Source organism: Monodelphis domestica, chromosome 3 (genome assembly GCF_027887165.1).
Source record: "Monodelphis domestica isolate mMonDom1 chromosome 3, mMonDom1.pri, whole genome shotgun sequence".
NCBI classification, from domain to species: Eukaryota; Metazoa; Chordata; class Mammalia; order Didelphimorphia; family Didelphidae; genus Monodelphis; species Monodelphis domestica.
In genome coordinates this window covers 238950208-239094386 of record NC_077229.1, presented here as the reverse complement: position 1 = coordinate 239094386, position 144179 = coordinate 238950208, and the positions used below count along the sequence as shown (strand labels likewise).

The 144179-nt window shown below is 34.5% G+C and overlaps 1 pseudogene; it reads right to left on the bottom strand.

Moving 5' to 3' along the window:
• Positions 1-106726: 106726 nt before the first annotated feature.
• On the bottom strand, positions 106727-107188 carry LOC100617149 (60S ribosomal protein L21-like; annotated as a pseudogene).
• Positions 107189-144179: the final 36991 nt, after the last annotated feature.

The following is a 144179-nucleotide window of genomic DNA, read 5'->3' as shown; positions in this document are numbered from 1 at the left end:
ACACTAGCTGGTATTAGGTTATGAAGAACATCAAACATAACTCATTTATGGAAAAAGTTGGTACTAAAATGATTGAAATAATTTGCTGTGATCTAATAACAAGTAGAATTAAGCTTAATATTGTAGTCCTAATTCTTTAATTTGATCTCTAGTGATCAAAAGCGTTCATTGTTTATAACTCACCCCCAATATTTTTTATGCTTCCTGTGGGATACAATATGAACTCAATATATTGATGTGCAAGTTTTCCAGGAAATTTTTCTTTATGTACCAATACTCTTATTCAGTTTTTCAAAGTTTTCTTTAATATCAGGAAAAAAATAAAACCAATATAACAAAGATATAGTAGGAAATTAATTGGGGAAGAAAATGCTACCTATAGCCTAAATTTTAATCATATCAATACCAAACTAACAGAAACCACACGATTATCTCAATAGATGCAGAAAAAGACTTTGACAAATTTTTAAAAATAATTGCTATTTGACCATACCTTTTAAACATTTCATATTTCAGAGATATTATATTTTATAGTTATGAGAATGGTTTCCTCAGAAACAGAATATATTTAATGACCTTTACAATTTACTAACTTAATTAACTCAAGTCATCTATCTTATCTAAACCTCAGGACTCTCGGAAGTTAAATGTGGTCAACACTTTCACTACCTACTTGTGTTTGTTTTAAGGAAATTTCTTAGCAATTTTAAAGCATTATATAAACTTGAGTTGTTGTTGTGTTATTAATTTTCAGTAGAGTATTAGAAGAAATTATCTGAAGATAGTGAACCTAGTAAAAAGTTACTGTAGAAACATAAATGAGACAATGAACCACTAGCACTATAGCAAGTGAGTTTCAGATGCATGATGTGACTCTGGTAAAAAAAAAAAAGGAAAGAGGACTTGCTTTCTTGGAAGACTGCAGGTAGTGAACAATTAATTATTTGAAAAGCATTTTCCCTCCATTTTTAGAAGATATAGAAAAAATTTATTCACTGGAATTGCTGATGAAGGGTTTTACCTTAATCTTGAAAAATCCCAGACGTTTACAGAAGGTTCTGTGATATAGAAGAAAGTCTTAAACTAATTTTTGGGAAAAGAAGCAAAAAATATATTTTCTTGCCTCAGACAAGATGAGTCTATGAACTTACTGAGTCTGTGAACCTGGACAATTTCTCCATCTTTGAAATTGGTATGAAAGTGCAATATTTGGTCAAGGAAAGACTTACATAGATTTGAATAATGATTTCACAAAGATATTGATATATTTTTGAAAATATAAATAGATTTAGAGCTATGATAATAGTTATTCTCAAGGTAGTCTAAATGAAAAAAAAAAAAACAGGACCCCTCAAGGGGAGATGAGAGGTAGTATGTATCACGGATATCAAAATAGCTCTACCAGCTCCTAACTCATTTTCTCCTATGGAATCTGCTGGAGATAACCCAGGACCCTGAAATTAATAACTTATTCATCACTTTGTCCTCAAAGCCATTACACCTGTTTTAGTATAGGTCAAGAAGCCCTCATACAGGAAGAGGCGTACTTTCACCAGCAGTACCACCAATAGATAACCAACTGCTACCAAAAGGTAGATAAAACAGAATCTTGAGAACAGTAGAACCATTGCTCTCCTCCCTCCCTGATCTGCAGTTCTAACTTCTGTTCTATTCTCAAAGCTATCATCTGGGAAAGTGGCTTCTCTAGGCCAACCATTCCTAGGCATTGACTGCCATTTGCCACATATACAATAGATAAGCTCAGAATAACTGAGACAGAACAGCACTTGGAAGGAGACTCAAAGAGTAGTATGTCCTAGAAAGGTCAAATCCCCATATCTGTGGCTACTGTCTCCTCTTAGCTTTTAATGGAGACAGTCAATGGCACTGCACCCAAGTACTTTAATTATGGCAATGCTTAAAGGCAAATTTCTTCAACCATCATTCTGGAAAACATCTACTTTGGAGATACAACTTGATAGTTACTCCTACAATTTCTACAAGCATATCTATTAAAGACTCACAAGAGAAAGTTCTTGTCAATAAAGTCCTGACACTTTCTAGTTGTATTAATTTAAATGATCACTAAGCTTCTTTAAGATTCAGCTTCCTCATATGTAAAATAAAGACATTGCATTAGATAGCCTCTAAAGTCCTACCTTATTTTAACTATGATTTTTTAAACTATAAGACAGATGTGGAATGATAAATTTCCTTAAAAGTATGTCATGATAAAGACTAATTGAAAATTCAGCTTTGATTCAGAGGAAACAACCATTAGCATAATACGGATATTGCAAAGAGAGATTTAAACGGTTTCTGACTTTGTGTATAATTTATTTTACATGTGCCTCAGCTTACTGATTTGTAAAACAAATAAATTCAACAGGATTAAAAATTTCAACTCAGAATATAAATAATTCAATGAAAACAATATATCTCTATAGTATCTGTATTTGAATTGTATTCTCAGGCAGTGAATTCTTTCAAAAAATATTGTTAACTTCTGAAAGTCCACTCAATATTAAAATTTTAAACATTAACTCATAATTGAATGAATGTGTCACCATTTGAACAATTATCTTAGTCCATCTGTAGCTACCTACCCTGTATGATTTATGTGTATAACTTGCATAAATTAGCTGCAAGAGGTCCATTAAATAAAATGGTGACATTCTTCTTTCTTGTCATCATGAGCCAATGACACATGTAGACTGTCCATTGATTATCTTTCCTTATTGCCACATGGCTATATGGTTTTCCACTCATACATCTCAAATCATCTTTTTATCTTGATACAGTCCATTAATAATGGTTTTGCACCTCTCTGCTCGTCTTTATTTGATCTATAATTTTAATTATTTGGAGATTGTAGGGACCCAGGAATCTCAATCTCTGAGATTTAGCATTATTATCTCTATTAGTTTTAGTACACTTTTCTAATACATTTCATACAGATTCATTTCATTCATTGTTATACTTTAGATAATATGAATGAGATGCTGTCAGAGAAATAAAGAATGCAGGGAGACAATAAAAATATCATAATTCTCTGTTTACTAGTTGATCTTGAAATATTACAATAGGGTTGAGGGGTTTTAGGGAAGAAACATAGAAGGAAACATAAATATATGGATTTTATTAAAATGAAGAATGGAAAGGTAAAAAGGGATATAAGGGAAGGGAATGATCTTATTTATTTTACCCTCTAAATTATAAGCTATCTGACTACAAACTATCTTATTTCTTAATACATTAAAGGCAAAGTCTTTAGGTCTTAGTAATTCTTACAACAGAGTCTTGGTGGGCAAAGTACAAAGACCTCAAAAGAAATATCCAAAGGTGGTCTCTTCTATCTGTCCAGCAGAAGAATGAAGACTGCCTTCTTCTACACAGCCAAAGATATTCCCAGGCTTGTAATTTGAATAATGGTTCACAAGCTGCCCCAGGAAAATACTCCTTCACCTTCATCCAGGTACAAAGAGATTGTCAATTTCTTAACTATTTCTCTGGGATTCTCTTCCACCAACTTCAGAGAAGAGTCTAATCCCATTTCCTGTCAATTGCTCATGTCCTAAATCTTATTTAGTATTTTAATAATCTTGAGCCAGCATTTTGAGAATATTGCTTTAGGGGGTCCATTTATTCAAGTTTATGTTCTTCCTTAGAAGATCCACATTTCAGTAGTTTATAACAAATGATTCTAGTATTTGGATAATATATGAGTTTTTATTTTTTCTATTAGAATGATTTTTTCATATTTACTAAGCAATAAGAAATGCCAAAGCAAATACAAAATTCACATATTGTTATTTAAAATATGGTTGCTGAGAATTATTATTGTGACAATAACTTTCTTTTCTCTCTAATAGGGCTTTGAAGCCTTTCACAAAACTAAATTGTCTCTCCTATATTAGTCAGTCTACGTTTTTTTTCCCTCAGAGATATTAATTCCTCATCTATATCCTGTTGAGTTTGTCCTTTCTGTAATCTTTGTATACAAGTAATCTAATATCCTAGGCAGTTTCTTAATTTAGTTAAGTCTCAATAGAACCTTAATTTTTTTTACTTAAAAAATAAAACAGGTTTTCCTTATGCATATTATTCCTTTTGAGTTCATCATTTCTATGTCCATAGATCAATACCAGTGATTTGTAGTTTCCTTTGTGTTTCTCTTTCTTGAAATTCCTACTAGAAAAATATCATGAATATATAATGAGTTAATTTCTCTTTTTATTTCCAGATATGGTTGTTATATTCTTAAACTCTTCAATTATCCCCACTTTTATCCTTCAATGAAGAAATGCCCTACAAGCAAAGGAAACACCTTTCTTAACTGAAGTGAAGCTTTAGTTCAAGGACTTGTCTTGACATCTTCAAGTAGTTGGATAAATGAAAATGTTACAATTTTATTTTTTTATATTACACATGAAGAGCCAGTAACTTGAAGTTACCATTTTATTACCTCTATTTTCACTATTGTATGATCATTGATATATCTTGATTAAAAAAAAAGATTTTTTCCCTGAAAGTTAAAAGGAGCTCTGTATTATGAATGGTATGGAAATCTAGCAGCTTATGTAAAAGAATTATTTTTGTCACCTTAGGAAATATATGTAAAACATTCAAACCAATTAAAACATATCTGAAAAAAGATAGTTACTGAAAAATAAAATGTGGAAAGGGTTATAAGTTTTGAGGCATATACGCCTTTTTAAAATGTCCTTTCTTCATATTGATAGTGAAAATGAAGATAATTATGCTGGATTTTTGTTTGTTTGTTTGTTTTAAGGAATGTTCTTGCTCATTAAAATACTGCTTGGGAAGTTGTGAATTGATTCAACAATTCTGGAGAGCAATTTAGAACTATGCCCAAAGGGCTCTAAAACTGTGCATATATTTTGACCTAGAAATGCTACTACTAAATCTATAATGCAAATAAATAATAAAAAAGGGAAAAAGACCAATATGTACAAAAATATTCATAGTAGCTCTTTTGTGAAGGCCAAGTCAAATTCAGCTGCACTCAAAATGCCCTGACCCCTGTATTTGGAAGTGGGTCCAGGCTGTCAGATTGCCAAGCCAAGGGCTCATACATGCCCACAGAGAGGTCTCTGAGTGCCATCTTTGGCATGAGTGCCATACATTTTCCATCACAACCCTATATCAAAATAAAGTAAAAATGATATATGATTTAAATAAAAAGAGTGATATCATAACTAAATTAGAGGAACCCAGAATAGTCTTCCTGGAAGATTATTGGAGAAGGGAAGAATTTATGACTAAACAAGAGGTAGAAAGTGTTATAAGATGTAAAATGAATAATTTTATTGAAATAAATTAAAAAGCTTTTGTACAAACAAAACTAATATAACCAAAATTAGAAGGAACCAACAAACTGGGGAAAACTAACAAATGTCTCTGATAAACATTTAATTTCTCAGATTTATAGAGAACAAAGTCAAATTTATAAGAATATAATTATTCTCCAATTGACAAATGGCAAAAGGCTATGATCAACCAGTTTTCAGAAGAAGAAATCAAAGCCATCAATAATCATATTAACAAAATGTTCTAAATCCCTCTTGATCAGAGAAATGAAAATTAAAACAACGCCAAGATACCATCTCATACCTATCAGATTGGCAACATGGAATTAAAGGAAAATGGTAAATATTGGATAGATGGTGGCAACATTTAGACACTATACACTGTTGGTGAAGTTGTGAACTGATCCAATTATTCTGGAAGACAATGTTAACTATGCCCAAAGGACTATAAATCATATCTGGTAATACCACTACTTGTTCTGTATGCCAAAGAGATAATAAAAAAGAGGAAATTATGTATTTATACAAAAATATTTGTAGCATCTCCTTTTTTTCTGTTAAACAATTGGAAATTGTGTTACTGTTGATCAATTGGGAAATGGTTGAACAAATTGTGGTACATGTTGGTGATGGAATACTATTATGCTATAAGAAATGATAAGCAGGGAAATTTCAGTAAAATCTAGAAGGACTGGCAGGAACTGATGCCTGTGAAATAAGTGGAACTGGAAGAATATTAAACTCAATAACAGAAATATTGTATGATGATTATTTGTGAAAACTTGGCTACTCACAGCAATGCAATGATCTAGGACAATCCTGAAAGATATCTGTTAAGGAATGCTATTCACATCCAGAGAAAGAATTGTTGGAATTTTCTTTCACATCAGTGTATTTGTGGTATTATTTGGGGAGATTGGTTATTTATGAGTTTGCACTTACAACATTACAACAAGGACTATATGGAAGTGTGTTTTGCATGACAATAAAATAAAAATTTTAAAATACTTAATTTTTCACTCATTATATTTCTGTTCCTTCTAATATAGTTGGGAACCCGCTTGAACCACAAACAAATCATACTAAAGCTTTCATTTCACTTGTTTGTAGAGAGAGTAGCAGAGAGCAAGAATAATCTGTTAGAGACTTCTCTCTCATTATAGATGGCACTAAAACATAATCCATAATCCCTGTCCAACTGGAATAGATTTTTCTTTAGCCAATCAGAAATCAGAAATCAGCCAATCAGAAAGTAATGTGAAAAAATTTCAACTAACTGTAGGAAACAAAGCTTTTTCTAACAAACCAATCTGAACCAAATGATATATAATCTTCATCTTTTTAATTTTTTTTTCATGTGGAAAAGTCCGTGTTGCGTAGATTAGAGATTCTTGGACGTTAATGACTCATTTTCTTCTACACACTGCAAAACAGATGATAAAATACCCCTCCCTCAATAGTCTCATTTTCCTCTTTTCTATTAGCTAAGAAACAAGTGATTATAATTTGATTATTCCATCATTTTCAATTAGGTATTTTCTTTATAATTTTGTGGGTTTTAACTACTTAAGCCAAATAAAACATTATTTTAAAAAATGAGCTCAGGGATCACAAAGCTCTAAGAAATAGATCATTCTGCAATTTTCAATCAGTTATCTGAATATTTTATATATTTTTTAATTGTGTTTCTGCATATTTGCCTTCTGTAATTTTTAGTATATCAAAATTGTTTTTTAGGCAAAAATTTTTTTCAGTGAAAGCAGAATCGACTCACACAATTTATATGATGATCTAAGTCTTTCAATTTGTTCAAAATTCCATTTCCTTCCCTGAATGATACCCAAATTCTTCAGGTCTCATGTGAAAACTGTATTTCTTAACAAACTATTTTAGTAATTTAAAAAATAATTATACATTAAATCTAAAGATTTTTTGTAGTATTTCCATGACTTTAATATCAATCTGTTAAACTATTATACTAATTATTAACTCATATTCTTCCTACTTCAATTTATTTTTATGGAAAAACATATTTTTGAAATTTTCAATAGCTCAGTTAAACATTTTTATTCTAAATTGTACAAGACCAAATAAAACAAACACTCTCATTTATAGAGTGGAGTAAAGAGAGGGCACATAAATGAAATCACTAATTTCTTATATATTAAGCTTACTTTTCTTCATGTCTACATAATAAATATTTTCCACAAGTGATCCATTCCCTCCCCACCCTCCACACATCACCAGACTATTTCTTGGAATAACAACTTGTTCATATAAATTGTCTTTCATGTTTCAACTCTCAGTTTACTTTTTTGAAGGTAACACTCCCAGTTTATTTCTCCAGTATTAGTTCTATAACTGTGTAAAATGTTCTCATTTCACTATTCATAACCTCATGTAATTCTGTCTAGTTTTTTTTTTTTAATCAGCCAACTCATCACTTCTTTTGGTGTAGTAAGATTCCATCAGAATCACATACCACAATTTGTTCAGGCTTTCCCCCAATTGATGGGCAGCCCTTCCTTTTCCAGTTATTTGGAACCAAAAAAGCAGCTTCTACAAATATTTTGAAACATATAGTCTCTTTTTTCTTTTACACTGAACTCCTTGGGATCAGACCCAGTAATACTGGATTTAAGGAAATATATAGTTTTATAACTATCTGGTTGTAATTCTAAATTTTGCTCCAAAATTTTTAGATCAGTTCTCAGTTTGACCAAAAGTATAGTAGTGTTCCATTTTTTCCATAGCCCATCAAACATTTCTCATTTTGCCCTTTTATCAATTTAGTCAGTCTTTTGGATGTGAAGTGCTATGTCAGAGTTGTTTTTAGTTTTCATTTTTCTAACCAATAATGATTTAGAGTACTTTGTCATATATTTATTTATGACTTTGTTTTTTTCCTCTGAAAGTTATATTAATATCTTTTCCTCATTTATCAATTCCAGAATGATTCTTATTCTTATAAATTTAACAGAATTCTCTATATGTTTTATGTATGTGACCTCTGAGAAGCAACCTAAAAAAACCAAATCCCCAGTTTTCTTCTTTCCTTATAATTCTTGGAGTACTTTTTTTAATTGTACAAAAACCTTTTCAATTCAATGTTTTAAAAGTTATCTGTTTTAGATTTCACAATGAACTCCATATCCTTTGACTTATAAAACCATCCCCTATTCATATCTGATACACAGTATATACTCTTTCCTTCCAATTAACTCGTGACCTCTCTTTTTATATATAAAGTATCCATTTTGATTTTTATCTTAATGAGTGATATAAGATAAAGGTCTATACCAAATAACAAGGATCTATGCCAAATCCAACCCTGGATATTTTACTAGCTGTGTGACCTTGGGCAAATCATTTAACCTAATTTAATCATTAATCTAATTAACAATTACATTATGAACTCCTTGTGGGCAAAGACTATATTTGTGTTTAATTTTTCTCATAGTCACATATGAAACATTGATTCATTGATTGAATTACTTTTCCCTTCAGTTTCCTTAACTGTAAATTCAGCTCACATAGTACCTACTTCCAAGGGTTGTTGTTTCTGGATAAAAATAAGATGATATTTGCAATGTGCATAGTATGATACCTATCACATAATAGGTACTATATAAATGCTAGCTATTATTATTGTTAATATTATTATTATTATTATTATTATTTATCCCTCTATCTGTTGTCATGCCTTGTTTCAACTCCACCTGTTGGCTTATTCCCCTATTCCCTTGCTTTCCTATCTTCTTTTGTATATTGTCATTTCCCATTAGATTTTAAAATTTTAGGGCTAGGACTATTGTTGTCTTTTTAATTAATTGTCTCCCCAAAACTTAGTACAGTACCTGATATATTAGGTGATTAATAAATATATATTTGATTATCATTATCTGGTTAGTATCAAATTGTCTTACCTTCATTATTGACATGTATAATCCTAAAGTTTTTTTTTTTATATTTTAGGGAATATTAGAGATCATCTAGTCCAACTTCCTCATTTATAAAGAAATTGAAACAATAATTAAGTTTTTATATATACATATAATAATTACATATATACTTATAAAATACATACAATAATTAAGTATATATATATATATTATATATATATATATTATATATATATATATATATATATATATATATATATATATATATATATATATATACAGTTGTAGAGGTTCTTAGGAAAAATCAGGTCCACTGAGCAAAGCAGCCTTGCTTGCCTGAGATTGCTGGCAAGGTCCCAATCTCTCACACAAAGGCACTGCTACTGCTCTTGGCAAAAGGTCATCATTAAACCCTAAGTCCCCCCTCACTCTGAAGAACAAAGAAGTCTTGTAATATCCTGACTGAAAGTACCAAACCTACCTTTCTCTATGTATGTAGAATAGATTAGCTCAAATTGCTTACTTCTATAGTATCAACCCTGATAACGTTATTGTGTGGAGTCATTTTTATAAACATTATCCTATGGGAATATAACACCTTCCAAGAATATCACAATTCTTAGTATTCTACTTGCTATAAAAGTCTTTCCTTTTGTTACAATAAATGAAGGTTTATTGTACCAATCTTGGTACTGTATTTCCTCTGCTTGATCCTTCTCATGTATGCTGGTCCTCTCCTTTTCTGTCTTCCTTATTTAACTCTTTCTCTTTAGCTACTAGTCTCCCTAGCAAACTAACTCTCACTCTCCATGGCTGTACTGACCCTCAGATCTAATCACTCATCAACCAGACACTCACATAGAGTAAATTAGGTATACAGTTGAACCTAGAACCCCAGTAACTTTGGCCATCCTTCAAGCAACAAATCATTTCTTTGGTCAATACTTGCTTTAAATAGGAAAGCCATGTTACAAATGCAATCAAACAACAGTTTAATAGATTATGATCACCTTTTTTTTTTTGCTGTACTGTTAATTGATTTTAGAAAAGCTATTTGGAGAAATATAGAAAGAGTGAAGCAAGAAAAACAGAGATAGGATAGGGTAAGTTATCTAGCCTAAGCACTAAGTAATTTACTCCTGGCCCCTGGCTCAATCTGGGCAGGGAGAGTTAGTCCTTAGCCAGAGGACCTGGGGATGTTTTTATCAAGAAGTAGGTCTTTCCTTAGACTAGTCTCTTCAGAAAATCCAGCAAAGGAATCAGCTTTTGACTTACCACATGTCAGTCCAAAAGGAGAGATTTAAAGGTAGTCTCACCAGGAAAGGTCTTAAGTTCAATCAGCAGATTTTTCATCAGCCTCCAAGTTCAACTCAGAACTCCAGAAGAAGTCAAAGTCCATGTTGAACTCCACTCAAGAAGTTGTAACTCCCTTTTAAAGACATGTTCTTTTGCATCACTTCTTGTGCCTTCTTCCACCTTTTATGTGGATAAATCATAGTCTAAAGCTTTGCTTAGGACTGCCCAGGGGGCAGTCAGTCAATTCTGATTCATCACCCACAATTGCAAACCTGGGTCACAGACCTCCCCACTCAACTGTAAATAGGGTGTTTATACTTTTGGTGATTAAATCTAAAAATGGGCAAGGGAGTTAATTAAATCTTTACAATCAGGGGAGAGACAATTTAATCTTCACACCTAGTTTATTCTATTGGCCTACCACTCTATTCCTTAGTCAGTACCATATTGTTTTGATCATCATTTTTCATTATGGTTTAAGATCTGGTACCCTCTGGCCTCCTTCCGTCATATTTTTTTCATTGAATCTCTTGATAATTTTGGCCTTTTGTTCTTCTCAATGAACTTTGTTGTATTTTGTTCTAGTTCTATGCAATAATTTTAGGTAGTTTGATATTTATGGCGCCAATTAGGTAAATTAATTTAGGTTGGCTTAACCTATGCATAAGCACTTAATATTTTTCCAATTATTTAAGTATGACTTTATTTGTGTGGAGACTGTTTCCTAATTGTGTTCATTGCTGATTTGTTTTTATAAGTATATCCCAAAGTATTTTATGTTGTGTAGTTATTTGAAAAGTAATTTTCTTTTATTTTTCTTGCTGTTGAATTTTGTTGGTGTTAAACAGAAATTTTAATGTTTTATTTGAGTTTGTTTTATATCCTGCAACTTTTCAAAAGTTGCTCATTCATTTTATTATTTTTTGGTTGATTCTCTAGGACTCTCTAGATATACCATCATATCATCTGCAAAGAGTTGTAACTTTGTCTCTTCAGTACCTATTCCAATTCCTTTGATTTATTTTTCTGGTATTATTGCTATTGTGAATATTTCTAACATAATTTTGAAATAATCTGACAATAGGCATCCTTAACTTACTCATGTTGCTTTTGAGAGGGTTTTAGTTTTTGGCATTACACATAATGCTTGCTGATGATTTTAGATAAATGCTATTTATCACTTTGAGGAAGGTTCCAACTATTCTAATGTTTTCTTTTGGTTTTCAAATGAATGAGTGTTGTATTTTGCCTGCTATTTCTGCATCTGTTGGAATAATCATGTGACTTATATTGGTTTAGTTACTGATGAGGTCAATTATACTGAGAGTTTTCCTATTATTGAACTATCCCTGCATTCCTGTTATAAAATCCACTTGATCTTGGTATATGAATCTTGTGACATAATGTTGTAATCTTCTTGTTAGTGTTTTATTTAATTTTTTTCCATTAATGCATCTTAGAGAGATTGGTCTATAATTTTCTTTCCCTGTTTTAGGACTTCCTGGTTTTAGGGATAAATACTATATTTTTGTCATAAAAAGTTTGGAAGAATTCTCTGTTCCTTTTTTTCATTGTACTTTATTGGATTTAGTTATTATTTGAATACTGTATAATTGAAAATCTGTTACCTTGAAAAAAGAACTACATTTCCCAGAAGCCCACTGACTTCCTGTTATTGTGTACTTCCTGTAGATAGGGCATATTAGGTGGGGACCTGGAAAGTTCCACCTCTTTACTTCCTGTCCTGAGCTTCATGGTGATAAGGTGGGTGTTTGAACTGGCTGATCAGACATGGGCACGGGGGTCTTTATTTTGTATCCTCTTTATTCCTTGATTACTAATGATCGTTTAATAAACCTCATAAAATATAATATTTTTATTATTGAGATTTTATTTTAATTTTTACAGTTGGAGACCAAAACAGATAAGAAAGTCTCATTTTTTCAAACCACATTTCTCCTGCCAAGGCTTTTTGCCCACCCCACCCACCTTCCCAAACTCTAACTCTCTTTGGAGCTGCTGCATTTTTCTTTTCCTACTTTTTGCCTGGTTTCTTGCTCTCCCTATTGGCCAAGCTATTTTTAGCTAGGGGACTCTTGGTGAAGAAGAGATAAACTGCTTCTCTGGCCCAAATGCTTGAGTCCTCCTTTGTTCCTCATTCCTCCTTCGTTCCTTGTTCCTCGCTGCTAATTCTGGTATTGCTGATACTGCTTGCTCTAGCCCCCAACCCCAATTGCTCATCCTGCCCTGCCCTGGCCCCAGCCCCTTCCCCAGCCCCTGGCCTCCAGAAGTCCTCCTCCTGATATCCAGCTCCTCTCTTAAATCTGCCACTGCCCCTACCTGACCATGATGGCTGTTGCTGCCCTTGCTTAGATGATTGCTGCTGCAGAGAAGCTAGGAGTCCTTGGAGCCACTCCACAGGGCAGATGGTAAAACAAACAAACAAACAAACAAACAAACAAACAAACAAACAAACAATTAGTAACAATTAGCCTACTAGGCAACAATTAGCCTACTAACTCCCTCTGGGGAAACTAGCATTTTACTTCACAGGGTAGGAGAAGAAGAAAGAGACTCTTCCAAACAGGAAGTTGATTACAAGCATGACATATTCTATGAAAGGGCAGTGCATTATCTATTTCAAAAAGTTTCCAGCTTAAGGATTTTTTTTTTCTTTCTATCACTGATCCTTTCAATTATCATGCCTGAGATTCAGAGGAGAAATTTATCCCCTTACAACCCTTTGCCATTTGGGCCTGTCCATTTTGAGATTCCTAAAACCCATGTTCTCCCATGCTATGGGAGATCTGACAGTACTGAGAAAAGGAATCTGAATGGATAGAGAAAGGAATTATAAAAAGAGACTGGAGGTGAAGCCTTTTTAGACTCCATCTTTTTAAATGAAAGTCTCTGTATCTTATTGTGTTTTGCTGATTGTTTTGTTTAAGATTTAGTTGTATTGTTTTAAGGTTTACACTGAATCATTTTAATGTTTAATGGGTTTTAATTGCTGTTATATTCTGTTACCTTTCCCCTATAACTATACTGAGCAAATATTATTGAATAAGCCCATAAAAACAGCCTTTTTTTATATTGGCTTTGTAAATTGTCACATAGATGATGATGAATGGATTTCAATAAAACTGGTTAAATTGTGTGCAACCTGTGGAGAATTTAATGAGCTAAGAATTTAAATGGTATTTCTTAGGGATCTTCAGAAATAATTTTAGTAACTATTAGTTTCTGAATGAATTATTTTTAAATATATATTAAACAATGCTGTGTTAATGGTAGAGAAACAAAGAAATGTTCCTATCAAGGTGTTTCTATGAGGCAGGAAGCTGAAAAAAATGCTCCTGAAAAACCTCTTCAAGTTAATTTACTTCCACCAGAACAATCTAGATTTCTTGGTGATGTTCTAGACCCAAATAAGTTGCCAAGGTTGAAAGATTTGCAACGTCCATAGAAATTGTGACAAATATCCATCAGTTCATATAGGTTTTTTGTCATACAGCAACTTATATGACATATGATAGTGGGTTTGTTTGCTATTGTAATTAAATGGGCTATTGTGAATTTTGGGGATTTTGGTACTTTTTGAATGTGCATTACATGTTGTACTATTCTTCTTTATAAAAAACTGTTAAATTGTGAAAATTATTTGCTTTCTATTCACAGTGAATTATGGAAATGTTTGAAGAGGAAATGGATTTCATTTTTTGGTGAGAAACTTTTGTATTCTACATTTCCTTAGCTGACATCATGTGTCAATGATTATAAGCTATATTTTTGAATTTTAAAATTATTTTATTATTGTTTTTGCTTGCATGTGCAATATACTATTCCAGTTTTTTTCTGTTTCTGTATATGAAGCAAATGTCAACATTATTAAGGAAATTTTATTTAACTTGTTTTTGAATTTGCAATAATATAAGTTTAAAATATATTTGCTATAATATGAATGCATACCCCAAAGTTTTAGATTATGGAAAACTGTCATTTATTAAAAATAATTATGAGACTTTGTTTAATGATTCTGTCTGATTGCAGGACAAGAGAATACCAAAAAAAGCCATTGCACATTGCCAAAAAAGCACAAAGCTAAACTGCATAGTGCCAATTGAGCACAAGGTCAAAGAGACCATCTAATCCTAATGGAATTGATGAAATTTTGAGCCAAGAAAAGAAAATTTTGAACTTGTTTGGGGTTCAAGGTTGTGGCTGTTTTGACATATGTCAGAGGCAGGTCTTCCTTGTCCCACATTCTACCAAGTATCTCAAGTTTGACTCCTACCTGGTTCCTATAATCTGGTTTTTCATAGTGTGACAACATCCTGTAGTCTTGGCTACAAATGGGTAAGTAAAATAGTACTGTATTTTGTCCTACAGACTTGTGGGATATAAATTACTTTAATTGGACCCTAATATAAGGGTCTATTATTAATTTATTCATGTTTACTCAAAATTTTATGTACATAAATTTTCGTTATTTTGATTCTGAATTTTTTTCTTTCTCCGAAAAATATTTACTTTTTCTTCTATTTGTTTTTCTTTTACATTTTTGTTCTTTTTTCTTTTGATAATTGATTCATAGACCTCATAACTCAATCATTCATTCCTAAGTGATCCCTGTGTTTTTCACCATCCTCTTCAGGGGGAATATATTATTATTTTTTTAATTGCAAAGTTTAAATTCTTTTTGAAAGTAATTTTAGGGTAAGAAATATGCTTCCTCTTCTAATCCAGAAAGTGAACAGTTTGGAGACGGCACCATGAAGATGCCTCCACTGACCACATGCTGCACCAGAAAATCCAGAGTGAGCTTTGGGATGTAGTGATTTGAACTGTGTGGGGTTGAATGCATTTTTCTTTTTTGTATGTATACTCTTATGACGGAGGGGACTGTTCCATAACTGGCTTTTTGTCAATGAGCCTAGCAGTCATTGGTTTTGTTCTCTTTTCATTTTATCCCCAAATTATTGTAATTCCAAGTGTGTTATGTTTATAAGATCCATTGGAGAGACCATTCTTCCATGGATCTCAGGGTGAGGAATGTAAAATTGAAAATCTATTACCTTGAAAAAGAACTACATTTCCCAGGAGCCCACTGACTTCCTGCCATGTACTTCCTGTAGATAGGGGATATTAAGTGGGGACATGGAAGGTTCCAACTCTTTACTTCCTGCCCCAAGCTTGGTGGTAGTAAGGTGCTGATCAGCCATGGGCATGTGGTCTTTATTGTGTATCCTCTTAAATCCTTGATTTCTAATGATCATTTAATAAACCTCATAAAATATACTATTTTTATTGAGATTTGATTTTAATTTTTACAATATATAATAGAGCTCACTTGTGAATCCATCTGGTCTTTGGGTCTTTTTTCATGGAGCTATTCTTTAATGGTTTGTTCAATTTATTTTTCTATGATAGAGTATAGTATATTTCTTTTTAATTTTTGGTTAATTTGGAATGCTTATATTTTTGAATGTATTTATTTTATTAAAGTTGCAGATTTATTGTTGGGTAGTTGGTCAAAATAATTCCCAATATATGCTTTAATTTCTTATTCATTAATTGTAATTTCACCATTTTCTAAAAAAATTTGATACCAGCAACTTTGTTTTCTTTCTTTTTTAGTCAAGTTAACTAATAGTATATCTATTTTATTATTGTTTTTATAAAATCAACTCATATCATATATTATTTCAATAGTTTTCTTACATTAAATTTTGTTACTCTCTCCCTTGATTTTCAGAATTTCCAATTTTTATTTAATTTGGGGGAGAATTAATTTGTCCTTTTCCCTTTTTTTATTTGCATGCCAAATTCATGGATTTATTCTTTCTCTGTCTTATTGATATAAGCATTTATAAATATAAAATTCTCCTAACTATTGCTTTGACATTTCACCTAAATTTTAATATATTGTCTCCAGTGCTATTTTCTCTAATGACAATTTTTATCATCTCTGATTCATTCTTTGACCCAATTGTTCTTTAGGCTAAGATTATTTTGTTTACAAATAATTTTTAGTATTTCTTTCTACTGGCCTTTATTGAGATTAATTTTTATTGTGCCATTTTATCAAAAGTAGGCATTTAATATTTTTTCTATATTTTAAGGTTTATGCCCTATTATGTCCTATTTATGTTCTATTGATATGGTCAATTTTTGTTAAGATGCCATGTACTGATATGAAAAAAGTTATCTTCCTTTCTATTCACACTCAGTTTTTTTTCATAATTCTATCATATCCATTTTTTCTAAAATTATATTACTGCCTTTATTGTCTTTCTGTTTATTTTTTGGTTGGATTGATCTTCATCACAAAAATCTGTTGGAGGAGATGGGTTCACTTGAAAAAAGTAGGGGAGTTATAGCCTTGATAAAGAGTGTGTTCAGTGCAAGTTAGGAATAAAGAAGTTGAAAGTGGCAAAGAAAGTCATCTTAGTAATTTTTGTTCTCCTTCATACTCAAAAAGGACCCAAATGACATCACTATGCCAAAGTATATTTATGTCCAATTGTGGTTTATCAGACCAATACAAGTTCAAGAAACTCTATCACAGTTTAAGCACAAATAGCTGATGTGAATTTTTGAGATGGAAATGTCTCTTCATTTGAGCTTCTGATGTTTCTTTTTAGCCTTTATAATTCTGCTTTGGTCATAGTATAAAGCAATTTCTTTGATGCAGTCGCATTAGATAGTAGCATAGTTCTATAATACTGTGTCCCATGTCTCACATTCGAAAACCATTGTTCTTCAGAGAAAACTTTAGAATGTCTTTGTATTGCTTCTTCTGACCTCTTTGTGAGTGCTTGTTTTATTTGCATTCTCTGAAAAAGATTCTTTTAGTCAAAGATTGTTTTTTATTTGAATGATGTGTCCAGCCCATCAGACTTGTGCCGTCTGTAGTAGCTTGAGAAAGGACCTCATTGTCTAGTATATCATCTTGCCAGGAGAGCTTTAGAATCTTGTGAACTTAAAGTGATGCTAGGATGCCCAAGTTTCATAGGCTAAGCATTCATTTTCAATTTAATCAATAGCCTCAAGATAAGAAAATTACTGGAAGACTTAATTGCAACAGATTAGAGTGCTTTTCTGTGAGGGTGCATTTTGTTACTGAATTAGAAGGAAAGTTGAGACAATGTATGGTTTACAACTTTATAGCAAAAAAGGAATGAGAAGCTTTTAGAGCTTTGTTATACAGCAATGCATTTACTTATCTAGGCAAGAGTATTCCCAAACTTAAGGTCAATTTTATGAAAATGATGGGGAAATTCAGAAGCTACTAATTGAAAAATCACAACTCCACAGGGTTTTCCATAGGTATAGTCCATTTGTTTTTTGGAAGACAGTTTTTAACTCCCTGAAAAGTAAAGAGCAAAGAAAGTTTAGAATTCTTGGCTAAATAAGAAGTTAGATAAAATTCAATTTTATTTTGACAATAATAACCTCAAACACTTCTGTAAAGCTCTGAAGGCTATATGGAACAATGATGTATGGTGAACCTATATATCTATTCAGTGTTGATAGAACAACACTGATTATTGATAAGAACATGATGCTGTAGAAATGGGCTGACAACATAATCAATGCTACAGCCATTTATCACATTCCACAGGTTGAAATCAGTCCCTCTCTTTGTGAAATTCTAACTGAAGAAGAGGTTTTTTTGTTTTGTTTTCTTTTTTATGTCATTAGACTCCTCTCTACTTGGAAAAGTGCTTGGCACTAATTCTTTCATTTCATCACAGGTTTACAAGGAAGAGGATCCACTGCTTAGGCAAAAGCTGACTGAAATATCCTGGATTATACGATAAGATGAGGTTATACCCAATGAGATCAAGGATGCTACCATTGTCCATCTCTACAAAGGTAAAGAGAATAGATATCCTGTGACAATAAGACGATTGGTCTCTCCCTATTGCGCATTATACTCAATATTCAAATTTACCACTGAATGTGGATTTATGTGTATGCCCCCACACACATTATGATTTAGTGGAAATTCTTTACGCCACATATCTTTACTCTAAAGTAAATACTCACCTGTGGTGTCATGCTGCTGCTCACAATGAAAGTATGAACTATATTTTTTCCTTCAATTATCAAAATTCCTCCAATAAATTCCTGATCTCCTATGTTATTATGTCTGAGAGATATTTCTGCATTCTGAGAAAGCTATACCACATAAAGAAAGGTTATGTAAGATTTATCAAACTGAAAACACTCTGAATAAAACTAGAGATGATGAATCATGTTTCCAAACTAAAAACAATCCTAGATAAGTTTGAAGATTTTTATCACCAAATTATCTGTATAAAAAATACTTTTATAATTGTTTGTTTTGACCACAATAACTACTAAAGAACATTTAATGATTTGCAGAAGGTCTGTAATCTGTTTCATTTAAGGAATACTAACTCTAATTTAAGCAGATATGTAGTATTTTTTTCCCCGACAACATTCCTATGGATTTGCAAAAAAAAAAAAAAAACTTCCTTATTTCCTTTCTATTGTTTCTACAAATATTTATAATTTATTTAATTGATTCCAAATGGAGAGATTATAGCATATTAGATTTAAAAGGTATATTAGATGGCATTACAAATTCAGGAACCAACGAAACATATTAAGGAAAGGAGAGTAAACCTCTCCCAAATTCAACTCCAAATATCAAAAAACGCAAAAATGAATTTGAGAGTGTTAGAATAAACAAAAATGTGGGGTGAAACAATTCTCCTATCTATGATAATGCTGAAATTTAGCAAGAAATGTCTTTCTCCCTGGGATAAAGGGAGGACATAATCCAGCATAGACAACATTCTGGCAAGCAAGTAAAAGGCCTCACCCCAACAAACTACCAGTAAACCTCCCACAATCAATAGAATGGCTCTCATGATCTGAAAATAGTCAAACCTCACCAGCTAAGCTGTAAGACAAGTGCCAAAGGTGTAGTTCTTCAAGCAGCCAGGCCAACTCCTTAGATCAGAGGAGGTCTTAGCATAAGAAGTTTAGAACAATACCTCCTCCACTTCAGGAGCAGTTTTGAAAAATTAGCAAAAGACAAAGAAAAATTCCTTAACTTGGAAAGTTTTTATGGTGACAGGAAAGTTCAAAGCAAAAACTCAGAAGAGAACAACAATCTTGAGGTCCATCCAGCGGCCTCTCTGAGGACCGGGGTTGTCTGCCCAGGTGGCATCATGGTCAAATAAATGAGAGGAGATACAACATGTATTTAGCCCATGTACACATGCATCACACACAGTGTTCTACCATGGTATCATGGTATGTTTATTATATAGGTTTTTGGTACACACACACGTAATTTTCTACGTATGTGACATTCTATAATTTGATTGGATATTATCAAATCACCTAAACAACACTCTTGTGGTTTTACTACAACAAAGCATTCTGTGATAATTTACTAGGTTTCTACAACACTATGTGATAGATATGATTAATGTGAATAAAGCCATTTGTAGGTTAGTACCCCTTGACCTGCTGAGAAGATCATTGTGCTTTTGGTCAGCTTTCACTATCCATCACAATTGCTTGGGAGATGAACAACAAAACATATTCGTATCTAGGTGTGAGGACTTTAGGTTGACCAATTTGGGGGTTTTCCTCAATTTACAACTTCCATTCTTCTTGTGTTACTTTGAGATGCCTAGCAATGCAGATTGGCTTCTGTTCCAACAAATTCATTTGAGTGTGGTAACTGTAGGACAAGATTCATTATGTTGCAGGGCCTTGGAGCGTAACTTGTGTAAGGATAATTTTAGGGTTGTTACCTTATCTAAATTAATTTTGGTCGCCAAGGAATATCCCAAATAAATACCCAAGTCATCTGGGAATTTATGGTGATTTTAATTAATAGAGAGGAAAGAAATTAAGGAAAAGGGAGAGGGAAAAGGCGTAGGATTTCTCCCGCCTGGCCTGTGCTAGGGGGAGTTCAAAGTATTCTGCCATGAATGGATTGAGCAGCTGGGTAGCTCAGTGGATTGAGAGCCAAGCCTAGAGGTGGGAGGTCCTAGGTTCGAATCCGGCTTCAGCCACTTCCCAGCTGTGTGAACCTGGGCAAGTCACTTGACCCCCATTGCCTAGCCCTTACCACTCTTCTGCCTTGGAGCCAATACACAGTATATATATATATATACATATATATATACATATACATATACATATATATATATATATACATATACATATACATATATATAATATACAGTATATATATAAGGGTTTAAAAAAAAGAAATAACTTGACTGGCATCGAGATTAGTGGCTTTTTAAGAGGATAGTGTTTGGAAGGTAAAGGAAAAAGGAATCAGCTTAAACTCTAAGAGAGCTCAAATAAGATGCCTCACCGGAACTAGCTATTCAGCTTCTCCCAGTATAGTATCAAGGAAAACTCACTGCCAAACTGGACAATAGGTGCCACCACGCCAAGATGCCGGAACGCTAGCACGCTGCCAGTCAGAGCCACCCCTCTGGGGAAAGAGGCCAGAGAGAGGAAGTGACACAAAATATATAGACAGTTTTATATCACTTTCCTGCATCTCACATGTACCAATGATATCTTAGGCTTGACTTAGGACAGGCCAAGAGTCTGTCAGTTGTTTCTGATTTGTCATAGGCCATCTTCTAAAATACCTAATCCTTAAGTATGGGTGTAGAAATTCCTGATTTTTGTTAGACTAAGTAGGGTTGAGTAATCTAAAGTTCACAACCCCCCCTGATGATGACTGGGAGAGTAATCTCCCCGATTGATCACTAAGCATAATCATCCTGCACCTTCACTTGTGCTTGAGAAAGGAGGGGTCATGGGCAGTAATCTTTGGGCTTTTATTCTATATTTGCAATCTTTTGGGGGTAATAATCTAGGGGACTTAAAGTAGGGTATATATTTATTGATCCTATAAATATTTGCTCTCATATTATTTCTCCTGTATTAGGGAGAGAATAATAATCATAACAGGTTCATTAGTGGGGAAATTTGGGGAAAGAAGTAACAAAGGGGGATCAGCAGAGGGCCCTCATTCTGGGTTCTGCTTTGCTGACCTTCCTTCCTCAGACCGTGACCTTGTCAAAAAATACCAAAATGCATATGAATTAATACTCAAAGGAAAATGTGAAATGCTTTCAGTACCAAAAAAGGGCTCCTGGAGAAGCTCAAAAATGATATTAAATATCAAATAAGTAAGGAAGAAGAAAAATTTAGAAAAGAAAGCAGTGATGAAAGAATCATGGAGGGGGAAGAATCAACAATTTGATAAAGGAAGCATAGAAAATAAAATTAATATACACAAATACATACACATATTTGCTGAAGAAAACAACTTAAAAATAGAATTAGTTAAAAGGAAAGAGAGGCAAAAAACCCATTGGGGAAAAGAAGAGAATTGGCTAAATGGAAAAGGAGATATAGAAGATCAATGAAGAAAATAAATTCTTAAATATTGAAATCAGACCAGTAAAAACTAATAACAGTATGAGACACTAAGAAAATAATAAATCAAATGAATGAAATAAAAATATCAGACATTAGTAAGTATTTTGTAGAAAACAACTGACCTGGAAATTAGATTAGTAGAGACATGAGAGATAATCTAAAAATTATTAGATTACCTGGAAATGTTAATTAACAAAAGGAGTCTTCAAATTATATTATATTTTAAAAAGTCAAGAAAAACTATCCAGAGGGCCACCTAGGTGACTCAGTGGATTGAGAGCTAGGCCTAGAGATGGGAGGTCCTAGGTTCATATCTGGACTCAGGCAATTACTAGCTATGTGAACCTGGGTAATTTACTAACCCCCTTTGCCTATCCCTTACTGCTCTTCTGCCTTAGAACTAATACTCAGTATGATTCTAAGAATGAAGGTACGCATTTAAAAAGAATTGTCCAAGATTTATTTAAGAAGGGAAAAGAGAAATTGAAAGAATGTACCCAATCCTTAAAGAAATCTCCAAATAAAAGTCTTCCATTCATTCACTGAAAGTAACTGATATTTATCATAATTGAAAAAGAGAAGAAATATTGTGTTTTGGGAGAGATAAATTACATTCATGGAGGTAGGTAGCATGTCAGCAAAGGCAATTAAAGCAATTCCCCAAAGATGGATTCATAAGTGAATTCTATGAAACTTTTCTATAAAAATTAAGCCCAATAGTATATAAAATATCTACCTAAAACCTTCAGTGAGGATCACCTACAGTGGGAACAAGGTAGAAGCATTCCCAACAAGATATGAGGTAAAGCAAGGATTTCCATCATCACCACTATTATTTGATGTTGTATTAGAAATGCTAGCTTTAGCAAAAAGGAAAAAAAGGGAGTTCACTGATGGCATGTTTAATTCGTTTTTCTGGGATGAAATTTTTGTGTGTAAAACTATCCATACATTTCACTTAAATTGTCATATTTATTGTCATATAATTTCACATAAAAACTTCTAATGATTGTATTGATTTCCTTTTCATTGATGATAAATTAACCCTTTTCATTTTTGATACTGGTTATTCATTTTTTAGAATTTTCTTCTATTTATTTTTAAATCAAATTAACCAGTGCTGTATCTATTTTAGTTAGTTTGGTTTTTTTGTAAAGCTAGTACCTTATCTTATTTATTTGCTCAATTTTACTTTTATATTCAATTTTATTATATTCCCTTTTGATTTGGGGTATTTCAAATTCTGGCTTTAGTTAGGGCTTCCTAATTCATTCTTTTTCTATTCTTTTAGTTGTATGCCCTTTTGCATTGGTATGTTTATTTTCTCTATTTTATTGATGCAAGTATTTAGAGTCATAAATTTCTCCCTAAACATTGATTTTTGTGTCTTTTAGATTTACTCTACCCTGCTTAATCTTTAGAATTATAGCAACCAGGAATGTATACACCCCACTTAAGGATTAGATATGTGGGAGGAAGGTCTATGACTCACGTGTCCTCAAATCAGAAACAACTGACTAACCCCCTGGGCTGTCCAAAGCCCCGCTTAAGCCACCATTGGTACATGTGAGACACAGGAAGTGATGTAAAGGGCTGTTTATATTTTGCATCACTTCCTGTGAGAGGGACTTTGGACAGTCGAACTAGACTTGGAAGAGACCCAGTGTGGGACCTCAGACTGCTTCCCTTAGATGACCATGTGGTGAGTGTTAAGGATGACTCCCCTTTCCTTGGCTCTTTCTGGAGGCACTAGCCTACAAGGAGGCCCCTTAATTTGGAGGAAGCTCAGCTAGATTTAATCTTCTAGGTAAGCCCCTTACCTGAGGCCTCTTAACTCCCTTGGCTCAGACCAGGACAGAGCAGATATTCTCTTTCCCTCTCTTTCCCTCATTCTGGATTTCTTCCTTCTATTGCAAATAAACCACCATAAATTCCATTCTGATTTGAGTATTTCATTGGGATTTAGAATTTAAATCCCTGGAGACCACAAATATATATATATATATATATATATATATATATATATATATATATATATATATATATTTGTATATATATTCAGTCTCAACCCTAAATTTTACTCTTAACAGTCTACTGTAACCTCCAAAATGTGATATGTTGTCAACTTATTGTCAAATTCCTTAATTAAAATGTTGTTTCTATAATTTTCTCTTTGACCGACTCCTTTTTTGGAGTTAGATAATTTAATTGATAATTCATTTTGCATTTTTCTTTTTTCATTATGGTTTTGACCTTGTCTATGGTACCTTTCGGCAGCATGTAATTTCTTTTCTTGTCTCTTAATTAGATCTAAATTTGCTATAGCTTTGTCTGAGATCATAATTGCTATTTATGCTTTTTTTAACTTCAAATTAAGTGATATTGATATATGAGTCAGCCCTTTTAATCTGTTTGTATCTCCCTGCCTCAACTGTTTTACTTGTAAAAAAAATCACAGGTACTCTTGTTTTTAATCCATTTTTCTATCTGATTCCTTTTTATGGGTTAATAATGAACTTTAGGGGCCTGAACTTCTCATTTTTGATTATTCACATTTTCTAGCCTGTCCACACTTCATTATGGGCTTACTTTGAATTTTTATTCCCATCCCTACAGACACTAACACAAATCTAATCACATACAGACACAAAAACACACATGATTTTATTTTCTTAATAATCAAACTATCACAATCCTTCCAGGAAGAGCATGAAAAGTCATTTCTCCATGTCTCTCTACATTCACAGTATTACTATGCCTTCTCTTATGATAACAGCTCTCTTCTGTCACTTTATTATATGTTTATACTTCAACTTATGAAATATAAAATGTTAGGGAAAAGATTGTCTTGCTTTCTGTACTTGAATATCCATTTATTAAAACAGTGTCTGCTGAATAATACTCAATGCATTTAATAACTTATTTTTCATTCATTCATTCATTCATTAATGGCAAGATATGTCCACTTTTAAAAACTTATTTTGTCTATCTTTCATAAAAGTAATTCTTGTCTTGTATAATGATTTGTCTACCAAGTTTATATAGTGGAAAATTTCCTTTAGTATGAGGTGAGGAACGAATGACTTTCTTATTATGTTTCCTGTAGGTTTATTTTAGAGTCAAAGACTGTATATTAATTTGGAATACAGAACAATAAACAGTTATTGTTTATGTTACTTTAAAATTTTAATAAGAGTTTCCATCAATGGCCTTTGGATGATTTATGAGAAGCCATGAATAGGTCTTACAAAGAATGATATTTAGGTCTATTATAAATATCAGATAGGACATCAGCAAGATATGCATAGATAATCTGCAATGTTAAGTAGCATACCTGCAAATGTTTATGGTACAAGGAGATGATCTGTTGAAGCATATTCACAAGGTTAAGAAAGTACTTTACATACATTATGTTACTTGGTTCTCAGAATAAAGTAATTGGGTACATATTTCCTACAGATATTATTCCCCTTTTTGCAGAGGAGAAAATTAAGAATAAATGAACATTCCATGGATATATCACTAGTTAGCATCAAAGAGTTGATTCAAAGCCATGATTCTCCTAATGGCAAGATCTGCTTTCTTTTTAATTACACAAAAGCTTTCCCCATGAAACATGCAATTAATGTTCAACCAAGTGGTTTCTCATTTTGAATATAAAAATATGAAAATATTTTATGAAATCGAGGAATAGAAGAGAAAATTTTCTATTCTTTTCCCCTTGAATGTATCTTGGTGATAGTAACTTGCTGAGATAACATTAAACAAAAACTATTTAGTGTGACATGACTTTCAAAATGAAGGTCATATTTTATGTATCATCTTAATAATACTAATCATTGCCCAAGTATATTTATAGATATAGGTATATAGATATAACCACAAGAATTCTAACTTAAAATGAAAATATTAGATTAATTACAGTAAAAATATGATGTTAGAAATAGGAAAGTGCTTTGACAGGAAAATCTACATCAGTGATGTGGCTAATATGTCCAGAATATTTCCTCAGAAACTACAGGTTTCATTTATGTTTTTTATAATAAATATGGTATGTTTCCTTCAATATTTCCTCCCCTACTTCAACCCTCAGTCAATTTTTTTTCTAATTGTCTAATGATTGACAATGATTGATAGGTATGTTTTAATTTACTGAGGGTGTATTTTGTAGAATACTGATAGCTACATTACCAACATTTACTTCAACTAAGCGTTAGAAATTCCTTGAGTTTTTTTACTTCTAAGTAACAGACATTCTTTTGGATGCCAGAGTCATTGAATTAACCAGTACAATCACTGAACCACCCAACTATTCTTTCACTAAACTTGAAAATACTTTTTGTTACTGGTTTGGTGCATTGATTTTATATGAATTTCAAAAAATAAATTTCACATGTATGAAGCCTGCTAATACTGATTATTATCTGTTTTCTTAAAAGTAGAAACTATTCTTTTATTATAATATCTGACACATATATTATAGGTTTGACACACAAAAAATGTGTTTAAAAAATGTTAGAGCAGATAGGCGACTCAATGGACTTAGAGTTAGGCCTAGAAATGGGAAAAACTGAGTTTAAATTTAGTCTTAGTCATTTCCCAGTTGTTTTCCCCTGGGGAATTTATTTAATCCTTATTGCCACAACATTGGGAACCTTTCAGATATCACATGCCCAAATTTCACCTTCAAGCTGCCCATGAACCCCCATCAATACCCAGACAGCAGAAGGAGGAAGTGCTCAAATTGATCTTCTAGGCAGAGGGGTGGGGTATGTAGAAATTATCCTTAGGTGTTGTGTAGAGGGGGAATGGAGCAACCACCTCCAACATGCTAGGACAGGTGTGCCATACCTTTGCCAACTGTCCTTCTGCCTTAGAACTAATATATAATTTTGAAGGCAAGAATTTTTTCTTTACTGTTACAATGAAATAATTTCAATGAAATCAAAATAACTTTGAATACATAGAAAAATATGAAGCATATTGTTAAATGTTATTGTGGTTGGACTTGAATATTTAAATTGGTGGTTACCAGGTATTTAATTTCTAAATCCCAAATTAATTACTAAAGTAAAAATAGAATTTATGGTAGTTTATTTACAATTGAGGGAAGATATTAAGGAAGAGAGAAAGAAAGAGAAAGAGAGAGAGAAACCTCCAACTTCCTCTGAACCAGGTAGAAATTCTAAGACCCTAATCAGGGAAAAGGAGTCTCAAGATGATGGGCCTTTCTTGTAGCTTCACAACTCCAGAAAGGCAGGGAAACTAAGTCAGCCTTTACACTCACCATGGTGTAAAAATGGAGATTTGAACCCCAGACTCCAATCCCCAGAAGTCCTTGGCCACTTCCCAGAATGCTTTGTAATCTTACTGAGATCCTCACCTGGGCAAGATCAAAAATTTCTATTTAAACTGGTTGTAAAGCCTACCTGTCCCTTCCTACTTCCACTTCCAAGGAGATGCGGCTCTCCACCTAGCAGGCAAGAAGTGATTGGATGTGAATGGGCTCTCTGGGCTTAGGCACTTGCTTTTCCCATTTTGTATTTTCTCTATTTCATGGTTACCATCTAAAAGGAAAGTAGTATGAGGTCTCCTCTACCAGTACCTCCAGGGTCGAGTTCCACAACCAAGTCCAAGTGCCTGTCTTCTAGTCTCTCCTCAAATGTCTGTCTTCCAGTCCCTCCTCTGAGAGACTCTTCTTCACTCCAAGCTCAAGAAAGTGATCCTCCAGCCCAACTCTGAGTCAGAGTTCTTCAACCTCCATCTCCTCAGGTCTCTGTGATCTTCTATTTAAAGATCTTCTTCTCTTATGACACCTCCCCTAAATTTCACATTTACCAATCACAGCAGATACTCCTCTCCAGGACTGCCCACTCTTTCACACATGGGTCACAGACCTCCCACTCAATGCATGAAATGGGTGTTCATATCATTTTTTGCTACATCACACCTTTTTTGGTTAGATCACACCTTTAGTAGTTAGTTCACACCTTTAATGGTTAGTTACTTTTTTTTAGATTAAAATGGGTACTTCAAATACTGAGTTAACACTTTTGGGAATTAATATCTAAAAATAGACTGGGGATTACAATTCAATTTTCCCAACCAAGGAATAGCTAAGTACCTTCATTGTTACAATAGGGGATAGTCAAATCCAATCTTCACAATATAACATTATTATTGAATATATAAAATGATGTGTACTTGTAAAGGAAGGGCTATTCCTATTTCAAAGCTTCTAATTGATGAAATTAAATTTTTTACATTTGGAATAAGTGCAATTGCTTCAGGTAAATAGTATTATATAACTTTAATATGTTGATTGACTACTCTCTTGACATGTTAAGTTCTATAGCTATAGTAAAAACGAAATTTTTTAAAACTCAAATAAACTAAATCTTACAGTAAAATGTACATTATTGTCAATGTCAGAACAACAATTTAAAGGGAAGAAATGGAGTGGTTATATTTAAAAATATATTTGTAAAGATTCAGTTATTCAAGGAAAAATCAATATTCCTCATGTATTTTTTTACACACCTAAAGGCACAGGAACCATTAAAAAGTAGAAAATCATTGTTTTTGTTGTTTTCTTTTTTAAGAACATAAATGCATTTTCAAGTTCTAGCCAATCGATGCTAATTAGATTTACAGTTTAACTGCAGTTTTTATAGTTTTCACTGGAGCACTTTCTCCTATATTATGGCTCTGGACAGATCTATACAATAAGAATTGTTTTAATCTCATTTGCTGACAGGCTACCTACCACCATGAATGTAATTTACCTTTCCCAAAACCCAATATTTCTTCTCTTTTTCAGTTACGGTAAATCTCAGTTGGTTTGAAGTGAATGACATTGTAATTCACAAGCAGTGGGTTTCCGCTTGTGAATTTCCAGATCAATTTCCATCTCCCTACATGATTGTTGGCATTCCCCTAGATCATCAGGGTTTCATGCCTAACTAAACAATAAAGTTATAAACATTTTAAATGCATGTACATATGCATCTTTTTATTGTCCTTGCACTTGGATAAAACTGTGATTGGCAGTAAAATTATAGAGTTATCATAAGATGCTATTATTATTGCTACATTGGTACCATCTGTCTAGGAATCAGGTTATGTGGGTGGTTTACTCACATTTCATGTCACTATCACTAGATGGTCAGAGAATTCTGAAAGCATAAATGAGTTTCAATTTATGTCAGTAAATCATGTTCCAATGATCTAGCATTATATCAATGTAACAATGTGTTTCCTAGATAGCCATCACATGATAGATTAATCCCTAAAGGGGATTTCTGAAGTCCTGTAAGGCATGTGTTTATATATTGTTTGTATCTTTTTTTTTAATACTGACTGTCTAATTGCTGATATATGCTTCCCATTCAAAAAAGACTCTAACTTGGCTTAATACCATGGAAATAACATTTAGTCAAAATATACACAACTAAAATGCACTAAACTCTAGAGACTTGGGTTCAAATATAACCTAAAAATTTCAAAAGGAGAAAAAATACACAGGGAAATCAACAATGATCAAGAGCAAAACCTTCAAACAGATGCAGCATGTGTGATATTTTCCCATCTTGTGTGTCAAAAAGGCATACATTACTTATTATGGAGTGCCCCAGTAAAATACATTCTTACCAAAGTAAAAGTGACATAATCAACTAGCATTTTCAGAAATTCATGTTCCTATATTTAAACTACTTATGAAAAAGACATATTAATGTACTTTCAGTAACGCCCAGGAGGCATCTAAGAAACTGTTTAGCTTCATGTGGTCTTAAGGAGAATGAGTGTTAAGAGCATTGTGACAGATCACCTAATTGCCTTAGGGAGAAAAGGGTCTCAGAGAGGCATGAACTATTCATTAATTCTTCTGCTAGCTTAATGTATGAAGACTTCCCAAAACGATTATTAGAGATACATGTTTAATGTGTTGGCAAGAACCTTTCAATTAACTGGATATCTACAACTTGAAATGCTATAAGATTTTCCCCCCTCTTAATATCTATCTATCTATCTATCTATCTATCTATCTATCTATCTATCTATCTATCTACACATATATAGTAGTTATATTATATCATTTATGAATTATAGACTGAAAACAAACAAAATTCAGTTTTGTTTCTGCTAAGGCAGGTGGTCATGTTTTAGAAAATTAAGGTATTAAATTAATATAGTTTTTTAGTTGTCATATGGAGTGTTACCTTTCTTATTTTTATTCTAACATTAGTTCTCTTTCCCTTATTGTGGGAGCTATTCAGAAATATAAGAATGCCATAGGGTATTATTTTAAGTAATCCTTATAGGAAAAAAATAAAGAATTCTATTATCTTGGCACTATACATAACCTCTTAGATTTAGATGTTTTAACACAATAATCACCTTGCTATTGATAAGGACCATATAGGCATCAAATGCTTCCAATTGCAAATATAGAAATTCCTAAAGCAACTAGAGCCATTTAATTTGCTTGTTTAAGTTACTTCAGTCTTCTATCAGATTCATTCAAAAATGTATTTGTCATAGGATATATATTTATCACCAGATACTCAGAACTTTCCACTTACTCAACATAATTGACAAGATTGTTGGTAACAAAGATTCACTTTTAGCATTTTGAATTTAAAAGTTTACAATGAAGCAAATTTATATTCAATAGCTAAGATTGAAGCATTTCTGTGTTTTATATCTACATAGACTAAAAATATTTATACAAGGGAAAATATATTTATTTAAATTTTATTTAATGGGAAACTACATTATTAAATATAAAAAGGCTTTCCAAAAGCATTCCTCTTTCAAGACCGGAAACTTTTATAAAGTACTTAGTATTATGTTAAGTCCTATGCAAATTCATTGGGATACAAATTAATTACTTCTCTCAAGGAACTTATATTCTAATGGATGATGATAGAGGAAACAAAGAGGAAAAAATGATCTGAAAAGGTGAGGAAACTTAGTGAAACCCAGCTGGGGCCATGGTAGAGAATGTCTGGAGTCTCAGAAGAAAATGAAGACATAGATAGATAGTCTGCACATTTTCCTTAAATTTTACATCTAGGAGGAACTAGTCAATCAAAGAAAGATCCCAAAGTGTCATAACATTTCAACCATAAGCAATACCAGGTTGGAGTGAATTTCCAGGATGAGAAATGTTGTTGTTGTTGTTGTGGTTGTTGTGGTGGTGGTGGTTGTTGAGTTGGATTTTTTTAACATGCTAGAGAAAGTCTAGGAAATTAATAATGATGTTTAGATACTTGTATACTTCTAAGGAACATGGGAACATTAGCAGTTTTTCTTTGTTACTTTTTTAAGAAAGTGGCAAACAGTTCTGACAGAATTATTAGTTTAGATTATATTGAAGGTGACTATAGATTTCATTGATAAAAACCATCATGACAACCACATATTTCCAAATGAGTTCCAATCAGGTAGGATTCACAAATGCAACAATAAATTCAATTAGATAAGGTTGTTGTAACTCCATAATCATTTTTCTCTCTATCATTACTTCTAACATAATCTTTCAACTAAAATATTCTTCACAAATTCATCAAACTTCTCTTATTTACCAAATATAATTTTTACAAGACAATTTTTCCCACTCTGTAATTGACATATTTCCCAAAACACACACCTCCTAGGAACTTTCCAAAAACTATGCCACCCTTCTTAACCATCCAGAGGTCCTTTCTTCCCCTATCCTCTCAACTGAGAATATTTTCTCCTATTTTAATGAAAAAAAGGAGGCCTCTCAGAAACAATTACCACTTCTTGCTTCCTCCTCTCACATTTCTAAGATACTTTTTTTCCTTTTTAATCTTTCATTTATCTCAAAGAGGAATAGCCTCTTTCCTTGTCAAAACTAAGCACTTTATATGTAACAGTATTATCATTGCATCACATCTTATCCAATATATTATTTTCTTTATTATAATTACTCTCTCATTTAACTTGAAACCCTCTTGCCTACTAGCAGCTTTTCAACTTCCTATAAATATATCCCTTTATCCTCCCTCCTTAAAATATTTACTTCTTCAATCTCTCCATATTAACTATTGTACTATATCTCTTCTCTGTTTTCTGTTTAAACTCAAATGAGAAAGGTATTTGAAATTTATGTCTCGAATTCCTTTTTTTATTCCCTTCTTAATTTTCTGCAATCTGTCTTCTGATTTTATCACCCAACTGAAATTCTCTTTCCAAAGTTACCAATGATTTCTAAATCTCCAACTCTAATTACCTTATCTTATATATCATTATTCGCGATGTCTTTGCAGACTCTAGTTCTAGATGCTCTTTTTTCTCTAGGTTTTCATGATGCTATTCTCTCCTAACATTTTTCCTCACTGTCTGATCATTTCATTTCAATCTTCTTTGAAGAATTTTCATCTAAATAATGTCCATTAATCATGAGTTTCTGCAATGAGCTGCCCTGGGCCTTCATCCCCTTCAATATTATTTAATTAGGAAATTTAATCAGCTTCTGTGGTTTTAGCTACCTTCTACATGCAGATGATTCTCAGATTTATTTATCCAGCCTTAAAACTGACCATGTACCATAACCTCTCAGTCATTGCTTCTTCAACTGCCTATTGGAAATCTTAAACTAAATATGTCATATTCAGACATATTGAATTTAGCATGTTTGAAAGTATACTACTCATCAGCACCCAAAACTTACCCCTCTTTAAAACTTCTCCATTTGTGTCAAGGTTCACCCCACACTTCCAGTTATTTGGGCTACCAATCCATCATCCTTAACTCCTTACTCTCTTACCCCTGCCATATCCAACCAGTGGTCAAATCTTATCAATTATACTTTTATTTATTCTCATATATTCTACCTAAACCCCATTAATGCTACCTTCACTTTGGTCCAGTTGTTTATCACTTCAAATCTAGACTTAGTACAATGTCCTGATAGTTGGTCTCCCCTTTTTAAGTCTCTCCTCACTTCAGACCATGATCTACTCAACTTTAAAATTCCTGTAACTAAAGTACAATTTGGACCATGTCTTCTTCTACAAAGAAAATCTAAGGCCACACTATCATCTCCACGATCAATATAAAGACATCTCTGTTTTTTAAAGGGTATGTACTATCTATCTTTCTTTACATTCTGCCTAATCTTCCTCCATACCTACCACCCACCAAATCTACTACCTACTGGTGCTGGCTTCCTTCCCATTCTTCCTCCATTTACCTGATTGCCCTTCCATGCGATGAACTCCCTTCCTTCTCATCATGTCTTGTCTGATGTCTTTCTAGCCTCAAGGAAAATCTTAACTTCTATAAGAAGTGTTTCCCCCTTAAGAATAGTGTCTTCCCTCAAGTTTTCTAGAATCTTGTTTGTATGTTATCTCTCTTATTAAATTGTGATCTCCTTGAAATCATGGATTATCTTTACATTTTATCACCAGGACTTTATATATATCTGAGAATACAGTATATATTTAGTAAATATTTGTTGATAAGCTAAATAATGGACTTTTCTCTATCTTTATCTACCTGACATCTCAGAAGGGAAAGACACAGTGGATTAATATGTCCCTGATAGTCATTTGCCTCTAGATTTCTGTAACTGTGTTCATTCTTGGTTGTTCCCCCTTCTTAATGGCTCATTCTCATATCCTTAGCTGGATCTTTATCCATGTCATACTATTAATGGGAGGCATCTCAACAAGGTTAAATCTTTAGGTGTCTCATCTTCATCTATACTTTCTCACTTGTGGTCTCATAATTACCATGAGGTCAAACATATATGCATGTCTTTCCCAGACCTACGTTTCTAGCCATCAGTGCTCTATAGTTACCAAATATCTAACTTTTTGACATATTAAGATGGATGACCCCGAGGCTTCTCAAATTTAATGAATCCCAAGCTCTCTCTCTTTCTCTCTCTCTCTGTCTCTCTCTGTCTCTCTGTTTCTTTCTCTCTCTCTGTCTCTCTTGTGAAAAAGAATGCTATTTGCCTTCAGAGAAAGAATTGTTGGAATAGGAATGCAGAGAAATTAGCATGATATATCATTTGCTTATTTGGGCACATTTTGGGTGAGGTTGACTTTATAAGATTATTCATTTACAAAAATAAAAACTATGGAAATATATTTTGTGTGATTATACATACATAATCAAGATTGAATTGCTTGTCAGCTCTGAGGGGAAGGAGATAATATGGATCATATAGCTTTAGAAAATGTATGTGGAAAGAATTAGGTTATGGATCAGACTAGGAATTTAGAGAAAAGTTATAATAATTAGGGAATAGATTAGAAATAAGTTAAGCATAACATAGCATTAATTATTCTTAGACTTAAGCATAGCATTAATTATAATTAGAAATAGATTTAAGCTACATTTTCAGATTGTAAAGTTTTAATTGTTTATTGTAAAGCTGATGCTGAAATTGTGTTTAATGGAAATATATGTATAGAGATAAAAATAGTTTACAAATAATTAAAGATAAATAAAATAGGAAAAATGTTTGTATTAGTTTAACTTAGCAAGAGTAAGTAATATTATCCCTAAGATTGAAATTCTTTTGTAAAGGTTTTGTTCAAACATTTATTGTGCTGATTTTATTGTAAAACCCTAAAACTACCCTTACCCGAACTTTCCTGCATAGAATTCCTTAGAGAAGATAAAGTTAGCATAGAATAGTGATAGAATAATTGAGGGAAGTTTATTATTTTGGGTGGAGTAGTTAGTAATTAGATTTAGTAGATGGGTAAGTATAATAAAAATAAGTGACGTTGGGAAGGTTACAACAAAAAAGGGGATAATTGTGGAATGGAAAACTGAAGCAAGTTTTGAACTTTCTGCCACTCAGGTGGAGCAAATAGCAATTGTAATGTTAGAAGATATTGACAGACTTCTGGTCAAGATGGCTGCTTAGAGAAAGCTAAAGTTCAGATTTCTGGAAACCCTTCCTTACCAAACTCAAGCCATAGGCTCCCAGGGCACCAAAATTCAAAACGAACAACAGCATAGACCCCGGGAACCCTCCTCCTGGACCTGGATCAAAAGGTAAGGCCCCCCAAAAGCCAGAACCTGAGATCACTCGGGCGTAAGGGGTAGGCAGAAGGAAGGTACCAGGACCCATCCCCCCCAACCCAGAGCGCTGAGTCTGAGGCAGCAGAGGGAACCTCAGAGCCTGCAAAAAGACCTCAGGGCTGGCTATTCTGAAGGCCGCATCCTGAAAACAGCCTGACTCAGTCACAGTGACACCCAACACAGACAGCAGGGAAACAGAGAGAGACGGGGGAAACCTGTAGCCCCCTGGCTGGATCCTTCCATCCGAGGCTTACAGAAGGTCCCTGGCTCAGGGTATACTCAGTCCAACCCAGCTGAAGTTAATGCTATCAGGAGCCCTCGGAGCTCCGGGAAGCCACAGCCTCTCCCCCCTCAGAGTGCAGGCTCTTATGAAACAACAGTAACCCTCAGGGCTGGCAAAAGGACCTTAGGGCCAGCTACTCTGAAGGCCGCATCCTGAAAACAACCTGAGCCAGTTGTGGGGGCACCCAGACAACAGGGAAACAGAGAAAGATGGAGGGGAGCCTGTAGCCCCCTGGCTGGATCCTTCCATCCAAGTCTCACAGAAGGTCCCTGCCTCAGGGCATACTCAGTCCAACCCAGCTGAATTTAATCCTATCAGGAGCCCTAGGACCTCCAGGAAGCTGTGGCCCCTCCCCCCTCAGAGTGCAGGCTCTTCTGGCCCTCTTCTGGCCCACAAAGTCACTGAGATACCTTGTGGAGAGTGCCAAGCCAGACTCAAAGCTTGGAAGTAAGGCAACAGAGAAGCATCGGGAGGGAACTGAGGAGGGCAGTAACACGGAAACACCAGCAATTCCTGGCTTCCCCGGGAAGACAGAACAACAACTGCAATTGGCCTGGGGCTAAAGCCTCTGAACACCAGACAGAGATAAGAAGAGCTAGTCCTCCCCACTCAGATAGAGATGGCAAACAGCACAGAAAAGCCTCAAAACTCCAAGAAAAACAAGAAGAAGGGGGCAACTTTGGACACATTTTATGAAGCAAAAATACAAAATACAGAGGAGCTAGAAGAGGAAATACAAGCAAATGCTTCGAAAACTTCCAAAGGAAATGGAAACTCTCCACAAACCCATGAATAATTTGAATCAGAAATGATCAAAACGATGGAAGCCTTCTGGGAGGAAAAGTGGGAAATAATGCAAAAGAAATTCATGCATCTACAAAACCGGTTTGACCAAACTGAAAAGGAAAACCAGCCTTTAAAGGTCAGAATCAGGCAACTGGAAGACAACGAACAAGAATTAATAAAGCAAGCCAAAAGACCAAGAAATTATAAGAGAACATAAAATATCTCACTGACAAGGTCATATACTTAGAAAATAGAGGCAGAAGAGACAATTTAAGAATAATTGGACTACAAGAAAAGCCAGAAATGAACAACAAACTCGACATCATAATACAAGATATAATAAAAGAAAATTGCCCAGAGATCCTAGAACAAGGGGGCAATACAGCCCCTGAAAGAGTTCACAGAATACCTTCTACATTAATCCCCAAAAGACAACTCCCAGGAATGTAATTGCCAAAATCAAAAGCTTTCAAGCAAAAGAAAGAATCATACAAGAAACCAGAAAAAGACAATTTATATATAAAGGAATGCCAATCAGGGTCACACAAGACCTTTCAAGTGCCACTCTGAATGACCGTAAGTCATGGAACATGATTTTCAGAAAGGCAAGAGAGCTGGGCCTTCAACCAAGAATCAGCTATCCATCAAAACTGACTATATACTTCCAAGGGAAAGTATGGGCATTCAACAAAATAGATTTCCAAGTTTTTACAAAGAAAAGACCAGAGCTCTGTGGAAAGTTCGATATTGAAAAACAAAGAGCATGGAATACCTGAAAAGGTAAATATGAAGGAAAGGGAAAAGGAGAAAAATATTATCTTGTTCTTTTGCTGAAACTCTCTTCTATAAGGACTACATTTATATCAATCTATGTATATTAACAAGTGGGGAAAACATAATGTGCAAAAAGGGGGAAAAGAAAAACCAAATAGAATAATCGTTCTCACACAAAGATTCACAAGGGAAGGGGAGGGGAAGAAAACTCCTATAAGAAGGAGAGGAAGAGAGTTTTTACTTAAACCTTACTTTCAGGGAAATCAACTCTGAGAGGGAAGAACATCCAGATCCAGTGGGATCTTGAATTCTATCTTACCCAACAAGGGTAGGGAGAAGGGAAAACCAAGGTGGGTAGGGAGGAGGGAACACAAAAAAGGGAGGGAAGAAGAGGGGGGAGGAAGAGGGAACAAAAAGGGAGGGGCTAAAAAGGGTAACATATCAAGGGAGGGGACAAGGGGGACTGATTTAAAGTAAATCACTGGATTAAAAGGTAGAGATGAAGAAGAAAGATAAGAATTAGGGAAGGATATCAAAATGACCGGGAGTCCACAAGTGACAATCATAACTTTGAACGTGAATGGGATGAACTTACCCATAAAAAGTAGACGAATAGCAGAATGGATTAGAATCCAAAACCCTACCATATGTTGTCTTCAAGAAATACACATGAGGCGAGTAGACACCCACAAGTTCAGAATTAAAGGATGGAGTAAGACCTTCTGGGCCTCAACTGAGAGAAAGAAGGCATGAGTGTCAATCATGATATCTGATAAAGCCAAAGCAAAAATAGACCTGATTAAAAGGGATAGGGAAGGTAATTATATTTTGTTAAAAGCACTTTAGATAATGAGGAAATATCACTAATCAACATGTATGCACCAAATAATATAGCACCCAAATTTCTAATGGAGAAACTAGGAGAATTGAAGGAAGAAATAGAATAAAAACCATATTACTGGGAGACTTGAACCAGCCATTATCAAATTTAGATAAATCAAATCAAAAAATAAATTAAAAAAAGGTAAAAGAAGTGAAAGAAATCTTAGAAAAATTAGAATTAATAGATATATGGAGAAAAATAACTAGGGACAAAAAGGAATACACCTTCTTCTCAGCACCACATGGCACATTCACAAAGATTGACCATACACTATGTCACAGAAACATGGCACACAAATGCAGAAAAGCAGAAATAATAAAGGCAGCCTTTTCAGATCACAAGCCAATAAAAATAACGATCAGTACTGGTACATGGAGAGCCAAATCAAACACTAATAGGAAATTAAACAATATGATACTCCAAAATCGTTTAGTTAGAGAAGAAATCATAGAAACAATTAATAATTTCACCAAGGAAAATGACAATGGCGAGACATCCTTTCAGACCTTTTGGGATGCAGCCAAAGCAGTAATCAGAGGTAAATTCATATCCCTGAGTGCATATATTAACAAACAAGGGAGAGCAGAAATCAATGAATTGGAAATGCAAGTAAAAAAAAAACTCAAAAGTGACCAAATTAAAAACCCCCAGGAAAAAAAAAACTAGAAATCTTAAAAATTAAGGGAGAAATTAATAAAATAGAAACTGATAGAACTGTTGTTTTAGTAAATAAGAGAAGAAGCTGGTACTTTGAAAAAACAAACAAGATAGACAATGTACAGTAAAATCTAATTAAAAAAATGAAAGAAGAAAAGCAAATGAACAACATCAAAGATGAAAAGGGGGACATCACCTCCAATGAGGAGGGAATTAAGGGAATCATTAAAAATTACTTTGCCCAATTATATGGCAATAAATACACCAAACTAGGTGACTTGGATGAATACTTAAAAAATAAAAACTGCCTAGACTAACAGAATAAGAAATAGAATTCTTAAATAATCCCATATCAGAAAATTAAATCCAACAGGCCATCAAAGAACTCCCTAAGGAAAAATCCCCAGTGCCCGATGGATTCACAAGTGAATTCTATCAATCATTCAGAAAACAGTTAATCCCCATACTATACAAACTATTTGACATAATAAGCAAAGAGGGAGTTCTACCAAACTTCTTTTATGACACAAACATGATACTGATTCCAAAACCAGGCAGGTCAAAAACAGAGAAAGAAAATTATAGACCAATCTCCCTAATGAATATAGATGCAAAATTCTTAAATAGGATACTAGCAAAAAGACTACAGCAAGTGATCAGAAGGGTCATCCACCATGATCAAGTAGGATTTATACCAGGGATGCAGGGCTGGTTCAATATTAGGAAAACCATCCACATAATCGACCATATCAACAAGCAAACCCAACAAAAATCAAATGATTATTTCAATAGATGCAGAAAAAGCCTTTGAAGAAATACAACATCCATTCCTATTAAAAACACTAGAAAGCATAGGAATAGGAGGGTTGTTCCTAAAAATAATAAAAGTATATATCTAAAACCATCAGGTAATATCATCTGCAATTGGGATAAGCTACATGCATTTCCAATAAGATCAGGAGTGAAACAAGGATGCCCATTATCACCTCTACTATTTGACATTGTACTAGAAACACTAGCAGTAGCAACTAGAGAAGAAAAAGAAATTGAAGGCATCAAAATAGGGAAGGAGGAGACCAATTATCGCTCTTTGCAGATGACATGATGGTCTATTTAAAGAATCCTAGTCCTAGAAATTCAACCAAAAAGCTAATAGAAATAATCAACAACTTTAGCAAAGTTGTAGGATACAAAATAAACATGCATAAGTCATCAGCATTTCTATACATCTCCAAAAAAGCTCAGCAACAAAAACGAGAAATAGAAATCCCATTCAAAATCACCTTAGACAAAATAAAATACCTATGAATCTATCTCCTGAGACAAACACAGGAACTATATGAACACAACTACAAAAAACTCTCCACACAACTAAAACTAGACTTGAGCAATTGGAAAAACATTAACTGTTCATCGGTAGGATGAGTCAATATAGTATAAATGACCATCCTACCCAAACTTATCTATCTATTTAGTGCCATACCCATGGAACTTCCAAAAATTTTCTTTACTGATTTAGAAAAAAACAAAACAAAGTTCATTCGGAATAACAAAGGATCAAGGATATCCAGGGAAATAATGAAAAAAAAATACAAAGGAAGGGGGCCTTGCAGTCCCAGATCTCAAACTATATTACAAAGCAGCAGTCATCAAAACAATTTGGTACTGGCTAAGAGACAGAAAGGAGGATCAGTGGAATAGACTTGGGGCAAGTGACCTCAGCACAACAGTATATGATAAACCCAAAGTTCCCAGCTTTTGGGTAAAAAATCCACTATTCGATAAGAACTGCTGGGAAAATTGGAAGACAGTGTGGGAAAGATTAGGTTTGGATCAACACCTCACATCCTACACCAAGATAAACTCAAAATGGGTGAATGACTTGAACATGAAGAAGGAAACTATCAGCAAATTAGGCAAACAGAATATTATACATGTCAGGCCTTTGGGAAGGAAAAGACTTTAAAACCAATCAAGACATAGAGAGAGTCACAAAATGTAAAATAAATAATTTCAACTACATCAAATTAAAAAGCTTTTGTACAAACAAAACCAATATAACTAAAATCAGAAGGAAAGCAACAAATTGGGAAGCAATCTTCATAAAAACCTCTGACAAAGGTTTAATTACTCAAATTTACAAAGAGCTAAATCAATTGTACAAAAAATCAAGCCATTCTCCAATTGATAAATGGGCAAGAGACATGAACAGGCAGTTCTCAGCCAAAGAAATCAAAACTATTAATAAGCACATGAAAAAGTGCTCTACATCTCTTATAAGCAGAGAGATGCAAATCAAAACAACTCTTAGGTACCACCTGACACCTAGCAGATTGGCTATCATGACAGCTATGGAAAGTAATGAATGCTGGAGGGGATGTGGCAAAATAGGGACACTAATTCATTGCTGGTGGAGTTGTGAATTGATCCAACCATTCTGGAGGGCAATTTGGAACTATGCCCAAAGGGAGTTAAAAGACTGTATGCCCTTTGATCCAGCCATAGCACTGCTGGGTTTGTACCCCAAAGAGATAATAAGGAAAAAGAATTGTACAAGAATATTCATAGCTGCTCTCTTTGTGGTGGCCAAAAATTGGAAAATGAGGGTAGCCCTTCAATTGGAGAATGGCTGAACAAATTGTGGTATATGTTGGTGATGGAATATTATTGTGCTAAAAAGAATAATAAAGTGGATGGAATTCCATGGAGACTGGAACAACCTCCCGGAAGTGATGCAGAGTGAAAGGAGCAGAACCAGGAAAACATTGTACACAGAGGCCAATACACTGTGGTACAATCGAAGGTAATGGACTTCTCCATTAGGGTCAATGCAATGTCCCAGAACAACTTGCAGGGATCTAAAAAAGACTATCCGCAAGCAGAGGATAAACTGTGGGAGTAAAAACACCGATGAAAAAACAACTGCTTGACTACAGGGAGGGGTTGAGGGGAAATGACTGAGTAGAGACTCTAAATGAACACTCTAGTGCATGCAATGGGTTCAAATCAAGAACACATGTGAAACCCAGTGGAATCACACATCGGCTATGGGGGTGGGGGGAGGAAAAGAAAATGATATTTGTCTCTAATGAATAATGCTTGGAAATGATCAAGTAAAATATTATTAAAAAAAAGAAGATATTGACAAGAATGACAGTTGATGGGGGGAGGAGAACTTAGAGAGTGACAGTTGGTCTGGGACTCTCTTTCCTGGCCCTCAGACTGGATGGAGTGCTCTCTCCCTGTCTCCGGATAGAAGCCCCTCTATTCCTGGATGTTTCCCAACTGTGTGTTCTACCTGTGACCCTGTCATTGAACTAAAAGGTTTAAGAGGAGTGGTTTGAACTGTAAGTCCAATCTTTAGGGCTGTCAGCCTGAAGAGACAGGACCAATAGCTCTGAAGTCAAAACCTTTTCTTCTTCTTTCTGTATATTGCTAAAGACATTGAACTTAAGAAAACTAGCATAGATTAGCAGACATAGGAATAAAAGAAACCCTCTACCAGCCTGTGAGGCCTGGTTTCAGCTCAAAAGCTGAGAGAGACTCAAACTCAATCTAGGGAAATCCTGATTCCCTCTTCCCTGATACCTCCCAATCCAAACTTGTTATTAAAATTCCTCTTTATTTAAATAACTACAGTCAGGGGGGCATCTGGGTACCTCAGTGGATCGAGAGCTAGGCCTAGAGGTGAGAGGTCCTAGGTTCAAATCTGGCCTCAGACACCTCCCAGCTGTGTAACCCTGGGCAAGTCATTTGACCCCCAATGCCTAGCCCTTGTCACTCTTCTGCCTTGGAGCCAATACACAGTATTGATTCCAAGAGAGAGGGTAAGGGTTTTAAAATAAATAAATAAATAACTGCAGTTAGATAAGCAGACTATCATTTTAGGGAACTTAGAGGGATCTGAACTTAAGGATAGCCATTCAACCATAAACTGTCTTTATCGGACCCCTGCTGGGCAATGTTGGTCCACAGGGAGGCTTGTCCTTCAGGGATGTCTGTCTTTACGTGCTCTGGGGTATCTTTCACATCAATCAATAGAGAAGACATGCCCTCAGGCTATCATAGGTGACCCATCTCTTGGGAACCCCATTTTTCAATGATAGCCTCTCAACAGGGGGCATCTCGCTCCTTTTACCTCACCAGCATCCATATTCCCTCTATTCCTTCTACTCCTTCAATCTCTGTTGCAAAACCTTCATTATCCCCTGTACTTCTTCAATCCTTACAATTTCAATTAACCATTACAAAATATATAATAGTTTTTTTTGACCAAACTAGTAATCAATTTCACCACAAGCTATTCTTCCTATGAATTTCCCCACATTCTACATTTTTAAAACTGATTTTTGATCCAAACTATAAAAACTAACATTTATCTCTATATTTCTTTTCATCCAATTCAGTTGATCATCCTTATTTGTCAAAATGTGTTTGCTATCTCTTGGCTCTGTTCTTCAATATGTTAATATTTTCCCTCCAGACTTCATATTATCTACAACTTTGCACAACTGCAATTAATCTGGAAATTTTCATATTTTAGTGAATATTCATTCATTTCTCTTAGGCTATCATATTTTTATATATCCTTGGGAAAATTAGCTCCTAATGATTGCTTAAATTTTCTCTTCATTTGTGGTTAAATCACCCTTTTCATTTTTGATGTTGGTAGCTTGGTTTTATTCTTCCCTTCTAAAAAAATCAAAGTAAATAATGGTTTATTTTGTTTTTTTTTTCCTTAAAAACAGTTAAAAGTCATTTTTATTACTTCAGTTATTTTCTTGTTTTTATATTTATTAATCAATCATTTTATTTCTAAAATTTCAGATTTGATGTTTAATTGTAGATGTTTAATTTGTTCTATTCTCTGTTCTTTTAGTTATATGCCCAATGCACTGATCTGCTCTTTAATTTTTTTTTATGTAAATGTTTAGAGAAATACAATTTAACCTAAGTACTACTTTGGTATAATCCCACATTTTAGGTATATTGCTCATTGTTGTCACTCTCTTTGATGAAATTACTGTTTCTATGATTTGTTAGTTGACCCACTCAATCTTTAGGATTAGATTATTTTGTTCCTAATTATTTTTACTTTGTCTTTCCATAGCCCTTTATTGGACGCAATTTTTATTACATTAAAAGCTGAAAGAAACACTTTTAATATTTCTTCTTTTCTGCATTTGGTTGTTTGGTTTTTATGACTGTGGCCTCGAAAATGTGGGTTCAAGACTTTGAATTGCCAAAATTGTAAAAATAATTTTTAGTGTCTTGAGTTAAATCAAAAATAAGTGGTCGCCATGGGAAAAATTCCCAAATATGAAATACCCAAGTCAGGTGGGTTTTGTGGAGACTTTAATTAATACAAATGAAGAAATTAAGGAAAGGGAGAGAGTGACAGAGGAAATAGTAGGAAAAGGCATAGGGCCTAGGCCAATGGTGTAGTCCTTTCTCTTTAAGAGAGAAACTAAGTCAGTCTTTAATCAATTACCACAAGATTTTGTCCTAAGAAAAATTCTAGTGTTCAGTGACCCAGATACTTCAACTAGTCTGAGCTCCAACTCCTTCAGAGAGCCTCCTCTGACTCATGACCTCCAATTCAGCTTCCAAAGCTGAACTCCCTTGTTCAGAGAGACCCTCCAATTCAGCTTTCAGAGCTGAACTAACTCCAGCAGCCTCAAGCTCCTTCCTTTTAAAGAAAATGTTCTCTTGTGTCACCTCCCCTAAATTTTCACATCTACAAATCACAGCAGACACTTTTCCTAGGACTGCCAATTCTTAGTTTTTCACCACTCTTTAGTTCTCACCTTCTCTTGGTAGATTATATCTTCTGAGTACTTCACACCTCTTTGCTAAGCTTGCCCTTTGTAAGTTGCTTGCCCTTTTAGGGTTTAATTTGACCTTCATAGGTACTTAGCACACTTTTGCATTAGATCTAAAAATAGACCTACCTTAAGGGCTTGGCCTCACTATAAATATGGGTTGGGGACTTTTTTCTTATTGTTCCCTCAGGAGTTTAAAAATTTATCTTCCCCTAAAGTATGCCTAAGTATGGGTGGAGTAATGTTAGAGTTCCCAATACATTCCTGATCAAGTACCTCCATTGTTTAAATGGGGAATAGCCTTAACCAAATGTTCTAAGGTAGAGTCTGAGAAGTTTTAAGATTCACATGACTTAATGCATGATCAATTTTGTGTAGATACCATTCACCCTAGACAAAGAAATATTCCTGTCTATTTCCATTCACTTTTCTTTAGAGATCTATGGTATCTAGCTTTTCTAAAATTCTGTTCTAATTTTTTTCTTGTTCTTTTTTATTTATTTGTTTGGTTGGTTGGTTTGCTTTATTTAATTCTGAACAGGGAAACTAAAGATCCCACAAGAGTATAGTTTTGCTTTTTCCTCCCTTAAAATTTGAATGTTGTACCATTAGTTGAATATATATATTTAGTATACAAATTATTATATTGTCTATGGCATTTTTATCAAGATTTACTTTTGGTACAAATACAAATTGTTCTGGAAGCTCAATCACCTGAGTTATAAGCACTTATTTGGAGAGACAGACAGATAGACAGTCAGTGAGCAAGACATGGAGAGAGACAGACAGAAGAGAGAATTGGAATTTAGCCTGCTAGATTTTATACTTCATTTTACTGGATGGTTGCAATGGCAGTTGCTTGCCAGTGATTGCCTTATCTAATAAACAAACAGCATAGAGAGAAAAAGTTAGCCCTCTTCCTTAAAAACCCTGTTGGCTTCATCTTCTTTTCCTTGGCCAATGGCTTTTTAACATCATGCTGTATGCTTTTCTATGGCAACTTTAAAATGACTGGCACATTGACGCTAGTGATACCCAAATTGATGTTGGCTGCACCAGGACACAGTGCAGGATTGGGATCTGTATTCAGGGTCAATGAGTCCTAAAATTTTTACTTCACCCAGCTTCTTCCCTTATTTCTTTTAATTAGATCTGTTTTTGCTTTTGCTTTTTTTTCTGAGATCATGATTGCTACCCCGATTTTTATTCACTTCTATTTTATGGTTGAATCCATCCTATTCACATTCAGTTTTGATTACTAACAGCATAATTACCTATATCCTATTTCCCACTGTTCATTCTTCTCCCCCCACCCCAAAGACCACCTTTCATATTCGTCCTCTCTTTTAACAGTAACACTGTATTATTTCCCCCTCTTCTTACTTACCTGTATGGACAGATAGATTTCAAAATTCAACTGGGTTTAGATGCTATTCTCTCTGACAAATTTCTGATAAGTAAAATGTTTAAGAATTGCCATACTTCCCATTTCCCTTCACTGTAATAACTCTTTCTCATCTTTTAATGTGAGATAATTTACTCCATTTTGCCTCTCCCTTTCCTCTATGCCTAAAGTATCCTACTTTTTCATCTCTTATTTTTTTCCGTAATCCCATTATATTCTATTTCCTTCTGTGCTCTCTGACTATGTATATTTCTAGTTGTCCTAATAATGCCAAAGTATGTAAGAGGTATGAGTATCTTCTCATGTTGGAAAATAAAATAAAATTTATTTTATCTCTTGTTTTCTTTTTTCCAGTTAAATGTTTTCTGCTTCTGTTTAGTCCTGTATTTCAAAATCATATTTTCTGTTATGCTCTGAGAATCTATTGAGAAATTTTTTAATTCTCTTTTTCATTAAATACCCATTTAATTTCCACTCAGTATCATCAAGAAGGGGATACTTGATAGTAAATATAGCTCCTTTGTCTGACAGTAGGTATTCTCAACTCTCTGTCCATTTAAATAGAAACTGATAAGTACTGTGTAATCCTGACTATAACTACATAATATTTGAATATTTTTTCTTTTTGAATTTGGTTAGAGTATCTCAGTTTCTATTTTACCTTCTCGCAAAAAATAATTAAAATAATTTCCATTGATAATTTCTTACAGTACAGTGTCCAGGGTATTTTCTTTGGATATAGCATTCAGATAGTGTAATTATTCTTACATTCTCTCTCCTAAATCTATTTTCCAGATCAGGTTTTTTTTTCTTGTAAAAATATTTCAATCATTTTCTTCATTGCTTTTATTTTGTTTTGTTGTTTCCTGACACATTATACAGTTTTAGCTTCCATTTGCCCACTTTTAATTTTTAGTAAGTTTTTTTTTATTGAATTTTCACATTCATTTCCATTTGGCCAATTCTATGTTTTAAGAAGCTCTACCTTTTCTGTAATGGATTTTTTGTGTATCCTTTTCCATTTAATCAATTCTGCTATTTAGGAAGTTGCTTTCTTTCCAAACTAATGACTCTTTCTTTCATTGCTTTGGCTATTTCTTTTATTTCTCTTCTATGGCTTTTGAACTCTTCTAGGAATAATATTTGGACCTAATTCCCTTTCACACTTTCATTTGAGGTTGCTCTTATTTCTGTTTTGGCTTTGCTATTCTCTTCTGAATTTGTGTATAGATCTTCTTTGTTACTCAAATAACTTTCTAACATCAGAATTTATTCTTTCTTTTTGCTGATTTTTTTGGCTTTTTTGTGACTCTGCCTATATGCTAAAATTCAGTTCTATTCCTGAAGTGTATGGAATATTGCCTAGAGTTTGGATTGCTATCTACACTGATGTTTGTGAATAGCTTAGATGTGTTTAGGTCCTCTGCTGTGCACTTTGAGAGGGCTCTCTCATTGGCTTGAAGTGGAGAAGTTTGTTGCTTTTTTGTTCAGAAGGACCCTGTGAAAGACTGGATCATATTCCACTCCTCAATATGCTGGCTCCCTCAGTTGCAAAATGCTATACTAGATTTGATTTTCCTTTCCCTACTGTTATTGGATTGAATTGACTATGTTCCCTTAAATGCCATTTTATTGAGCTGGGACCCACTCCCCCAGTTGTTGCTGTTCTGAACTGGGATTTGCTCTTACAACTACCAGCTACCCTAGATGCAGTAGGCCATATTGATCTTGGTTTGGCTTTCCTCACTGACAACTCCTTCAGATTCAACATGGGCAACATCAATTTCCCCTCTAATTCCCTTAAAATGAGTCTGTCCTGCTATCTTTCTACATTTTGTGCTGGAACATTGTTTCACTCAGTCATTTGTTGGTTCTACTGCTTCACTATTATTTTTGATGGTTTTTGGTTTTGGTTTTGGTTGTTTGGATTTGAGTTTCAGCCAGGTCAGAATATTATTTATATCACTAATTTCACAGAAGGACTCATTTAATTTTTTTAATTCTTTTTTACTTCCTCAAAGGATTATTTTTGACTGTGACATAATTTCACATTTTAGCCATTATGACATAATTACCCTCTTTTAAGTTTCTATTTTGAACTTCTATGTCACCATAACAAAAAAGTCAGGTTCTTTTCTTTTGTTTGTTCATTTTTCTAACCAAACTCATGACTTTTATTTTGTTTTAATGCTGTTCTCTGTCTCTGAGGTAGAGGGGACACTATCCCAAGCTTTTTATCTTAGAGACACAGGCATCTGAATTTTCCAAACTTTGTGCCTGGGATCCAGGGCTCTTAGAAGCCTGGATGCCTGGGCATGTAATGGGGAAGAGGAGAGTGACACCATAACATGACTGCCTGTATTTATCTCCCAGGGCCTTACCCTTGGTGGACTGCAGTGTCTTGCTAGACTGTAGCCTGCAACTGGCTTGTCTAAATATCATCTATGCTGGACTTTGCTCTTTCTTACCCTAGTGCACTTATGGGGAACCTATGGCATGGGTACCAAAGATGGCATGCATAGAGCTCTCTGTGGTCACATGGCAGCCTTCCCCCTCACCCCAGTTTGTTACTAGAAAAGCAGAGTGACTCAGGTGGAGTTGTTCCCTCCCCCCTCTCAACAATGCCTGATAACATTTTTTCACATTATCTGCCTCTCTGCCCAGCAGCCCAATGGGAGCACACAGGAGGTGAGGTGGGCAGCTCACAGGCAGCAGAGCTGGAGGGGAGCAGAACACTTGGGAAACTCCCTTCCCCCTGTCTATATTCACTGAGGGCATTCCTCACTTCACCCACCCCTGCTCCCAAAAGCCCAATGGGAGCTCATTATCTCTCCCCTATGTGGAGTAGGGTGGGCATGAAGCCCCCTGAACATGGTAGGGTGAAGACACATAGAATACTGATCTCTACAGGCATTGGGCATGGGACTCAGTCTGAGGGATGGGATATGGGCAGGGACTAGCACTTTGGCTCTAAAAGGTTTGCCATCACTGCCCTAGTGAGACAGAAATTTCCTCCTGACCTCCTAAGTTGTCATGGGCTAAAAGAATGTTTCACAGGATCCTTTTATTGTTTCTAATGATGCATTTTTATAGTGATTTTGAGGTGAATTTGGGAGAACTGAGACAATGCCTGCTTTATCCTTCATTTTGGCTGTCTTCTTCTAGATACCTACAATGGATTCTTCCATCATTTTATCTTATAAAATTCCTTCAAGACTCAGCTTTCATGAACCTCTCAACTCCTTGCCCTTTCCTTTTCAAATTATCTTATCTTTAACTACATTGTTTTTTTTCTCATTCTACACTAATCTGATGTTGTATACTTATATTTAGCTTTGTTGAACAAATAACTTTGTTATTTGAAATAAAAGTTCCTTGTATTTTTTATTTTATTCATTGGATCTTAGAATGCTGCCATGTTCTTTATTTTTTTCCTCCAAGTCCTCTGAAAGTGATGGGGCAATCAAATTAGAAATATCATTTAGATATCATTTAGTATCCTGGGATTATTTCATCTGTGACTGCTGATTTGAATGTACTGGACATTTCATTGAACTATTAACTTCATATGTATTTTGAATTTCAAGTACTTATTAGTCATTTTTAATTCTTATTTTTAATTCAACATATAATTTTCCTTTGCAGAAAAAGGAAGCTAAGGTTGGTTAACATGACAGCAAAGGAAAGTAATGAATGCTGGAGTGTAGGTGGCCAAGTTGGGACATTAATTCATTGCTGGTAGAGTTGTGGATTGATCCAACCATTCTGGAGGGCAATTTGGAACTATGCCCAAAGGGCGCTAAAAGCCTGTCTTCCCTTTGTTCCAGCCATAGCACTGCTGGGTTTGTACCCCAAAGAGATAATAAGGAAAAAGACTTGTACAAGAATATTCATAGCTGCTCTCTTTGTGGTGGCAAAAAATTGGAAAATTAGGGTATTCCCTTCAATTGGGAAATGGTTGAACAAGTTGTGGTATATATTGGTGATGGAATACTATTGTGCTCAAAGGAAATAAAGTGGAGGAATTCCATGGAGACTGGAACAACCTCCAGGAAGTGATACAGAATGAGAGGAACAGAACTAGGAAAACATTGTACACAGAGACTGATACACTATGGTACAATCAAACATAATGGACTTCTCCATTAGTGTCAATGCAATGTACCTGAACAATCTGCAGCAATCTAAGAGAAAAAAAAAACACTACCCATAAGCAGAGGACAAATGATGGTAGTAACAACACCGAGGAAAAGCAACTGCTTGACTACAGGGATTGAGGGGATAAGATTGAGGAGAGACTCTAAATGAGCACCCTAATGCAAATACCAACAACATGGAAATGGGTTCAGAGCAAGGACACTTGTTCCAGTGGAATTGTGCATTGGCTATGGGAGGGGTGGCAGGAGGGGGGGGAGAGGGGGGAGAAAAAGAAAATGACCTTTGTTTCCAATGAATAATGTTTGAAAATGACCAAATAAAATAATGTTTAAAAGTTAGGGGAAAAAAGAAAAAGAAAAAGGAAGCTAGAAAGTTGTGAGATGTTCCATTTTATTATCACAAAATATCATTATTCCATTTACCCCAGCAGTCCTACTCTTTATTTGATCCCAAAATTTTTAATATGTTAAAAAAACAAGAGAAAGTACCACAAATAATTTTTAAAAGCATTAAAGTTCTTAGCTGCTTTTATTTGTTTCAAGGAACAATGTATTTTAATATTAATAATTTTCTCATAGGCCTATTTCATATATTTGTTTTCACTCTACCTTAACTTCCTTAAATTCCAAATATCTTGATATATGCATTTCATAAGTGAGTTTCCTAGTTATTCAGAATCATTTGTGTAGAAGACTTTCCTAATAGCTACTATCAAATTTACTTTTGGGGATTTTTTTCATAATTTTATTTGTGAGACATATAACCAGGAAATAATGAAGCCCAAGTTTCAAAGTATAATCATAAAGCTTATCTTGAATCAATCAGTGTTGCTATGAATAGAAAGTAATTGCAGCAAAAATTACCTGCTGATAAATATCTCCACACTAAAAAGATGTCTGAGATTACAATAGATGGTTAAATGAAAAAGTCACTATTCTACTTCTGCCCACATCCAAAATCTGCCTTGTATGATCTGTCATGGTTCTTAGTTTCAACATTTACATGACATGTTAATTTCACCATTTTAAACAATAATCAATTATGAAAACCTGTGCTCCAAACTTCAACTAGGAGAAGGCATTTATGGTGAATTCACCAACCCATGACTGTAAATTATATACTATTGTGTAAGAGAAATAATCTATCAATATGGATGTGTTCTTCCACGAAAAGTGAGTCATTTTATAACAGTCACATCAATTTCTGAGGCATAATGAATCCAAAAATGTATACACCCTCTATGTAACATTTAAGTAACATTTGAAAAGAGACCTAGTAGTGAGGAAGCTTCCTGTTCACAAACTGGGGCAAGATGACTGAGAGGAAAAGAATATGGGATAAGTGAAGCATCCAAAAATAAAAAAAATAATCAGTTAAACTTGTAGAGTAGGAAAAATCAGTAATAAAGCTAGAAAAGATTAAAACAAAATGAAAATATAATATAAAGGAACAGGAAGTGAATCCTAAAATCAAAACAATGATTTTGGGCCTCCAATAATAATGAAACAAAATTAAGAAATACCCAAATTAATGGAAATATGAGTAAAAAATTAAAATAAAAATTTATTTGATATTTGGATGGAAAACAAGACAAAATCACTGAACTAATGATCAGCTTAGAATAAGCAACAGTCAATGTCTTCAGACATATAATGTATCTGAAAAAAATTATTAAAAAATTTTATAAATAAAATTTGGCACTTGAAAATGTTAATGAGGAAAACCTTACCAAAGGGAAAAAAATCATTATATTTAAATGAAAGTGAGTAATTTCATGATATATAATTAATAAAAAGTCAAAATATGAAAATATAGAAGAAAATTAATAGATCTCAACAAATGAAATACATTTAACCTGGAAAATAATAATACTAGCTTATAGCTAACATTTATAGAGTACTTTGTGTCAGGCATTTTACAAAGCACTTTATAATTTTTATTTTATGTGAGCATCACAACTGTGGGAGCTAGGTGATATTATTTTCCCCATTTTTATACTTGAAGAAACTGAGGTAATTAGAGATTCAGTGACTTGTCTGGATTGACACAATTAGTATCTCAGACAGAATCTGAACTAGATTATCTGGACTCTAGACCTTTAGGCTTCTCTACTGCCCCAGAGCTCTATCAAATGATTATTCCAAGAAAATTTCTAAATTAATTTTTTAATTTGTGTAAGGATGTGCATGGATTCTATATTTTATCATTACTCAAGATAGCAATGCTTGTCTTGTTGAGACCAATTTTTATTTCTTTCCATGGAAAATGCAAAATCACTGAAAATAAATTTAATAACCCAATAAGAATGCAGAAAAACACATAAAAGCCTTATAGGGATTTATAAATAATAAAATAATTCTTTATTTCCTCTTTAGTGGATTCTTATCTCCATAGGGCTCTAAAGTCCTCAGAATAATAAAATTACCCTTCTATTTTTAATTTTGGTTTTTGATATTTGAAAGGAAATTAACTTTCTGTTACAAATAATCTACTCCATTTAATCTTCCTTACTGCAATCCCCTTTTACCCCATCCACCTACATACATGTAGATGATTCCTATTTTCCTAAAGAATACATATGGTTTGACCTTTTTTATCAGAAATCTGAGTAATATGGAGCTGTTAATCAATCATGCACACTCAAATTAGTCATTCATTTTTCCTCACCAAAGATATAAATATGAATTCAGATGAAATGTTATCAGCTTGTGAAGTTGGGTTTTTTAGGAAGGTAAGAGGCTCAAATATTCTAGGACCCAAAATGACTGAATAATTCTTTCTAATATTCAAGTTCAGCTCCCTTGTTCCCCATACCATGGCTTTTATTCCTTTCTCCTTCTGGTTCAAAGACTTCCTTTATAATTTTTCTTCTGAAATTCATCTTTCAGATAATGTGTTTCTAGTATCCATAGCTTTCATCTCATGAGGTGAGATGTGACTGCCCTGACTTTCCAAGATAGCACCTTTCTCTCCAGGATAATACTTTATCATGGCATCACCTGCTGTAATATATTAGACTGAAAGATTCTATTTTCTAGCCAGTGAACATACAGCTCTTATATGCTTTGCCTCAATCATAAAGGACTACTATTGGATCTTCTTCCCATTTCCTACCTAAACAGGTCTACTCTTTACCATGTGGGACATCTTTGGGCAAAAAAGATGAGAAGGAATATCAAGCCATTTTGTTTGTTCACCCTTGTTTTTGACCAGCAAACAAGGAAGTTTTTCTTGCAATGCTCTCCCCACAGAATTACTAATCAATTGCAATTAAGACAAACTCCATCAATGAAATTTATCATTAAATGGGCACAAATAGACATAATCCAGTCTCCACGGGTAAATGTTCTTAAAAGGACTGAAAAAGATTAATGTCCCAGTAAGTTCATCAAATTGTTTAATGAAATTCCCAAATCAAGTACCTACGGAGTTATACCCTTTGGACTCGTTGTTGCTACCTTTGTGAAGTTTATGGGATTCGGCCTCATACTGATTTTTCCACCTAGTCATTTCCATCTGAATGTATTCTGAATATGTTCATTATGTCAAAACAGAATTCATAATTTTCCCCTAACCAAAGATTTCATCAAATTGTCTCATTTATGTCTTTGTGCATGCAGGTTTTGTTATAGTACCTGCCATGTAGCAGATGGTTAATACATACTTGATGAATTGGATTTTCATTTTCCTAGTGTTTTAATGTTTATTTTACATATTTTACTTCATTTAATCTTCACAAATTATATTAGATGCCAACACAATTGTACATGTGGGTTTTAAACATAGTTTTCAAATTGGAATGTACTCATTGATTAGGTTTAAAAAAGCAAAAATGCTTTGCCTTATGACCTGTTAAATTCTTCTTCACACTAAGCTTTTATATTTTCTAACAAAACTCCCATTTCTTTACTTTCAACTATGCCTAAGAATTCCTCTGTTTAAAAATTATTTATACCATCCACAGAAAGTCTTGATATTGAGGATCAAGTCATTCAAGTTATCATCCATGAGAATTTCAGTATTATTTTAATTGAAGACAATAGCATTCAATTACATATCCTTTTTAAATATATAGATTATGTATGACAAGATGGATAGTTGTGTGGGAATTGTGACCTCTCTGGGTGAAGGTAGTCTTTAAATCTATGAGATCAACATTATTTTCTTTGGAAATGACTTATAAAATTGCATTTTTAAATTATTTTTTCAAATTTCTTGTGGCATAGATGAGACAAATTGTTTGAATGCAGATCATCCCGTATCATAATTATGAGACATATTTGAATAAAAGAAGACTAAGGAAAATAATCACATGAAAAAGAAAGATCATACAGTACTTAAGTTTATGGGCAGCAAAAAAAAAAGGCTAATAATCCTGATCCTCGTTTTATAGACTTTATTTCTAATTTAATGTGCTTGTCACATGGTATTTTTTGTTAAATCACTCACATCTTTTGAGGCTGAACTTTTTTTCTGTTACTATTTTGTAATTCTTAGAAGAATTTATGTCTACATTCACAAATATATATCACTATAGCAATAGAAAAATTAAAAGTATCTTGAAATTTATGTTTTAGTGGGAATACATTTTCCATTTAAGTTTGACCATTTATATGCTCTATGTTTTTGCTCCATCCTTATAGAATAATTTAATCTACAAAAGCACACATAACACAATGCTAAACATTATGGATACAAGGAAAGGGAACATCAACAAAAATAATTAGTACTTAGCTCATAAGGTAATCAATGTAAGGCATGCATTTTTCTTTAAAATATAAATTATTTTTATTTAAGAAACATTTAAAGATTATTCTCACTTCATAACAAGACTCATACCAAAGTTAAATAGTTAAGTAAACATAAAAATTCAATTGTGAATGCTACAAATGACTTCTTTAACACCATTCTACCTTTCTATTAAAGAAAAAAACAACAACCTCTTAAAGGGAAATCTAATTTTTCTTCCTAACAAAATTTATCCCCTTGAAGAGAAAAACAAATTTTTAAATTCAAATATAATCCAGCATATTCCCTTCAAAAGATAGCTTGGAGAATGAAAATTGTGGTGAATCAATAAAACAGAACTTGACTTCAACTTTTTGACCCATTTGAGCTTAGATAAATCACTAAAACTTTCTTATCTTTGTTTTCTGCATCTCCTCTTTCCCTCTGTTTCTGTCTCTGTTTCCATTTGTCTCAGTCTGTCTGTCTGTCTGTCTGTCTCTCTCTATATATATATGTATATATGTAATATGCATATGTATATACATATATATGTTCTGTATGATCCCTATGAGTCACAGTGAGTAGATGATTTTCTTTTTTATGTTGTGTTTTTCCCCAAATGACATGTGAGTAAAATTTTCAATAATCATTTTCAGACATCTTGTGGTTCATGTTTTCTCCCTCCTTCTCACCCTTCCCTCTTCTATACATAATATGATATAGATTATTCATGTGTTAGTGTCTCAATTTTTCACATACCCATTTTTTCCTTTTTTGTCATATTAGTTTGATAGATGTGAGGTGATACCTCAGAGTTGTTTTAAATTGTATTAATTTTGAAATTATGTTGATCATTTTTACATATGACAAGTTTTAATTTCTTCATCTGGGAGTTGCCTGTTCATATCCATTGACCATTTGTCAATTGGAAAATGCTTTTTATTCTTATTGATTTGATTCGGTTCTTTATGTATTTGAGAAATAAGGTATTTATAAGAAAAACTTGGTATAATTTTTAACCAGTTTTCCCCCCTTCTACCTTGGTGACATTTATTTTCATTGGGCAAAGGCTTTTTAATTTAATGTAGTCAAAGTTATCTATTTTATATCTTCCCTATGTCTTATTTGGAGCTAAAGTTCTTCCCTTATCCATAGATCTGTCAGGTAAACTATTTTATGCTACTCTCATTTATTCATTGTTTCGCCTTTTTTTTTTCCCTAAATCATGTGTCCATTTTGATTTTGTTTTCACATATGATGTAAGGTCTGTGCCTGGTTTCTGGTGAGTAAATGATTTTCAACAGTGGTAAGCATTTCCACCCTGAGAATTATTTAAATCACTAAAATCACACTAAAACAGTAATAATGTGAATTCATAATATATGTCTCTCTTTGGGGTTACATGTTAGCATATATTTAAAATTGAATCTAAGGTATTCTAAGATTTTACAACAAAATAAGCATTCTTGTCATTCTAGGTTTTACCACTTTTTTAAGGTTTTTATTTTACCTATCAGATGATATCAAATACTTTTCTGTTTCCTTTACTGGATCCTCATCTATATTACATTCTTCATTCACAGTTTCTGTCACACAGTCTTCTATGCTGGGCCTCCTTCTCTCCCTCTAAAGTACTTCACTAAGGGATCTCATCTGCTCCCATGGATGTAATTGCCATCTCTATGCTGATTATTCTAAAATTTACCTATATTTCCCCAAACTCTCTATTGATCTTCAATCTATCATCCCTAACTTCCTTTCAGATGTCTCAAAAAAAAGTTATCTTAAACATATTCTAAACAGAACCCATTATCTTTTCCCAAAATCCTACTCCCTCCTCACACCTTCACTATTATTGTAGAGAGAATCATCATCATCCCAGTTGCCCCTGACATGCCTTAGAAGCCATTCATGATTCCTAGTTTTTTCACTCAGCATATCCAATTCATCAACAAGGTTTGTCCTTTGTGACACCTTTAAAAAAATCTGCCTATTTTCCTCCAACATGGGCACAGTACAACTTTCAAAGGAATTTTCCTAAAAGGCAGGAATTTGTCCCCCTTTTGCTTATAGTGAACTTCAGCAACTTCCTCTTGCCTCCAGGATGAAATTAAAAATCTTCTTGTTGGCTTTTTCAAACCCTGTATAATATAAAGGAAGCCTTCCCCAACTCCTCAATTCTAGAGGCATGCATTTAATTGGATAGTTCAGTGAGTGGTGCGTTAGTTCTAATGTCCAAACTAGTCAGGAAAACCTGAGTTTAAATCCTGCCTCCTCACTTAGCAATTGTTTGACAATAGAAAAATTACTTAGCTGCTGTTTCACCTCAGTTTCTTCATCTATAAATTAATAATAATAATAATAATAATAATAAATACCTCCCAGGTTTATTTGAATTCTTAAAATGAGTTAACGATTATATAGCATTTATCATATAATTTGGAACCTATTAAATACTATATACATATTTTCTATCTATATTATGTATTTCTATGTGTGTACACATACTTCTCTCTATACATAACACACACACACACACACACACATATATATATATATATTTCCTTCCCTCTATAAACTGTGTTGTGTTCCTCTTGTTTATAGTCTATTTTTACATGTTATCTCCCTTCTTTAGATTTTTGAGCTTCTTAAGGAAGGAACTGTTTTTATGCCACTTTTTATAACTCAATTGGTTTTCAAAGTGCTTACTACTTAATAAATGATACTTAAAAGTGATTATTGACTGAAAAAATATTTCTAGGAACTATCATTTCAGTTTCCTGTGATGCTCATTAATTAATTCTTTCCCAATCTGATTTATTAGTTGCAGAAGGGGCTACTGATCCTCTGAGGGCAATTTTCTTTGCCAGGTCATAGGGGATCTTCATCAGTAATAGAAACATTTTCCAGGATATCCCTGCCTTTTACAGGTTATAAGGCTGATACTGAGTGCATAGCACTAATCTCTAGTGTCATGGATGTTCTCTTATTTCATATCTACTGAGGGATAAGCAGTCTCTGAATTGTCACTAATTAGTTATGTCTATAGCTATTTTTATCCCAGAATAAAATGGGAAGTAATTTAAAAACTTTTTTTTATTTAGGTATTTTTCCATGGTTACATGATTCATGTTCTTTCCTTCCCCTTTTCCTCCCCTCTCCCAGAACTGAAAAACAATTCCACTGGGTTATACACGTATTATCACTCAATACCTTTTCCCATATTATTCATTTTTATAATAATCTTTTAAAAACCAAAATCCCAAATGGAAAGTAATTTAAAATGTACCACCTTCAATTCCTTACCACCACCACATATATCTCAGGGCTATAGCACAATTCCAACTGTAGCCTCAAAGTTCTGAATCTCCAACTTAATTAACTCAGGTACCAGATAGGAAATATCTGAGCACAGGATGGACCCCTGCTGTATGGATGGAGCAGTGCATCTACTCACTTCATTTGTTTCCTTTTAGGCTCTTTTTTTTTTCTAAAACCAATGAGATCACCTTTCCCTCATTGCTAACCTGAGATGAAAATATGACCGATTAATCACTCCTTTATAAGCTCTTTCCTCCATTTTATGGATGTTTTCAGATTGTAATCTCGTCTTAAATAAGAAGCCTTCCTCTATTGTCAGGGTATCACCAGGTTCTGTCCATAATACCCACTTTCTACCTCTTCACTATTAATTATATCAAAATTCTGCCTCTAGACATGTCTCCTGTATATTTTGAAGGAAGTTCTTTACTGAGCTTTCTATTGTCTTTTTTTGTTCCTTTTACTCCCTCAAGTGATGAATTTCTTCATTCCTTCTGCATTTTTAATATTTGGAGTGTTAGAGAAACAAATAAGTACTTTCTTAAAATGTATCAATATTTGTATTATTATAATTTTGTTTTTATTTTGATTTCTAAATTCTCTTTCTTCTAATTACCTGCCCATTAATTTTTTTAATTATACACATTCTCCATATGAATTCATACAAAATCTTTTTCGTTTAAGTAATGTTGCCAAAAAAGTCAAGGAAAATAAAATTTAAAAATACTTCAGGCAGTTATTTTTCTAGATGATGATAGAATTTATCTTCATAAGTCCTTTAGAACTGTTATGGATCATTCAAAGGATCAGAGTAGGTAAATCTTTTCCAGTTGATTATAGTTACATTATTGCTTTTACTATGTAAAACATTCACTTAATTCTGTTTACTTCTCTTTGAACCAGCTCCTGTAAGTCATACCAAGTTGTCTTTTTTTCCCTGAAGCTATCATGTTCATCAATTTTAATATCACAGTTGTATTAAATTGCAATTGTGTACCATAATTTGTTCAGCCATTCCCCAAATGATGAGCATCCACTCAATATACAATTCTTTGTCATTACAAAAAGAGCTTCTATAAATGTTTCTGCCTCTTCCATTTCTTTTTGTCTTTGGGATATAGTTGTGGGGGTAGTATTTCAGGGTCAAGAATATATAAAGTTTTTGATCACTTTAGGCATTTTTCTAAATGTCTTTCTAATTATTTAGACAAGTGAAAAAAGTCCACCAATAGTGCAATAAATTGCTACCTATTTTTCCATATTTTCTATACATTTTCATTTTTTAACATTTTAGTCAATTGGATAGATATGAGGTGGTACTTCAAATTTGTTTTAATTTGCATTTCCATAATAATTAACTATTTAAAGCAATTTACTTGAATATTGGTAACATTGGTTTCTTCTTCTGAAAACTCCCTGATTTTATCTTTGACAATTTATCAAATAGAGAATGACTCATTTTTGAAAATTGGGGTCATTTGCTAGTAATTGAGAAATTAAACTTTTTATCAGAGTAACTTCCTGTAATCCCTGTTCACCCCATCCAAATTCCCACTTTCCCTCGATTTTTTACTGCATTGGTTTTGTTTGTGCAAACATTCTTTAAGGAAATCAAAATTATCTATTTCATTTTCATTAACCTTCTTTATCTTCTTCATCATGAACACTTCCCTTATCCATATTCAAGGCAGATTTTTTCTCCTCTAATTTGTTTCAGATGCCTTACCTATATTTATCTTAAATTGGTATATGATATGTAATGCCATTCTAAGGCAAGTGTCTGCCACACTGTATTCCAGTTTTCCAAGGAATTTTTTTTATCAATTACTGAATTATTAGACTAATATCTTGAATTTTTTGTTTATTAAATGTTAGTTACCTATGATAATTTATTTATGCATATTACATTCCTGATTTATTCCATTACTCATCCTGTGAACTTCTCCAGTTTGAAAAATTTTTAATGTTTACTATTTTCTTTTCAAATTAGACACTGATGGGCTATTTTCCTTCATTTTCTTTTTTCAGAGTTTCTCTTGATATTCTTGATCTTTTATTTCTCCAGGTGAATTTTGATATTAATTTCTCCAATTCAATGAAATAATTACTTGAGTGAATGATTGATGTGACACTGGATAGGTACATTAACTTAGAAGATAATGGAAATTTAATAAATTGACTCATCATATTTTAATCAATTAATATTTCTCTGGTTGTTTTTCTTTGCTTGAAAAATCCTTCTGTAATTGTTTTTGTTATACTTTTTGTGCATTTTATGAAGTAGAACATCAAATATTTGATACTATTGGCAGTAATTTTAAAATGAATTGTACTTCTGTTTACTGATGAGTTTCAATAATAAAATGTAGAAATGCTTATTTATGTGCATTTATTAAATACCTTGGAGCTTTCTTAATGCTATTAATTGTTTCAACTACTTTTTAAGTTGGTACAGTGAATAGAATGCCAATCTTGGAGTCAGAAAAACTAATTTACTTGAGTTCAAATACTTTCTTAGATGCTCCTTAGCTTTTGTGACCATAGACAAAACCCTTATCTGTAAAATGAGCTAGAGAAGGAAATGCAAATCCCCCTAGTATCTTTACCAAAAAACAAACAAACAAACAAACAAACAAACAAACAAACAAAAAACCAAACAACATTAAAAACAAACAAACAAAAAATCATAAATGGGATAATAAAAAGGTGAGCACAATTGAACACCACCACCAAAATATTTTAATTTATACTCTAGAATTCTCTAATAATACAATCATATAATCTATAAAATATTTTCCTATTATTCCTTAATTGCATTTTTCCTATTATTGTTATTGCTAACATTTCTAGTACTAATCATGTTCAAAAAGGACATCATTGCTTAAGTCTGTATCTTATTGTATTTTTTCAATTGCTAATAATACTTGATCTTCAGTTAAAAAGAGGTAATTAGTCATGTTAAGAAAGGATCTAGTTATTCTTATGCATTCTAGATATTGTTGCTTTAATAGGAATGGGTATGGCATTTTATCAAAAAGATTTTTTCCAACTGCTGCCAAAATAATTATCAATTATACATAAATTTGATGAACCAGCTCTATAATCATGGCATAAATACAGCCAGGTCATAGTGTTTATATAATATTTGTGATATATTACTATACTCACATTGCTATAAATTTCATTTAAATTTTTTTCCTCAATATTCATTAGGAAAAGTGATTTATTTTCTTTTGATGTTTTGTCTCCCTAATTTACATATTAATCCCATATATCTATCATGCAATAAACTAATAGATTCCTATTTTATGTGTTTATTCAAATAATTTATATACGATTGGAAATCATTGTTTATTAAATATTTGGCAGCAATTACTTATAAATCCTTCTGCTCCTAGGGATTTTTTCTTATGAATACCATTATGCCACTTAATTTCTCTTTCAAAGAAAGTTTTAATTGTTCTGTTTTCTCTCTCTTTTTGAAATCTGAACAATTTTAAAAGCCAAATATTTAGATTATTAATTGTATTTTATTGTCATAGAATGGAATTAAATAATCACATTAATTTTATCTTTATTAGTTTTCATTTACCCTTTACATTATTTATAAATTATTTAAGTTTCTTCTATTTTCCATCAAATTAATCAATGATTTGTTTATTTCAATTGACTTTCCATTAAACAGCTCATAGGTTTCATTTATTAGTTCATTGTTTTTTTTTACTTTCAATTATACTAAACTATGTTGATTTTTAAGACTGCTCTTTAATTAGGAATGTATAATTTCTCTTATTCCAAAATTAGTTAATAGTAAATCAAGTTCACTGATCTGCTTCATCTCTATTTTATTTTTGTAATTATATATTTTTCCTTAAGTACAGCTTTGCATCCCATAAATTTTGGTATATTGTCTTATTATTGCTATTCTCCTTATTGAAATTAATATTTCAATGATTTGTTATTTACCATAGCAATATAGTGTTCAAAGACATTTCTGAATGACATGATAAAAAATGTCATCTATTTAAGAGAACTGTGTAAGGAAAAATAGCTCCATCCAACTATGGGATAATAGTTGATGTAACCTACCATCATACCTTATGGTCTGGTGTCCCTTTGCATCCCCTAGCATCAGTCTGAACATCACCATACATATACATATATAAGTCCAGAGGGGCTTTGGTCTCTTGAACTGGCTGAGGGCCTGAGACAGCTAAAGAGACAATATAATCATGCTAATATTTCCTTAAAAAAATTTCCCTCTATCTTCTCCCTCTTATCTCTCATCTCAATTTTATTGATAAACCATTAAACCTCTGGCTGGACTCACCATCTTTATCAAAACAGAAAGAACAATGGTCTATCAATGGAGATTTAAGCATACCTTTCTTATTACTTTATTTTTTTTTCATTTTCTTTTATGGTATGTGTTTTCTTTTACAAGATGACAAACATGGGAATGTATTTGTCATGACTGAACATGTATTACTTTTATCAAATTGTCTTACAAATGACAAGGGGGAAAGGGTGGGAGAAAATTTGGAGCATGAAATTTTTTAATATAAAAAGTTTTACATATACTTAGAAAATTAATGTTAAAATATAAAAATATAAGTATAAAATTAAATACAATTGGAGAGTAAATGTCTAGTGTCTACACAGATTTTTCTATTGCTAGGTTTAGTTTGAATATATTTCCTGGTCAACCCAAAATTTCAAATTATAAATTAAAAAATGAATGTGAGAATAGATGACGTGGGTGAGAATAAAGAGTATTCTATAATTTTGTTGTTTTCTTTATTCCTCAAATTCTTTTCTGCTGTCTTTTTTCCTCAGTATTTTAAATGGCTAAAACTCACACTTCTATGATTCAATGAAAAACACTTTCCTTCTATAATTTTGTGATGTCACATAAGCAAAGGACAATCAAGAAAAATATTTGATCAAGAAGGTAAGCAGATTTCTACACATATTTTTCTAATCATCCCTCTTTCCTTCTTCCTGACTTGAGCAGTAAGGCTATTTGTAATTTATTTTTATAAAACAATATTCTTTTCCTATTTATCTGCCTTATTACACTATGGATCTCTTATAGGGAATGGGTTTGTGTGAACATTACAATACTCATTTCAAATTCTTTCAATATAGGTATATTTTTATTTGACTTTTGAATGAAATGTATAGCCAATAATGCACAAACCCAACCGAAATCAGTGAAAACTTACTCAGTTATTAACAGAATGCATTTTTCCCCTAGCCTCCAACATTTATAAGTTTTCTTTTCTATCATAGTGGTCAATCTGTTGGGTATGTTGTGATACCTGAGAGTATTTTCAATTTGCATTTCTCTAATACAGAGTGATTTAAAACATTTTTCACATTATTCTATAAGGTTATGATTTCTACAACTGAAAACTGCCCTTCATAACCATAGAACATTTATAAATTGGAGAATGATACTTATTTTTATAAATTTGACCTAATACTCTATATATTAGAAAAAACAGACCTATATCAGGCATATTTACTACTAATTTTCCCCAGTTTTTTGCTTTCATTTTAATCATGGTTGCATTTGTTTTGATTGTAAAAAAATATTTTAATTTAATAAAAACAAAATTATACTTTTAATATTTTATAATGCTCTGTATACCTCATTGTGTCCTAAATTCTTCCCTTATGAATACATCTGATAGGTACACTATTTTAGATTACCTTGATTTGTTTATCGTATAAGTCTATATGTTTAGGTCATGTATCTATGTTAAATTTATCATGGTATGTGGTGTAAAATGTTGGTCTAGACTAAGCCTTGCTATTTTTCAATTTTCCCAACAGTTTATCAAACAGTGAGTTCTTGTTTAGAAAGATGGAAAATACATGATTTGATTTGAAATATGTATTAGAATATTTACCAGTTTTTTGATCTGGGGCAAAACACCTAACTTCTGTCTCCATTTCCTCAACTATAAAGGAAAATGAAAATGTCACTTGATTCTCACATTGTTAAGAGGAAAAAAATTAGATATTTGTAAAGTCTTAAGTGCAATTCATGGTACATAATAGTTTAAAATAATTATATCCTTCCTCCCTTCCACTTCACTCCTCCTCCAGCACCCTCAATGCTTTTAATAATTTCTGATTCTTCCCTAATACATTTAAAATTAATCAAATATTAACTTTTTCATTTGGCATGAATACTCTTTACAACCTGGTCCTTTTATCTACCCAACCTCCTTAATACTCCCTCATACTAATAAGCTGACTAGTTTAGTCAACAGGAAATGTTGCTCTTCCTGACATTTCTATTTCATCTTTGTTTGCTCTTGATAATTCTTATTACTGGATTTCAAATATGTCTATTGATAGCTTTGATTTTTTAAATATGAAAATTACCTGTTCATATCATTTAATCAATCATTTAACAACTGGAGAATAGCTTTATATTTTTCTTTTGATTTGGTGAAACTTGTCCTTTTATTTTTTTTTTCAATTTGAATTAGTTTATTTAGTCAATTTGGAACATTGGTTACAATAATCACATTATTTCCCTCCCTCCCTCCCACCCACCTTGCCACAGTCAACACGCAATTTCATTGGGTATAACGTGTGTTTTTGTTCATAACCTATTTCCATGTTGTTGATGATTGTACTAGGATGTTCATTTAGAGTCAACATCCCCAAACAAATCCCTTCTATCTATGTATTCAAGTAGTTGTTTGCTTTCAGTGTTTTTACTCCCATAGTGTTTCTTATAAAGGGGGATAGTGGTTTTTCCCATAGATTCCTCCAAGTTGTTCAGGGTCACTGCATTGCCACTAATGGAGAAGAGTCCATTACATTCGATTATACCACAATGTATCAGTCTCTGTGTATAATGCTTTCCTGGTTCTGCTCCTCTCACTCTGCATCAATTCCTGGAGGTTGTTCCTGTCCCCATGGAATTCCTCCACTTTATTATTCCTTTGAGCACAATAGTATTCCATCACCAACATATACCACAATTTGTTCATCCATTCCCCAATGGAAGGGCATCCCCTCATTTTCCAAATTTTTGCCACCACAAAGAGCGCAGCTATGAATATTTTTGTACATGTCATTTTCCTTATGATCTCTTTGGGTTATGAATCCAGCAGTGGTATGGTTGGATCAAAAGGCAGACAGTATTTTAGTGCCCTTTGGGCATAGTTCCAAATTGCCCTCCAGAATGGTTGGATCAATTCACAACTCCACCAGAAATGCATTAATGTCCTAACTTTGACACATCCCCTCTAGCATTAGTTATTTTCCTTTGCTGTCATGATAGCCAATCTGATAGGTGTGAGGTGATACCTCCGAGTTGTTTTCATGGGCATTTCTCTGATTATAAAAGATTCAGAACACTTTTTTCATGTGCTTGTTAATAGTTTTGATTTCTTTAACTGATAATTGCCAATTCATTTCCCTTGCCCATTTATCAACTAGAGAATGGCTTGATTATTTTTTGTACAATTGGTTTAACTCTTTATAAATTTGTGTAAATAGAGTTTTGTCAAAGGTTTTTGTAATGAAGATTGTTTCCCAATTTGTTGTTTCCCTTCTAATTTTGGATGCATTCATTTTATTTGTACAAAACCTTTTTATTTTGATGTAATCAAAATTATTGATTTTATATTTTGTGAATTTTTTCTAGTTCTTGCTTGGTTTTAAAGTCTTTCCTTTCCCAAAGATCTGGCAAGTATACCATTCTGTGTTTGCCTAACTTGTTTATAGTTTCCTTCTTTATAGTCAGGTAATTCACCGATTCTGGGTTTATCTTGGTTTAGGGTGTGAGGTGTTCATCCAAACCTGATCTCTTCCATACTGTCTTCCAATTTTCCCAGCAGTTTTTATCAAATAGTGGCTTTTGGTCCCCAAAAACTGGGATCTTTGGGCTTGTTATAGACCGTCTCTCTGAATTCATTTACCCCAAGTCTATTCCACTGATCCTCCTTTCTATCTCTTAGCCAGTACCAAATTCTTTTGATGACCACTGCTTTATAGTATACTTTGAGATCTGGGACTGCAAGTCCTTCTTCCTTTGTATTTTTTTTTCATGATTTCCCTGGATATCCTTGATCTTTTGTTCTTCCAAATGAACTTTGCTATGGTTTTTTTTTCCTAATTCAGTAAAAAAGTTTTTGGTAAGTAAATTAATTTGGGTAGGCTTGTCATATTTATTATCTTAGTTCATCCCACCCATGAGCAATAATTGTTTTTCCAGTTGTTTAGATCTAATTTTAATAGTGTGGAGAGTGTTTTATAGTTGTGTTCATATAGTTCCCGTGTTTGTCTTGGCAGATAGATTGTCTAAGGTGATTTTAAATGGAATTTCTCTTTCTAATTCTTGCTGATGAAATGGGTTGGAGATATATAGAAATGCTGATGACTTATATGGGTTTATTTTGTATATTGCAACTTTGATAAAGTTGTTGATTATTTCGACTAGCTTTTTGGTTGATTCTCTAAGATTCTTTAAGTAGACAATTGTGTCATCCACAAAGAGTGATAGCTTGGTCTCCTCATTGCCAATTTTAATACCCTCAATTTCTTTTTCTTCTCTAATTGCTACTGTTAGTGTTTCTAGTACAATGTTGAAGAATAAAGGTGATAATGGGCATCCTTGTTTCACTCCTGATCTTATTGGGAATGCGTCTAGTTTATCCCCTTTGCAGACGATGTTGGCTGATGGTTTTAGATAGATATTGTTATTTTTTGTTTTTTTTTTGTTTTTTGAAAGGCCATTCTATTCCTATACTTTCTAGTGTGTTCAATAGGAATGGGTATTGTATTTTATCAAAGGCTTTTTCTGCATCTATTAAGATAATCATGTGATTTTTGTCAGTTTGCTTGTTAATATGGTCAATTATATGGATGGTTTTCCTAATATTGAACCAGCCTTGCATTCACATCCTGGAGTGAATCCTACCTGCTCATAGTAAATAACCCTTGTGATGACTTGCTGGATACTTTTTGCTAGTATTCTATTTGAGATTTTTGCATCTATATTCATTAAGGAGATTAGTCTATAATTTTATTTCTTTGTTTTTTATTTGCCTGGCTTTGGGATCAGTACCACATTTGTGTCATAAAATGAATTTGGTAGAATTCCTTCTTTGCTTATTCTGTCAAATACTTTGTATAATATTGGGATTAGTTGTTCTTTGAATGTTTGATAGAATTCATTTGTGAATCCATCTGGACCTGGGGATTTTTTCTTAGGGAGTTTTTTGATGGCTTGTTCAATTTCATTTTCTGATATGGGGTTGTTTAGGTAATCAATTTCTTCCTCTGTTAGGTTAGGCAATTTATATTTGTGTAAGTATTTGTGTAAGTATTAATCCATATCACCTAGATTGCCACATTTATTGCCATATAATTGGGCTTAATAGTTTTTAATGATAGCCTTAATTTCCTCTTCATTAAAGGTGAGGTCTCCCTTTTCATCTTGGATTCTGTAAATTTGTTTTTTTCTTTCCTTTTTTTAATTAGACTATCACTTTGTCTATTTTATTTTTATTTTCAAATTACCAGCTTCTAGACTTATTTATTAAATCAATAGTTTTTTGACATTCAATTTTATTAATTTCTACTTTGATTTTTAGGATCTCTAATTTAGTCTTCATCTGAGGATTTTTAATTTGTTCACTTTCTAGTTTTTTAATTTGCATGCTGAATTCATTGACCTCTGCCCTTCTTAATTTGTTAATATGTGAACTCAAGGATATAAATTTCCCCCTGAGTACTGTTTTGGCTGCATCCCATAGGTTTTGAAAGGATATGTCATCATTGTCATTTTCTTCAATGAAGTCATTAATCATTTCTATGATTTGTTCTTTAACTAACTGGTTTTGTTTAATTTCCAATTAATTTTTATTTACCTATCCATGCACCATTACTAATTATTATTTTCATTGCATTTTGATCTGAGAAGGTTGCAATTATTATTTCTACTCTTTTGCACTTGTTTGAAATGTTTTTATGCCCTAATATATGGTCAATTTTTCTGAATGTACCATGTACTACTGAAAATAAGGTGGATTCCTTTTTGTCCCTATTTATTTTTCTCCACATGTCTACTAACTCTAATTTTTCTAAGATTTCATTCACTTCTCTTACCTCTTTCTGATTTATTTTTTGGTTTGATTTATCTAGTTAGGACAGAGGAAGTTTCAATTTTCCCACTAGTATACTTTTTATCCTTAATCTCTCCTATTTTTTTCCTTTAGAAATTTAGATGCTATGCCATTTGGCACATACATGTTGAGTATGGATATTTCCTCATTTTCTATATTGCCTTTTATCAGGATGTAATTACCTTCCCTATCCCTTTTAACTAGATTTATTGTTACTTTGGCTTGGTCAGATATCATGATTGCTACTCCTGTCTTCTTTTTATCAGTTGATTCCCAATAGATTTGGCTCTATCCTCTTACTTTCACACTAGGCATATCTACCTTCCTCATGTGTGTTTCTTGTAGACAGCATATTTTAGTGTTTGGGATTCTAATCCACTCTGTTATTCACTTGTGTTTTATGAGTGAGTTCATTCCATTCACATTCAGAGTTATAATTATTAGCCATGTATTTCCCAGCCTTTTGAGGGTGTGTGTTGGGGGGGTAATTTTAGTAAGACTCCAGAAAAAAAGGGGGAGGATAAGAAGGGAGGAGGGTAGAAAAGTAAATAAAATTAGGGTGGTAACTAGGGGGACTGATTAAAAACAAACATTGGTGTAGCAGCAAATTGTGAAAGAAGAAAAGGCAGGATCAAAATTAGAAATAGGGTGAAAGTAATAGTATGGAGCCAAATCTATTGAGTACCATATTGTTTTGATGACCACTGCTTTATAGTACAATTTAAGATCTGGCACTGCTAGGCCTCACTCCTTCACATGTTTTGTTTTTCATAATTTCCATTGATATTCTTGACCTTTGGCTTTGCCAATTGACTTTTGTTATAGTTTTTTTTTTCTAATTCAGTAAAAAGCTTTCGTAGTTTCATAGGTATGTCACTGAAAAAGTAAATTAATTTGGGTAGAATAGTGATTTTTATTATATTAGATCATCCTACACATGAGCAATTTTCCCCCCAATTCTTTAGATCTAGTTTAATTGTGTGGAAAGTGTTTTGTAGTTGTGCTCATATATTTCCTGTGTTTGTCTTGGAAAATAGATTTCTAAGTAATTTATATTGTCTAAGGTGATTTTAAATGGAATTTCTCTTTCTTACTTTTGCTGCTGGGATGTGTTGGAGATGTATAGAAATGCAGGTGATTTATGTGGGTTTATTTTGAATCCTTCAACTTTGCTAAAATTGTTGATTATTTCCACTAGCTTCTTTGTTGATTCTCTAGGATTCTTTAAGTAGATCATCATATTGTCTGCAAAGAGTGATAGATTGGTTTCTTCATTGCCTATTTTAATACCTTCAATTTCTTTTTCTTTTCTAATTGCTACTGCTAGAGTTTATAGTAACATGTTAAATAATAGAGGAGATAATGGACATTCTTATTTCACTCCTGATCTTATTGGGAAGCCTTCTAATTTATCCCCATTGAAGATGATGCTTGCTGATGGTTTTAGATATATACTGTTTATTATTTTTAGGAAATGTCCTTCTAATCTTATACCTTTTGGTGTTTTCAATAGGAAAGGGTGTTGTACTTTATCAAAGGCTTTTTCTGAATCTATTGAGATAATCATGTAAATTTTGTCATTTTGCTTATTGATATGGTCAATTATATGAATGATTTTCCTAATATTGAACTATCTTTGCATTGCTGGTATAAATCCAACCTGATCACAATGAATAACTCTCATGATCACTTGTCAGAGGTTTTTTGCTAGTATTTTATTTAAGATTTTTGCATCCATGTTCTTTATGGAGATTGGTCTGTAGTGGATGTTGTCTATAATGTAGTTTTCTTTCTCTGTTTTTTTATCTGCCTGGCTTTGGAATCAGGATCATATTTGTATCATAACAGAATTTGGTAGAATTCATTCTTTGCTTATTTTGTCAAATAGTTTGTGTAATGTTGGGATTAGTTGTTCTTCAAAGGATTAGTTGTTCTTCAAATGTTTGATAGAATTCACTTTTGAATCCATCTGGCCCTGGGGAATTTTTTCATAGGGAGTTTTTTGATGGATTGTTCTATTTCTTTTTCTGATATAAAATTATTTAGGTATTCTATTTCTTCTTCTGTTAATGCAGGCAATTTATATTTTTTAAAATATTCATCCCTATCACCTACATTGCTGTATGTATTGCCATATAATTAGGCAAAATAGTTTTTAATTATTGTTTTAATTTCCTCCTCATTAGAGGTAAGGTCTCCCTTTTCATCTTTGATGCTATTAATTTGCTTTTCTTCTTTCCTTGTTTTATTAGATTAACCAGAAGGTTGTTTATTTTATTTGCTTTTTAAAGAACAAGGTTATAGTCTTATTTATTAATTCAACAGTCCTTTCACTTTCAAATATATTAATTTCTCCTTAAATTTTTAGGATCTCCAATTTAGTTTTCATCTGGAGATTTTTAGTTTGTTCACTATCTCGTTTTTTTTTTAATTTGCATGCCCATTTCATCGATCTTTTCCCTCACTAATTTGTTAGGATATGCACACAAGGATATAAATTTCCCCTAAGGACTGCTTTGGGTGGATTCCATAGATTTTGATAAGGCATCTCATCATTGTCATTCTCTTAAAAGAAATTATTAATTGTTTTGGTGATTCATTCCTTAATATGTTTTGGAGAATTATATTATTTATTTTCCAATTAATTTTTGATTTGCCTCTCTGTGTACCCTTACTAATTATTATTTTTATTGCATTATGATCTGAAAAGGTTGATTTTATTATTTCTGCTCTTTTGCACTTGTTTGCTGTTTTTATGTCTTAGCATATAGTCAATCTTTTTAAATGTGCCATGTGATGCTGAAAAAAAGCTGTATTCCTTTTGTCCCTTTTTATTTTTTTTTCACCATACCTATTTTCTTCCAAAATTCCACTCATAACTCTTACCTCTTTATTATTTATTTTTTGGTTTTATTTAGGTAGATATGACAGAGGAAGGTTCAGGTGTCTCACTGGTATTGGTTTACTATCTATTTCATCCTTGAGTTCTACTAGTTTCTCCTTTACAAATTTGAATTCTATACCATTTGTTGCATTGAGTATTTCTATTTCCTCATTGTCTATACTGCCTTTTATTGGGATGTAATTAACTTTTCTATCTTTTTTAACTAGATCTATTTTTACTTTGGCTTTTTCAGATATTAAGATTGTGACTCCTGCCTTCTTTTTTCTCAGTTGATGCCTGATAGATTTTTATCCAACACTTTACCTTTACCCTGTGAGTGTCTACCTGTGTAGTGTGTTTCTTGTAGAAAACATAGGGTAGGATTTTGGTTTCTTATCCACTCTGCTATTTGCTTCTCTTTTATGGATCAGTTCATCCCATTCACATTTGGAGTTATGATTACCACCTGTGTATTCCCCAATATTTGTTTTCCCATCCTACTTCAACCTTTCTACATTCACTATTTCCTTTTAGACCAGTGGTTTGCTTTTAATAATGCCCCATAATCCCTACCCTTATTTTACTTCCCTTTATAGTTCCTCCCTTTTTATACACGTCTTTTTTAGGGTCTATACAATTCCCTCCTCCCCTCTCTTCCCTCCCTTTTTGTACTCCCTGCCCCATTGCCCTCTTTGGTTTTTCCCTTCTCACCTTCACTGTAGGGTAAGATATAATTTGATACCCCAATGGATCTAGATGCTCTTCCCTCTCAGAATTGACTCCACTAAGAGTAAAGTATAAGTATTACCTATTAACACTCTTCTTCTCCTTCTTATAATAGTATACATCCCCTCCCCTTTCTTTGTGCATCTTTGTGTGGTATAGATTATCCTATTTTTTCCTTATTCCTTCAAGTTTCTCTTGGTTCCATCTTCTATTCCCCCCTTTCTTTTTTGCACAGCATCTTAGACCACTTAGTGTACCAAACTTTACCTATGAATAATTCTTCCAAATACTGAAATAGTGAATACAATTTTTGAGAGTTACAAATAACATTTTTCCATGTAGGAATATAAACAATTTGACCTTATTGAAGTCCTTAAAGAAAAAAAAATATTTTTTCTTTCCCCTCTCTTTCTCATTTACCTTTCCACATTTCTGTTGATTTTTTTTTGTTTTTGTATATCAATGTTTCCATTTAATTCTAGTCTTTTCTTTACAAATACATGGAAATCTTCTCTTTTGTTGAAGGCCCATATTTTCCTCTGGAAGTATATAATCAATTTTTATGGGTAAGTGATTCTTGGTGTAGACACAATTCTCTTGCTTTTCTGAATATCATATTAAAAGACTTGTGGTCTATTAGTGTATAGAATGCCTTATCCTGTGTAATCCTGATTGGTGTTCCTTGATATCTGAATTATCTCTTTCTGGCTTCTTGTAAAATTTTCTCCTTAGATTGGAAGCTCTTCAATTTGGCAATTACATTCTTGGGGGTTGTCTTTTGAGAATTTAATGTAGAGGATGATCTATAGATCGTTTTAATGTCTATTTTGACCTCTTGTTCAAGAACATCAGGGCAGTTTTCTTTGATAATTTCTTGTAGTATTATGATGTCTAGGTTTCTATTTATTTCTGGGTTTTCAGGTAAACCAATGATTCTCAAATTGTCTCATCTAGACGTGTTTTCCATGTCACTAATTTTGTCAGTGAGCTATTTCATATTTATTTTTTTGTCATTATTTTGTATTTATTTTATTAATTCTTGCTCTCTTGTGAGGACATTACCTTCTACATGCCAAATTATTGTGTTTAAAGACTGGCTTTCCACTGTGATCTTTTGATTTTCCTTTTAGGAAAATCTGGTCTATCATGCTTTTTTTTTTTTGCCTTCTAACTGTTTAATTTTGGTCTCCAATTTCCCTATTTTCTTTCCAAGTTTGTTTTATTTTTCTAATTTGTTTCATCATCTCAAATCTGACCTCTTTATAAGCTTGTGATCAAGTTCCATTTTTTGGAAGGTTTGGGTGTTTATTTGTTTGTTGTCCTCTGATATCTCCTCCGTAATCTGCATTTTTCTCCATAAAAATCATGTAGGGTCAAAGCCTTCATCTTGTTATTTTTGGTGTTTGAAGATTGTGTTTCTTGGGCATTGCTGCCCATTGATAAGTTGGTTATTTCTTCCCTTCCCAGCCAGAAGTCTGAGTGAGGAAGGCAGGCTCTCTGTGCATTGAACTATGGAGTGTTTTTTTTTTTTTTTCCTGAGGCTATTTTTGGAGTCTCAGTGGCTTTTATGTGACACCCCTCTCTGCTCTATCTCTGGGCCTGATGTCCTTGTTCCTCAACCTCCTGGCATCCCAAACCTAATTGCTCATGGGTCAGTCCATGGTGTTCTTAACCAGCTGCCACGCACCTAGAGATTTTCTGGCACTTACTTTGATTTTTGGCTGGCTCTGACTCTGATGCAGTAGGTGGAGTAGGGAAGGGTTGATGAGCTCACGTTTTGGTAGGAGTTATTTCACCCCTTTATAGCATGAAAATGCCCAAATCCCACCTACCTTCAATGCTGTGTCCTACTGTGGATCCCCTTCACTCATCTGATCTTGATTTTTTTTTTTTGTCCTTTTGAGGTAGTTTATATTGGTTGGTGGTGAGGAGAGGAAGAGCCCTACCTCTACACTACAGCTATCTTAACCTGGAACCAGTTGGGTTTTTTTTGTTGTTGTTTGTTTGTTTTAACTTTATTTCAGGTCCAGTGAACTCTGAATCATTGTGTCAGCTATCTGTCCAGTTAATTATGGTAAATCAAACTGTACCCTAAAAAATTATTTGCTGGCTTTTCCGCTAATTACGTTAAGAAACATTGAAATGAATAGTATCATTTTTATTATTACTGGAAGCTATTTTGAAACTTCATTATTTCTTAAATATCTAATTTTACAAACCACTAACCTATTACATACTGCCTGTATCATCCTCTCCCTTCTTAGACTTAGTGCAGAATTCTAGTATGAGCTCAGTCTCAACTTAGCAGTATCAGTGGTTAGCCAATAATATTCTATTTATAGTAATTGGAGCAAGCATTTGACTTTTAAACTTAATCTGTAATCCCATGTACTTGTTTGTTCTTGGGAAAAAAAGACCCTAACTCATTTTTAAGTAACACAAACTGAAGTGTTTTTAATAAAGCGTATAGATGGAATAGCTTTTTCAAAAGCTCTTTATTAAGAATTCTGTTCACTTGGGATTTAAATCAAATTACACATGTTCTACAGTTATACATCAGTTACAGTAGGAACCACAATTCAGCTATTATCATTAATTGCATCTTCAGCCTACAAGAATTAGCTTAAAATCATGTCCTCAATATTGAAATAGATTCTTAGTATTTACTTCTTTATTTTTTTGCAAGGGATGAGAGTAAATGGAAATTCAATTATAGTTCTTTCAAGACTGAATTTCTTACACAATATTTTCCAGCATAAGCTCTCAAAACATGAGGACTAGAGGTTTTTATACAGCAGAAATCTACCAGCAAGTCTATTATCTGCCAAATGAACCATAAAATTAACAGACACACGAGGCAGTTATCAATTGCACTGTTTCAAATAGAGAGCATAATAGAGAACAGTGCTTGAATGATTTTCACATATATTCCAGCAGGGAAAAAAGGCAGACAAAATGTTAATACTAATGATTTAAACATTATAACAAATGCAGAACTCTTGAGTGGGTAAATAGAATTCTGCTACTACTTCTAGGAAGCCATAAAAACACAAAACAGTGTCATGTTAGATCATTGTGACTTAGTGAAGACTGGTTATAAATGGGATAGCAATTTTTATAAAAAGATATTTTTAAACTCAGAGAAGATAACAATGTAGAATCAGGGAAAGCTCAAACCACTGAAATCTTCTCTAACCAACCTCAAAATAATGTTTCAAAATGAATACTGGAGTGACAGAAGCAACAAGAGAATGGAGTGAGGCAACTTTCTTACAAAAACAATTTGAAATATAGTCACAGAAGGTATAGTTCAGTGGAGTTAAAGAGGAGATCAAGGCCCCACCAAGAGTAGCAGTTTAGGCCAACAGCAACATCCCCCTCCTTACCTCATTCCTCACCAAACACCTTGTATCTACAGTTTCACTTTACAAACCTGGTCTCAAGCCAATTTCAAGATACTGAGACCCTGCCTAAGTCAAACACCATTTGAGGACCAAAGCCTCTGATCATGCCTGAGGATAGAACCTGAGCCTCAGCACAAAGTAGCTCCTAGATGAGCTTTGAAAGCCATCAGAAATCCTAGTTGTTGATTGAATCAGCAATGTGAAGTGGCTTTCAGAGCTTCCAGTTCATAGGACATTATATCACCTTGGAAGATCTGAAATTTCACTTGAATAAACCCATAGAACTAAGGGTAACAACAAGGAAAAACTGAAATTTAAGAGATAGAGTCCACATTTAAAGTAAAAGTCAAGAAAAAAGTCTGAAGAAATGATCATGAAAAGAAAAACAAACATCTAACTATAAAAAAGAAATTATGGGGAAAAAGCCTGGCCCACACTCAGAAGGGGATAGTGAATGAAAAGCAGCTACATCCAAAATTAAAAGAAAAATGGGAATTGATCTCAGGCACTGGAAGAGCTCAAGAAGGATTTCAAAAATCAATTAAGCAAGACAAAGGGGAAAATGGGGAAAAGAAAAGAAAGCAACACAAAAAGAGAGTAACAGGGGAGAGTTGGGTGGCTCAGTGGATTGAGATCCAGACCTAGAGATGGGAGGTCCTGGATTCAGATTTGGCCTCAGACACTTCCCAGCTGTGTGATCCTGGGCAAGTTACTTAACCTCCATTGCCTAGCCCTTACTACTCTTCTGCCTTGGAGCCAATACACAGTATAGATTCCAAGATGGAAGGTAAGAGTTTAAAAAAAAAAGAAGAGAGTAACAGCTTAAAATGCAGTATTGGTCAAAAGGAAAAAGAGGATCAACATCTCAGAGGAAAAAATCATGTCTTAAAAATTAGAATTAATCTACTAGAAGCTAAGGACTCTGAGACATCAAGAAACAATAAAAAACAAAAACAAATGAAATAAGAAAACCTTAAACATTCCACTAGAAAAAATGACCTAGAAAAGTGATCCAGGAGAGACAATTTGAGAATATTCGACTACCTGAAGACCAATATAAAAAAAAAAGAGAGAACAACAACCAGCCTACACATTGTATTATAGGAAATTATCAAACCAAATTGCCCTCATATTCTTGAACAAGAGGATAAGATAAACATTGAAAGAGTCCACAGATCATCTCCAGAAATAAATCCCCAAATGACAACTCCAGTGAGTACTATAGCTAAATTCAAGAGCCCCTAAGCCAAGGAGAAAACACATAAAAGAGCCAGAAAGAAGAAATTCACATACAATAGAGCTACAGTCAGGATTACCGAGTATTTAGCAACCTCCACATTTAGTATTGAAAGGACTGGAACATGATATTCTGGAGGGGGAAAGTACTACATTTACAACCCAGAATGACTTACCCAGTAAAATGTATTATGGGGAAAATAGTCATTTTATAATATAGAAGATTTCAAAGGATTCCTGATGAGAAACCTAGAATCAAAGATGTCCAAAAACATTCCACAAAATAAGCTGCAAAAGGTAAATAAGAAAGAGGGAATGAAAATATCAATAAGGTCAAACTGTGGGCATCTGGTGGGTGAGAAATTGGATGTAAGGGTAATTACAGCCACGAGGAGTGAGAGGTAACTTGTTAGGGAAACTAGAAACTAAAGAGAAAGAGTGATATAAGAAGGAAGGATGGAAAGGTGGGGGAGAACATGCCTGAGAAGGACTGAGCAGAATAATCACAGCACTAAGATTGGGGACTATGATCTTCATTTATTGTAACAAAGAGAATTTTATAGGGAGTAGAATATTAAGCATTGCAATATTCTTGGAGGGTGTTACTTTCCCATAGGATAATGACTTCACACAAGAACATTATAAGTGTTGCTATTACACACATGAGCAAGTTTAGAAAGAGTGATAGCTAATCTATTCTGTGTAACTTAGGGAAAGGAAGGTTTGGTACTTTGAGTCATGATATTACAAAGATTTCTTTGCTCTTCAAAGTGAGGGGGCACTCAGGGTTTAATGATGACCTTTTGCTGAGAGCAGAAATGCCTTTGTGTGAGAGATTAGGATCTTGCCAGAAATCTCAGGCAAGCATTGCTGCTTTGCTCAGTTGGTCTGATTTGTCCTAAGTAGCTCTACATCAAACTATTTAAATTGATATGTGGAAAGATGACATTCATAATTTATAAAAAAATTTATTAGTATGAGATCAATTAGAAGGTGTATATATAAACAGAGAGTGTGGAAGTTAACTATTTTCTACTTATTTCTCTTAGGATAAACTAGTGATTGTTATAGAAAGGGAATATTTATCTTAGAAGGAGTGGAGATATCTGTTGGGCACTGTCACAGGCCCATCACATTAGGGACCTCATAGGATCTTGGCAGGGCCACCTAATCCCTCTCCTCTCATCCAGTTAACCCTAACACCAATAATAAATCCCTCTGTAGCTGTCAAGTACTTTTGTGGGCCTTTCAATAAATATTAGGAAGCGTTACCTCAAAAACTAGGGACTGGTCTCACAAAGGGCCCCTGAGATCATTCCCTCTGTGGTAAGGCCTAGACCAAGGCTTGCCACTAAATCCTCATTGAGGAAGAAGCATAGACACCATCCACAAGTGGGACTGACTGGTGGAGAATGACATTGAATCCCCTCAGCCATTTCCTCAAGGAGCATTGAGTAATAACTGACAGCCTGTTCCTGCTCCCACAAACCACCCATTACCTCACTGGTATACCACCTTATCTAGTGAACTAAACCCTTTTATTATAACAACAGATAGGTCCATTTTAAAATACCTACAAAGTACAACAGCAAGAGATAAAGAAATTTCATTTTAAATAACTCTCGAAAACAAAATACCTGGGAATCTACTTGGAAGTACAAACACAGGAATTATATGAACATGATTAAAAATACTTTTCACATAAATAAAGTTACATATAAACAACTTAAAATATTAATTTCTTATGGGTGGCCAAGCTACTATAATAAAAAATGAAAATTTTATGTAAATTAATTTACTTATTGTAATATAGTGACACAGGGAAATAAGGAAGATGAGGGGAAAGATGGAAATGAGGAGAGAGGATGAAGAGATTGTTCTTCCCCTCTCTTTCTTTGGGGGAAGAAGTCAAGTCCTGTCTCCTTGACAGAGGGAGTGTGTCTCCTCAGATAATGTTTCTGGGAGATGGAAGGCATGAACTAGAGAGGGAAGCCCTAGTAAGATGACACAATGCCTAACTTGAGATCCAATCTCTTCTTGAGAGGCAAGATGAATTCTTCTGTCTCTGGTTTCCTCAGGAACACCAACTGTCAGTTCCCTCCAGGATCTTTGGGCTATACCACTACAAAGTAGACATGTTTATGCTTTGGGCTTGGCAGTTTGGATCACTAGGATCCAGAGGCTAACACTCCTTTTGGGGAGAGTTATAACCTTCCCAAATATTCAGCTACCTTTATTATTGCTAGAAACTGACCCAGACCTAAATCTAGAGTAACAGATAAATTTATTGGGTTCAAACAGGGAAGGAGTGCTAAGGGGTATCCAGGGGTTCAGGAACAGATGGTTGATCTCCAGAGAGACAGCTTTCAGTTGGAAGATGTAGGAAATGGTCAGTTGCCTTTCTCAGCTTCTCATTCTCTTCTGGAACCTTCAAATTTTCTTCTTGCACCTCCCCCCTCTCTCTGCAGCTGTCTCTGTCAGAGATTATCCTCTTGCTCAAAGTGAATTCTCTCTCCTCCTACCTTGCATTATTCAATATCGTACTAATAAAACAGCTAATTTTTATAGAATAAGGAAATATAATAAAATTCAACTGAAAGAAAAAATGGTCAAGAATATCAAAAGAATTAATTAAAAATGTGAAGGAATGTGACCTAACAGTACTAGTTCTCAAAATGTACATTAAAAAAGTAATTCATCCAGAGTCTGGTAATGACTAAGAAATATAATGTTGCATCAATGGAATAGATAAGATAGTCAATATATAGGGGGAAATTACCTTAGTGATTTAGTGTTTGATAAAACTAAGTACTCTGGTTCCAGGTAAACATGGCTGCAATCTAGACATGAATCACTTCCTCTCCCCAGCACCCAACAAAATAGACTACCTCAAAAGAGCATAAAAATCATATTTGGAAGAATGGAGATACCGTAAATAGGGCACAGCAAGGTACGTGGGATTTGTGCATTTCCACCCTATAAGAAGGAGAAAAAGCTCACACCCAAACATGATCTGAACTACCCTTTCCCACCTCACCTACAGAACCAGAGTAGGGACCAGTGTGTTCACCAGAGAAAGCGAGTGAGCAAGGAATGTCTCTTTAGTGAGTGGGGAGCACTCCAGGACCCTTGGGATGTAACTAGGACTGCCAGGAAACCACACCTAAGAGCTGTTTCACAGAAGACCCCTGCACACTGGAGAACACACAGACCACCGGGGGGCTCTTGCAAACTGTGAATGCTGTGGAGACTCTAGAGACTGTCTGAGGGAAAAGTTCTGCTCCTCACTAGTGAGGGGTGGGGTACACCAGGGTCCTTGGGAACTGACAAGGACAACCAGGGAACTACCACTCAAAGTGGTTTCACATGAGACTCCTGCATACAGTAGAGCACATATCACAGACAGCAGGTGAGCCAACAAACTGCAGAGGCCGGGAAGAACCTGACTGAGGCAAAAGCACTGCCAGGTAACTTCACAGACACCCCACCCATCTCACTCAGACTTCTGACTAAAAAGGAAAGGGGAAACCACTAAAAGGATGACTCATTGTGCCCAAGACCAACCCTCCAGGAAGAACAGGAAGAAAGTGACTCTTGATGACTTTTATGGAGGGAAAACCCAGGCTACAGAGTAAAAAGAGGATGAAATTCAAACAAAATCAAAACCTTCCCCCCAAAACTGGAAATTGTCCACAAGCTCTGGAAGAAATCAAATTGGAGCTTATCCAAAATATGGAAACCTTCTGACAAGAAAAATGGGAAAAAATTCAGAGAGAGGTCAACAGTCTGATAGAGAAGAACTCCCAATTGGAGAAAAAGCTGGAAGGCTCAAACAGCAGGGCAGACCAAACTGAAAAGGAAAACCAGTCCTTAAAGACCAGAATTAAGCAACTGGAAGAAAATGATCTTGCAAAACAGCAAGAATTAATAAAGCAAAGTCAAAAAATTAATGAATTAGAAGAAAACATAAAATATCTCACTGACAAGGTGACAGATCAGGAAAACAGAGGAAGGAGAGACAATTTGACAATCATTGGTCTACCTGAAAAACCAGAAATAAACAAAAATCTTGATGCCATACTACAAGAAATAATCAAAGAGAATTGCCCTGATGTTCTCAAACAAGGGGGGGGAGGGCAAAATAGAAATGGAAAGGATTCATAGAACACCCTCTATACTAAATCCCCAAAAGACAACGCCTAGGAATGTAATTGCCAAATTCAAGAGCTTCCAAGCTAAGGAGAAAATCTTATAAGAAGCCAAAAAGAGAAACTTCAGATACAAAGGCATGCCAATCAGGATTACACAAGACCTAGCAGTGGTCATGCTAAAAGACCTCAAACCCTGGAACACTGTATTCAGAAAGGTAAGAGAACTGGGTCTTCAACCAAGAATCAACTACCCATCAAAACTGACTATATACTTCCAGGGGAAAAGTATGGGAATTCAACAAAATAGAAGATTTCCAAGCATTTGTAAAGAAAGGACCAGAAATCAGTGGAAAGTTTGACATACAAACACAAAGAGAAAGAGAAACATGAAAAGGTAAATATGAAAGAAAGAGAAAAGGAGAAAAAAGTTTTTTTCTTTTATTCAAATTATCTTTTATAAGGGCTAAAAATTACATCAAATTGTATTTTTAATATATGTGGGAAATGTTATGTGTAATTCAAAAATTCTATGCATTAATGGAGTAATCAGAGGAATCACTCATAGGGAAAGATTGGGGCATTAACATGATTAGGAGGAAAAAGAAACAAAAAGAAAGAAAAAGGGAGGGGGTCAATCAAAGATGGAACCAAGATATACTTGAAGAAATAGAAATAAATTAAATAGAACTATCTCTGTCACACAAAGATACACACGGGAAGGGGAGGGGAAGAAATCTGTTATAAGAAGGAGAGGAAGAGAGTGCTAATTGGTATTATTTAAACCTTACTCTCAGTGAAATCTGCTCTGAGAGGGAAGAGCATTTAGATCCATTGGGATCCTTAAATCCATCTTATCCAACATGGTAAGGGAGAATGGAAAACTAATGGGGGTGTAGGGGGTAGGGAGTTCAAAAAGGGAGGGAAGGAGAGGGGGGAGGTAAAGTAGCAGAACCTCCCAAAAATAAAAATTAAAAAAAATGAAGAGAAGAAAAAGGGAGGTGGCAGAAAGGGAAGACCAGGGGGCCTGATTTAAAGTAAAACACACATGAGGCAGGTAGAAACTCACAAGGTCAGAATTAAAGGTTGGAGTAAGCCCTATTGGGCCTCAACTGATAGAAAGAAGGCAGGACTTACAATCATGATATCTGACAAAGCTAAAGCAAAAATAGACCTGATTAAAAGGGATAGAGAAGGTAAATGCATCCTAATAAAAGGAAGTATAGACAACGAGGAAATATCAATAATCAACATGTATGCACCAAATTGTATAGCACCCAAATTTCTAATGGAGAAACTCGGAGAATAGAAGGAGGAAATACATAGTAAAACTATACTAGAGGGAGATCTGAACCAACCAATATAAAATTAGGTAAATCAAATTAAAAAAATAAATAAGTAAGAGGTAAAAGAGGTGAATGAAATTTTAGAAAAATTAGAATTAATAGATATATGGAGAAAATAAATATGGACAAAAAGGAATACACCTTCTTTTCAGAAGCACATGGTACATTCACAAAGATTGACCATACACTAGGTCATAAAACATGGCATACAAATGCAGAAAAGTAGAAATAATAAATGCAAATTTTTAGATCATTAGGCAATAAAAATAATGATCAATCAGTAAGGGCATATGGAGAGCAAGATCTAAAATCAATTGAAAATTGAATAATATGATGCTCCAAAAATTGGTTAGTTACACAACAAATCATAGAAGCAATCAATAATTTCATTAAAGAAAATTACAATGGTGATACATCCTTTCAAACATTATGGAATGCAGCCAAAGTAGTACTCAGAGGAAAATTCATATCCCTGAGTGCATATATTAACAAATTAGGGAGGGCAGAGATCAATGAATTGGACTTGCAAATCAAAAAACTTGAAAATGAGTAAATTAAAACCCCTCAGAAGAAAACCAAATTAGAAATCCTAAAAATTAAGGGAGAAATTAATAAAAATCGAAAGTGATAAAACTATTGAACTAATAAATGAGACTAGAAGCTGTTACTTTGAAAAAACAAATAAAATAAACAAAGTGCTGGTCAATCTATTTAAAAAAAGGAAAGAAGAAAATCAAATTAAAACTATCATAGATGAAAAGGGATACCTCACATCCAATGAAGAGGAAATTAAGGCAATCATTAACAACTTCTTTGCCCAATTATATGGCAACAAATATGACAATCTAGGCGATATGGATGAATATTTACAAAAATATAAATTGTGTAGACTAACAGAAGAAGAAATAGAAGAAATCCCATATCAGAACAAGAAATCCAACAAGCCATCAAAGAACTACCTAAGAAAAAATCCCCAGGGCCTGATGGATTCCCAAGTGAATTCTATCAAACATTCAAAGAACAGCTAATCCCAATACTATACAAACTATTTGACATAATAAGCAAAGAGGGAGTTCTACCAAATACCTTTTATGACACAAATATGGTACTGATTCCAAAGCCAGGCAGAATAAAAAAAAAAACAGAGAAAGAAAACTATAGACCAATCTCCCTGATGAATATATATACAAAAATCTTAAACAGGATACTAGCAAGAATAATCCAGCAAGTGATCCAGAGGGTCATTCACTTTGATAAAGTAGGATTTATACAAGGAATGCAGGGCTGGTTCAATATTAGGAAAACCATCCACATAATTGACCCTATCAACAAGCAAACCAACAAAAACCACATGATCATCTCAGTAGATGCAGAAAAAGCCTTTGATAAATTACAACACCCATTCCTATTAAACACACTAGAATCATAGGAATAGAAGGATCTTTCCTAAAAATAATAAACAGTATATATCTAAAACCATCAGCAAACATCATCTGCAATGGGGATAAACTCGAAGCCTTCCCAATAAGATCAGGAGTGAAACAAGGATGCACATTATCACCTCTATTATTTAACATTGTACTAGAAGAAATAGCAATAGCAATTAGAGAAGAAAAAGAAATTGAAGAAATTAAAATAGACAATGAGAAGACCAAGCTGTCACTCTTTGCAGATGATATGATGGTCTACTTAAAGAATCCTAGAGAAAGAACAAAAAACTAATGGAAATAATCAACAACTTTAGCAAAGTGGCAGGATACAAAATAAAGCCACATGAGTCATCAGCATTTCTATACATTTCCAACACATCTCAGCAGCAAGAATTAGAAAGAGAAATCCCATTAAAAATCACCTTAGACAATATAAAAGACTTTGGAATCTATCCCCCGAAACAAACACAAGATCTATATGAACACAATTACAAAACACTCTCCACACAACTAAAACTCAACTTGAGCAATTGAAAAAAAACATTAACTGCTCATGGGTAGGATGAGCCAATATAATAAAAATGACCATCCTACCCAAAATTATCTATCTATTTAGTGCCATACCCATTGAACATTCAAAGAACTTCTTTACTGAATTATAAAAAAACCATAACAAAGTTCATTTGGAAGAACAAAGGATCAAGGATATCTAGGTAAATAATGAAAAAAAAAATACAAAGGAAAGTGGCATTGTATTCCCAAATCTCAAACTATATTATAAAGCAGTGGTCATCAAAACAATTTGGTATGGCTAAGAGACAGAAAGGAAGATCAATGGAATAGACTTGGGATAAGTGACCTCAACAAGACAATCTATGACAAACCCAAAGACCCCAGCTTTGGGAGAAAAAATCCACTATTTGATAAAAACTTCTGGGAAAACTGGAAGAGAGTGTGGGAGAGATTAGGGTTGGATGAACACCTCACACCCTACACCAACATAAATTCAGAATGGGTGAATGGCTTGAACATAAAGAAGGAAACTATAAGTAAAGTAGGTGAACACAGAATAGTATCCTTGTCAGACTTTTGGGAAGGGAAAGATTTTAAATCTAAGTAAGACTTAGAAAGAGTCACAAAATGTAAAATAAATAATTTTGATTACATACAATTAAAAAGTTTTTGTACAAAAAAAAAAACCAGTGTAACCAAAATTATAAGGGAAGCAACAAGTTGGGAAACAATCTTCATAACAAAAACCTCTGACAAAAGTCTCATTACTCACATTTATAAAGAACTAAACCAATTGTACATAAAATCAAGCCATTAGTTAGTTGGTTGTCTCTCTAACCAAGGATGAAGATTGTCTTTGTGCGTTTTTGTGCACAAAGACACCTGTGCATGAAGATTTAAGTAGAAAAGTCGATGCACAGAGACAGTCCCATTCTCTCAGCGTTGGAAGCTTGGGTCCATTGGCACGAAAAGTCATTACAACTGGAGACTTCCTCAGCTGCATTGGATGGCCATGTTGTCTTTTGTGCTCCATCACGCCCTAAGCACTCCACAGTGCCTTGCTGCATCACCATCTCAGCCATTGAACGTTCTTGTTGGTTTCTTCTGCCTGTTCCGCCAAAGCAGTCCTCACATGCTGGGTGGGCAAAGCCCTAGTTCACCAGGGGTCGACGTCGACCCAATGGCTACCCTCACAAGGTTTAGCCGGCCTGTTGAAGCCATTGCCCGGGGTGTGGCCGCTGCCGCATGCTAGCAGCTACTAGGAGCCACAAGTGAGAGCTGGGTGTCAGGTGAGTGTCAGTGGCTGGAGAGCTGCCCTAGAAGGGCCGGACAAGCCCTCCATACCAGAGATATTACCCCTCCCTGAGTACCCCATACACCCCAAATCAAGCCATTATCCAATTGATAAATGGGCAAAGGACACTAATTGGCAGTTTTCAATTAAAGAAATCAAAACCATTAAAAAGCACATGAATAAGTATTCTAAATCTTTTATAATCAGAGAGATGAAAATCAAAACAGCTCTGAAGTATCATCTCACAACTAGCAGATTAGCTAAGGTGACAGCAAAAGAATGTAATGAATGCTGGAGGGGATGTGGCAATATCGGGACATTAATGCATTCCTTGAGGAGTTGTGAATTGATCCAACCATTCTGGAGGACAATTTGGAACTATACCTAAAGGGCAATAAAAGACTTCCTTCCCTTTGATCCAGCCATACCACTGCTTGGTTTATATCCCAAAGAGATAATAAGGAAAAAAAAACAAAACATGTACAAGATTATTCATAGCTGCGCTCTTTGTGGTGGCAAAAATTTGGAAAATGAGGGGATGCCCTTCAATTGAGGAATGGATGAACAAATTGTGGTATATGTTGGTGATAGAATACTATTGTGCCAAAAGGAATAATAAAGTGGAGGAATTCCATGGAGACTGGAACAACCTCCAGGAAGTGATGTAGAGCGAAAGGAGCATAACCAGGAAAACATTGTACACAGAGACTGATACACCGTGGTACAATCGAAGGTAATGGACTTTTCCATTAGTGTCAATGCAATGTCCCTGAACAACCTGCAGGGATAAAGGAGAAATAAAACACTACGTACAAGCAGAGGACAAAAGGTGGGAGCAAAAACACAGAGGAAAGGCAAGAGCTTGACTACACGGTGGAGGGGATATGATTGAGGAGAGACTTGAAATGAACACCTTAATGCAAAAACCAGTAACATGGAAATAAATTAGGATTGAGGACACATGTGACAACCAGAGGAATTGTGCATCGCCAATGGGAGGGTCGTTGGCAGGGAGGGGGAGATAAAATGATCTTTGTTTCTAATGAATAATGTTTGAAAACAACCAAATAAAATAATGTTAAAAAAAACAACTAAGTACCCTGGTTTAGGGATACGAACAATTTAAGACAATTTGTTGGGAAAGCTGGAAAAGAGTATGGTAGGAATGAGATTTAAATTAATATTTCATAACTTGTGTCAAGAAAAGGTCAAAATGGGCATATGGTTTAGATATAAGTGGTGTTACCAAATTGCTTACCCTCTCCAAGAGGGGATAGGGAAGGGAAAGAGTGATATGATTTGGATCTTATAATTTTGAAAAACATTTGTTTTTTTTTTTTAATATATTTTATTTGATCATTTCCAAGCATTATTCATTAAAGACATAGATAATTTTCTTTTCCTCCCCCCCACCCCCCATAGCCAACGCGTAAGTCCACTGGGCATTAGATGTTTTCTTGATTTGAACCCATTGCTTTGTTGATAGTATTTGCATTAGAGTGTTCATTTAGAGTCTATCCTCTGTCATGTCCCCTCAACCTCTGTATTCAGGCAGTTGCTTTTTCTCGGTGTTTCCACTCCCATAGTTTATCCTTTGCTTATGAGTGGTGTTTTTTTCTCCTGGATCCCTGCAAGTTGTTCAGGGACATTACACCGCCACTAATGGAGAAGTCCATTACGTTTGATTATACCACAGTGTATTAGTCTCTGTGTACAATGTTCTCCTGGTTCTGCTCCTCTCGCTCTGCATCACTTCCTGGAGGTTGTTCCAGTCTCCATGGAACTTCTCCACTTTATTATTCCTTTTAGAACAATAGTATTCCATCACCAACATATACCACAGTTTGTTCAGCCATTCCCCAATTGATGGGCATCCCCTCGTTTTCCAGTTTTGGGCCACCACAAAGAGCGCAGCTATGAATATTTTTGTACAAGTCTTTGTGTCCATTATCTCTTTGGGGTACAGACCCAGCAGTGCTATGGCTGGGTCAAAGGGTAGATATTCTTTTGTCGCCCTTTGGGCATAGTTCCAAATTGCCCTCCAGAATGGTTGGATCAGTTCACAGCTCCACCAGCAATGAATTAGTGTCCCTACTTTGCCACATCCCCTCCAGCATTCATTACTTTCCTTTGCTGTTATGTTAGCCAATCTGCTAGGTGTGAGGTGATACCTCAGAGTTGTTTTGATTTGCATCTCTCTGATTATAAGAGATGTAGAACACTTCTTCATGTGCTTGTTAATAGTTTTGATTTCTTTATCTGAGAACTGCCTATCCATTTCCCTTGCCCAATTATCAATTGGAGAATGGCTTGATTTTTTGTACAATTGATTTAGCTCATTATAAATATGAGTAATTAAACCTTTGTCAGAGGTTTCTATGAAGATTTTTTCCCAATTTGTTGTTTCCCTTCTGATTTTAGTTATATTGGTTTTGTTTGTACAAAAGCTTTTTAGTTTGATGTAGTCAAAATTATTTATTTTACATTTTGTGATTCTTTCTATATCTTGCTTGGTTTTAAAGCCTTTCCCCTCCCAAAGGTCTGACATGTATACTATTCTATGTTTACCCAATTTACTTATGGTTTCCTTCTTTATGTTTAAGTCACTCACCCATTTTGAATTTATCTTGGTGTAGGGTGTGAGGTGTTGATCTATTCCTAGTCTCTCCCACACTGTCTTCCAATTTTCCCAGCAGTTTTTATCGAATAGTGGATTTTTGTCCCAAAAGCTGGGATCTTTGGGTTTATCGTATACTGTCTTGCTGAGGTCACTTTCCCCCAGTCTATTCCACTGATCTTCCTTTCTGTTTCTTAGCCAGTACCAAATTGTTTTGATGACTGCTGCTTTGTAATATAGTTTTAGGTCAGGGACTGCAAGGCCCCCATCATATGTGTTTTTTTTTTCATTATTTCCCTGGATATCCTTGATCTTTTGTTCTTCCAAATGAACTTTGTTATGTTTTTTTCTAAATCAGTGAAGAAGTATTTTGGTAGTTCAATGGGTATGGCACTAAATAGATAAATAAGTTTGGGTAGGATGGTCATTTTTATTATATTGGCTCATCCTATCCATGAGCAGTTAATGTTTTTCCATTTGTTCAAGTCTAGTTTTAATTGTGTGGCGAGTGTTTTGTAGTTGTGTTCATATAGTTCCTGTGTTTGTCTTGGGAGGTAGATTCCTAGGTATTTTATTTTGTCTAAGGTGATTTTGAATGGGATTTCTCTTTCTAGTTCTTGCTGCTGAGCTGTGTTGGAGATATATAGAAAAGCTGATGATTTATGTGGGTTTATTTTGTATCCTGCAACTTTGCTAAAGTTGTTGATTATTTCAATTAGCTTTTTGGTTGAATCTCTAGGATTCTTTAAGTAGACCATCATGTCATCTGCAAAGAGTGATAACTTGGTCTCCTCCTTGCCTATTTTGATGCCTTCAATTCCTTTATCTTCTCTAATTGCTACTGCTAGTGTTTCTAGTACAATGTCAAATAGTAGAGGTGATTGAAAAACATTTGTAGAAAATTGCTATTCTATCTAATTGGGAAAATAAAATAACTGAAAACAATCAACAACTACCAAACAATTTATGTGTCAGAGAAAATGTTTATGTGATTATCTTTTTAAAATTAAGTCCATCTCATGTTAATATCAAAGTTTACTTTCTCCATTTCCCCTGTAATCCTTTTTGTTACAATTTCTTCCAAATCAAGCAAAAGGAATAGGGAAATGTTTTTTGTATGGGACAAAGAAAAGAAGTCTTCAATGAATCACACTAACAAAAAGAAAACTATAAATTTCAATGCAGAATGGACTTTGAGTTTTTGTACAATTCAAGTATAACTACTTTTAAATAGAAATTTATTATTTTTTAAAAATCCACCTATATCAATGAAGAATTTCCCCTGATAAAAAAAAAAAGTCAAAACTGATTCGTACCCTTATCATAATGGCTCAGAGATATAAAACGATAGGTGCAGAATTACTCAACAAGTGAGGTTTAAGTGCAGTAATTGTACTCATAACATGAAAAAAAATGTAGTCAGGTAGACCTTAGTTCAAATCCATCCTTAAATACTTATCTTGAGATGTTGAACAAATCATTTATGCTCAACCTCCCTTAGCTTCTTTACCATTAAAAAAGACATTTCAATGATACCTACTTCCTAGGATTAGATGAGAAATAAATTATTTATTATTTGTAGGGTTTTGGAAAAGAATCCTATGTATTTACCAGCTATTATGATATGTGATAATTAAATATATATTATTCTACAGGAAAACATTAAACAAATCTAAAATGTCATTTTTAAACATTTTTCTTTGATTCTTTAACCCAAAATAATGTCCTAGAATTTTTTTAGCTTTGTATTTATTTTTTCTTCAATTCTCCTATAAACTTTTCATGTAAAATAGTTCTAGCTGTTTTAGTAGTGGTCTCTCGGGAGCTGAGAATGACAATCAAAGATAATTGTGCGTGAAAGAGATTTAAATGGAAAAGTCGGTGCACAGAAACAGTCCCACTCTCTCGGCGTTGGAAGCCTGGGTCCAGTGGCACAAAATGTCATTACACCTGGAGACTTCCTCAGCTGCATTGGATGGCCGTGTTGCCCTTTGTGCTCCAACACGCCCTAAGCACTCCACAGTGCCTTGCTGCATCACCATCTCAGCCGTTGAAACTTCTTGTTGGTTTCTTCTGCTGTTCCGCTGAAACAGATCTATGTAGATGTACTGTTAACAACTAAAACTCAACATACACGAAATTGAACTGGACTTTCCAAGGCAACCTACTCAATTTTTTTCTACTCTCCTCAGTTATTCAGGATTTAGACTTTGGAGTTATTATGATACTTTCTCTCTTCTGCCCATACAATCATTTGCTAGATTCTGTCTCTTGGATCTATTCCCTTGTCTCCAGTCATGGTGCTGCTACTGAAATTCAGGTCCTCTTAATTTCTTCCCTGAAAAAAACATTGTTATTGTCTAATAATAATTTTCTCTGCTGACCTTTTCTCTTTCCAAGTTATCTTTTACACTGTTAAAAGAATAATCTGTCTACCGTACAGGGTGGACTTATATTATTCCCTTGCTCAAAAACTTTCAGTAGATTCAGTGACATCAAATGCAAACTCCTAAACCTCAACATATAACAACATCCAAAACCTGGGTGCGATGTAACTCCCTAGTCTCATTTCATATCTTGCTTTATAGTTTATATTACATGTACAAGTCAAGCTGAACTCATCACTATTCCCCAAACCACTATATCTCACCAATCACAGACAACGCTTTGCTTTGTATACTATATAATTTTCCCTTATTTCTGACCCATTCATCCCTAGTTAGATTAGCACTCTATTGGCCAGACCTTCAGAAATCATGTTCTCAATCACTGAAGAAATCAAGACATTCATTTTTAGAACTCCTCCAGGATTGTCTACCTACCTACCAGGCATTTTCCTGTCCAAAATAAATCTGCTTCCTAAAGTCTCCACTTTTAATTAGTATCTTCCTAAACTAAACATTTTTTATATGACAGTGTTGATGTGTAATAATCACTTAACTCTATTTCTTTTTTGGTTATATTTCTTGTGTATGGTTGTGATATATACACCCAGAGACATCTACATGTACAGATGCCTATATAAATTCTCTCTATATATAGGAATATATACATATGAAAATGGCATGACCTTCACACATGTAGAGATTATAATCTGAGAGAGAGAGAGAGAGAGAGAGAGAGAGAGAGAGAGAGAGAGAGAGAGAGAGAGAGAGAGAGAGAGAGAGAGAGAGAGATTTCTACTAATTTATAAGGTCTACATGGACAAGGGTAAGATCTAATTCATTTTTATCTCCCTAAGTGCAAAACATAAGCTAATATACGGTTTCTAAAAATAGTTTGTTAAACTGAAATTAAAAAAAAACATTATTTAGAACCGGATAAGAGCCCAAATGATTTCTATAATAAAACTACTCCTTAGTTGCATATCAATTTTCTTCCTAGTAATTGTTCAGTGTGTGTATCAAGCCATTGAAACATACTCTAAATACCACTGGTATAATTCCCACTCTTGCTGAGCAGTTGTATGCATGTTTATTAATGTAGATATGGGTCACACTATATGACAAGGTTTTAATGTTTCAGAATTTGACTCAAAAACTAACTTCCTTCCCCATCATCTCCTCCAAATCTGCCTCCGAAGCTTCATTCTGATCTATTTGGGATACCATTTCTTTGTTCTGAATAACTGTGACTATTATGAAAATGTCTTTGAAATCTAACTGGGTCATATCTTTTTAATGATTATAAACTCGCCTATAAGACTAAATTCTATATGTTTGCTTCACCTAATTGGATCCCAGAGAAAGACAAATCTCTAGTCCAAAGGAGGCCAATTGTTCTGACAAAAAAAAGTTAGTACAATTGATCCTCTGGCAGTTCTATATAATGTTATCTCAGTACCAACAGAACAATATATGCTGCCCTGAGGGATGAGTGCAATGAAGAAAGGAATGAAGAATAATGCAAGTGGTCAAGAACAGAGTGTTAAATATAAACACATCATGTTATCCCACAGATAAATACCCATAGCTTCACTAATGGCTAGACTTAGGATTAGGAAAAGTTAAATTTGATTATTGCAGAGACCCTATTTAAGTGAACAAAGGACATTTATTATAATGCTCCAACATAGTTTTTATGTCTGAAAATTAGGATATTGAAATACTACTTAAAACATAGACTTGTTGAGACAATAAAATGACATAATATAGGAGTATTGTTTTTAAACCTTGAAATACTATAAAAGCCTTAAATAATGATGATGAAAAGGAGGAGGAAGAAAATGAATAAGTTAATGAATCTGTCATTGAATTGTTATTTTTTGGATCTGGTTTGATAGAAGGACTTCCTCCACCAGTGAAGGACAATGCCCATCTTGTACGATTTTTTCATCATTTTGTTCTCTAACTATAGAAATATAGTTAAATCTCATACAACATCGTTCTCGTTCATTTAACACTTTTTGTGTTTCAATGAGCACTAGGGCTAACCATATGTTGTATGTTACCTTAGTTAACATCTAAATAGTGCCTATAATGTCACATGAATTATGACAAGTTCTTTTCAATTATTATCTCATTTTATCCTCACAGCCACCCTAGGAGGTAGGTTTTATTATTGTTCCTTTAACAGTTGAGGAAACTGAAAATGAGGGAGGTTAGGTGTATCTCAGTCTCACACAGCTAGTAAGTACTACTTCTAAATTAGATGATAGTGCATAGAATGTCCTATCTTCAGTCAAGAAACTCTGAATTTAAATCCAATTTCAGATATTTCCCTTTTTTTTTTTGGCCCTTAAAAAGTTACTCAATCTCTGTTTGTCTCACTTTCTTCATCTGTTAAATAATGAACAACAATGTTATCTATCTCCTAGGGTTGTTGTGAAGATCAATAAAATATTTACACAGCACTTTGAACCAGTGTGTGGCACATAATAAACACTATATAAACTTTACAAATTTTGCATTAACATTAGCTACTTAGTGCCCCCCCCCAAGATGCTACTACATTGTCTCTATACTTAAATTCACCATAGATTCTTCCACTATTCCTTAGGGTAACTTCAATTTTGAGTCTTCTGAGAGTGTAGTGTTTTATGCTATTTAGTCAAAGATCATTTCTAGAAGAATATTCACGTTAAGGAGAGACTTTGGAGTTAGGGCCCAAAGATTCAACTTTAACTTTGGGGAGGAAAATGGGTGGCCCAGCGAACTGGAAGCCAGGCCCAGAGACGGGAGGTCTCTAGTTAAAATCTGGCCTCCGATGCTTCCCAGCTATGGGGCCCTGAACGGATCCCTTGAACCCCATAGCCTAGCCTTTACTACTCTACCTTCGGACAATAGACATTTAAATGGATAATTAAAAACAAACAAACAAACAAACAAACAAAAAACCCAAGGAACTTTGAAGAGACTAAAGGCTATATTCTAAGGCATTTCAGACTCCAATGGTTTATAAAAAAAATCTCTGTATTCTATTGCATTGTTTTGTTTAAGATATAACTTTGTGATTTTAAGTTCATATATTACTGGATTGAATATTATTCTGTGAACTGAAGGTTGATTTAATTTATTTTGAATGTACTGAGTTTTAAAATTCTGTTGTTTTTCCCCTGTAACTGTGTTGAACAAATATTATTGTGAATAAGCCCATATATGAAAAAACAGCTTTTTTCTATTTTGCTGAGGATAGATGGACTTCAGAACTGGTTATAATTGTATTAACAACCTTTGGAATTTTAATGTGCTAAATACCTCAAATGCTTTGATTTTAAGGGTTTTTTAAATATGATTTTTGGATTTTTTTTAACAATCTGGTTATTTTTGCCTGCCCCTACCATGAGGTAAGGCCCATTAGCTGAAGTGAAATACATTTTATAAACCCTAACCTTCCCACATGTGAATGGAAGTTGGGCAGTTAATCTCAGGGCATTTGTATCCCTATAAGTCTCCAAGAAAAAGGAGTACCCCTTTATTTATGCTCTTCAGCTCACTATTTTACTTCTACCAGAATGATATATAGAATTCTTGATTATGTTCTAAACCCAAGATGAGTTTTACTTTGTTTTAAAAAATATGTTTAAATACCAAGGTTGAAGGATTGCTATGTTTGTAAAAATTGTGACAAATGTCCATCAATTTGTAGGTTTTAAAAATGTCATACAACAACTTATGTGAAATATGAAAGTGTGTTTGTTTGCTATTGTAATTAATTGGGCTATTGAGAATTTTGGGGATTTTGATATCTACATATTTGTACTACTGTATTTTTAAAGATGAAAAAATTGTTAACCTTGTTCAATTCATTTGCCTTCTACTCACAGTGATCATGGCCAGATACAAAGAGGAAATGGATCTCATATTTTGGTGAGAAAGCCTTGTATTTTATATTTCTTAACTGACACAGAGTGTCAATGGTTATAAGCTATATTTTTGAATTTTTAAAGACTTTTATCATTATATTTTTCTTGCATGTGCAATATACTTTTTCAGTTTTTTTTATTATTTTTTCTCTCCTTTTTATATTTGAAGCACATGTCACCAGCATTAAGATTTTCTTTAACCTTTTGATTTTTAAGTTTAAGATACATTTGCTAATACATGCCCTAAAAGGCTTGTGACTATAAAAATGATGCCACTAATTATTTAAATAAATTATGGGACTTTGCTTAATGATTCTGTTTGATTCCAGGACAAGAGATACACACAAGAGCCATTTCATAGGGCCAAAGAAAGGCCAATCTAGGATGGATTGATGCACTTCTAGGCCAATACAAAGGTCTTGAACCTAGTGTGAAGACTCGAGGTTACTATGTTTAACATGTGTTAAGACATAGGCTTTCCTTGTATCCACACTCACCCTGAAGATACTCACAGACGAGTATCCCCGAAACCTTGGCTCCTATAATCTGGTCCCCTTTTCTGCCTCTCATAGTGTGGTACCTTTCTGTAGTCCTGGCACTGATTGGGTAAATGCATCATTACTTAGATCATTTTGATTGGGCCCTGATTGAAGGACCTGTTATAGATTTATTTTTCTTCTACTTGGAATAAGACTTTGATAGTCTTTATTTTCATCCAGAAATTTTTCTTTTCTTTTGGATTTTCTGATGTCTTTTTAATATCTCTTGCCAATTGATTCATATACCTCATACCTCAGCCATGCATCCCTAACTGATTCTGAATCTTTCAATCACCCACAACATGGGGGAATGTAAAAAAATATTATTTAAATTGCAAAGTTTAAATTCCTTTTGAGAAGAATTTTAGGTAAAGAAGATGCTACCTCTCTGAATCCAGAACTGAACTGTTGGAGAAGCCACCATGAAGAAGCCTCCAGACCACAAGTTTCACAAAACTGAACTTTGGGTGTGGTTGATTGAACATTTATTTGTATGTATACTTTTATGCCAAAGGGGACTGCCCCCTAACGGCTTTTTGTCAATGCGTTCAGCAATTATTGGTTTTATTCTTTTTTCTCTTATCCTCACACTATTGTAATCTTTTAAGTTTATTATGTTTTTATGATCCTTTTGGGGAAAACTTAATTTTTCCAAAAATGATCACACGGAGAGATGTAAAAAATAGACTCGAATACAGGACTACAATCCCCACGAGCCTTTGCTCCACTTCCCCAGAATGCCTTGTAATCTCACCTGGGCCGAGATTGAGAAGGTATTTAAGCTGATTACAAAGGCTCTCTTGGGGCTCCTTTTGGACTTCTGTTTTGGAGCAGAGGCGTCTCTTCCATGATGTGAAGTTATTTTGTCTAGGCCTCTGGCCTAGGCACATGTTTCTTACTTGTATATTCTTTAATCCTTAATCCTTAATATACCTCTAAAAAATATAATAATCCTTGCAGAGAGAAACTAATTTCTACCTGCCTCAGTCTCCCATCTCCCCTAAATTTTAATCTTTACAAATAGCATAGAATAAATGAAAATCCTATATATCTTTTTCCAGTTGTAATCCAGTCTTCTCTCTTATTAATTTCAAGATTGAATTTATTTGTCACAAATCCACTTCCTCTTAGACAAAACATAAGTTTACTATAGTAGAATGAGCACCATATTTAGGTACAGGAGATCTGCCTCTGAATCATAATTCTGTTCCTTACCATCTGGAATACCTTATGTTAAGTCATTTAATATTCTGTTGTCTATATTTTATCAACAATAAAATAAGAAAATTTGAGAAGACAAATTATGAGGATCTTTCCAGGCCAATTGCTGATCAAAAATCACTTGCAAAATGTGAGTATTTATGGGAGCTTCAAAAAAGAAATAATGAATTACTACTTATTGAAAGAAGCTTAAACTTCACCATTTAGAATCACTCTAGACAATATTAAATATCTGGGAATCTACTTGCCAAGACAAACACATGAATTATATGAACAGAATTACAAAACACTTTTCACACGAATAAAGTTAGATCTAAACAATTGAAAACACATGAATTGTACATGGTTAGGCAATGCTAATATAATAAAAATGGCAATCCTACCTAAATTAATTTACTTGTTCACTTCCATACAAATCAAACTGCCAAAAATATATTATAAAACAAGAAAAAAGTAATAACAAAATTCAACTATAAGACCAAAAGATCAAGAATATCAAGGGAACTACTGTGAAAACAATAAAGGATAGTGGTCTAGTAGTACTAGATCTTAAACTATATTAAAAACATGGTGTGAGGAACATGAAAATGGTGTGGAGGAATCTCTAATTGGATGTATCTTAGAAACTGGGCAGCCCCAAATGGTAAGGGGTTGTAGGGAGATGAATTTATCCCCTGAATCTCAGGCAAGATAATCACAAAGACCAGTGCACCCAGGAATGGTAGAATGAAAAACCATCCTAAAACTGGAAGCTGTTTGAAATATGCACTGTACTGCTCTTTCATAGAGTCATGCTTTTAATTTTACTTCCTGTTTGGAAGAGTAACCTTCCTTCCCCTTCTCTTATGGGGTAAAACACTAGGGAACAATTTGCTTCCCCTGTCATGTGGCCAGGGAATTAGAAAGCTAATTATTGCCTAACAGAAACACACTGGGCTTTTACCAGAGGCTCCAAGGACTCTCAGCTTGTGCTTTCTAAAGATGTGGTGGCAGCAACCAGCAATAGCAACAGGAACAGTGACAACAGCAGGAGCCAGAGCAGGAACTGGAGCAGAAGCAAAAGGAAAAGGAGGAGGCTAGATGGGCAACAGCAAAGCAAGAAGGAGCAACAACAAACACTGGCTCAAGCAGATGGGCACAAGAAGTGGCTTATTTCTTATCTGCCAAGAGTCCCAAGTTAAGTCACAAACTAAAGTGGTTGGCAAAAAAATGGGAAAGAAACACTTGCAGGAGCATGGCAATGGCTCTGAAGAGAGTTTGGAGTTCTCTTGGAGTTTATGAAAGGAGGAATGAGGGGGTGCAAAAAGCAGTGGCAGGAGAAGTGTGGCTTTGCAAGGCTATCTTAAAAAATGATAATTCTTTCTCCAACTTCAGTGGTTTCCATCATTTGTAAAAATTAAAAGTAATCTCAAATAATGTAAAATATTATATTTTAAGAGGTTTATTAATAAACAATGGAAATAAAGGAATAAAAAGGTAACAAAATAAAAACCACATGCCCATGGCTAATCTACCTGTTCAAAAACCCCCTTACCACCACAGTCTCAACCTAGGGAGCAAAGAGAGCAAGACTAGGAACCCCACCCAATATATCACCTGTCTACAAGAAGTTTGTAACTACAGGAAGTCAGTAGGCTCCTATGAAATGTAGTTTTTAGGGTAATGTAAAGATTAAAATTTTGGGGAAGCTGAGGCAGGTAGAAATTAGTTTCTCTCTGCAAGGAGTATTATATTTTTAGAGGTTCATTGAAGATTAAGGATTAAAGAAAATACAGGATAAGAAAGCACATGTCTAGGCCCAGGGGCCTAGACAACCTCACCTACATTTTGGAAAGAGCCACATCTGCTTGCAAGCGGAAACAGGAAAAGTCCCGCAAAAGACTTTCCAATCAGGTTAAATACCCCTTCTCCATCTCGGCCCAGGTGAGAATTCAGTGATATTACAAAGCATTCTGGGGAAGTGGAGCAAGGAATTCTGGGGATTGAAGTCCTGGATTCAAGTCCATTTTTAAGTAACAAATTTCTAATTACACACAATGGGCTAGTCACATGTCACATTCTGAGAAAGACATAATTTAATCCACTTTGATTTAAAGTAATTCATACTTAACAATTTTAATTTATTATTATAAACTATATATAAATATATATATATATAAATTATAAATTATAAAAATATTATTATAAATTAATTTAATTTATACTTAACAATGTTAGCAATTGATATGAATACTTAATCCACTGATACCAATGACAACATTTACAAAGCTTAGAAAACTGTCTTTGAATATTGTTAAGTTTGAAGACATTATTAATATGCAGTAAGTGTAATAATGATAAAGTTAACTAAATGTAGCTTAGCTATTCCATGGATAAACTTATTATCATGCCTATACTCCATTTTTTTGTATTGGAATAATGACTGCAAATGAATAAAAACAACTAATACATCATTTTTGCTAAAGGAAGGGAACAAATTTTCAATAAGTAATCTCCATGTGCCAGGTACTCTGTTAAATGCTTTCTAAATATTATTCATTTGATCTTCAAAATAACCCTGGAATAGAGAGATTTTATATTAATATAAATTTTCACCATTTTGTGGATGAAGAAATAAAGGCAGACAGAGCTTACATAAGATTCTTATGATGACACAGCTAGTAAGTGCTAAAGCAAGGATTTGAACTCAGGTCTTTTTTACTACAAGTTCAAATATATATTAACTGAATCACTGAGTTGACAGAGGTAAGAGACTTCCATTATTATTCTAAATAATATTTGTAATCACAAAGTATAGATAATGTCATGTCTCATACATTTTCTTGGCAAATAATTTTCAATTAATTACAGAAGATATTTTATGTTAACTACGTTTGTGATCCTAACACACAGTGGGGAAAAAAGGAGCAACCAAAGTGGAAGAGGTTTATTCTTAAAAGGAAAAAAGAGAAAATCTGGAAAGATTGTATTGTTACATAAGGGCAATCTGCAATTTTCACATTCTCAGAATCACAAAACTAAATTTTGTAAAAAGAATAAAAAGCAAATAAAAATTCCTTCATCAAATTGCTAAGACTTCAAGGGATTTTCTCTATAATGATAAGATGAACTATTAAATTATTAGATTCCTGAGCATTGTGAACTTCTGCACATTAATTTTCATAAATTTAGCATAAAATTTTTAATTTTTTGAATATCAATGATTCATGTCTTATCTGAGAGTTCATCATTTTACTTATAAGTAGTCAATTTTATAGAAACTCAGACATTTCAACTTCTTTACCCAAAATAAAACTCATATTCTTTCTCTCCTCTGCCTAACTACCCATTTTCTTTTGAAAATGTTGCAATCAGTAGAGTTGCTTAAAGTTTTAACATCTTATCCCTTCCTCCTCATGTTATCTGTAATCATTCTTGATTTTGCCCTATACCCTTTATTTCCAGCAGGTGGCCAAATTATGTTGTCTCTGCCACATCTTCCCATCTCTCTCCTGTGTACTAACAAAGATACCATACTAGCTTTAGACATTTTTACTTCTCACTTTACTATTTCAACAGTCTGTAAATTCATATCTCTGCTCCTTTTTCAGAAGGGTACTTCTAAGAGATAACATATTGGCAGATATGATTTGTATCCTTTATCTTATTTTTCATTTGGAAATTTTTATTTAATTAATTAACTTAGAATATTTTTCCATGGTTACAAGATTCATGTTCTTTCCCTTCCCTTTCCCACTCCTCCCATAGACGACACAATTCCACTCGTTTTATATGTGTCATTGATCAAGATCTATTTTCCATATAATTGATGTTTTCACTAACTAGCGTGATCATTTAGATTCTATATCCACAATCATATATATCAATAATCAATCCATATGATCAAGCAGTTGTTTTTCTTCTGTGTTTCTATTCCCACAGTTCTTTCTCTGAATGTGAATAGCATTCTTTCTCATAAGTCCCTCAGAATTGTCCTGGATCATTGGATTTGCATCCTTTAAAAGAAGAAAATAGCTTTATCATTTGGCTAATGAATCATCTCTGTACCTATGTTGTAAATCTGTTTATTTCATCCAACAATAATAATTACCACTAACCAACTTTCATCCAGGAACTAATAAATACAAGAGATCTGATAATGATAGCACTCCAAGTCCATTATCCCTCCTCCCATCCCAATCCAAGTAACTATTAAGAGAACAACTTTTATGAATATATTATCTATTTACTTCTTCTGAAGGGGATATAGTCCTGTCCTTCTAAGGGAATAATGAAAACCTGAAGAGAGACCTTTCATATTCATTGTCCTTGGCCTTGTTTGATGACTTAGTATTAGAAAAGATCTGATTACTAAAATACTGCTCTGACCAAGCCATATTAGAAGTCAATAATCTCCATTCTGGAGGCTTATAGGGATACAAATGCCCTGAGATTAACTACCCAACTTCCATTCACATGTGGGAAGGTTGGGGTTTATAAAATGTATTTCACTTCAGCTACTAGAATGGGCCTTACTTCGTGGTAGGGGCAGGCAAAAATAACCAGAGATTGTTAAAAAAAATTCCAAAAATCATATTTAAAAAACCCTTAAAATCATTTGAGGTATTTAGCACATTAAATTTTTCAAGGTTGTTAAACAATTGTAACCAGTCCTGAAGTCCATCTATGTGATAATTTACAAAAGCAAAATAGAAAAAAAAAGCTGGTTATTTTTTTCTTATATGGGCTTAATTACAATAATATTTGTTCAATAGTTATAGGGGAAAAGCAACAGAATTTTAAAACTCAGTACATTCAAAATAAATTCAATCAACCTTCAGTGTAACAGAATAATATTCAATCCAGTAATATATGAACTTAAAATCAAAAAGTTAAACCTTAAACAAAAAATGCAATAACAAAAAAATAAGGGAAAGAGAAGAAAAAAAATCAGGAATTCAATGTGTTTTTGAAAAACAGCATCCACTTGTCAATGGATTATTATCTTCAATGCATTGCTAGGATACAGTCAATCAGTCTCAGCAGAAAATGCTCTCTTTACATATGAGCAATGAATCCAAGAGTCCTTTTCTCCAAACTTTATAGATGTTGGAGTAGTTAACAATATTTGGAATGGTCCTTCCCATGAAGGCTGAGTTGCTCCAGTACACTGGAAATTTTTAATATACACCTTGTCTCCTGGGTTCAGGTCATGAACTGAAAAGTCTAGTGGTCCGGCTTGCACTGCAGCTCCAGATTCATGAAGTTCACGCAGTTTATGCTGTAATTCCTGTATATAAGAAGCAATAGTAGTATCTCCCACTAATAGTGATGTATATGCTGGGGAGAAAGGCTTAGCCTGTATAGGTGGATGTCCAAAAAGCATCTCAAATGGTGAAATATGTAAGTCTCCTAAAGGCCTGCTTCTAAGATAAAATATGGCCAGAGGGAGAATTTCAGGCTATTTTAAATGGGTCTCAATTCATAATTTGCCAATCATAGTTTTAAGTTCTTTATTTATTCTTTCAACTTGGCCTGAGCTCTGGGGATGATATGGAACATGGAATTTGGGAGTTATCCCCAAGCAAGAATATATTTGGATTAAGAAAGAATCAGTAAAATGACTTCCTCTATCAGAATCAATATGTGCTGGCAGGCCAAAACGAGGAATAATTTCATTTAAAAGCACCTTAGCAACAAAAGCCACTGTGGCTTGGGTAGCAGGAAATGCTTCCGGAAATCTGGTCAGTTGATCTACTATGACTAGACAAAATTTATAATGTCCGGCCTTTGGCATTGTTATGAAATCTATCTGTAGGTGCTCAAAAGGCGTGTAAGCCAGAGGACGGCCACCGAAAGCTTTGCCACGAAAGGCGTGTTGGTTATATGCCTGGCAGATAGAGCAGGCTGAACACACTTTAGAGGCTATGGTAGTTATACCGGGAGCTATCCATACTCTCTTAACAGAGTCCACAATGCCCTGGGTACCAAAGTGACCATTTTTATGAACAGATTGGCAAATTTGATGATAGAAACTTCTAGGGAGCAGGGGTTTCCCTTCCGACGACACCCACACTCCATTAATCTGTTTTGCTTTAAATTTTTGTTTCCATTTTTCCACTTCCTTTTCATTATAGGAAAGTGATAAATTTAAATCATCAGTGGTTGTTAATGTTAAAATTAATCCAGGTCCTTCTATGGCTGCTAGCTTTGCAGCGGCATCTGCTCGGTCATTTCCTCTAGAGACAGGGTCAGAGCCACCTGTATGGGCAGAGCAATGAACTACAGCTAGGGCTTCAGGCAGTTTGAGAGCAGAAAGAACTTCATTAATAATTTCTGCATTAGCTGTGGATTTTCCAGCTGAGGTTAAAAATCCTCCCTGGAGCCATAGCATCCCGACTGAGTGACAAATGCCAAAAGCATATCTAGAATCTGTATAAATTGTTGCCTTTTTACTGTTGGCAATTATACAGGCATGTTTCAGAGCTATGAGTTCTGCCCCTTGAGCGCTAATATTAGAGGGCAGCAAAGCTGTCCACTCAATGGCAAATTCTGTGACTATAGCAGCTCCAGTGTAGCGTAAGTCATCTCTCATAAAAGAAGAACCATCCGTAAATAAGACCAGATCTGAGATGTTTAAGGGAGTGTCCAAGAGATCATCTTGAGGCTTTTCTGCCATGGAAGCTAGTGTTTCACAACTATGTAATGGTTCTCCTGAAGTTGGTAAATCTGGAGGCAAGGTGGCAGGGTTAAGAGTTGAACAGCGTTTCAAGGTAATATTTTCATTTTTTAACAAGGTTAGTTCACACCTTGTAATTAGCTGATCAGAAAATTTCTGTTTTCTATGTCTTAACAACAATGCTTCTACCTCATGTGGGCACATAATTGTCAATGGGCATCCCAATACTAGATCAACAGTTTTTGTCACTAGTAAGGCTGTAGCAGCTACTCCTCTAAGACATGGTGGTGCTCCTGATGCTACTGGGTCCAGATGGGCAGAATAATAGGCAATTGGGCACTGAGAAGGTCCCAAAGTCTGAGTTAAAACACCTGAAGCTACCCCTCTTTTCAAATGTACATACAAAGTAAATGGCTTATTGTAATCTGGGATGCCTAGAGCGGGGGCAGACAGGATAGCCTTTTTTAGATGTGATAGAGATGACAGGTGTTCTGGTTCTAATTTGAGGGGTTCAAGGACTGAATCCCCTGTTAGTGCTATAAGGGGTTTAGTAATTTCCCCATAGCAAGAAATCCATTGTCTACAAAACCCTGTTGCTCCCAAAATTGCTCTTAACTGTTTCTTAGTGGTAGGAGCACTTAAATTTTGAATATTTAGGAATATGGGGAGACTGAGGCAGGTAGAAATTAGTTTCTCTCTACAAGGAGTATTATATTTTTAGAGGTTTATTAAGGATTAAGGATTAAAGAAAATACAGGATAAGAAAAATGTGATTAGGCCAGAGTGGCCTAGACAAGACCTCACCTACATTATGGAAAGAGCCACGTCTGCCCCAAAACGGAAGTCCAAGAGAGAAAGAGAGCCCAAAAGCCTTTGTAATCAGCTTAAATACCTTCTCCATCTCGACCACCTCAGAATTCCGTGGGATTACAAAGCATTTTGGGGAAGTGAGCAAGGGCTTGTGGGGATTGAAGTCCAGAGTTCAAATCTCAGTTTTACAATAGCATCCTTGCACTTGGCCCTGAAGAGAAGTTCACTTATGAGCTTCACTTCACTTATATAAACAGAAGATACTTTGTGTGCACAGCAAGCAGAGTATCTAATCAGTTTATACTCAATAATCAAATCCATTGCTTCATTAGTTTTATAGTCTCGCCTTTTATTTTTACACAATACAGCACCATCAAACAGCCACACTCAACAACAAGCTAGAATCATATAATAACAAACAACATGCTGCTATCATGTGACCACCCTCATGAGCTCACTAGCTAGCATTCAATAATTTGGTTGCTTCATTAGACAAACCTCTAGCATCCCATGACAGTGAGCTACTGTTGTACATGGAAACTACAACATTCCAATGTCATATGATGGGACACAACAATACACTGACTTCACACTACATCACTTTTCATGACACAACATACTACTGACCTGAGACAGCATTCAAGCACACCATTGTGAAAACAAGCAGCAATCCTTCAACATCATATGAAAACATGAAACAACACACCCACTTCACACAGCAACACACAATTCACCACCTTCAAAATTCCATGTTATGTAACATCTCTTGTCACATACAAAAATGCGTTTTATAGAAACTCACCTTTGACATGTGATTATGCACTGTGCCTTGTGTCACTCAACAAATGACTCTTTGGGAAGTATAATTCCTACAAGGGAAAAATATGCATTAGCATTTTAAAGAGATAAATCAGCAATTTGCAAGTAATTTTCAGAGGATATCCAGGAAGAGATACTTTGATGTAAGGGGAAAAAAGAAATGACACCAAAGATGTGACCTTATGAGAACAAAAACTAAAAACAAAGGAACCTTTGTTAATAGATAATTGTAGAAGTCTCTAACGAACTTGAAATTAAAAACCATTTTGCTAATATAAAAAATATTTACCATCATTTTATTTTTGTTAAAAGATGTTTAAATGTGCCTAGATTGTAATCACTTCTTAAATTCCTGTAGGCAATTGTAGTTCTTAATTGAACAGGGTTCTCATTGGAGACTGTGTTAATAAATCAAATCCATTGAAACCCAAATCCTTATATTCAAAGTCAAATCTCTTCAGAATCCAAGTGTTGTATATGACCTACATCACTTGGTAGAGAGATTATTTTTCTCCCTGGCTCAGCTCTATAATAAACAATCATGGGATCATAGACCCAAAGGGACCTTAGAAGTTGAGTGCAAATGCTTCATTTTTTATACAACCACAATGTCCTTTATAAAATATGTTCCCCCCTTTGCCTTTAAAATATCTCATCCCTTCAAAATCTAGGACCAATGTTCTATCAAATATATGTGTTATATATAATATATGTGTTATATATAATATATGTGTCTGTATATATATATATATATATATATATATATATATATATCATATAACTAACTGTAATACACCATTGCTTCATGACTCCAGGTCAAGAAGAGTTGGGTTTGAATGCTGCATCATCAAAATATCTCCTTCCCCGGAAGTCTCTTAACCTCTCTGTTATCATACTTTTATCATCTCTCATCAGTTTCCTGCCTTTCTTTGACCCTATCTCCGTATCTTAACCTCCCTTCCCTTCCATTTTTCAATTACTGAAATATAATTGAACTTCAATTCATCACAGTTTAATTTGTGGATAACCTAGGTCTTGACTTTCTTCTTTTTCCAACTTCCTTACTTTTGTCTTCATCAAGGCTTATTAGGATATTCAAAAGGAGTCAAATACTGACTATGTGTACACTAGCAAATGGAGAGAGGGAAGATGAGTCCTTCAATTTACTGAACATTGCACATAGTAGGAATTTAATAGATAATTATGGGAAAATGTTGGATTTTAATTATTCACCTCCTACCCCCCCCAGTATCATCAGTAATTGTAATGTGCTGCTCTGAAACCTGATAAAGACTCTATTTTCCTCTGATGCCTTTATTATACCACAGTCATATGCCTTTATTCGCCTTCCTTCCACTTAATTTTCCTTTGAAACAAAGAAAATCTCTTCAGCAAAACTCGCCAAAAAAGAAAAGAATTCTGACAACATATGTAGTATTCTAATTTTATAGTTGAGGAAACTGAGGCAATCAGAAGTAAAGTGATTTGCCCAGGATCCCACAGTTATCACAGTGTGAAGTCAGTTTTGAACCGTAATGCCTAGCTGCTAGCTAAAGAATTTCTTCTACCAAGAGGAAAGATTGAATATTTCATTCTATTTTCTCTAGAACCAAAATTACTCAATGCGATACATTATAGTTTAGTTCCCTTTTTGTGTGTGTTTCCTTTTGTTCTCTTCAGTTTTCATCAGTCCACTTGAAAATCCATTAGGCTTCCTTAGTTTCTTAATTCTCTTAAATGCAAAAGGCATAAATGCTTCAGAAAAATAGATAGTGACATGGAATATCCTAGCCAATATACTAGGAAAATGTTCCCTTGAGCTTCTGTTCCTTTATATCCTAGAGAAGAGTTCAAATAAAGCAGTTTTAGTTCTTCTAGCACCAGAAAGAGTATTGGAGAAACATTCAGGAAATTTTTAAACAAAATATATCAGTCAATCAATAAGTATTGGGGAGATGAAGAAATCCAGAAGATAGTCACCACTTTCAAGATTAATGGAGGGGAGAAGATGAAAACAGTTAAGTATAAAGTATAAAGTATATATATATAAAGAAAACTTGGGTGGAATAAATTGGAAATAATGAACAGAGGAAAGGTGCTAGCTTAGAAAGGGATAAGGAAAGATTTCTCCAAAAAGGTTCATCCTATCAGTTGAAGATTAGCTGAATACACTGTGGCATCTAAGTGTAATATTGTATTTATAGTGAATGGAATATAATTTATTGAACTGTGGAAAATTATGGTTTATTGAACCAAACATTGGTATCAAGTTCTTGATTTAACACCTTCTTCCATCTAGCAGTCTTTCCTAATCCTCCCTACTGTTTACATTCTCTACCTACTTCAGTATTCCCAATCATTCTGATCTCTTCCTCTTTACCTTACTTTGTATTACACTTATGTACGTATTATAACCCCAAGATTCATGAGAAGGGAATGAAAGAAGCAAAGGAACAGATACAGAAAATCATGGTCATGGATAAGTGATCGTTCAAATTATTTAGAGAAGGGGATTTTAAACTTTGTGAGTAAACGAGTGTGTCACACACATATGCACAAATGTGTGTATGCTTACATGTGTCCTGGTCCCTTTTGATAGTGTGCTTAAGTTTATTGACAACTTATCTGAATAATATTTTTTAATTTCACAAAGCATGGCAACTATACTGAGATGTTTTCCTCAATCTTTCCCATTCAATGAATTTTTTTTTTTTGTAATCCAAGAATCTTTTATTTTTAACAGTCATTTATGCCATAAATTCATAGGGAATTGGTTCCAACAGCTCAGGTTCCTTGCTCAGGTTCTCACAAAGTGTGCTTCTCTTGGTGGATCAGGCTGTGCCTTTTTCTTAAGCTTCCTTCTTTTTTAGATCGTTTTCCTTCACTAGCTTCAGGAAGCTATATCTGCTCTTAATGTGCTTAATATGCTCAATACAAACATTAATCCTTTTGGCTAGAATCTTGCCCTTAACCTGTTTGTTTAAAGCAATGCCTACAGCATGCTGAGTAACATTATAGACTCGTCCAAACTTTCCATGGTAACATTTGTGGGGGTTTCCCTGCTGAACTGTACCCATACCTTTGATATCTATAATATCACCCTTCTTGTATATTCACATATATGTATCCAAAGAAATGACACCATGTTTTCTAAAGGATCTAGAAAACATGTAGCGTGTCCCCTTTCTCTTTCCTTTTGTTTTTGTCATTTTGGCAACTCACATGCTTTCCCCAGTCCCAGACACTCAAATCCCCTCTTCTTTCCCATTCAATTTAATAAAACTCTGAAATCTATTCACAAATCCCCTGGGGTTCTAAGGACCGCAGGTTAAGCATGTCTTTTCTGTATAATTCAATGTGTAGTGAGGTTAGGTAGAAGATGAGATGAGAAAGATGTCTCGAAGTCAGACTATTGAGGACCTTGAACATCAGGCATAGTAATTTGGGCTTTTTTTTAAAAATAAGGCATGGGAAATAAATGAAGAACTTTGCATGGGGTAATGACTATAACAATACTTTCAGGAGATTATATGCCCTAGAGTATTTGTAATAAATGGGTCTAGGAGGAGTATGGAACTCCAGAAACTAATTTCTTCTGTCAAGGGTCAACATGTTTTCTAGTTCAATGAAACAATCATTTTTAATAGAGTTAAGTGGGGGAAAAGACCATGAGCAACTTGAGAGAAAAGATCTTTTTTCCCTTTCTTTATCTACAAGTCTTTAACATAGGGCCTGGTACATAGGTACCTGACAACACAGAAATTCATTTCAATGGATTCTTTGCAGAAGCATAGCTATACCATTAAGTGTACATTTATAATTATGATATAATTCATATAATTATGATATAACTTGTAAAACTGATGTAGTTGATATAATGGGAAGCTTTATAGCATAGTAGATAAATCAATGGACCTGGAATCCAGAAAAAGAGGGTTCAAATCTTTCTACCAACTTAGGTTCTATCTAAGAGTTATTGTGAGGATCAAATGATATATTTGTAAAATGCTTACCACAGTGCCTACCACATTAGAAGCCCTATATAAGTGCTTATTCTCTTCCCTTTATGATAACGCCATTGATCAGTTAATGGATAGAGAAAACAAGATGTTTTCTTTGTATCAATTATCCACAGAGAAATTATAGAGATTGAATAGATAAAAGCATGTGTACAGAGGCTATAGTGCAGTCAAATAAGACTTAATCATTTTGAAATATAATGTAGTCATCATGTTATGAAGCTATTGTTTATTTAAATTTTCAGTACAATGGACCCTTTTCCATTCATTCTCCTAGAAAATCCATTGTTCACAAATGCTAAAATTATCTTTTAAAAACATGCCTTGAGCCAGACCTAGAGATGGGAAGTCCTGGGTTCAAAACTGGTCTCAGACACTTCTTAGCTGTGTGATCCTGGCAAGTCACTTAACCCCCATTGCCTAACCCTTACCACTCTTCTCCTTTGACATCAATACATAATATTGATTCTAAGGCATAAGGTAAGGGTTTAAAAGAAATACCTAATCCTTTTATTCCCATAATCAGCAGTTATTAGTGGTTGTCTCTTGTTTTTAGTAAAAAATACACATTTTTCATCCTTTCATTTATGGAATCCAAGCTACCTTTCTGAAATTATTTCCCATTAATTGACAATTCCCATGACGTACCCTTCAATCATCTGACTTGGTATAATCCAAAACCCAAGTTTTATCTTTCACATCTGTAACTCCATTGAGACTATCATTATTTCTATAAGGCTCTGACATGTTATTTTCACATTTTTCAAAACTTATTTTCATTTAAGACTGAATTAAAATCCTGTCTTCTAGACAAATTATATTCTGATTATCCTTTTTATATTTTCTCCCTTAAATTTTCTTGTAATTCCTCATTTATTTTCTTCTTATATCATCACTGTAGAATAAAAGCTCCCTGAGGATAAAGAATTATGTTTTATTCTCCAATATAGAAACTTACATGTAATTGAAGCTTAAAGAATCTTTGCTGTTTATTATACCAGTGTGGAAAGAATTCCCATTGGGGGCTTCAATGTTTCAGAAAAGTCAAATTAAAAATAATGAACATTTTTAAAATTCTAAGAAATTTCTTCTATCATTCTTTGTTAAAATTCCTCCAAAAGCTATGTGAAATATATATTTTAAGATACATATGAAGAAATGTGTAATGAATTTTGTATGGGATGCATATATTATGTAGTACAGCTGAAAGTTCAAATAGGAATGATTTAGGAGATAAGAAATGATTGAGGGTTTACAGGAATATAATAGTTTGGATCATGGATGGAGAGAGTGGATGTGCTCTTTAGCAGTGGGTTACCTCCTACCTCATGTAGTTTTGACAATGAGTAATAGCTCTTGTGAGAAATAAATAGCTTTTTTTCTTGCATGACTTAACAGGCATAGTATTCTTACTTTTCCATATTCTTCAGGGCAGAGTTGATTTTCTCCATTTAGAAATATAATTTAGGATTATTTATATGTAGTAAATTTGAAAATCTAAATGTCACCCAAGAGTAGCCTAAAGAAAAAATCATCTACATGCTATTTATTCCCTAGTATAATGGTTCTACAATTTCCCCTTCTTCTACTCTTCTCATGAATAAGATGGGCCATCTTTCCAAGATATCTTTCTACAACCTGTTAATACCTCTAATTACTAAGGTCCCAAGAATTTCTTTATTTTTAGCCTCCCTTAATGACTAAATGGCAGCTTAAAAGACAAACCTCTTTTAAAGGTATTTTTCATCTAATAAGCCAATAAGACTTTGAGTCAAAAGAAAGAAATTATAGGCATTGTCCAACTCTCTTATATAAATGTCAGATTTTCAAATAGGTTGTTGAGTTTAACTATAATTATTGTTCTATGTCATCTAGAAAAAGGTACCACTGATACCTGACAGGTCATGCTAAAATCTCTTTGGGGCAAGAAGATGAATTTAAGTAAATAAGAGAAATTTAATTTAATTTATTTAATTTTAATAATTAAATTAAAATATAATAAAGAAATTTAATTTAATTAATTTAAGTAAGAGAAGTGTTTTGTTTAAAAATTTATATATTCATAAACTACATTATAAATATTTCACTGTAGTCTTGTGGGAAAAGATATGAAAATGATGCCTAAGACAATTAGTTGTACTCAGAGTTGGTGGGATGATCTAGATCACTGTTGAGGGCATTTCAGTTTTGATTTGTCTCCAGTTACATCCCAGGAATCTATATTTGCTCTTGTCATATTTATAGAAGGAAGTAAATATTTTCATCAAATTTTTAGATAATGCAAGGATGGAAGATATAGCTAGCATATTTCCTGAAAAAAATCTTAAAAAAGTCTTTATACCTAGATAAGTGGATTAATATTCAAATAGAAACAGATACTAAAGGCATATTGACTTATAAAAACCAAAGTAAAGAGAAGCAGATTCAAGATGGTGGCTTAGAGACAGCAATAGTTCAGACCTTTGCAAACCCTAACTCACCAATCAAAAACACAATACTTCGAGGGGACTGAAAACCAAATCTAAAAGCAGGACAAAGCTAGGGAACCCTCCTCCTGGGCCTAAATTAAAAGGTATGCCCCCAAAAAGTAAGAATTCTAGAATGAGCTGTTAAAGGGGAAGGAAGAAGGAAGATCCCAGGATCCCTCACCCACCTACAGTGTTGAGCTTCCAGCATTGGTTGAAATCTCTGGGCAAGCATGAGAGCTAGTCCTGGAGGAAGTACCTTCTGGCAGAGTTGTGCCAGGCACAGGGCATAGAACACAGGCAGCATAGAGGCAGTTGGAAGACAAGCACAGAATAGGCAGTCAAGTACCAGCCAAGACACTCCATATGCCCTTCTGGAGGTTTTGGCCTCAGGGCATATCCAGCTTCACAGATCAACTCCTTCTCCCTGGCTCAATCTCATCAATATGGCAGATAAGAAGCCTTGAGAGGGCAAGGAAGCTCAAGCTTGAACACCCCTCCTCCACAGACTTATCTGAAAGCCTTGCTGACTAAACTCCAAGGGCAAAGACTGCAACAAACTATAAGCAACAACCTTGACAAGAGGGTGGAAAACCCAGCTTCTTTTCAGCTTCTGCTATCAGCTGGGGAATATCTGACTAACCTGATCAATCAACAGAACAGAGAGAAAGCCCCTTCAGCACAGAACAGCTCAAAACCACAGATTCAGTACATAATGAGAGGAGTAAGACTACAGGAAACTACAGGGGGGATAGAGGGAAATATGAGTAAACAGAAAAAGAAAAAAGAAATTACGACTGACAGCTTCTATCCAGACAATGAACAAAGAGCAAATGGAACAGAGGAGGATCAAGGAACACCAAGCAAAAATAAAGAAACTCCAGTGAATTAGACACAGATTTTGGAAGAACTCAAAATACAAGTTAAAAAAAATTAAGAGAGGCTGAGGACAAATGGGAAAATAACTTAAAAAAGCAAAATAAATCATCTGGAAACAGAAAATAGTATCTTGAAATCCAAAATTAATCATCTTGAAAATGAGGCAGAGGAGATGAAAGATGAAGCAAAGAAGATGAAAGATGACTCCCAAAGAAAATCAGACCATAAAGAGAAGGATGATCAAAAAGCTAGGAATGAAATTCATTCTTTAAAAACTAGAAATCAACAACTAGAAGCAAATGACTGCACAAGGCAGCAGGAAACTATAAAACAAAATCAAAAGAATGAAAAAATTGAGGAAATTATGAAATATCTTATCCAGAAAATGGAAGATTTAGAAAAAAAGATCCAGGAGAGACAACTTAAGAATCCTGTACTTAATCCCCAACTGACAACACCCAGGAATGTTATAGCCAATTCAAGAACTACCATGCCAAGGAAAAAATATTACAATCTGCTAAGAAGAAGTCTTTCAGACACCATGGAACCACAGTTAGAATAACACAGGATCTGACTGCATCTACACTGAAGGACCAAAAGGCATGGAATATGATATTCTGGAAAAAGAAAGGGAACTAGGTCTACAACCAAGAATCAACTATACAGCAAAACTGGCTATATTCTTTCAGGGGAAAGTATTGTCATTTAATAAAATAGAAGACTTCCAAGCATTCACAAAGAAAAGACTGGACTTGAACAGAAAATTTGATGCCCAAACACAGAACTCATGAAAATCATTATAAGGTAATTAAGAAAGGGAAAAAACAACAACAAAAGACAAAAAATAACTTGTTTAAGGTACTCAATAAATTAAAATTATTTGTATCCCTTCAAGGAAAGAGGATATTGGTAACTTAACAATTCTTATTATCACCTGTATAGCTAGAAGAATTTTACTTAGAGGGAACAGTGACAAACCAAACTGTACAGGATAAAATGCCAAGACATATATATGTATATGCCAAGACATATATATGTATGCATATATACACACACAAAAGTAGTGGTAAAAAAGAGGTTACTACTAAGAGAAATGGGAAAAGAAACAAAATGGGGTAAATATATATGCCATAAGGAAGGGCAGGGTGGGAATAGGGGAGAGCACCAATACACTGGAAGGGTAAAGAGGTTAGAAACAGGAAATACTTAATTCTTACTTGCATTGAAACTGACTCAAAGAGGGAAGAACAATCAGATCCATTGGGGCAGAGAATTGATTCATGCCTTATAGAGAAGTAGAATGATAACAAATGGCCTGGTGGGAAGGGAAGCAATATAAGGGAGGGAGAGCATGGAGGATAGATTAAAATACCCTAAAGAAAAATAAGAGGGTAATAAGAAGGGAGGGGGGTGAAGGGAAACAAAATAAGGATGGGAAATAGGGAGACTGATTAAAAAAAAAAACACTGGTATAGAAGGAAATAGTGATAGAAGAAAGGGAAGGACTAGGAGTGGAAATCAAAATGTTGGGAAATACCCAGCTGGTAATCTTGACTCTAAATTTGAATGAAATGAACTCACTCATAAAATGCAAGCAAATAGCAGAATGGATTAGAAACCAAAATCCTACAATATGTTGTCTACAAGACACACTTGAGACAGGTAGACACAAACCGAGTAAAGATAAGCAGATGGAGCAAAATCTATTGGGCATCAACTGAGAAAAAGAAGACAGGAGTTGCAATCATGATATCTGAAAAAGCCAAAGTAAAAATGGATCTACTTAAAAGAGATAGGGAAGGCAATTACATCCTGATAAAAGGCAGTATAGACAATGAGGAAATATAATACTCAATATGTATGCATCAAATGGCATCCACATTTCTAAAAGAGAAACTAGTGGAGCTCAAGGATGAAATAGATAGAGAAAACTATACTAGTGAGAGACCTGAACCTTCCTCTTTCAGATCTAGTTAAATCAAACCGAAAAATAAATAAGAAAGAGGTTAGAGATGTGAATGAAATCTTGGAAAAATTAGAGTTAGTAGATGTGTGGAGAAAAATAAATAAGGACAAAAAGGAATACACTTTCTTTTCAGTAGCACATGGTATATTTACAAAGATTGACCATGTAATAGGGCATGAAAACATTGCAAACAAGTGCAAAAGAGCTGACATAATAAATACAACCTTTTCAGATCACAATGCAATAAAAATAATAATTAGTAAGGGCACATAGAGAGGCAAATAAAAAATTAACTGGAAATTAAATAATATGATTCTCCAAAATCAGTTAGTGAAAGAACAAATCATAGAAACAATTAATAATTTCATTGAAGAAAATTACAATGATGAGACATCATTTCAAAAGCAGTATTTAGAGAGAAATTTATATCCTTGAGTTCATATATTAACAAATTAGTAAGGGAAGAGGTCAATGAATTGGACATTCAAATTAAAAAAAAAAAACCAGAAAGTGAACAAATTAAAAATCATCAGATGAAAACTGAATTAAAGATCCTAAAAATTAAAGGAGAAATTAATAAAATAGAAAGTCAATGAACTATTCTGTTAATAAATAAGACTAAAAGCTGGTACTTTAAAAAAATAAAATAGACAAAGTACTAGTCAATCTAATTTTAAAAAATAAAGAAAACGAAATTAACAGTGTCAAAGATGAAAAGAAAGACCTCACCTCTAATGCAGAGGCAATTAAGGCAATCATTCAAAACTTTTATGCCCAAATATGTGACAGTAAATATTGCAATCTAGATTATATGGATGAATATTTACAAAAATATAAATTGCCTAAATTAACAGAAGAAATATCTAAATAACCCCATATCAGAAAAAGAAATTGAACAATCCATCAAAAAACTCCCTAAGAAAAAATCCCCAGGGTCTGATGGATTCACAAATGCATTCTATCAAATATTCAAAGAACAACTAATCCCAATATTATCCAAACTATTTTGAAAGAATAAGCAAGAAAGAGTTCTACCCAGTTCTTTTAATGATACAAATATGGTACTGATTCAAAAACCAGGCAGGGCAAAAACAGAGAAAGAAAATGTTTTGTGTGTATATGTGTATAGCCTCTTATAATAGAAATTTGTCTTATATTTTCTGGTGGTAAATATATTTTGCCACATTTTATATGACTAAGTATTATCTTTTAGAACAAGCATTTGGGTTTTAGTCCACAGTAGATATGTCTTATCCTTGGTATTAGAGTCAGATATGAACTCCATTAAAGTTCTCTATTTGTCTATTGAATCTGTATGGAGGTAAGGCATTCTAAAGAAAGGTCATCGTATGGTCATTTTTTATTAAGTTGGCGATAGAACTTATGCTTGTTACATCTATAAACCTATATCATATCCTATGTTAAGAACACACTAGTACAAAAAAATTCCCCTTTCCTCCAACCCCATATCTGATAGCACAGTCAACTAATGCACTTTATAGTTCTGATTTTAAATGGAAAATATCTGGTGATGGAATGAGCTTGAACATTAATTTAGCTCACAAAAGTAAATCCCTATTCCACTTAAGCTTAAATCTAGACCTATCATTTCTAAAACTGTCAGAAATATTTTTCTGATATCATGAGAATTTTCATTCCTATAGGCTATAAGTTCTTATTTCTTCATTCTCTTGAGTAAAGCTAAAGCCTAAGTTTTTCAGGACTCATATTATTACATATGAGAATTAATAAGTAGAACTAAGAAAAAATATTTCAGAAAACCAGAGCTTCTGTAGATTTTTTGAATATGGTCTTGGCTGATATCAGTAGTAGCCCACAATTTATGTGTTTTCATATAAATAAGGAAAAAACCCATAAGAATAATGCATGGGAAATGAAAGACAGGAAAATGAATTTACATTATTGAATAGCATTTGTGTAATGATGATTTAGAAATTTAAAGTCAATCTGAAGACATATGGTAGACATATAAAGGGTCACATATGTGGAAAATATGACTTTCAATGCTGATATCAGAGACTAAGCAATGAAAAAAATGTGGGTTTTTTGTTTTTAAAATTAATTATTTTAGTTACATGTTAAAACAGTTTTTACTATTGTTTTCTGCCATTTTAGAATTCAAATATCCTCCTTCCTTCCCTTACTTCACTCTCCCTAAGTTGGTAAAGAGATGGATAGAAGTTGTACCAGTACTTTAATGCAAGACATGTTTTCATATTGCTCATGTCATGATGAAAGTCACCTATCACAGGTACAATGAAAAACTCATGAAGGGAACAAAGTGGAAGATGGCATGCTTTGAAATTCATTCACACTCCAACAATTCCTTCTTTGATAATGTAATGCATTTTTGTAGCAAGTTCATTGTGGTTATCTTGAAAAATTGCTTTGCTGATAATGGTTTAATTCTTCAAAGCTGATCATTGTATAATATTTCTGTTACTTTAAATATTGTTCTTCTAGTCTACCTATTTCACTTTGTGTCAGTTCAGATGACTTTCCAAGTTTTTCTGAATGTATCTTGTTGATTGTTTTTTTTTTTTATGGCACAATAGTATTCCATTCAACCATATACCACAACTTTTTTATCCATTCCCCAAAACGTTGGACAACACCTCAATTTTCAATTCTTTGCCATTACAAAAAGAGTTTCTCATGGTGCAGAATATTATCTTAAATTCTTTTGCATAGAATTTTTGATGAGCTTGAAATAGTTTATTTTTATTTCTATAACTAATATCCTTAAGATTGTAAAAATATGACTTATGTTGTATTTTGTATTTAATGGACTAAGTGCCAAGAAGAAATTTTATTTTCTAATTCACAGCTATGGACACAACATATAATTGGACCAAGATCTCAAGTATGTTCCCTTTGAAAATGTAAAGATAAAAATTGCTTAGACATATACAAAAAATACCAGAATATAGAATGCTGTGATGTCTAAACAATAACCCTTAAACAATATTTGTCAGGATCACTGGTAAGGCACTTTGGATTCCTTTCAGATGGCTTGTTTTATACAAACACAGGATAAGAGATATTGCTATTAGTATTTATAATAATATACTATCACTTTCAAAGGGGGGAAAAAGCATTTTCAGCAAACTTAAAATAATACCTCCCCCTCATCCTTTCAGTGACTTTACCAAAGTTTGAACAAGAAATAGGAACATCTGTAGTGTTCATTTGGGGACTAAGAAGGGTTAGAATTATAGGAAGTCTGAGCAGGAATGAGCAAAAATAAATCCAGGAACTTTGTGCTTTTTGTGGTAGCTCAAGCAAATTGAAATAAGCCCTATTCCAGAAGAACAATACAAATGAATCTTATTCTAGAGTATGGGATTTTCCTAAGATAATTACTGACATTTTTAACTGCTTCACTGAGGCCAAATCTTGACAAAAAGAAATAAAGTGTTTAAATAATTATACAGATAATTTAAGCTTTCCATAAATTTGAAAAATGATTTATTTTCCTTTCCCCTTGTTTTGTGAACCTTGCCCTAATATGGCTAAAAATATCTTCTAACAGAGTGCTTGTACATAATAGAATTTCAAAGAATATTTACTGATTAGGGCTTTTAAAAGGCTTCTCAAAATTTAGAAATGGAATGGTTCCTGATTATTACTTGATAATGTTGAGATCGTAGTGAATTTAAACTACTCTTGAATATACACTTTAAATTATTCTTTAAATATGAATTCAAATAAAAAACAACTTGAAATACTAAGGAGAAAATATTATATGAGATGTGGAGAATAAATAGATTTAATAAAATACACTCCCTGTTCTCATGATAATTATAATATACTCTGTGATGAGAAAAAAGAGAAAGGGAAATAGATGAACAAAAAAAAATTAGAAAAAAGAATAGAAAGAGAACAATTTTTAAAGAATATGCCATGTGAAGTTCTGAGTTGTAACTGTATTAAGACTGAAAAATGACTATCAGGTACAACTTCATAATGTAAGTAATATTTGAACATAGAAATGAAGAAAAGGTAGAATTTCTAAAATTGAAAAAAAATATGTGAAAAGAATAAGTAGCTATGCCCTTTGTAGTGGCAAAAACTTGGAAAATGAGGGGGTGTCTATTGATTGGGGAATGGTTGAACAAATTGTGGCATCTGATGTGATGGAATATTATTGTGCTGAAAGGAATAATGAACTGGAGGAATTCCATATAACCTGGAAAGACTTCCAGGAATTGATGCAGAGTGAAAGGAATGGAACAAGGAGAGTGTTGTACACAGAGACTGATACACTGTGGTACAATTGAACATAAAGGACTTCTCTACCAGCAGCAATGCAATGATCCAGGACAATCCAGAGGAACGTAGGAGAAGGAATGCTGTCCACATCCAGAGAAAGAACTGTAGGAAGAGAAATGCTGAAGAAAAATATGTGATCCATCACGTAGTTCTATGGGGATATGATTGGGGTTTTGATGTTACAGGATCACTCTACTGCAGGTATGAATAACACAGAAATAGGTTTCAACAAATGATATATGTGTAATACAGTGGAACTGCTTGTCAGATTCTGGAGGGGTTACAAAAGAGTGGGGAAGGGATCAAGAATCATCTAACCATGGAAAAATACTCTAAATAAAAAAAAAGGGGAAAAAGAATATGTAGGATGGAAAAATTAAATCTAATCCTATTACTTCCTAATGGCATAAAACCCTCCTGTGGGACATAAAATATTATATTGTTTGAATAGAAATTCAATGTAATTAATGTTATGTGGGGAGGACTATGTTGTTTGGCAAGTTTCTTACAGGAAGAATTTGTTTCATTTTTGTTTATTTCTGTCACATTGTATGTAATTAGATAATGATTTAGGATGAGTGAGTTAAAGCTTTTAAAAGAATATATCTGAAAATAACTGCATCATAGATAGTATACTTTATAGATGAAACTATACTCCTGGGGGATGAATGAATTTCCAAGACCATATATATAGTAGTCTCTCGGTGATCAAGAATGACTATTGTCTTTGTGCAGTTTCATCTACTAGTGTACCCTCATGTGGCTTTGGAGTCCAAAGGCTGAGGCTCAGAGTTTGTGGCACATGGGGCATGGGACGCCAGTTGTTACAGGAGGTGCGGTTGTGGCCTGATGTCGGCGTTCACGGGCAGCGGCAAGACGTCGACTTCGACGTCTCTCATCTTCAAAGGAGGTGGTGGCATGGTGAATGTGGGTTCGCCAGCTGCTTCTGTCAGAGGCAGCGAGTTCTAGTTGCTTTGGTGTAATGCCAGCCCAATTCAAGATGGACTTTAGCTGATCCTTGAATCTTTTCTTTGGTTGGCCTTGTTTCCTGAGTCCAGCTGACAGTTCACCATAGAATACCTGTCTTGGTATTCGCTGTGGGTCCATGAAGATGACATGTCCAGACCATCGTAGCTGGGTTTTGAGGACCATGACTTCGATGCTGATGGAGTTGGCTCTGTCGAGGACTTCCTGATTGGTGATTTGGCTGCCGTCGGATCCTCATGATTGACTGGAGGGAGTGTTGGTGGAATTGCGCCAGCTGTTTCATGTGTTCCTGTTCAGTGTCCATGTCTCACAACCATACAGGAGCGAGCTGAGGACCACTGCGTTATACATTTTGAGCTTCGTCGCAGTGCTTACACCTCTGTGTTGGAGGACTTTGCAGCTCAGCCTCCCAAGTGCCTGGCTGGCCTTTTGGATCCTGGCATTAATCTCATGGTCTAGGGACCCGTCGTTGGCGATGGTGCTGCCCAGGTACTTGAAAGTGTTGACGTTAGAAAGCTACGTGCCGTCGATTGTAATGCATGGCTGGTTAGTTGGCCTCCCTGGTGCAGGTTGGAACATCACCTCTGTTTTGCTGAGGATGAGTCAGGCCAAACAGTTTTGTTGTGGTGGAGAACCTGTCCACAATGGTTTGGAGAAGATTTTCTTGGTGGGCCATGAGAGCACAGTCATCTGCAAAGAGAGCTTCCAGGATGAGTCTCTCTGTTGTCTTTGTTTTTGCAGTCAGGTGCCGAAGGTCAAATAGTGAGCCATCCAGCCAGTATTTGATGTAGACACACAGGTCTAGATCCATCACAGCATGTCGTAATACCTGGGTGAAAAATAGGTTGAATAGTACCGGAGCAAGGACATAGCCTTGTTTCACGCCACTGGAGATTTTGAAGCGATCTGAAGTCTCTCTACCAGATAGGACTTCCCCTGTCATGTCGACATGAAAAAACTGGATCAGTTTGATGAATTTTGCTGGGCAACCGAGCTTGTTGAGGATCACCCACAATGCTTCCCTGTTCATCATGTTGAACGCCTTTGTCAGGTCTATAAAGACAATGTAGAGACTCGGGTTCTACTCAAGGCATTTTTCCTGCATTTGCCTCACCGTGAAGACCATGTCTATGGTGCTACGATCTGGTCGGAAGCAACATCGTGATTCAGGCAGGTTCTGCTCTGAAATAGATGACAGGAGTCTGTTGAGTATAACACGGGCAAGGATCTTTCCAGGAGTGGAGAGTAGTGAGATGCCTTTGTAGTTGTCACAGTCTGCTCGTGAGCCTTTGTTCTTGTATAGGGCTACGATGGAGGCATCTCTGAGTTCTGGGGGCATGTCGTCCTCTTCCCATATGCTGGTCAGTACTCTGTGGAATGCCTGGAGCTCCTTTCCATTTAAGGCCTTGTACACCTCGGTTGGGACCCCGTCTTTACCGGGTGCCTTGCCTACACTCATTTGTTTGATGGCTTTTTGGACTTCCTCTATTGAAGAAGGGACATCAAGTTGTTCAATGGAACGATATTGGGGGATCTGGTCAAGGGCGCTTTGGTCGAATGAAGAGGGTCGGTTGAGAAGCTGACGGGAAGTGTTCTTACCACCTGTTGCTCATGCCTTTTTTATCTTTTATGAGAGTGTCACCATCAGAGGATAGCAAGGGAGTGGTGGTGGGTTTTGATGGCCCATAGACAGTCTTGAGGGCATTGAAAAATTGTTTGTAGTTTTTCATATCAGCAAACCGCTGGATTTCTTCTGCCTTTTCTTCCCACCATCAGTCTTGCATCTTCCTGATCTCACGCTGCACCGTGGCTTGGAGAGACTTGAATCTGTCCTTTTTAGGAGCAGAGTTTGGGTTATTTTGCCACTCCATAAAGGCTTTGTTCTTCTTGCTCAATAGGTCTTCAATAGCAGTGTTGTTCTCGTTAAACCACTCCTGGTTGTTGCGTTGTTTTGGGCCTAGGACTGCCTTTGATGTTTCCTTCACTGCATCTCTGAACGGGTTCCATTTCTCGGTTGAGCGTCCAGTGAGTGGTTTCTTGGCAGACAGCTTGTTGTCCAGTCAAGACTGGAATGTTTGCAAATAAGATGGATCTCTAAGACGACTCACATTGTAAAATGGTCGAACTGCCTGGGCACGTTTTGGATGGCGAGGCATAATGCGCATTTGAAGAGTCGCTCTAACCAATCGCTGGTCTGTCCAGCATTCAGCTCCTCTCATGGCTCTGGAGATCTTTACGTCCTGGATGTCTCGCCAGCGTACAATGATGTAGTCAATGAGATGCCACTGTTTTGATCTTGGGTGCATCCACATTGTTTTATATTTGTTTGCCATTCTGAACACAGTGTTCGTGATGGTGAGTTCGAACTCTGAGCATTTGCTGAGTAGCAGTAGGCCATTGTTGTTCATTTTGCCCACACGCCTTTCCATCTTTCATGGTCCTGGCCAATGCGGGCATTGAAGTCTCCCAGTAGTATCAGCTTGTCATTGGTGGGCACTGAGTGCAGGACGGCACTCAGGTCAGAGTAGAAGTGCTCGATGGTCTCCTCTGTGCTGGTCAGTGTAGGGGCATATGCACTGATGATTGTGGCATACCGGTCTTTGCTGAGAGGCAAACCAATCTTCATGAGCCTCTCGCTGATGCCCACAGGCAAGTCTGGCAGCTGTTTGAGCAAACTGGTCTTGATAGCCAGGCCAACACCGTGGATTCTGTCTTCATTTGAGGCTCTACCTTTCCAGAAGAAGGTCTATCCAGTGGTGGGTTCTCTGAGTGATCCCTCTTCTGGTAAGCGTGTTTCGCTTAAGGTTGTGATGTTATATTGCGCCAGTTCTCTACCGATTAGAGCTATTCTTCTCTCAGGTCTTGGGGTATTCTCTCTGTCAAGTAATGTCCTGATGTTCCATGCTCCTAGTAGGAGTTTCTTTGTATTTTTTCTTTTATTTCGACCGCTTAAAGGGGATGACCCGCCAGCCGCGGTGTGCTGACCAGGTGTTTGTAGGGCAGGCAATGTTTGGGACACCTTTTCTAGTCCCCTCCCTTGATTAGGGTGAGCAGTGCTGTCCTAGAGAGGTCTGCTCAGTCGCCCAGGATGCTGCCAAACGTCCCTGCTGCCCACAGGACCGAGCGACCACTGGTCCATGGGCGGCCTACGTGCAGGATCGTGACTGCAACTGCCAGTGGTCACCTCCACCTGTTGCATCGCCACTCCCCCATCGCCACAGGTCTTGAAGAGGATGGACAGGTTAGGATAGATAAGTGTGCACAAAGATACTTGTGCGTGAAAGAGATTTAAGTGGAAAAGATGATGCACAGAGACAGTCCCACTCTCTCGGTGTTGGAAGCCTGGGTCCAGTGGCACGAAAAATTGTTACGTCTGGAGACTTCCTCAGCTGCATTGGATTGCCATGTTGTCCTTTGTGCTCCAACACGCCCTAAGCACTCCACAGTGCTTCGCTGCGTTGCCCTCTCAGGCGTTGAACCTTCTTATTGGTTTCTTCCGTCTGTTCAGCCAAAGCAGTCTTCACATGCTGGGTGAGCAAAGCCCTGATTCACCATGGGTCGATGACCCAGTGGCTACCCTTACAAGGTTTGGCCGGCTTGTTGAAGCCGTTGCCCGGGGTGTGGCCACTGCCACATGCTAGCAGCTACTGGGAGCCACAAGTGAGAGCTGGGTGTCAGGTGGGGATCAGAGGCTGGAGAGCTGCCCTAGGAGGGCATGACAGGCCCTCCATACCAGAGATACTACACTCTCTGAGCACCCCATACACCCCTCCAAGACCATATAGTTAGTAAGTATCAGAACAGAGACTCAAAAACAGGTCTCTTAAATATGAGTCCATGAATATAGAATAAAAAAATTTAAAAGTGATATATAAAAACAAGGAATAAAGGATCTGACTAATTAAATAATCCCTAGCATCATGGATCCAGAAAATTTCTGACAGTATTTGAACCTATCCCTTTCTGCCTCCATTAAAGTATCCTCTGCCATGCTACCTCCAGATTACTTGCCATTTCTCTCAGTGCCTCTTAGTTCAAATTCAGTGCTATGCTCATCATCAGTGTAGTAATTTGGGGTTTTTTAACTAAATTTAGTTGCTAACTCAAATATGCTGTAAATATAAATAATATAAAATCAGTAAATTATTAATCATTTTATTCACAATCCATTTTAACTTTGATTAAATCTTTCATATTAATATGTTGTGAATATGTATACAAATAATTATACATGTCTATACATTGATTTTGTATACATATGTGTATGTACACATGCATGTATGTATATCTTCATATATATGTACTACCTAGCTTTCTGTCAGTGAGTCCTCCCCATTCTCTCCCAGGGTTCCATTTCTTATACTAGAGAATAAAAAGTTGAGCCAAACTAATATACATATGTATATATATATATATATATGCACACATGTACACATAACATGTATAAAGCATGCACTTGAATGTATATAATACTATTTAAACATATGTGTGTGTGTTTCACACCTTGGGTTCTTAGGTAGAGAGAGCTATCTTCTGGTTTCTTTTGGGTCTTTTGCTAGGAACAGTGAAAAGGAGGAAGCACCCAATTCCTATTCCCATATCAGTGACAGAGACTTTTGTATCTTTAGATATAGAACTAGAGTTTGAGTTTTTCTAGAGCTTAATAAGCAAACAAGGGAAAAGCCAGGCATTGTTAAGCTGATGTGGCTGGGAGCTAGACTGAATAGCTTACTAAAAAAAATCTACATTTCAGATACAATCAATCTACTCACTTGGCTCAGTTCTGCAGAAAGGATCTTTCAAAGCACAGAGAACACATACAAGCAGAGAACAAATGAATCTGGTTTGAAACAAGGGAGAGGATCTTAGATGTATACCAGAGCTTGTCAGATATAAGGAAAGAAGTAAAGGAACCACAGAGAAAGTGAAGTCCCTTTTAATTTGGTCCTTTTTTATGTGGTACAACTTATTTGTATATGTATTTTCTTCCCCCAGTGAGATGTAAACTCCTTTAGGGGATTGTTATTTCACTGCCTTTGTTTTTTATACACATCACTTTTTTGTTGTTTTCTCACAAAGTCTGGCACATAATAGTAATTAGAAAGAATGTCATTAGAATTTAATTGAATTTAACTAATTGATTTCATATGCCAAATAAACAAGAGGGTTAAACTATGTGGGCTTATATTCAGAAAAAAATAAAGATCTGACAATACTCACTATTAGCTATGATGTGCTCTGTTCTTTTGTACTCAAGAAAGGGAATGATCTGTGTTCTTGCACTAATTTAAGGGAGTACAATAAAATTACTTACCATAACTGTTTCCTATCACCTCTGATTTCAGGCATCTAGGAAGGGTCCAAGGGATTTGCACTTGTACTTTCCTAGATTTATCAGGGGACTATAACCTTTTAAGAATTATGGCTATGAATAAATGGAAGTTAGCCTTCCATACTAGATTTGTTCAGTATGAATAGTAGACTATGCATCAGGGGCTCAAAAGACACTGGCAACATTTCCGTTCTTAACACTGTTCTCATTGACCTTCTAGATCAATTTACCTTCCTGACATTCCCTTGATGAAGGGATGTGTTAACTCCTTTGTAGCAATACAGCTATATTCTAAGTATCTGAAATGTACTTTTTTTTATCATTCCCAGGTAGCATTCTTGGGATTTATTTTAGGACCAGATAGTCTCTGAATGTGTTCAAATCATGTTAAAACCATATAGGCTTGGTAAGGGGGAAGCTGAACTTCCTCCCTACCCTTCCCCTTGAGCAAAAGCCTTACAATGCATAATCAAAGCAACATTGTTGTTATTGTTCAATTGACTATCCTTAGTCACAAATTATGAGAAAATGGTGGTGGAAAGCAAGTTCATTTCAAGTGAAAGGATACCAGAAAAAAAACAAACATATCTACTGTCTATGTGCCTTTCCTCTTGAGGAATTTGGAGATCACAGTGCTAATGATTAAAAACTGCCCCTACTACAGTGATAGCAGACCTTTTAAAGACCATATTCTATGCCCCATTCCACCACTTTACCCTGCACAGGGGAGGGAGAAATGCTGTCATTGGTCTACTAGGCAAAGGGAAGGTAAAATGAGAGATGTCCACAAAAAATGTAGAGAAAGGGATGGGAGTCACCCAGTCTCTCTGTCCCCTTTCAGCTCTGCCACCTGTGAGCCACCCACTTTAATTGAGACAGGGGAAGGAAAAAGAGCTCACATTGGGTTGCTGGGCAGAGGAGGGGGTGATGTGAAAAAATGTCATTACTGGTGGAGACAGAAAAATAATCAGCTCGGCTTGAGTCCTTCAACCTTTCTAGTAACAAACTGTGGCTGATGGAGGATCAGGGGGCACTTCATGTCTCCACAGACAGCACTCTGCATGTCATCTTTGGCATATGTGCCATAGGATCGCTGTCTTAGTGCTAACAGATAGTGTGGTGAGCATAAGTTAAGCATTGTGTTGTTTTATATATACTCTTTTGCAGGAGAAACAACTGTGAGAAATGGAAAGTAACCTAGTCCTTTCCCTTAGGGAACAAGGAAATTTCAATGGGGTAAATAATACATAAAAAGTATGGTGATTAAGGAAGACAGTTATTATATAAGAAATCATAAAGACCATGATTATAAAGAAAATTGTTCAATCATTTTAGTCCTGCCCTATTCTTTGTGACCTCATTTAAGGATTTCTTGAAATAGATACTGGAGTGTTTTGCCATTTCCTTCTCCATATCATTTTATAGGGGAAAAAAATGTTGCAAATACAGTTAAGGGATTTGTCCAGGTTCATCGCTAGTAATTGAGGACTGATTTGAATTCAGATCTTTCTGACTTCAGGCTTGGTGCTCCATCCACCTATGATGATAGAGTTAATCAAAATTAATGTAGCCTTTCCATATACATTAATAATGATATGTGGTGACTTCCGGTCAAGATGGCGGCTTAGAGAAAGCTAAAGTTCCGATCTCCAGAAACCCTTCCCTACCGAACTCAAACTATATGCTCCTAAGGCACCAAAATTCAAAACAAACAACAGCATAGACCCCGGGAATCCTCTTCCTGGACCTGGACCTGAATCAAAACGTAAGGCCCCCCCAAAAGCCAGAACCCGAGATCACTCGGACCTAAGGGCTAGGTAGAAGGAAGGTCCCAGGACCCATCCCCCCCCCAACCCAGAGCACCGAGTCCAAAGCAGCAGAGGGAACCTCAGAGCCTCAGGGCCGGCTATTCTGAAGGTCTCTTCCTGAAAACAACCTGACTCAGTCTCAGGGGCACCCAGACAGCAGGGAAACTGAGAAAGATGGCGGGAGCCTGTAACACCCTGGCTGGATCCCTCTATCCGAGTCTCACAGGAGGTCCCTGCCTCAAGGCATACTCAGTTCAACCCAGCAAAAGCTAATTTTATCAGAAGCCCTCAGAGCTCCAGGAAGCCATGGTCCCTCCCCCTCAGAGTGCAGCCTCTGCTGGCCACCAAAGGCAGTGAAACACCTCGCGGAGAGTGCCAAGCCAGGCTCAAAGCATGGAAGGAAGGCAATGGAGAAGCATCGGGAGGGAACGGAGGAGGGCAGTAACACAGAAACACCAGCAATTCCTGGCTTCCATAGGAAGACAGAACAAAAACTGCATAGAACGGACAATCTGCCTAGGGCTAAAACCTCTGAACACCAGACAGAGATAAGAAAAGCTAGTCCTTCCCACTCAGATAGAGATGGCAAACTCCACAGAAGCACAAAAGCCCCAAAGTTCCAAGGAAAACAAGAAGAAGGGGGCAACTTTGGACACATTTTATGAAGCAAAAATACAAAATACAGAGGAGATAGAAGAGGAAATACAAGCAAATGACCTGAAACCTTCCAAAGGAAATGGAAACTCTCCACAAACCCATGAAGAATTTGAATCAGAAATGATGAAAAAGATGGAAACCTTCTGGGAGGAAAAGTGGAAAATAATGCAAAAGAAATTCATGCATCTATAAAACCGGTTGGCGAAATTGAAAAGGAAAACCAGGCTTTAAAGGTCAGAATCAGGCAACTGGAAGACAATGAGCAAGAATTAATAAAGCAAAGCCAAAAGACCAAGAAATTAAAAGAGAACATAAAATATCTCACTGACAAGGTCATAAACTTGGAAAATAGAGGGAGAAGAGACAATTTAAGAATAATTGGACTACCAGAAAAACCAGAAATAAACAACACACTCGACATCTTAATACAAGATATAATCAAAGAAAATTGCCCAGAGATCCTAGAACAAGGGGGCAATTCAGCCACTGAAAGAGTTCACAGAAGACCCTCTACACTAAATCCCCAAAAGACAACTCCCAGGAATGTAATTGCCAAATTCAAAAGCTTTCAAGCAAAAGAAAAAATCCAACAAGAAGCCAGAAAAAGAAAATTTAGATATAAAGGAATGCCAATCAGGGTCACACAAGACCCTGCAAGTTCCACTCTGAATGATCGTAAGGCATGGAACATGATTTTCAGAAAGGCAAGAGAGCTGGGTCTTCAACCAAGAATCAGCTATCCAGCAAAACTGACTATATACTTCCAAGGGAAAGTATGGGCATAAAGATTTCCAAGTTTTTGCAAAGAAAATACCAGAGCTCTGTGGAAAGTTTGATATCGAAAAAAAAAAAACATGGAATACCTGAAAAGGTAAATATGAAGGAAAGGGAAAAGGAGAAAAATGTTATATTTTTCTTTTACTCAAACTCTCTTCTATAAGGACTACATTTATATCAATCTATGTATATTAACATGTGGGGAAAATGTAATGTGTAAATAGGGGGAAAAGAAAGACCAAATAGAATAATCGTTCTCACACAAAGATTCACACAGGAAGGGGAAGGGAAGAAAACTCCTATAAGAAGGAGAGGAAGAGAGTTTTTACTTGAACCTTACTCTCAGAGAAATCAACTCTGAGAGGGAAGAACATCCAGATCCATGGGGATCTTGAATTCTATCTTACCGAACAAGGGTAGGGAGAAGGGAAAACCAAGGGGGGGGGAGGGAGGAGGAAACACAAAAAAGGGAGGGAAGAAGAGGGGGTAGGGAACAAAAAGGGAGGGACTAGAAAAGGAAACATATCAAGGGAGGGGACAAGGGGGACTGATTTAAAGTAAATAACTGGACTAAAAGGTAGAGCTGAAGAAGAAAGGTTAGAATTAGGGAAGGATATCAAAATGCCAAGGAGTCCACAAGTGACAGTCATAACTTTGAACGTGAATGAGATGAACTCACCCATAAAACGTAGATGAATAGCAGAATGGATTAGAATCCAAAACCCTACCATATGTTGTCTTCAAGAAACACACATGAGGTGGGTAGACACCCACAAGGTCAGAATTAAAGGATGGAGTAAGACCTTCTGGGCCTCAACTGACAGAAAGAAGGCAGAAGTGGTAATCATAATATTTGATAAAGCGAAAGCAAAAATAGACCTGATCAAAAGGGATAGGGAAGGTAATTATATTTTGTTAAAAGGGACTTTAGATAATGAGGAAATATCACTAATCAACATGTATGCACCAAATAATATGGCACCCAAATTTCTAATGGAGAAACTAGGAGAATTGAAGGAAGAAATAGACAGTAAAATCATATTAGTGGGAGACATGATTCAACAATTATCGAATTTAGATAAATCAAATCAAATAATAAATAAGAAAGAGGTAAAAGAAATGAAAGAAATCTTAGAAATATTAGAATTAATAGACATATGGAGAAAAGTAAATAGGGACAAAAAGGAATACACCTTCTTCTCAGCACCACATGGCACATTCACAAAGATTGACCATACATTAGGTCACAGTAACATGGCACACAAATGCAGAAAATCAGAAATAATAAATGCAGCCTTTTCAGATCACAAGGCAATAAAAATAATGATCAGTAATGGCACATGGAAAACCAAATAAAAAACTAATTGGAAATTAAACAATATGATACTCCAGAATCATTTAGTTAGAGAAGAAATCATAGAAACAATTAATAATTTCATCAAGAAAAATGAAAATGGTGAGACATCTTTTCAAACCTTTTGGGATGCAGCCAAAGTGATAATCAGAGGTAAATTCATATCTCTGAGTGCAAATATTAACAAACTAGGGAGAGCAGAGATCAATCAATAGGAAATGAAAATTAAAAAACTCAAAATTGATCAAATTAAAAAACCCTAACAGAAAACCAAACTAGAAATCCTAAATATTAAGGGAGAAATTAATAAAATCGAAAATGATAGAACTATTGATTTAATAAATAAGACAAGAAGCTGGTACATTGAAAAAACAAACAAAATAGACAAAGTACTGGTCAATCTAATTTACAAAAGGAAGGAAGAAAAGCAAATTAACAGCATTAAAGATGAAAAGGGGGACAGCACCTCTGATGAAGAGGAAATTAAGGCAATCATTAAAAATTACTTTGCCCAATTATATGGCAATAAATACACCAAATTAGGTGATATGGATGAATATATACAAAAATACAAACTGCCTAGACTAACAGAAGAAGAAATAGAATTCTTAAATAATGCCATATCAGAAAATGAAATCCAACAAGCCATCAAATAACTTCCTACGAAAAAATCCCCAGGGCTTGATGGATTCACCAGTGAATTCTATCAAACATTCAGACAACAGTTAATCCCAATACTATCCAAACTATTTGACATAATAAGCAGAGAGGGAGTTCTACCAAACTCCTTTTATGACACAAACATGGTACTGATTCCAAAACCAGGCAGGTCAAAAACAGAGAAAGAAAACTATAGACCAATCTCCCTAATGAATATAGATGCAAAAATCTTAAATAGGATACTAGCAAAAAGACTCCAGCAAGTGATCAGAAGGGTCATCCACCATGATCAAGTAGGATTTATACCAGGGATGCAGGGCTGGTTCAGTATTAGGAAAACCATCCACATAATTGACCACATCAACAAGTAAACCAACAAGAACCACATGATTATCTCAATAGACACAGTAAAAGCCTGTGGTAAAATACAACATCCATTCCTATTAAAAACACTAGAAAGCATAGGAAAAGGAGGGTCGTTCCTAAAATTAATAAACAGTATATATCTAAAACCATCAGCTAATATTATCTGCAATGGGGATAAACTAGATGCATTCCCAATAAAATCAGGAGTGAAACAAGGATGCCCATTTTCACCTCTAATATTTGACATTGTACTAGAAACACTAGCAGAAGCAATTAGAGAAGAAAAAGAAATTGAAGGCATCAAAATAGGCAAGGAGGAGACCAAGTTATGACTCTTTGCAGATGACATGATGGTCTACTTAAAGAATCCTAGAGATTCAACCAAAAAGCTAATTGAAATAATCAACAACTTTAGCAAAGTTGCAGGATACAAAATAAACCCACATAAGTCATCAGCATTTCTATACATCTCCAACACAGCTCAGCAGCAAAAACTAGAAAGAGAAATCCCATTCAAAATCACCTTAGACAAAATAAAATACCTAGGAATCTATCTCCCGAGACAAACACAGGAACTATATGAACACAACTACAAAACACTCTCCACACAACTAAACTAGACTTGAGCAATTTGAAAAACATTAACTGCTCATGGATAGGACGAGCCAATATAATACAAATGACCATCGTGCCCAAACTTATTCATCTATTTAGTGCCATACCCATTGAACTCCCAAAAATTTTCTTTACTGATTTAGAAAAAACCATAACAAAGTTCATTTGGAATAACAAAATATCAAGGATATCCAGGGAAATAATGAAAAAAAAACACAAATGATGGGGGCCTTACAGTCCCAGACCTTAAACTATATTACAAAGCAGCAGTCATCAAAACAATTTGGTACTGGCTAAGAGACAGAAAGGAGGATCAGTGGAATAGACTGGGGGCAAGGGACCTCAGCAAGACAGTATACGATAAACCCCAAAATCCCAGCTTTTGGGACAAAAATCCACTATTCATTAAAAACTGCTGGGAAAATTGGAAGACAGTGTGGGAGAGTTTAGGAATAGATCAACACCTCACACCCTACACCAAGATAAATTCAAAATGGGTGAATGACTTAAACATAAAGAAGGAAACCATAAGTAAATTGGTTACACAGAATAGTATACATGTCAGACCTTTGGGAGGGGAAAGACTTAAAAACCAAGCAAGACATAGAAAAAATCACAAAATGTAAAATAAATAACTTTGACTACATCAAATTAAAAACCTTTTGTACAAACAAAACCAATGTAACCAAAATCAGAAGGGTAGCAACAAATTAGGAAACAATCTTCATAGAAACTTCTAACAAAGGTTTAATTACTCAAATTTGTAAAGAGCTAAATCAATTGTACAAAAAAATCAAGCCATTCTCCAATTGATAAATGGGCAAGGGACATGGATAGGCAGTTCTCAGATAAAGAAATCAAAACTATTAACAAGCACATGAAGAAGTGTTCTAAATCTCTTATAATCAGAGAGATGCAAATCAAAACAAATCTGAGTTATCTCCTCACACCTAGCAGATTGGCTAACATGATAGCAAAGGAAAGTAATGAATGCTGGATGGGATGTGGCAAAGTATGGACATTAATTCATTGCTGGTGGTGTTGTGAACTGATCCAAACATTCTGGAGGGCAATTTGGAACTATGTCCAAAGGGCGACAAAAGAATTTCTACCCTTTGATCCAGCCATAGCAGTGGTGGGTCTGTACCCCAAAGAGATAATGGAGAAAAAGACATGTACAAGAATATTCATAGCCGCACTCTTTGTAGTGGCCAAAAATTGGAAAATGAGGGGATGCCCATCAATTGGGGAATGGCTGAACAAATTGTGGTATATGTTGGTGATGGAATACTATTGTGCTAAAAGGAATAATAAAGTGGAGGAATTCCATGGAGACTGGAACGACCTCCAGGAAGTGATGCAGAGCGAGAGGAGCAAAACCAGGAGAATATTGTACACAGAGACTAATACACTGTGGTATAATCTAATGTAATGGACTTCTCCATTAGTGACGGTGTAATGTCCCTGAACAATCTACAGGGATCTAGGAGAAAAAAACACTATTCATAAGCAGAGGATAAATTGTGGGAGTAGAAACACCAAAGAAAAGCAACTGCCTGACTACAGTGATGGAGGGGATATGACAGAGGAGAGACTCTAAACCAAAACTCTAATGCAAATCTTAACAACATGGCAATGGGTTTGAATCAAGAACACATGTGATACCCAGTGGAATTATGCGTCGGCTATGGGGGTGGGGGGAGGAAAAGAAAATGATCTTCGTCTTTAATGAATAATGCTTGGAAATGATCAAATAAAATATTATAAAATTTAAAAAAAATAAAGAAAAAAATAATATGTGGTGGTTTCATTGAAGTGCTCAGAGGAAAAAAAATAGTTAAAAGCAGTGAAGTCCCTGTGAAAAGAAGAGATCAGTTTTTACTACTCCCAGGTAGAGATACTGATGATCTGGTTTGAAGGCAGGAATAATGTCAGGGATGGAGAAGGTAAATCATCAAATTTAATTCGTCAGTTCAATTCAATAATATATTTTCATTACTTAATATATACAGGGGACTGTATTCATCACTAAGGCTACCTAGTCAAAGATGATATTGAACCTGTCCATGACAAGCTTGCATCCTACATTTGGGGAATCATGTACACAGAAAAGTAAATATTAGGTATTTTGATTAATATAACATTTATTATATGGGGATAATGGGAGATTTTAATTAAATCTGACATAAAAGATTGAAGATTTAGAAGTGACAAGAAAAACAATCATGGGCATGGGGGAATCTGAAATTTTTCTATGAATGGCATAGAATGCTGAATTTAGAGAACAGTCAGCAGTGGAATTAATAATAATAATATAAACGACAACAAGAAAATCCATCTTTCACAACATTCTTGCTAATGTTTCCCTCATAAGAGGAAGTTGATCTTTTATGATAAAATAAAATACATTTTTCTTGGGCCTTTCATCTGCCATATTCCATACTTTTTAATATTTCCACATAATTTATGCTATCTTTATCTGTTCCAATCTCAGGGGGAGAGAAGAAATATTAATTTTTAAGGTCACCCCTTCTCCTCAGGTACCAATATCTGTCTTCTTTCAGAACTCAAATCATTGATATTTCTTCAATTCTCATACATTAAACATCTTCCTTTCAAATTATTTCTTCTCAATTATATTTTCCTGAAACATAACCCATCTTGTACACAATCCTATTTTACACCAAGAGCCCCATGTCCTGAATCTAGGGCTCAACTGTCTTCAATGACAAGTGGGCTTGCAACATGTTAGTCTCTCTCAATACTTCATTCCTACATTTTAATTCAGTTGTGAAATATTTCCATTCCACTTTTGAGACATAGTTTCTATTTTTCCTGTTCTCTCTACTTCCATAGACACCACTTTAGTTTTGTCTTTATGAACTAGACTATTGCAATACACTTTAAATTAGATCAAGTTTTTCCCTTGTATAATTATTCTTCTATTTTGCTTTCAAAATGATTTTACTAAAGCATATATATTTGACAATATTATTTTCCAATTATTAAAAGACAGTGTCTGTTTATTTTGCACTTACACCTTTATAATCTAATATTTCTTATATTCCATCTTCTTAAACCTTCCTCCCATTTGCACTTTCAACAATGCAACTACACTGGAATACTTCCTTTACCTCATAATCTACACTCCATCCTTGATTCCATGACTTTCTAGTAGCTGTTCCTGGCTTTCCTCAAAATTAAAGTCAAGTCTATAAGAAAGTAGAATTTTCTCATCTCCTGTTCCTAATCAACCTATCAGTTTCTACATTTTCTTTTCTGGCATATTCCATTTATTGTATATATATATGTATATATAATATTATTTATATGGTCCCTTTATAACTAAAATGCAAACTCTTTGATTATAGACACTGCTTGAGAATTTCTTTGTATTTTTAGTCCGTAACTTAGCTCCTAGTACCTAGCAACCACTTAATAAAAAGCCTGCAGACTAATGAAAATATTTTTAAATTTCCTATATAAAAAAATACTGGATCCTTTTCTTTTGTCAAACTTTTGTCTGTTCTCTCTCATTTACTGCTTAACTTCTAGAACTTATTTCTAAGTTTGTTCAACTTGCACTCATTCCATAAACCTCTCTTAATCTCACTCCATAAACTTCTGCAATCAGGCTTCTGTTCCTACCATTCATCTGAAACTCATCTATCAACCTTTACCAGTGGATAACTTTGATGGCCAATTCTCAATCTTTATCCTTCTTGATTGTTACCCAACTGTTGACATTGCTATTCAATTCCTCCTTTGGGATATATTCTCATCATTATTCTGTTAAATTGCTTTTGTTGTGGTTGTTGTTGTTCTTTTGTTTTCTACTAACCTATCTTATCAGATCTTCTCAGCCTCATTCACTATTTCATCATCCATGACCCCTAAATATGGGGTCCCCACTCTCTTCCCAAGGATTTGACCTGTGTTTTTTTGTTTGTTTGTTTTTTACTCCGTAGTGCTTTCATCTCCTATGATGGTTTCAGTTATATCCACTATTCAAGTACTCAGAGCTAGCAATTCAACCTGATTTGTCTGCAAAACTCCCATTCCATATAACCAGTTGTCTACTGGACATTTCAATGTATATGACTCTACAAAATGTCAAACACAGCATGTCCAATATTGAGAATATTATCTTTTCTCCAACCAATCTTCTCTTTCAAATTTCCTTATACATTTTGGTAAACTAATCCTCCCCACTATTCATATTTGTAACATCTATCTTCTCAGCTACCAAAACCAATCAATTTTGCTTCCAAAATAATCTATCATATTTCTTCCTCTTCCTCTATCATAAACTTAATCCAGACCTTCTTCAATATTTTTCTTACATATTGGTATAATATCCTATTGGTTTTCTGCCTCTGGACTTTCTTTTCCCTCCATTCAGTTCTTCAAATAAATGCCAAATTAATCTTGTTCATGGGCAGATCTGACCATATCATGCATAAGCTTATAAATATTGCATAGCTCCTTATACCTTCCAGAATGAGATTCAACAGCTTTATCCTAAATTTAAGACACTCCAAATCTCACTTCAACCTATGTGGGAAACACATTTTACCATGTTTAAGCATATTGTAGACTTACTTGAAGTAAGTTTCAGAGCTTTTGCATATCTTCATTGGAGAAAATGCATTCTTAATGGGGGTTGGAGGGTGGGATTGCCCATACAGATTTAATTGAAAATCTAAAAGAGGGAGGGGAAAAAATAAAACAGCTAGTGGCACATATTGGAATAAGAACTCATCCTTTACACCATTTGGTGCTAGTCAAATATTATAATTTGACTGTTTTTTTACCACAAAAATATCTTTAAGTTTATTGGTAAATTTTATTTTAATTGTTTGTTTTAATTTTATTAAAAGAGTATTAATCCTAAATTACTGGGTTTTTTTCCCAATTTAAAATATATTTAGAATATTTTCCATGGTTATACAATTCATGATTTTCCCCAACCCTGTTGCCTCCTGGAACTAACAAGCAATTCCACTGGGTTATACAGGAATCATTGATAAAAACCTATTTACATTTTATTCATATTTGCAATAGAGTGATCTTTTAACATCAACACCTCAATCATATCTCTATCAAACCATTTGATCAATCGTATGTTATTCTTCTGTGTTTCTGTTCCCACAGTTCATTCTCTGGATGTAGATAGAATTCATTTTCATAAGTTCTTCTGGATTGTCCTGGGTCATTGCATTGCTATTAGTAGAAAAGTTTATTACATTCAATTGTGCCACAATGTATCAGTCTCTGTATATAATGTTCTCCTAGTTCTGCTCCTTTCACTCTGCATCAATTCCTGGAGGTCTTTCCAGTTCACATGGAATTTCTCCACTTTATTATTCCTTTGAGCACAATAGTATTCCATCATCAACATATACAACAATTTGTTCAGCCATTCCCCAATTGAAGGGCATCCCCTCATTTTCCAATTTTTTGCCACCACAAAGAATGCAGCTGTGAATATTCCTGTACAAGTCTTTTTCCTTATTATCTCTTTGGGGTACAAACCCAGCAGTGCTATGTCTGGATCAAAGGGCAGAGAGTCTTTTAGCGCCCTTTGGGCATAATTCCAAATTGCCCTGCAGAATGTTTGGATCAATTCACAAATGCATTAATGTCCCAATTTTGCCACATCCCCTCCAACATTTATTACTTTCCTTTGCTGTCACATTAGCTAATCTGCTAGGTGTGAGGTGGTATCTCAAAGTTGTTTTGATTTGCATTTCTCTGATTATGAGATTTAGAGCACTTTTTCATGTACTTATTGATAGTTTCTATCTCATCAAGTGAAAACTGCCTGTTCAAGGCCCTTGATCATATGTTGATTGGAGAATGACTTGGGCTTCTTTTTTGGTAAATTTAACTTACTTCCTTATATATTTGGGAAATTAAACCTTTGTCTAAGAGTTTTGTTATTAAAATTTTCTCCCAGTTTGTTTCTTTCCTTCTAATTGTGTTTGTGTTGGTTCTGTTTGTATAAAAATGTTTAATTTGATATAATCAAAGTTATTCATTTTATATTTTGCAATGTTCTCTATCTCTTGCTTGATCTTAAATCCCCTTTCTTTCCCACAAATCTGACAAGTATACTATTCTATTATCACCTAAATTATTTATGATTTCACACTTTATATTTAAGTCATTTACCCATTTTGAATTTATCTATGGATATAGTTTAAGATATTGCTCAAAACCCAATTTTTCCCATACTGTTTCCAATTTTCCCAGCAATTTTTGTCAAAGAGTGAGTTCTTTTTCCAAAAGCTTGTATCTTTGGTTTTACTGAACTCTACCTTGCTGAGGTCATTTATTCCTAGTCTGTTCCATTGATCGCCATTCTGTCTTCTTAGCCAATATCATATTATCTTGATGACCACTGCTTTATAGTACTATTTAAGACCTGGTACTCTTAAGCCCCCGTCCTTCATTATTTTCATTATTTCCTATCATATTCTTGGTTTCTTGTTCTAGATGAACTTTTTTTTTTTATATTTTCTACTTCTATAAAAAAGGTTTTTGGTAGCTTGATAGGTATGGCACAAAATAAGTAGATAAATTTAGGTATCATTGTCATTTTCATTGAATTATCTCATTCTACCCATGAGCAATTAATATTTTTCCAATTATTTAGATCTAGTTTTAGTTGTTTGAAAAGACTTTTGTAATTTTGTTCATATAATTCTTTGGTTTGTTTTAGCAGATATATTCCAAAATATTATATATTGTCTTGAGTAATTTTAAATGGAATTTCTCTTTCTAACTCCTGCTGCTGAGTTTTGCTTGAAATGTGTAGTAATGCTGATGATTGATATCATATGGATTTATCTGCAACTTTTCTAAAGTTAATTATTTCCATTAGTCTTTTAGATGATTTACTGGGATTCTTTAAGTATGCCATCATATCAACTGCAAAGAGTAATAGTTTAGTTTCCTCATTGTCTATGTTAACCCTTCAATTTAATTTTCTTCTCTAATTGATATCACCAGTGTTTCTAGTACAATATTAAATAATAGAGGTAATGTAATAATGGGCATCCTTGCTTCTCTTCTGCTCTTACTGGACTATTTCCCACTTTTCTTACTAAGTTTCTTCTATCTTTCTCACTTGGTTCATCATGTCAAATCTGAGCTCCTCAAGAGCTTGTGACCAATATCTCTTTTGGGGGGGAAGATTTGGATGTGCTCATTTGTTTGTTGTCTTTTGCTGTCTCCTCTGTAGTCTGGAGTTTTTCTCCATAGAAATTATCTTGGTTCAGAGACTTTTCTTGTTTATTTTTTTGTTTGTTTGTTTTTGGTAGTTGTAGATTATAGTTCTTTGATGTTGGTGACCATTGCTTTGTTAGTTTTTACTCCCCTTCCTAGTCAGAAGTCTGAGTGAGGAGGGTAGTCAGGTCTTTGTATTGAGTTACGGAGTGATTGTTGCCCTCAGGCTATTTTTAAGTCTCCACCATTTCTCCTGTGTGCAGAGCCTCTCTACACTATCTCTGCACCCTATCCCTGAGTTCCTCAGCCTCCAAGGTCCCAAGTCTTGCTGATATCTGGATTAAGTCTGTGGTGTCCTCATCCAGCCCCCTGAGAACCAAGGAATTGCCCTGCACTCACTCTGACTTTGGAGCCATAAGTGGCGTGGGGGAGGAGTGATCAGTTCACACTTTGGTAGGAGTAATTTTACCCCCTTATAGTGTGGAAACACTAGACCCTGCCTACCTTCAAGACTGTGCCCTATGGATGAGCCTCTTCACTTTTCTGATTTTAGTTTTTGTCCTTTTGAGGTGCTTATCAGTAGGTTTGAGGAGAAGAAGCCTCTTGTTTCTACTCTGCGGCCATTTTAGCACAGATGTCACTTCTAATCTTATTGGGAAGGCTTGTAACTTAGCCCCATTTCAGATGATACTTGCTGATGGTTTTAAATATGTACTATTTTATCCAGAAGAACATTATACACAGAGGCTGATACATTGTGGTACAACCAATTGAATAAGACTTCTCTACAAATAGCAATGCAATGATCCAGGAAAATTCTGAGAGATTTATGAGAAAGAATGCTATCCACATTCAGAGAAAAAATGGTGAGAGTGAAACAACAACTGCGTGATCACATGGGTTGATGGGGATATGATTGAAGATATAGACTCTAAATTTTTCCCCTAGTACAAATATCAATAATATGAAAATTGGTCTTGATCAATGACACATGTAAAACACAGTGTAATTAAACATCAGCTATGGGAGTTGTTTTGTGGAAGGGGAGAGAAAGAACACGAATCTTATAACAATAGAAAAATATTATAAATTAATTAAATTAAAATTTCCAAATTAAGAAAAAAGAAAACAAAAAAGAGGAGAGAAAGAATGGGAATTGTGTAATCATAGAAAAATACTTAAATAAAAAATTTTAAAAGAAAAAATAAATATATACTGTTTATTATTTTGAGGAATGGTCCTTCTATTCCTATAACTTTATAGTGTTTTCAATAGGAATGGGTATTATATACTGTCAAAAGTTTTTTTTTCTGCTTCTATTGAGATAATCATGTGATTTCAGTTGATTTGACTATTGATCTCGTCAATTATCTAGATGGTTTTCCTAATATTAAGCTATCCTTGCTTTCCTCGCATAAATCTCACCTGGTCATATTGAATAATTGTCATGATTTCTTGCTAGAGTCTTTTTGTTAGTATTCTATTTAAGAATTTTGCATCTGTACTTTTCTTTCTCTGTTTTTGGTCTGCCTGTATTTGGAATCAATAACATATTTGTGTCATAAAAGGAATGAGGTAAAACTCCTTCTTTGCTTATTTTTAAAAAATACTTTGTAAAGTCTTGGGATTAGTTGTTCTTTAAGTGCTTGGTGGAATTTTCTTTTGAATCTATCTGGTTCTGGGGATTTTTAATTAGGAAGTTCCTTGATGTCTTGTTCAATTTATTTTTCTATTATGGGATTATATAAGTATCCTATTTCCTCTTGTGTTAATCTAGGCAATTGATATTTTTGTAAACATTCACCCATTTCACCTAGATTATCATATTTTGTGCAATAAAACTGGGCAAAATAGTTTTTAATAATTAACTTAATTTCTTCTTCATTATAGGTGAAATCACTCTTTTCATCTTTGATATTATAAATTTGATTCTCTTTTTTCTACTTTTATTAGATTAACCATTACTTTATTTTATTTGTTTTTTTTTCAAAGCTCCTAGACTTCTTTATTAGTCCAATAGTTCTTTTTCTTTCAATTTTATTAATTTCCACTTTAGTTTTTAGTATTACAAATTTAGTTTTTCTGGGTAGTTTTAAATTGTTTTTCAATTTTTTTTAAGTTGCAAGCCCAATTCACTGATCTCCTCCCTCTATATTTTGTTGGTCTAGGGGCACTCAGAGTTATAAATTTCCCCCTGGCTACTGCTTTGGCAATATCCTATAGATTTTGATGTGTTGTGTCCTCATTGTCATTCTCTTTAATGAAATCCATAACTTATTTTTTTGTGATTTCTTCTTTGACCCACCAGTTTTGAAGAATTAGATTATTTAATTTTATATTATTTTTAAATTTGCCTTTCTATGGACCCTTGTTAAAGATAATTTGTATCTCATTTTGATCTGAAAAGTTGCATTTATTATTTCTCCTTTTCTGCATTTGTTTGTAATATTTATATGCCCTAGTATGTGGTCAGTATTTGTATATGTACCATATGCTGCTGAGAACATGGTATATTCTTTTTTATCCTTGTTTAGTTTTCTCCAGATAGGTATTAACTTCCATTTTTCTAGCATTTCATTTATTTCCCTTACTTCTTTCTTATTTATTTTTTGGTTTGATTTATCCAGTTCTAAAGGAGGAAGTTTGAAATCCCCCACTATTATGGTCTTTTTATCTATTTCTTCCTTGAGCTCCTTTAATTTTTCCTTTAGAAATCTAAATACTATATTACTTGGTGATTAAATATTTAGTAATGATATCTATTCTTTGTTTATAGTGCCCATAAGGAAAATGTATTTTCCTCCCTTCTCTCCTTAATGAAATCAATTTATACTTTGCCTTTATCATTTAACATGATTGATACTCCTGATTTTTTTAAAATTTAGATTATTGATGCTGAATTCTACAGTTTTATCTTTTATCTTGAAGTTGTGTGTGTCACCCTGACTCATATGTGTTTCTTGTAAATAAGTTAGAATAGGATTCTGTTTTTTAATCCACTTTACTATCTGATTCCATTTTGTGGATGAGTTCATCCCATTCACATTCAGCATTATTGTTACTAAATGTGTATTGTCCTCCAACTTATTATCCCTTTAGATCCTGCTCTACTTCCTTTCACTCTGTTCCTTATCACCAATATTTTACTTTTTGCCACTCCCTCAATTTCCACCTCCTTTCAATTATCCCCATTTCCCTTTTCTTTCCCCCCTTATCCTTCACTGTAGGGTGATAGAATTCTTTACCCCTCTTTGTATAGTTGTTTTTCCATCTCTGAGCCAGTCATGATGAGAATAAAGTTTAAGCATTGCCAATAACCCTCATTTTCCCCTCTCTATAATGATTTTTCATGCCTATTTATATCATATGATTTGCCCCTTTATATCTCTCCCTTCCCTTTTCTCTCAGTGCAATCCCCTCTTTTAGTCCTTGATTGATATTTTTACATAGCATTCATATGCATACATATCATATATGTATGCATATGTATGTATATGTATATTGTTCCATATCATCACATTTACATATACATCATATTATCAAAATCAACTTACTTCTCCATTCTCTTTCTAAATAAATTCCTTCAACCATCTCTACTATTAAAAGTAATTTTTTAAAATTACAGACATCCATTTTCAATTTAGACATATAAGCATTTTGACCTTAAAAAGTCCCTTTAATTTTTCCTTTCTTATTTATTTTTTTGGGCTTCTGTTGTGTCTAGTGTTTGTACTTCAAATTTTTTGGTTAGGTTTGGTTTATTACTCAGGAATGCTAGTAAAACTTCTATCTTATTGAATGATCATTTTTCTGCTAGAAAAAATGTACTCAGTTTTGCTGGATAGGTGACTCTGAATTGTAAAATCAAATATTTTCCCTTCCTGAATGTCATATTTCTTGCTTTTCAAATCTTTAATGTAGAAACAGCTGAATCCTGTGTGATCCTGATTTTAGCTCCATGGTATCTGAATGGTTTCTTTCTGACTGCTTGAAGTATTTCTTTTCCTTTGCTTGGTGGTTCTTGAATTATTATTTTATATAACTATTACATTCCTAGAAGTTGTCAGTTGAGGATTTTTCTGGAGGCAATTTGTGAATTATTTTAATTTCAATTTTATTTTCTTGTTTGAGGATCCCTGGGCAGTTATCTTTGATAATTTCTTATAATATGATGTCCAAGGTGTAAGGGGGAAAAGGCTAATTATATAAAAAGGTTGGAATGTATTATATTTAAAGTAGGGTTGCCAGGAATTTCTATTAATTGATAATATATTTATTTACAATTTATTTACAAAATAAAAAAAGAATGAAGTAGGAAATCAGAGAGAGGATAGGGTAAGATATCTAGTTTAATCATTAAGTAATTTACTTCTGGCCCCTGGTTCAACCCAGGCAGGGAGAGTTAGTTTCAGCCAACCTCTGAAAAGCTGAGGATGTTGGGAAAACTTTCTCAAGGGGTAAGTCTCTCCTGGGGCAAGATTCCTTTAGAAAATATTCAGGGAGGAGTCAGCCTTTTCAATCATCATGTATCAATCCAAAAGAAATAGATTTAAGAACAGCCTCACCAGGAACAGGATCCCAGCAGATTCTTCTCCAGGCTCAACTTCAAAAGATGAGGAACTGTGTCTCACAGGAAGTTGTAAATTTCTTTTAAAGACACTTTCTCTTGTGTCACTTCCTGTGCCTTTCCCTAATTTTACTTCTACCAATCACAGTTGAAGCTTTGTTTTAGGACTTCCCAGGGGGACTCTGTTTAATTCTGATTCCTCACTCACTATTGTACACAAGGGTCACAGACCTCCCCCACTCAAGTGTGAATGGGCTGTTTACATGTTTGATGATTAAATCTAAAAATGGTCAGGGGTTACAATTTAACAATCATGGAAGAGTTAATTTTATTTTCACAATCAGGTGAGAATTAATTTAATCTTCACAAAGTTTTGTTGTTGTTTTTTTTCTTGATCATGGTTTTCAGGTGGTCCAGTCATTCTCTAATTATCTCTCCTAGGTCTATTTCCTAGGTCAGTTTTTTTCAATAAGATATTTGATGTTTTCCTCTGTTTTTTCATTCCTTTGATTCTGCTTCATTCTTTCTTGATTTCTCATGAAATCGTTAGTTTCTAGATGGTCAATTCTGATTTTTAAGGCCCATTTTTCCTCTGTCAGTTTGGATTCTTTTTCAATTGGTCCATTTCATCTTGCATCACTTTCATTTCTCTTCCCCACTTTTCCTCTGCTTCTCTTACTTAGTTTTTTTTTTAAATCCTCTTTGAGTTCTTCCAGAATCTGTGTCTAATATATATTTTTTCTTTTGGACTTTGAGTGTGTTTCCTTTGCTTTCTCTTTTCCCTACTTTGTCTGTAATTTGCTCTTTGTCTCCATAATAATTTCTTAGAATTAGGTGCTTTTTTATTCCTTGCTCATTTTTCCTATTTAATTTTGGGTAGTCTCTATTTTTGGGGGGGGAGCTGGGATACCCTCTTAAACCTCAGTTCTTCCTTTATGCTATTTTCAGCTTATATTTCTGGGTTGTACTAATTTATAAGAAAGTCTGAGGGCTAAGAGCTCTGAGTGCCACCTACCCCTGCTGATTTAATTGACCCTTGAGATGCTGATAACTTAAGAATGTAAACTTTTTATCTTATTATGAACTTGTTTTGGTCAGGGGCTAATAAAATTCTAGCCCCAGGCTTAGGTTCAAGTTTTTGGTCTCACTGTGTTCTTAATTCAATTAGCCATACCCTTGATTTCCCTTTCCTGGAGCTCTGCCCTTAATTTTGGGCAAAAAGATCCAAGAAGGGCTCGCCTGAGAACTGTGTCCTCAACCCAAACCATGGAGTATATTCTTATCCCATGGCCAGACTGGGATTCCTGGCTTCTCTCTAGACCCACAAGGATCAGAATGCCCTGGGCTGGGCCTCCTGACTTCTACAGGTTTGAGTTGGCTTGGATCAGTATTTGACAGGTAGGACCAGGTAGACTCTGGGTCTGAATGTTATTTTGGACCTAAGTTCAGAGCCTGTAACAGCAGATGTGGTGTGTAGTGGGGGGGGGGGGGGTGTTATGGTTTGCTCTTGGCTTGCTCTTCATTCCTTGCAATAGCTTCTTGTTGACTTTGTTCCTCTCTTACCCCAGTTCCCCATATGGCCTCTGTCTACCTTTGTTTTGTTTTGTTTTTTCTTTGAAAGTTGTTTCACTCTGTCTCCCTGTTGGTTCTTGCACTCCTGTATTTGTATTGTGGTGATATTTTCATCTTGATCTGAGAGGATTCTCATGGTGACACATAGCTGCTGCTCTAGTTTCTCCTCCATCTTGCCTCCTGCCCTGAAACATCCTAAATTATCTTTCATGTTAAACAAAATAATATTACAATAATCCTTTTATATACATATATAGATATAGATATAGATAAATAGATAGATAGATCTCATATAATGGATATGGTGGATATAATCAGAATTTTTTTTACCATAAAAATAATGTTAGATGATAGTATAAACTAACTTTATTGCTCCCTTCTTTTGTCAGGTAATATTCACTATTCTTCCTGTCCTATATTAAATGTTCTATTATATCAGTAGTCTTCTGGATGGGGGGGGAATGTAAATCTACTTCATTTACACATCATGCTACTTCCAGTATGGTTACTTCAAAAATGGAAATGATGCATAGAACCTTTAAGTCATTATCTTATTATTTATGAATGCCAGGAAAACTAAAGTAGAAAACTGATTTAGAGTGGAAAACTTGATTACAGGAAAAAATGGTAATGTTCATAGTATTTGAGTTATT